Here is a 144,179-nt window from a genome sequence, read left to right as displayed (position 1 = left end):
GTGGCCTCCTCCTCCCATCTCTGGGGACAAGGGTGTCCCTTCTGGCAGCCACCCCGTCCAGGAGGGCAGCGAGGCACTCATTGGAAAAAAGGTGGGGGGGGGGGGGTGGGGCGGTGAGTGCCCAGCTGACCTCACCTCCCGCCTGTTCTCTGCATCCTCCTTTGCAGCCATGTCGCAGCTGCAACTCCAATGTGGGCAGCCTCCCTGGAGCTGCCTGTGCCATTTTTGAACTGACCGCCGGGTCGCCATTGGACCCGGTGGACAACAGGCCCCCACCTCTGATGTTCTCCAGCCAGCGTTTATGCTGGCCTGCCAGCATGAAATTGCAGTCTGGCCCCGATTGCGGGCGGTGGTTGACTTTCCGGCCACTCCCACCACCGCCCGCTGAGCCTGCCCAATGAGGGCAAAATTCTGCCCTGGGAAAAATACAGGTTCGGGAAAAAGAGGGTGTGACTTAAAGGGGACCAAGTAGCAGGGATTTAGAAGATTGGGAAGGAAGCGTCAAGAACATATAATAATTCTCATAATGTTATTGGAATTTATTGTAAAATAAAGTCATAGTTGGGTGTGTGTGAGATTAGACGCATCTAGTCTGGGTGCTTTGATCAAAGAAGAGAAGTTAGGTTTGAAATGTTAATTAGATAAACATGCAAAAGTTTAGAAACATGGGTGTCAAGAGAATGTTTGCAATTTGAAATAAACCAGACCAGATTGTTTTCAAAGGAGAGGTGAAATGTTGATAAACAGTGTGTTTATTTTTCCCAAACATTACTGCTATGAGAGGGTTTTATTATCAGGGAGTTAAAGTCCAAATACATAGTGAAACAATGGGTATTTGCATTCAAAGGGGAAGTTATGTATAAAGAGGAGCAAGGGCCGTGAGTATGGGAAGACATTTTTAAGATCTTACAAGTGTGTGATAAATCTATGCCTCAAGCTGCTGTCTTCAAAGGACTGAAATTAAGAAAACTCACTTGGAAAGCCACTTGATCAGGGTATCACGTTTCATTCCCTGGGTCTTTTACAATCTATGGGCAGAGTTTTCCCCCCATCGGGGGGGAAGTTAATGGGCTGGCGTGGTGCCATTTTACCTCCTTGATGTCCGCAGGAAAGCCCTATATGCTCCCTGTGCGGGTGGGGGGGAATCCCTAAAATCGAAAGTGCATTCTTTCGCACATGCACACGAAAGAGCGCACTCATGTCCCTGCCTCAGGGAGATCGCCTCTATTTTCAACAATATTAAAAATAGAAAAAAAAAAATTCCCTTACATTTCCCCTCACGTGACAATGTCACATGAGTTGGGAAATGTTCATAATTTCCATAACAACTTTATTAAAATTTTTAAAACCCTACATGAAACCTCATCCTGCCGCTGGATGAGGCTTCATGTTTTTTCTAGTTGCCGCTGGGGCTCCTGGCCTGCCCACCAACATTAAGGTTGGATGGGCAGGTCCTTTAATTGCTTAATTGATCCTGTCAATGGCCTCAATTGGCCGTTGACAGGTCGGTGGGCCCGCAGCTGATTTTGCTGCGCCCCCGCCTTCCTGAAAATTTAAATGGGGTGGGATGACGTCGGGGGTTCTGCCCAACGTCTGCCAAGAAGACAGACAGTATGGCTCAGAAAGCTGTCCAGAGGGAGAGGAGCAGAATAGAAACGTAGTGAAGGATTTTTTGGATGGTGGGGTTTCCTGCCCTGCTACCGGAAGAGTCAGTGAGGAACCCATTCCGCCCTTCACAGTGGCCCTGAAGCTATTTAATAATCCGAGGAGCATTAATTGGTTGGAGGTGGGACTTCTGCCCCTCACTCAGGCAGGAGTCCCACCTTGGAGAACTGCCGTCAATCTGATTGACTGGCAGCTCAGCAGGTTCAGTGGCAGCAGTGGCCAAGATTAGGACTACAGACAGTCTCCAGATTGTAAATCTCAGAGTCCAGGAACGGGTAAGTGCAGGGGGAGGGGAGATCTCATGATGGGGAAGGGAGGTGAGGCCCGGGGTGGGTGGGCAGAAGGAGGTTTGGGGTCTTGATTGGGAAGCCAGTGGGGGGGAGATGGGTGCGCGCAATCTGGAAAGGGGACTCATGAGTGAGATGCCCCACCACCCTCATCCTGCCTGACACCTGAACTGCCAGGCTTCCCCTGTTCCCCTGAACTTCTCCTGCAAGCCTCAAAATTGAGGCCAGGTGGGAAGCAGCCCTTAAGTGGCCAATATTTGGCCACTTAAGTGGCCACAATTGGAGCGAGGGTGGATGGGCCGCCATAGGCCTTGCCCAACCCAAATAACATTGCAGACAGGCTGGGGCAGGGTAATGAAAGACCACCCAGGCCCTCTCGCTGGTGGGGAACCGTAAAGCTCTGCCCGTGGTAGTATTTGGGACCCGTATAATTAGGGGGATAGATAACGTCCTCTGCAGCCAGGAACAGGAATCCTGAAGGGCGTGTTGTCAACTTGGTGTCAGGGTGAGGGATAGCTCACGGTAGATGGAGAGGTGGGAGGGAGAGTAAATCCAATTGTCGAGGTCCATGCTGGAACAAAAGACAAAGGTAGGAACAGGGAGGTGACTGCTAAGAAAGAGTACCAAGATTCAGGCTGTAAATTAAAAGACAGACCTCGAGGATAATAGTCTCTGGATTATTGGCTGAACCACCTGCAGGTTGACATAGGAGCAGACAGCTGAATTAATGTGTGACTAAAGGGCTGGTGTGAGAAAAAGTGGTTCCTTTTCATGGGACACAAGCGCCAGTTGTAGGATGGGAAGAAGCTATACAGATGGGATGGGCTATAGTGAACCGGGTCCTAGTGGAAAGGGTGAATAGGGGAGTTGCAAAGGCTTTAAACTAGTAAGGGTGGGGGAGGGATCTACAAGAAACGTAAGCAGCCTAAATGTAAATAAAACACAACAGGAGAACATAGGAACAAAAACAATAAGCAACGTCCTGGATAGCAAGAGAATTAATTGAGTTATAGAATGGGAGACCAAAAAGATGGTTAAACGTAAAATGAGAAGGTATCCTATTAAAAATGAGTTAAAATGTCTGTACAGCAATGCACAGTGTTCAAAACAAAATAGGAGAGCTGGGGGGCAATCATACATTGGGAGGAAGCAGTAGAGATTACTGAGACATGGCTACAGAAAAGTCAGGACTGGGAATTTAATATTGTGGGGTATAACATACTTAGAAAAGATAGAGAGGGAAGATGTGGAGGTGGAGCACTTAATCGGGATAACATAAATTGTTAGTAGAGAAAAGGGCCGCAGCTATCAGCAAAAAATAAGTATCCATATAGATCAAGGTAGAAGATAATAAAGGATCTGTCTGCTAATAGGTGTAGTCTATAGATGACCTCATAGTGGAAGGGAGGGGGAGGAAGATATATGCAGACAAGTTGAGGAATCGAGTAAAAAACAGAATAATAATCATGAGGGATTTCAGCTACCCTGACATGAATTGGACTGAGTCTTGTCTCGTCTGTCATCCTTTCATCCTCATTCCAGGGGTTAGCTACACCATGAGCAATCTTTCTCCATTGGTTCCCATCCTCCACTGCCCACACTGCTTGTCCCATAGGGAGGCCAGTCCATATTCCGATATTATCCATCTATGCTACCTTGGGTCTTCCTTCTGCACGTTTTCCGGGTGGTTTGCTTTGCATTACATCTTTTTGCAAATATTCCCCTCCTGTTCACATCACATGTCCAAAATATGTTAGCGTCCTCGATATCACTGCCTCAAACAAGTTCCTCTTAACATCACCTTCCTCAAGCATCCCCTCATTAGTCTGTTTAGTCGTCCATGACACATGTAGGGTGGAATTTTCCGTGCCCATTGGCATCGGGCATGATTGGCAGTGTGAGCGGACAATATGGCGAGAAGGCCAGAAATTGGTTTCACAACGTCATGAAACTAGTTTGCAACCATCTGCTCAGCCTGTGAATGGCGGGTCACGTTTCCCGCCATCGGACATAATACACCTGCATATTATTATAAGCCTGCCCACAGGGATCAGTGCCCGACACTGGGTTGCCCACCCACATTGGTGAGAAATCACGCAGGTGTAGAACACGTCTTGGCAAGTAAGTCATGCTGAAGTTGGGACTTACCGCCAGGGTCTTGCTCACATCACGGACATCCGAGGAGACCGACAGCAACGGAACACTGGTGGACCGTCCATGGCACGCTGGGTGGATTCTCTTGGACATGGCTCCACTGCAAAGCAGCGCACAGAAGTTGGAAAGTCACAGGTGAGGGTCTGCCCACAGCAGATGATGGTCAAATGGGTGGAGAGGAAGGTCCAGATGTGTTTGGGAAAGGAAGGTGAACCGGGGGTTGGGGGATAAAGATCTAGGATCAACTGTGTCGGGGGCAGGGGGATGGTGAGGTTGGGAGGGGAAGTGAAGGTGTCAGTGGGAGGAGTTGGGAAGGGGTGAACAAAGGTGTCTGGGTGGGTAAGGGTGGAAGGTGGGAAATGAAGGTGTCGGGGCGTAAGGTTGGGAGGGGGGAATGGAGGTATTAGGGGGAGATTAGGCAGAAGTACGGGGGAAGAGGGGTAGTGGGGAGAAGAAGGCAACTGGAGAAGTAGATGTAAGGGGGCTGGAAGGTGTAAGGGAAGGAGTTCAGTGGAGGGAAGGAGTGCAGAGAGGGGAGGGAATCCTGGGGGAGGGGGGGAGGGGGGAAGGAGTAAGGGTGGAGGAAGGAGTCAGGAAGATGGAAGGGGTGAGGCTGGAGGAAGAAGTAAGGCCTGAGGAAGGAGTCAGGATGAGGGAAGGACTATGGGTGGCAGAAGAAGTAAGGGTGTCTGAAGGAACATGAATGGACTAAGCCCAGAGAGGAGGGGATTGTCTGGGGGTGGGGGGGAAGGGCTAGGGTTGGGGGGGTAGTCTAGAAGGGTAAGGAATCCTGAGGAGAAAGGAGTTCCAAGATGGGAAGGGGTTCTGGGGTGGGGTGGTCCAAGGGGGAAAGGGTACCAAGGTGGGAAGGGAGGGGGTTGATCTCCAGATGAACATACAAAGGAGGGCTCTGATGAGTCCATGACTGCCTCCTGAGGAGCAAATTGAGGGTGGGTGTGGTATGAGGAAATGGTGAGAATGACCAAGGGCAGAGTGAGGTGATAGGGTGGAGGGTGAGGGTTCAACGGTAGCGGTTGAAAGGACTGCGAGGGTGGTTGGTGGGGAATTAGAGGCAGACATGGACCCTAGGGGTGGGAAGGAGAAGGTTGGGGAGGTGAATGTGGATGGGGGTGGGATTTTCAGAAAGGAAGGGAACGCGCACGTTCACCTGGACACCCCCGAAGGAAGAGTTGTGGCTGGTAGGTCACAGAGGGGAGGTGGAAGGTGTTGCTGGGAGGTGGGTGTCAACATTGATGGGAAAATGAAAATGGATGACTGGGGGAGGGGAAAGGACGGGGGAGTGAACTGAGCTGTCACCACTGGGCTGTCTAACTTGAAATTGAAACAAGAGCCCTGATGGGCGAGATCAGGTGCTCCAAGGGAATGTGATCATTGAGCGGGCGGAGATGCAGGTCAACTCAGATGGACAACCGAAAGCGAACCCCAGCAGGCAGCATCCAAAATGCTCAGGACAGTGAAATGAGTGTGAATCGTGAAGGATCTACAAGCATGGGTGAGTGCTTGCACGAGGCTCCGAAAGGACCTGCAACATGCAGACTTCTCCCTCCAGAATCACTCACTGGCCAGCTGCTCCCTCTGTGGTGACAGAGGACAAGGTTGAGGGGGTCACAGGCAAAGGGGACTCAGAGGGAGAGGATGGCCTCTGAAATTACTGAGTGGATGACCCAGGGGTGTCCAGCTGCTGCTCCTCCTCCCTTTGGGTGCCAGAGGGCCTGGCTTTGAGGGTGAGGAGTCCTTGGACGGATGCCAAGGTGCCCCGTTTCCCTCTTGTATTGCCACTACAGGAACTCACCCATGGCTTCTGCGATGGAGTGCAGGTCTGCACACACCTCCGCATTCTGCTAGACCAGGGTGTACATGGCGTCTGCCATCCTCCCCATGGAGACCTCCATAAGCACATATATGGGCACCACTTCATCAGAGAGTAGGCAGACACACTCCTCCGACTCACAAACCACTCTCTTGAGGCTTCCAACAGCTCTGACTGATGTTTCCCTGCCTTCTGCTGACTCTCCATGGAAGGCCAAATCCAGAGTCTCATCATCTGACACAGACCCCAGAGATGCCTCTTCCCCAGCAGTCCCCCGAGTGCCAGGCAGCTCAGCTAAACCTGTCTCCTCCTGCTGTGGACAGGTGCCCATGTGGTGACAACCAGATAGTGAACTCGAACCTGCTCTAGATCTAGGTCCTACTGAGGTGTGTCTCTGTGCCGGTGGAGGGTGTGGGTAAGCACTGTGACGGGTCTTCCAGGCTGTTTATTTCCAGCTCTTCAATGGAGGAGGTGTCCTCTTGTCTGAAGGTGAGGATGTGGATGGAGCTGAGGGACTGGCTGGCTGGGCTCCCTGTAATCCAAAGTAGAGATGATTAGTGCATGGCAGCAGAGTCAAAAGCAGCAGTGAGAGCACTCACAGTTGCATTGAGAGAGGGATGATGTGGATCCTCATGAGGGTGTTCACTGCAGACCTCAACTGTTGCCACAGGCATGGTCCATGTCCTCACCAGTCAACATGATGACAACTCCTCAAAGTGAGTGATGGACCTAATGTGAGCCACTCCACCCCTGGTCTGTGATCTCTTCCTGCTGATGTGAGCAGGTTTCTCCTGCATGAAAACGGATGGGGAAAGTTCATGCAGGACACAAGGCACTGTGTGGAATGTTTGTGTGGTGTGCAGATCCATGGATGGAATGAGCTCCAGAGGAGCCTGATGGCGATGTGTAGGTGTGTGTGAGAGTTAGTGGTGTTATCCCTTGAGGTGTGAGATCCCTGTGGGCATGTGATGGGTTTGTGAGTGTGTGAGTTGAGAGTGATGAGAAGAATGACTTACCCTGGTGGAATGGATGAGACCATGCATCCTGTAGCGGCACCCGGTGGCTGTACACTCTTGCAGGGCTTTTGCTCTGACCACCGTCGCCACTGCCTGCCATGCTGGTTTGGTGAGGTTGCTGCCCATCCTACAGCCAGAGCAGGGGTGCAGAACATCCCGGCGGGCCTCAATGACAACCAACAGGTGCTCAAGGAGCACGTCACTAAACCAGGGCCACAGCCTTTTTGCCTTCCAGGGCCATCCTGTCTTCTGTGCAGCAGTCCTGAGCTGGAAGCACTGAGAGGTGTGCATTAGCTGCACTTTAACTATGGCGTCCTGCGTGATGAAGCGGTGAAGTGATGGCGTGGTGGGTGAATGAGTGCGTGTCCGCCATCAAAATGGTGTGTTTCCCAGGAATGCATAATTAATGCGGTGGGTTTGGGGCAATACGGCATGAGAAGCTGCCATTGTGGCTGGCAGGTAAAACGTTGTTTCTCCCACACGCTACTGCATTTAGTGCAAATCTGGGACGATTTTGCCCATAACATATGTCCGAGTCCCTTCATTTCAAATGCCCTTGTTCAAGCCTCCTCACTCTTTTTGATGGTCCAGCTTTCGGAGCTGTACATTGGACAGTAGAGGTAGGTAAAGAGGATAAGAGAATGGAGTTCCTACACTGTACAGTGATCCTTCCTTCCCCAATATGTCAAAAGCTTAACAAGGGAAGTTCCACAATTGGATCTAGTAATGGGGAATGATTTAGAGCAGATAATAGAGCAGAGCAGGTAAGGGAACATTTAAGCAATAGTGACCATTACATTATATGCTTTAAGATGATTGAGAAGGACGTAAGTATGGTGAAAACCAAGTTAATAGATTGGAGAAAAGCTGATTTTGAGAGGCTGAAAATAGAACTTGGAAAAATAAAATGGGCAACAATATTAGCTAACATAGAACAGCAATGGGAAACCGTTAAGAGAGTGTTCAATGCAGTGCAGGCAAACAATAATCTGCCAAAAGGAGAGAACAAACTTAGCACCACTGAGATGCCATGGATGCATAAAGCACAAGGGCCAGAATTTTCTGGCCCCGCCATTGGCGGGAATTGTCGAAGCAGGACAGGAAAATTTAGAGATCTGTTGAATTTCAACAGCTCTCCAAATTTTCCCATCCTGCCAGCAACAATGCCCACTAGTTTTGGGGCCAGAAAATCCCACCCAAGGGAACAATTGAGAATTTAGGAAAGAGGCATACTTTAACTATGTAGACAGCAGATATCAATGCTTGATAACAGAACAAGAGATTAGAAGAGAAGTAAAAAAAAAATTAAGGGAGGCAAATAGGAACAATTAAATTAAATTATCAAAGAACATAAAACAAAACAGTACAATGTTTTACTGGCACATCGATAAAGAAAAGGAAGGCTGTGATGATTATTCCCATTAAAGGCTGGACAGGCTAATACCACACGTAACAATAGAGAGATGGCAGGAAGATTAAATGGTTATTTCACTTTGGTATTTATCTGGGGTATAGAACAGGAAGACATGGCACTGAATGATAAGATGAGTAATGAAATGAGTGCATTTAAAATAAAAAAGGGATATATTGAGTAAACACATCTAACTCAAAGAGGACAAAACCCCTGGTCAGGTAGGATTGCATCCACGTATTGTAATTCTAGGGAAAAATTAACAGGCATTACTCCACATATTTAATAATTCTGCAGAAAATTGTTTGATACCAGAGGACTGGTGGATAGCTAATTTAATTTTTGTATTTAAGAAGAGGGACAGAGCATACCCAGGGAATTATAGACCTGTCAGCTTTACATCAGTGGTAGGAAAAAATAATGGCATCCTTACTAAAGGAGAGAATAGAAGAACATCTAGAAATGAGAAATACAATAATGAAGTCAGCATGGATTTCAAAAGCGAATAACTTGCTTGACCGACCTTATTGAATGTTTTGAGGAGGTAACGGACAGAGTATATAATGCTGGTCCCCTGGTTGCAATTTATCTCAATTTTGAAACGGTCTTTGATAAGATGCCCCATTATAGACAAATGAATATGGTTAGAGAATGTGGAGACAGGGGACAAGCAGCAGAATGGGTAGTTAGCTAGTTTCAAGACAGAAAGCAGAGTTTGATTATAAAGGATAGTTATTTAGAGTGGCAGCAGGTGAGAAGTGGTGTCCACAAGAAACAATGCTGGAACCACTGCTGTTCACAATTTAAATTAACAGTTTGGACTTTGGAATCAAAAACAATCTTTCTAAATCTGAGGATGGCATGATAGTGGGGGGATGGTCAATACTGAGGAAGACTGCAACAAATTGCAGGGGAACATTAATAAACTTGCAGAATGAGCAAATAATTGGCCAATGAAGTTCAACACATAAATGTGAGGTAAGAGAAATAGAGAGGTCACTACTTAGAAGGTGCAAGTCTAGATGGGAGAGAGTAACAAAGGGATCTCGGAGTACAAATACATCGATCACTAAAAGTTGGGCTACAGGTTAATAAGGCTATAAAAATGCAAACCAAGCACTGGGCTTTATTTCTAGAGGGATAGAATTGAAAAGTAGGGAAGCTATGCTAAACCTATGTCAAACCATGATAGAATACCTCATGCAGTTCTTGTCGCAATATTATAAAAAGGACATGGAGTAATTGGAGAGGGAGAAAGAAGGGTTACAAGGACAATACCAGAAACGTGTGGGTATATAGTACATATTGAAAAAGGATCTTTATGCTAGGTCTCTTTTCTCTAATATGTGGCTACGACTGAAAGCCCTAGGTCTCTGCAATAGATTTCCTTCAAATCAAGATCTTGCAAGATCTATTAGTAGTGGGTAAGTGAATGACCTTCATCAGTTAATAAACGGTACTTCATAAAGGCTGTGTTTCCCTGGGAGGAAGGATGAAGACAATTATTAGTGAAGAGTAGATCTGAGGATGATTTGAACACGTTTTGAAATAAGGAAGGGACTAGATTATATTTACATGGGCAAATTATTTCCACAAGCTGGCCTAGGGAGGAGCAGTTGTGAGTTATGCAAGGGCAGATCTATGTCGGGCAATTCTTTATTTCCCAGGGAATACTGGACCTACCTATGGAACAGGTTGCCAACCCATGTGGTGAAAATTGATTTGTTGTATTCCTTCAAGCATGTGCTGAACTTTTTTCTGGCTGGGCTGGAGATCATGTACATAAAGTAGGTATCTGTAATTTATGGCAAGGTCAATGTGGTCTCTTGGACTATTTTTGACCATTGAAAGCAGTCGAAGAAGAGTTTTCAAGATTTTTTTCTTGGATTGGACAGATGTATTTTTTGTTTTTTGCTTCTTTCAGGCGATTCCAAGGCACCAAGTGGTTAGTGATATCTGTATTATGATACAAAAGGCATTGTAGTTTTATGGGACAGGTTGGCTGAACTAGCTGGTATTTTCCTGCTAAAATTAGCAGATTTTTCCACAACTAGCAAGCTACCTCCAGAGTACCCCAAAGGATTTATCTGTGGCCTCTTCCTACAAGATCATAAATAGGAGCAGGAGTAGGCCATTCAGCCCATCTATGGCTCTGCCATTCAATAAGATTATGACTGATCTAATTGTGGCCTTATCTGCACTTCACTGCCTGACCACCATAACACTTAACCCCCTTGTCAATCAAAAATCTGTCTAATAGCCTTGAATATATTCAATAATTCAGCCTTCACTGCTCTTTAGAAGAGAATTTCAAGGATGTCCGACCCTCTGAGAGAAGAAATTCCTCCTCAGCTTTGTCTTAAATGGAACACCTCTTATTTGCCTTCCTAATTACTTGCTGTACCTACATGCCAACTTTTTGTGATTCATGTACGAGGACACCCAGATCCCCCTGCACTCTAGTATTCTGCAGTCTCACTCCATTTAAATAATATGCTGCTTTTCTATTCTACCTGTCAAAGTGGAAGATCTCACATTTCCTCACATTTTTAAAAATTCATTCATGGGATGTGCGCTAGCATTTATTGCCCATCCCTAGTTGCCCTTGAGAAGGTGCTGATGAGCTGCCTTCATGAACCACTGCAGTCCACGTGGTTATAGGTACATCCACAGTGCTGTTATGGAGGGAGTTCCAGGATTTTGACTCAGTGACAGTGAAGCAACGGCAAAATATTTCCAAGTCAAGATGGTGAGTGATTTGGAGGGGAACTTCCAGGTGGTGGTATTCCCATCTGTCTGCTGCCCTTGTCCTTCTAGATGGCAGTGGTCGTGGTTTTTGAAGGTCCTGTCAAAGGTCCTTTCGAAGGAGCCTCGGTGAATTCCTGAACTGCATCTTGTAGATGGCACACATGGATTGTGGTGGAGTGAGTAAATGTTTATGGGTGGGGTGCCAATCAAACAGGCCGCTTTGTCCTGGACAGTGTCAAGCTTTTTGTGTTGTGGGAGCTGCACTCATCCAAGCAAGTAGGGAGTATTCCATCATACTCCTGAGTTGTACCTTGTAAATGTGGACAGGTTTTGGGGAGTCAGGAGATGGATTACTTGTCATATGATTCCTAGACTCTGACCTACTCTCATAGCCACCGTATTTATATGGCTAGTCCAGTTCAGTTTCTAGTCAATGGTAACCCCCAGGATGTTGACAGTGGGGGATTCAGTGATGGTAATGTCATTGAACATCAAGGGGCAATGGTTGGATTCTCTGTTTTTGGAGATGGTCATTGCCTGACACTTGTATGGCGTGAATGTTACCTGCCACTTGTCAGCCCAAACCTGGATATTGTCCAGGGCTTGCTGCATTTGGACATGGACTGCCTCAGTATCTGAGGAGTCATGAATGGTGCTGAACATCATGCAATCATCAGCGAACATCCCTACTTCTGACTTTATGATGGAGGGAAGGTCATTGATGAAGCAGCTGAAGATGGTTGGGCCGAGGACACTACCCTGAGGAACTCCTGCAGTGATGTCTGGAGCTGAGTTGACTGACCTCCAACAACCACAACCATCCTCCTTTATGCTAGGTATGATTCAAACGCGTGGAGCGTTTTCCCCCGATTTCCATTGACTCCAGTTTTGCTAGGGCTGCCTGATTGCCACACTTTGTCAAATGCAGCCTTGATGTTAAGGGTAGTCACACTCACCTCACCTCGGGAGTTCAGTTCTTTTGTCCATGTCTGAACCAAGGCTGTAATGAGGTCAGGAGCTGAGTGGCCCTGGCGGAACCGAAATTGAGCGCCAGTGAGCAGGTTATTGCTAAGCAAGTGCTGCTTGATAGCACTGTTGATGACCCTTCCATTACTTTACTGATGATGGAGAGTAGACTGATGGGGCGGTAAATGGCTGGGTTGGATTTGGTCCTACTTTTTGTGTACAGGACTTACCTGGACACTTTTCCACATAGCCGGGTAGATGCCAGTGTTATACCACATGGACTGCAGTGGTTCATGAAGGCAGCTCACTGCCACCTTCTCAAGGGCAACTAAGGATGGGCAATAAACTGGAACAGCCTGGCTAGGGGCATGGCAAGTTCTGGAGCACAAGTCTTCAGTACTATTGCTTGAATATTGTCAGGGCCCATAGCCTTTGCAGTATCCAGTGCCGTCAGACGTCTCTTGATATCACATGGATTGAATTGAATTGGCTGAAGTCTGGCATCTGTGATGCTGGGGACCTCCAGAGGAGGCCAAGATGGATCACCCACTCGGCACTTCTGGCTGAAGATTGGAGCAAATGCTTCAGCCTTATCTTTTGGACTGATGTGCTGAGCTCCTCCATCATTGAGAATGGGGATATTTGTGCAGCGTCCTCCTCCAGTGAGTTGTTTAATTGTCTACCACCATTCACAACTGAATGTGGCAGGACTGCAGAGCTTAGATCTGATCCATTGGTTGTGAGATTGCTTAGCTCTGTCTATCACTTGCTGCTTATGCTATTTGGCATGCAAATAGTCCTGTGTTTATAGTTTCACCAGGTTGACACCTCATTTTTAGGGATGCCTGGTGCTGCTCCTGGCATGCCCTCCTGCACTCTTCATTGAAAACCAGGGGTAACCCCCCCTAGCTTGATGGTAATGGTAGAGTGGGGGATATGCCGGGCCATGAGGTTACAGATTGTGTTCGAGTACAATTCTACTACTGCTGATGGCCCACAGTGCCTCATGAATACCCAGTCTTGGGTTGCTAGATCTGTTTGAAACCTATCCCATTTAGCATGGTTGCAGTGCCACACAACACGATGGAGGGTATCCTCAATGCGAAGGCGAGACTTTTTCTCCACAAAGACCGTGTGGTGGTCACTCCTACAGATACTGTCATGGACAGATGCATCTACAGCAGACAGGTTGGTGAGGTTGAGGTCAAGTATATTTTACCTCCTTGTTGGTTCCCTCACCACCTGCCTCAGACCCAGGCCTGAATTTTTCCCCTGTTGGTGCTGCCATTTTACATGGGTGGGCCAATTAAGACCGGCACAGCATGATGTCCGTAGGGAAGTGCTATGCGCTCTCTGTGTCGGGGCGGGGGGGGGAATCCCAAACTCAAGAGTGCGCTCTTTTGTGCATGCGCACAAAGGAACGCACTCATCTCCCTGAGGCTAAGTGCTGCCTCAGGAAGATCGGCTGTAAATGTAAAAAAGACAAAAATAGAAAAAAATAAAATTTCCCTTACGTGTCCCCTCATGTGACAATGTCACATGAGTTGGGAAATGTCCATAATTTTTAAGAAATCTTTATTAAAATTTTTTAAAGCCTACATGAATCCCCATCCAGCCCTTGGATGAGGTTTCATGTTTTTTCTAGTTGCTGCCGGGACTCCTGGCCTGCCCACCAACCTTAAGGTTAGACAGGCAGGTCCTTTAATTACTTAATTGCCTCTGTCAATGGCCTCAGTTGGCCATTGACGGGTCGGCAGGCGTGCAGCTGATTTGGTTGCGGTCCCGCCTTCCTGAAAATTTAAATAGGATGTGGTGACATCGGGAGTTCCGCTCAACATCACTGCGCGTCATTTTACATTTCGGCGAGTGGGCCCTGCCCCCGCTCGCGACTCATAGAATTCAGCCCCCAGTCTAGCAGCTATGTCATTTAGGACTCAGTCGGCAGTGGCGCTACCGAGCCACTCTTGGTGGTGGAAATTGAAGTCCCCCACCCAGAGTAAATTCATGCCTCAGTGCTTCCTCCAAATGGTGTTTAACATGAAGGAGCACTGATTCATCAGCTGAGGGAGGGTGGTATGTAGTAATCAGCAGGAGGTTTCCTTGCCCATGTTTGACCTGATACCATGAGACTTCATAGGTCCAGAGTTGATGTTGAGGACTCCCCGGGCAACTCCCTCCCGACTGTACATCTGCTGGTCATGTCCTGCTGGTGGGACAGGCCATACCCAGAGATTATCTGTAAGGTATGATTCCGTGAGGATGACTATGTCAGACTGTTGCTTGACTAGCCTGTGAGACAGCTCTCCCAATTTTGACACTAGCCCCCAGATGTTGGTAAGGAGGATTTTGCAGGGTCGACAGGGCTGAGATTGCTGTTGTCGTTTCTGGTGCCGAGGTTGATGCTGGGTGGCCCGTCAGGTTTCATTCCTTTCTTGTGAGTTTGTAGCGGTTTGTTACAGCTGAGTGGCTTGCTAGGCCATTTCAAAGTTGTGTAGCCACATGTTGGCCAGACCAGGTAAGTATAACAGATTTACTTCCCAGATTGGTTTTTACAACAATTGACAATTGTTTCATGGTCATCATTAGACTTTTAATTCCACTTTTTTAATTGAATTCAAATTCCACCATTTGCCATGGTGGGATTCAAAGCTGAGTCCCCAGAACATTACCCTGGGTCTCTGGATTACTAGTCCAGCGACAATACCACTACACCATCGCCTCCCCCATCCATCTACCAAATTTCTGCCTACACACTTAACCTACCTATATCCCTTTGTAAAGTCTTTGGGCAGAATTGTCCTAGATTTGCACTAAGTGCAATAGCAGGTGGGAAAAAAGATGTTTTACCCGCTGGGCACAATGGTGGGTTTTTGTGCCGTATCGTCCTCTTCCTGGCACAACCTGCCTCATTAATGAGGCATTCATGGGAAACGCACCAGATTGCTAGCGGCCAGCTCAGATTTGCGTGCCACACCGTGTCCTCACTGTTTCCATGCTTCGAGCACCATATTTAAAGTGCACCAGAGTGCAACTTACTTGAAGTCCACATACCAGGACTGCTCCAGGGGGCAATGGCCCCGAAAGCAAAGAAGGCGGCAGCCCCCGAGTTTAGTGACGCCTCTCTGGGGCGCCTGCTGGACACAGTGGTAGGCGGTTACGATGTCCACTACCCCCGATCTGGCTGCAGAAGATCCACCAGTCACCAATCCCAGCGGCGGTCAGCACCACCGGAGCACCGAGGAGCATCCAGTGCAGGAAGAGGATGAATGCTCTCATCCATTCCACCAGAGTAAGTCAACCACCTCATTACCCTCAACATACACTCCTAACCCATCAGACACATGGGTGGGGGATCTCACACCCCAAGGGACAACACCACTAACTCTCACACACACTCTCACATCTCCATCAGGCTCATATCCTTTGGAGCTCATATCCTCATCGTGTCCATGGTGCCACTCACCACACAACCATTCCATGCAGTGCCACGTGTCCTGCTCACATTCTCTCCATCTGTTTTCATGCCGGAGAAGCTGGCTCACATCAGCAGGGAAAGGTCCCAGACCTGGAGCGATAGGGGGGTGAATGGAGTGGCCCACATTAGGTGCCTCATTCACTTTGAGGAGGGTGTCATTGCACTGACTGGTGAGGGTGTGGACCCTGCCTGCGACGAAGGTGAGTTCGGTTGCAAATACCCACATGAGGGTCCTGCACACATCATCCCTCTCTCAACACAACAGTGAGTGCTCTCTCTCCTGCTTTTGACTCTGCTGCCATGTACTAATTATCTCTACATTGGTTCACAGGGAGCTCTGCCAAGCGACCAACACCCTCAGCCAGCCAGTCCCTCAGCTCCATCCATGTCCTCACCTCCAGGTAAGAGGACATTTCCTCCATTGAAGAGCTGGAAATAAGCAGCCTGGAAGACCCATCACAGCACTTACCCACACCCTGCACCAATGCAGAGACACACACCTCGGTGGGACCTAGATCTAGAGCAGGCTCGGGTTCACAATCTGGTTGTCACTGCACGGACACATGTCCACAGCAGGAGGAGGCAGGTTTGGCCAAGCTCCCCGGTACTCAGAGGGCTGCTGAGGAAGAGGCATCTGTGAGGCCTGAGTCAGATGACGAGTCCCAGGATTCAGCCTTCCAACTCATTGTGGAGGGTCAGCAGAAGGCAGGGGAACATCAGTCAGAGCTGTTGGAAGCCCTCAACAGAGTGGCACGCAAGTCGGAGGAGTGTGTCCGCCTGCTCTCTGATGAAGTGGTGCCCACCTATGCGCATATGGAGGTCTCCATGGGAAGGGTGGCGGATCCTATGGAGACCCTGGTCTAGCAGAACGTGGAGATGCATGCTGACCTGCACTCCATCATGGTGCCATGGGTGAGTTCCTACAGTGGCAACACGAGAGGCAAACGGGGCACCTCGACACCCCCCAGGTGCCCCTTCCCCTCAAGGAGTCAGGCCAGGGGCCTCGGACACCCAAAGGGAGGAGAAGCGGCAACTCAGCACGCCTGGGTCATCCACTCAGAAATCTCAGAGGCTGTCCTCTTCCTCCAAGCCCCATGTGCCTGTAAGCCCCTCAACCTCATCCTCTGTCACTGCAGAGAGAGCAGCTGGCCCACAGGAGAACAGCCAAAGCAAGCCAGGGTCCCTAAGACCTCGGCTCTTCAGAGGACACACTTCAAAGCCATGAGAGGCAGCAGGACCAACCATTGCATAGGCTGTCTCCACCCCTGCTGTGGATGTCAGGGCAGCACCTAGAAGTGTTAGGCCTAGAAAAGTTAAAAAATTCTGATCACGGTTGGTTGCACAGGTGAACACATTTTGTCACATTATAATCTGAAAAGATGTTCACTTTCATGGAATAATGTGTTATGTTGTCTTTCAGCTTCATTGACAGGCTTCGTTAGTCCTCCGCCTGCACCCCCTCCCCATTAGCAGTTTGTCTGCCTGCAGTCAGACCAGGAGTGATTCTGGAGGTGTGTGCGTGTATGTGTAGCAGGGCCTTTTAGAGTCTTGTGCAAGCACTCTCTCAGGCATGCAGAGCCTTCCTCCATCACACTCACCTTCCTGTCTTGAGCATTTTCAGTGCTGCCTGCTGGGGTTCTATTTCAGTTGTCCATCTGAGCTGACCTGCATCTCCACCCACCCACTGATCACACTCCCATGCAGCACCTGTGACCTTCCAACACGAGGCTCCGCTCACATTCGATTTCCTCGACATGATAGTTGTCAAGTTTATCGTTAGCTGCCCTGTCCATTCCCCTTCCCCAGTCACCCATGTCCTTTCCCCCATCACTGTTGACCCCCCTAGCATCACCTTCCACCTCCCCACCATCACCTATCAACCCAAACACTTTCCTTTCCAGTATGTCCAGGTGAACATGTTCGCTCCTTACTTCCGTGAGTATCCCACCCCCATCCACAATGACTTCCCCAACCTCCTTCTTCTCACCCACTGGGTCTGTGTCTGCCTCTGAGTCCCCACCAACCACCCTCCCCATCCCTTCTACAGTTACCAATTCACCCTCACCCTACCAGCTCCCTCTGCCCTCTCTCATACTCACCATTCCATCCTACCACACCCACCCTCAGTTTGCAGGAGGAGATCATTGACTCCACAGATCCCTCCATTGCACGTTCACCTGGACATCCACCACTCTTCTCCCTCCACCACCCCCCACCCCCGCACCCCTCAGACACCTTCCCATTCCAAACTCCCTCCTCCCCCCAGGCACCTTCACCCCTCCGAATTCCCTCCTCCCCCTCCTAACTCCCTCCCCCCTCTGCACTCCTTTTCCCATCTGCACTCCCTCCTTTACACCTTCCTCTCCTCTTACACCTATCTCCGCTTGCAGCATTCACCCCCATTACACCCTCCTCTCACAGAATCACAGAATCACAGTGCAGAAGGTGCCCTTCAGCCCATCGAGTCTGCACTGACATGTGAGAAACACCTGACCTACCTACCTAATCCCATTTACCAGCAGTTGGCCCATAGCCTTGAATGTTATGACGTGCCAAGTGCTCATCCAGGTACTTTTTAAATGATGTGAGGCAACCTACTTCCACCACCCTCCCAGGCAGTGCATCCCAGACCGTCACCACCCTCTGGGTAAAAAAGTTTTTTCCTCACATCCCCCCTAAACTTCCTGCCCCTCACCATGAACTTATATCCCCTCCTGACTGATCCTTCAACTAAGGGAAACAGCTGTTCGCTATCCACTCTGTCCATGTCCCTCATAATCTCGTACATCTCGATCAGGTTGCCCCTCAGTCTTCTCTGTTCCAATGAAAACAACCCAAGTCTATCCAACCTCTCTCCCGTACTCCATCCTCTTCCATACTCCTTCCTCACCCCGGATACCCACCTTCCCCCTCCCAACATCAACCACCAACACCTTCGCCCCACCACCCCCCACTTGCCCCCTGCTCCTGACCAGTACACCTTCCCCTCCCACTCACAGCTAGACTTTCTTCTCCCCTTTCTTGGCTTCCATGGCCAGGACCGTGATGTTCTGAAGCAGACCCGAAGCACCAACAGAGACTTCCCACCTTCCGAGAGCTGCTTTGTGGCAGAGCCATGTGCATGAGGACCCACCCAGCATGAGATGCATGTATTCCTCCAGGGTTTGGTAGCTCTAGGGCTCCAGCAACTTCTTCTCATCGGATGTTCACAATCTGAGCAAGGCCCTAAAGGTGAGCCCCTTCTTTTGCACGTCTCGCGTGTCCTGACGTGTTCTGGGCTGGCGTGTTTTCCCACTAGCATAACTGTAAATCAGGTGTGGGGGGGATGATTCCAGTTGGGCCTTACTTTGCATCCCATTACTGGGATGCAAATTGGGTTCACGCTGGCCTCCAGCGGGATTCCCGTTCCACCATGGCGAGCACCATCAGATGATCCCACTGTGATTTCACGACCAATTACTGCCAGTCATTGTCTCCCCCCCGCCCCCTCTTGCCATGACACCCACCGCCAACAGGAACGGACGATTCTGTTCTTTGTATCTTCCTCGTGACTTGCTTTCCTACCTATCTTTGTATCATCAGCAAATTTAGTTACAATACTGTCGGTCCCTTCATCCAAGTCAAATCATATAGATTGTAAATAATTGAGGCCCCAGCACTGATCCCTCCACTAGCTATAGTTTTCCAACCTGAAAATGACCCAGTTATCCTATTTCTCTGCTTCCTGTTAGTTAGCCAATCCTCTATCCACACTAACATATCACCCCCATATTGTGATCAATCTTACCTAAAGGATCCTTTACTATGAGGTCATTTCTTAATCCTGTCTCTTTACACATTACCAAGTCTAAAAATAGTCTAGTGTTAGGAACTAGAGATAGTTTAAGTTACATTTCTATTTGTGGGTTAAAAAGGTGAAATCTGCGATCTAGTTTCATTTTAGAATGGAGACAGCAAGTTTAAGCTGTTTGCATACCTGCATTTTTAATGAGTTTATGACCCTTGAATTGGAGAGCAGTGTTATCAAGAGGGTTAGTGGTTTAGGAAATTTAAAACAAAGTTGAAAGGAATAGAGGTATTAAGCTTGGGGTACAAATAAATAGGTTAATTCTAACATTTGCATTTTTAGATAATTTGAGAGTTTGTTTGAATATCAAAGGGGAGTCAGAGGTACCAAGAAACAAGTTTGCATCTTGTAGGAATTCCATAGGTACATAGTAGTGGAGATATTATATTCTATTGACCCAAAAGCAAAGACCAGATGGAAACATAAAATATTTTATATTTGGAAGGATTTTAGTTTTAAAGAGGTGTGAGAACAATGGAACCAAAGATGAAAGGGGGTAAAAAAGGTATTTAAGAATTGCTGTTGAGCTGGAGCTAGAGAAATAGCTGAAGCTGAGCTGGAAGCTGTTAACTCTGAGCTGGGAGGAAGTGCAGTTTGAATAAACCTTCCAGTCAAGCCAGAAACGTATTGGGTTGCAACAAGCAGTTTTATTTTGAAGTGGATTCCACTGCACAGTGGATGAGGGTAGAGGTCATGTGGTATGCCTTTATTGAAGTTATGGCAGTTTGCCTTGTGTAATATTACTGGATTTCTTTTACAGTCTATATCTATAAGGGAGTATTGCCTAAAAGGTGTTTACTTGTGGATTTGACCAAGTAGAGAGATTTTTGGGAAGGTTTTGTAAGACTAACCTTAATTATATAACTGTAATCTTGTGTGCTTAAGTTTTCTTTTATCCTTCTAACTAAACTTCTCCGTTTAATTTTTAAAATCCCGAAAGTGCTACTAGACCTCTTACTGAGATCAGTACATCTTCTTCTCATTTTCAGAAATACAAAAAAGTGGGTATGGCCCATAAACCAAGTTTCCCTCTGGGATTTGATTTGTACAGAAATTAATACCGGCTGTGGTCATAACATGTGGTACTTACATGGATAGTTACCCAGAAAATGTCAGGCAGTTTAAAACTTTCTTGGTAACTACACAAATGAACCATCAAATACCCCCAACACGACCCAAATTACCCACCCAACCACCCGACCACCATCCCATGACTAGATCCAACTACTTCTCGACAAGACTACCCACTCACTCACCTACCCACCTACCCACCTATCCACCTCACTCACTTAGCCACCTCACCCATCTAACCACCTACCCACTTCACCCACCTACCTATCCTACACACTTACCCACATCACCCAACTCACCCACCCTAGCCACCTACCCACTATCCCACTTTCCTATCCTACCCATCTCATCCACATCACCACTAACCCAACTCACCCACCCTACCCACTCACACACCTACCCACCTCATCCATTCACTAACATTCAAAGATTTAAACATACCATACAGCAGCTGGTGCCGTAAAAAGGGGGCGTATTCTGTCTCTGCACACCCCCACCCCCGCCCCCCCCCCACCCAAGACCTACTCCGCTGCGACAGAGCTCTCCAAGGGATGCTGCACTCCACATTTCTGGGAAAACCATGCTTGGAAGGTCCCGGAAGACATGCGGAGTGGTGCCTAATCTGGGGAAGTCTTGAGCAAAGCAGCAATCTGACTATTATTTCCGCTGCTGGAAAGATCAGGGGCAATACTTATATCTTCCCAGTACCAGTTGAAACTACTGCCCCAGTTTAGAGGGGGCACAAAACTTAAAACTCACTAATTACCTACCTGATCACCTAATCAATGCCTCTGGGCTTCAGCTCTCGCTGTCTCCAGCTCCCTCTCTTGGACCACTCTTATTTTTTAGTCTTTCATAGGATATGAACATTGCTGGCAAGGCCGGAATTTGTTTCCTGCCTTGAACTGAATGGCTTGTTAGACTATTTCAGAGGGGAAATTTTTTAAAAATTAATTTTAATTTCAGTTCCACTTGCTGCCGTGGTGGGATTTGAACCCATGGCCCCAAAGCATTAGCCTTGCACCGCTGGATTAGTACCCAGTGACTCCACTGTCTCCCCATAGCATTTTTTGCAAAAGGCCTTTCTGGTAAAAGGCTTGAACAGCATTTCCCCACTCATGGCACCAAATTCCCTCACTTAGCAAATTCCTAGGTTTAACACTCAGTCAATGCACTAGATCTCGAGATGCTACCTTCGTGTGATTGTGGGCAATTTTCCCAGAATTGCACTAAGGCGGTAGCAAGCAGGTAAAATGGAGTCCTACCCATTGACGAAAATGGCGGGTTTTCATGCCATATTGTCCCGAGCCCGCCTCTTTATTTATTCACTCCTGCAAAACATGGCATTTTCATGGCGAGCAGGGTCTCATTCGCCAGCCAGCCATCACTCTGCCGTTGCAACACACCAGCCACCATCTTTAAAAGGCAGCCACCAGCAAAGCGTTCATCGCCACCAGCTCACCACCACTGCCTGGGAGACATGACCAGCAAAGGAAAAAAGACTGCAGCCCCCCGCTTCAATGATGGGTTCCTCAAGCGACTGCTGGATGCCATGGAGGCCCTCCGGGATGTGCTCTACCCCCGCTCTGGCCACAGGATTGGCAGCAAAGCCACCAACCCGGCTTGGGAGGCGGTGGCAGTGGTGGTCAATGCAAACGCCCTTCAGAAGAGGACAGCCACCCAGTGCCGCAAAAGGATAAATGATCTCCTCCATTCCACCAGGGTAAGTCACTCTTTTCATCGCTCCCAACTCACACACTCACAAACTCATCACACACCCACAGGGCCCTCACTCACTGCCAGTGCAAGGGACATCACCATTCAGTCTTTCACACACACCATCATTATCCTCATCCTGTCCATGGGACCAATCACCACCCACACAGGCCAGACATACTTATCATCTGGCCCGGCAGGCATCCTGATACCCTCTCCCCATCTCTATTCATGGAGGACAAACTGGCTCACAACAGGAGGGAAAGGTCACAGACATGTGGAGGGATGCTAGAATTCAAAGTTCTGACAGAATTCGAAAACAGAGCCACCCAGCTGGCCAGCGATGACTGGGACCGATCCTATGCTGACAGTGAGGTCGGCGCTGCCCTACCAAGTGACAGTCCAGCAGTGCAACATCCATCGGACAGCTATGCTGTGTGTGATGTGTCCTGTTTCACAGACCACTGCCATGCACTAATTATCTCCCCTTGCTTTCACAGGCACATCTGCCAAATAGCCGAAGGAGTCCATGACTCAGAGCCTCCAAGCAAGTTCCGAAGAGACCTCTGAAGAGAAATCTGAAGGCACCCTCCCTGAAGTCCTGTCACAGCGCACATCCACACCCTCTACAAGCACAGAGATGCACACCTCGGTGGGACCCACCTTTAGTGTAGCCTTGGGACCACAATCTGGTGAGCACATTGCACTTTCTGAACCACAACAGGCGGAGGCAGGGACTTCCCAGGTCCCCGGCACTCGGAGGACTGCTGGAGGCCAGAACGTTGCTGAGTCCGAGTCAGATGAACAGCCTCTGGGCTCGGTCATGTCACAGTGGCTGGAGCTGCAAAGGCAAGCTCGGGGACATCAGGAAGGGATGGCCACTGCACTCCTCAGATTGCAAGGCATGATGGAGGAGCCCATCCGTTTTCAGGCTGAGGTTGTAGCGTCGGCATTGCAAAGCACTGAGGTCAACACTGGTAGGATGGCAGCCACCATGGAGACCTTGCTCCAGGACATCACTCCTGCACTGCTGCACAGGCTGAACTCCATCACTGATGCCATAGTTGGCCTCCAACAGTGTGTACGTGAGAGGGATGCTGGGCAACTCAATCTCACTCCAGCTACCCCTCCCACTCACTGAGTCAGCCAAGGACCCTCGGGCACCTACAGGGAGGAGGACCAACAGGTGCACACTCCGGGGCCGTCCACCTAGGTAACTCTGGGGGTGACCGGCCCAACCGAATCCCCTCTTCCTATGACCTCCGCAGCTCCAGCTTCACAGGCCAAGGAGGGTGCCACTGCCACACAGCAGGGCCCTGAAAGCAGGCCGGGGCCCTCCAATTCTCAGCCCTCCAATGGACGCCTGCCAAAGTCATCACAGACAGGGTGTCACAGTCGGTAGGCTGCCCCCCACCCTCTGCTGTAGATGTCTGGGCAGCACCAAGACATAGCAGCAGGGTTAGGAAAGTTAGGTAAAAGTAGTTGCACAGCCTAGACATGGGTGTTGATCACTTGTACATACTTTTCATTCTTGTCAATAAACTCCTAAGAATGTCACCCAGCCTGTGGCTCCTTGTTCTGATGATCAGTGTTCTTGTCACTCAGATGTGAAACCTTTCTGCACAAGATAAAAGCAGGTGTCTCAGTCCAGGGCCTCTTCTCTGTGCTTTGTGCAGCCTTCAGACCACAGTGATGGTCCAGTCTCACACTCCCTGGAAACATTACTGATGCCTTCACCTCGGCGGTGCTGGTCATTGCTGCCAGAATGTAGCGGGCAGGCACCACAGAGTTCTCTTATTCTCTCTGTAAGCTCTCAGCACCTTTAAGGTGGGGCTGGCCTCCATCACACCAGCACCTGTGACCAGTGATGCTGTGCAGCAGCTCCTGAAGGGCTGAGGTGCTGAAGGTGGACACAGCATCAGATGTGTCTAAAGTTTCATGGCTGCGTCTCTGAGATGGCCCTGATCATAGAGCAAAAGCAAGCTGCCCTCGGCCAGACAGGAGTCTGACATTCTGGAAGGCTATGTGAAGATCTATGGAGTGTCCTCGCTGCATGTTGTCATCATCCTCCTGCGATCGAGCGACTACTAGGGCCTCCACTGTGGCCCCACGACAGGAGCATTCTCACAGAGGGTATTGGTGCTGCCATAAGCCAGACTAGAGTCAAACATTCATAAATGTGATATGAGGATCTATGGGGACACTTCACTGCACGTCGTCATCATCCTCCACAAACCTGGCAGCTATAAGGGCATCCCAAGTGCGCCTGCCTCATCTAGCCAGTGTGAGAGCCTCATCCCTGTCGTTATCAACACCGAGGACCCCCTCACCCTCATCCCCATCGGCGTCCTCCTCATCCGAGGAGATGTGCAGCTCCTCCTTCTCCACCTCAGCCAGCTCCTCTCCCTGTCATAGCAACAGGTCATAAAGGGCGCAGCAGATGACAATGATGTGTAACACCCTCTATATTGCAGGGCTCCACCAGACTGGTCCAGGCACTGGAACGGCATCTTCAGCATCTCAATGGTTTGCTCCACCAAGTTGTGAGAGCTGCTGCATGAGCCTCATTATACCATCACTCTGCTGCAGTCTGAGGCCACCGCACGGGTGTCATCAGTCACAACCTCTGCGGGTAGCCCTTGTCCCCGAGGAGACATCCCTGCAGCCTCTGTGAACCCTGGAAGGCTGCAGGGATCTGGAAGCGACTCAGGATGTGGGCGTTGTGCACATTCCTGGAAACTGTGCGCACACCTACAGAATGCATTTCTGGTGGTCGCATACTAGCTGCTCATTCACTGAGTGGAAGCCCTTGCGGTTGATGAAGTCCACCGAGTGTAGCAATGGACACCTGGGCGCCACATGAGTGCAGTCAATCACACCCCGCATCTGTGGGAATCCCGAGATCAGGGTGAATCCAATGGCCCTTGCGTCCTGGCTGTCCCGGTCCCGGGCGAAATGCACAAAGTTGTGTGCCATGGAGAAGATGGCATCTGTGACCTCATGGGTGCATTTGTGAGTGGCGGATTGTGAAATCTCACAGAGGTCACCTGTGGATCTCTGAAAGGAGCCACTGGCATAGAAATTGAGTGCCACAGTCACTTTCACAGCCACTGGCAGTGGATGCCCTCCATGTCCCCTTGGTGCCAAGTCCTGTAGTAAGTGGCAGATACAAGCAACCAGGTCCCTGGACATGCACAGTCGTCAGTGACACTGGTTCTCAGTCATCTGCAGGAATGGCAGGCGGTGTCTATAGACCCTGGGTGTCACTAGGCGCCGACCAGCCACGACTCGCTGTCACTCCTGGGCAGCGTGTGCAAGAGCCCCTGCTGCCCCTTCTTCATGAGGCTAATGCTCCTGCCTTTACTAATCCAGGAGCCTCAGTCACTCTCTCCTCCGTCTTCTTTGCCCTCTGTAGGCCATCAGGCATACAGCTAGGGCACCAGGATCCATGATCCTGACATGGTCCTCCTGCAGCATGAAAGAGAGAGAGAGATGTGGTTATCATGGCTGGACTTAGCACCTTTCCTGGCCCTGTGTGACCTCCCCTTAATGCTCCTCAGAAAGTGCTGGTCACCCCTCGGATGGCCAGAAATGACTGCGCTGCATGGCTCTCCTGTCAAGCTGCGACATAAGGGACACTAGCCCAAACCAGGATGCTGAGATTGCAAGGAGCTGTGAGCGCCTCCAGAAGTGACTGCTACATGGCCAGCGTTGGCAAGGAAATTGTATGTGTGCAGTCCAACTGCTTCGCGGTCCAATAAAGTGGTGGTGGACTCGAAGTCTGCTGGGGGTGGTGGGGGCTGGGGGGATGGGGGAGGGTAGAGCGATTGGTGGTCCTTTGGTGCCTCCATGATGCTTGATTGGGTGGGGAGGCTATCATACCACTGTGGCTGTGCCTGATCTGTCTTAGTTGCAGAGGCATGGTCAGTTTATGCAGGTGTCCTTAATGCATGGCCACTTCCCTCGCTTACCCTGCCCCCAGCTCGATTGCCTGTGCGCGGGATGCAACACCAGGGCAGCATTTGACCTCCCCCACCCAATGACAATGGTTGCCTCCGAGGTTGGCCAGCACTTGCACCCAGGCACCCCACGTCCCCCCTCAGCAGTCACCTCTGAAGATGGCCAGCACTTGCCCCTGGTCACACTGCCCCCTCAGCAGTCGCCTGTGGGGTCAGGCATCAGTTATCCCTGCCCCCCGGCACCCCTGAGGCCTATAAGCAATCGGCGAGCTGTGGAGAACGCTGCTGCTCACTCACCTCAGTTCCCCCAAAGTGAAGGCCGCCAAGTGCACGGTGCCTGTGTGCTGTTGTGAAACTTGTCGACGTGCTTTCCCACCGACGTAGATGGATGATACAGTGGGGTTCCAAGAGCCTGGTGGGATGACCTTTTAATTATATGCTAATGTATTACAATTAGCTTCCCGCCGTGGGAATGTGGCCTGCCATAAGCAGGCTTAGCAGATGATTGCGATCCCAATCGTGAAGCAAGTCATGCCATATTTTCTGCGCACGCCACCTATCACACCCGCCACCAGCGGGCTCAGAAAATTCTGCCCTATGTCTCATCTACATGCTCCACTTTAGTAACTTGATTCAAAATCATGAGACAGGTTCCACGTGTATGCTGATGACACCTAACCCTACCTTGCCGTCATCTTTCTCAATGATTCCACTATCTCTGATTTGTCACGCTCCTTGTCCGACGTCAAGGTCTGGATGAACACAAATTTCCTCCAATTAAGCATCAGGAAGACCAAAGTCACCACAAAAAACTCTGTTTCTAGTCATGGGCTTGATGCCTCACCTTGGACACTATTTGCTGCTGAACCAGACTGTTCACAACCTTGGAGTTGCATCGGACCTTGAGTTGAATTTCCGACCACATATATTTGCTCCATTGCCAAAGCCAGCGATTACCATTTCCTAATATTGCCCGTCTCCAGGATTGCAACCTTGCTGTCATATTTGACCATAGGATGATGTTCCAATCACATATCCAGGCTATCATTAAGACCACTTTTTCCATCTGTGTAACATCCCCCAATTCCACCCCTGCCTCATCTGTTGCTGAAAGCCTCACCTCTGCTTTTTTTACTTTTATACTTGACTATTCCAATGTTCTCCTGGCCACACTTTCATTTCTCATTCTTTATAAACTTGAGCACAACACAACTCTGCTGCCAGGATCCTAAATTGCATTAAGCCCCGTATACCCATCACCTCTGTGCTCAATGACCTACTTTGACTCCCGCTCCATCAATGCTACAATTTTAAAATGCTGCTTCTTTTTTTCAAATCCCTCCATGACCTCGCCCTCCCTGTTTCCATCTTCCTCCAGCCCTCCAACTCTCTGAGATTTTTGCATTCGTCCATTCTGCAATCATTGCATGTGCCTTCAGTTGCCTAGGCCCTAAGCTCTGGAATTCCCTGCACCCCTCCGCATATTTAGTTCTCTCTCCTCCTTTGAGATACTCCTTAAAACCTAAATCTTTGACTGTCTGCTGCCCCAATATTGCCATATGTCACTCAGTGTTAAATTTTGTTATAATGTTCATGTGAACAACTGGGGTGTTTTGCTATATTTAAGGTGCTATATAATGCAAAAGATAAGACTGAAGCACTTGCAACAATCTTCAATCAGAAGTGCCAGGTGGATGATTCATCTCGGCTTCTTCCAGAGGTCCCCAGCATCACAGATGCCAGTCATCAGCCCATTTGATTCACTCCACATTATATCAAGAAACAGCTGAAGGCACTGGATATTACCAAGGCTATGGGCCCTGACAATATTCCAGCAATAGTACTGAAGACTTGTACTCCACAACTTGTTGTGCCCCTAGCCAAGCTGTTCCAGTACAGCTACAACACTGGCATCTACCCGACAATGTGGAAAATTGCTCAGGTATGTCCAGTGCTCAAAAAAACGTGACAAATTCAACCCGGCCAATTACAGCCCCATCAGTCTACTCTCAATCACCAGTAAAGTGATGGAAGGTGTCATCAACAGTGTTATCAAGCAGCACTTGCTTAGCTCACTGATGCTCAGTTTGGACTCTGCCAAGGCCACTCAGCTCCTGACCTCATTATAACCTTGGTTCAAACATGGGCAAAAAAGCTGAATTCCATAAGTGAAGTAAGGATGACTGACCTTGATAAAAAGGCAGCATTTGATTGAATGTGGGCATCAAGGAGCCCTAGAAAAAACAGAGTCAATGGGAATCAGGGGGAAACTTCTCCACTGGTTGGATTTACACCTAACACATAGGAAGATGGTTGAGGTTGTTGGAAGTCAATAATCTCAGTCCCACAACATCACTGCATGAGTTCCTCAGGGTAGTATCTGAGGCCCAACCATCATCAGCTGCTTCATCAATGACCTTCCATCATAGGGTTAGAAGGTGGGATGTTTGCTGATGATTGCACGATGTTCAGCACCAATTGTGACTCCTCACATACTGAGGCAGTCCATGTCCAAATGCAGCAAGACTTGGACAATACCTAGGTTTGGGATGACAAGTGGAAAGTAACAGTTGCGCCACACAAGTGCCAGGCAATGACCAGCTCCAACAAGAGAAAGCCTAACCATCGCCCCTTGACATTCAATGACATTACCATTGCTGAATTCCCACTATTAACATCCTGGGGGTTACCATTGACTAGAGGCTGAACTGGACTCGCTAATAAATACTGTGGCTACAAGAGCAGGTCAGAGGCTAGGGATCCTGCAGTGAGTAACTCACCTCCTGACTTCCCAAAGCCTGTCCACCATCTACAAGGAACAAGTCAGGGGTGTGATGGAATACACTCCACTTGCCCAGATGAGTGCTGCTCCAAAACTGCTCAAGAAGCTTGACACCATTCAGGACAAAGCAGCCAACTTGATTGGTACCCCATCCACAAACTACACTCCCTCCACCACTGACGCATGGTAGCAGCAGCATGTACCATCTCCCAGGTGCACTGCAGGAACTCACCAAGGCTCCTTAGACAGCACCATCCAAACCCACAACCACTACCATTTAGAAGGACAAGGGCAGCAGCACATGGGAATACCACCACCTGCAACTCCCCCTCCAAGCCACTAATCAACCTGATTTGGAAATATATCACTGTTCCTTCACTGTCACTGGCTCAAAACCCTGGAACTCCCTTCCCTAACAGCACTGTGGGTGTACCTACACACATGGACTGCAGCGGTTCAAGAAGACAGCTCACCACCACCTTCTCAAGGGCTATTAGGGGTGGGTAATAAATGCTGGCCCAGCCAGGGAAGGCCACGTGAATGAATAAAAAGAAGAAAAATACAAGTTGTTGCATAGAAATTTCTGGAATTTACCCACTTTGAGAATCGCTTGCAATGGCTTCTCTTCTTGCACTGTGACTTCTGGTGTCCCCCAAGGATCTATCCCTGATCCACTCCAAATGCTGCTTCTCAGTAACATCATCCAAGGGCACAAAACTACCTTTCACATACACGCAGATGACCCCCATCTCTACCTCACCACTACCCCTCTCAACTCCTCCATTATTGCTAAATTATCAGAATCCTTCTTTGGTATCCAATACTGGATACACAGATTTCCTCCAGTTAAATATTGGGAGACTGAAGTTATTGTTTCCAATCCCTACTGAAACTCCATTTTCTAGTAACCGATTCCATCTCCTTGGCAATAGTCTGAGATTAAGCCAGCCTATTTGCAATCCTTATTTTTAAACCCCTCTATGGCCTCGTCCTTCCCTAACTCTGTAGTCTCCTCCAGCCCCGCAACCTAGAGAGATATCTGCAATCCCCTGATTCTGGCCTCTTCAGTCTCCCCCATTTTTATGACTCCACCATTGGTTGCCATACCTTCAGTTGCCCAGTCCCGAACATTCCTTTATCTCTCCACCTCTCTAGCACGCTTTCCTCCTTTGAGAAACTTCCTAAAAACCAACCTCATGACCAAGCTTTTGGTCATCTGACCTAATGTCTCCTTATGTGTCTCAGTGTCTTATTTTGTTTTCCAATGCACCTTGGAATGTTTTATTACTTCAAAGGCGCTATACACAAGAAATTAATGTTGTTCGAAACTCTTCTTCTATTTGGCTTTCAGTTATGTGTAATTGCAATCTGGCATGAGTTTCTTAGCCTGTGCTGGGACTAAAGGAGTTAATCATTGTGGTTCTGTAGAACAGGGATGTGCTGTCCCCTATAGACACATTACTTGAAATATGTGTGGGTTGTTCACCATTTGCCTTTGCTCCCAAATAATGAATGAGATCTCATTTTTAATGCACCTGTCATGATTTCTGGATGACCAAAAGCACATTAAAGCTTTTGAAGTGTGTAAATATTGTGTGCTTGTGTTAAAGGGACCACAATAATCATGGGTGATTTTAATCTACATATAAACTGGAAAAACCAGATTGGCAGCAGTAGCCTGGATGAGAAGTTCTTAGAATGTTTTCAAGCAGCACATTCTGGAACTAACCAGAGAGCAGGTTATATTAGACTTGGTATTGTGGAATGTGACAGGATTAATTTATGACCTCAGAGTAAACGCACCCCTAGGTAGCAGTGAGCACAATATGATTGAATTTTACATCCAGTTTGAAAAGGAAAAGAGTGGGTCTAAGGCTAGTATCTTAAACTTAAATAAGGGCAACTGTGTGGGCATGAAAACTGAGCTAGCTGAAGTGAACTGGGAAACTAGGCTAGAGGATAGATCAAAAAAGAAGCAGTGGCAGAAACTTAAGGGGATATTTCAGAGTATTCAGAATAAGTACATTCCTATTATAAAGAAAAATTTTAAGGGGAGGACTGTGGTTAACTAAAGAAGTTAAGGAAAGCATCAAACGTAAGGAAAAAGCATACAACTCTGCAAAGATGAGTGGCAGGGCAGGTGATTGGTCAGAATATAAAGAACAGCAGTGAATGACTGAAAGGTTAACCAGAAGAAAGAAATTAGACTATGAGAGGAAGCTAGCTAGAAATGTAAAAACAGATAGCAAGAGTTTCTATAGGCATTTAAAAAGGAAAAAGTAAGTAAAGTGAGTGTTGGTCCTCTAGAGTGTGATGGTGGGGAGTTAACAATCAATAATAAGGAAATGGCAGAAGAAATGAACAAAAATTTTGCTTCTGTGTTTACTCCAGAGGATCCAAAAAACAATCCAGTAACAGCTTCAAATCAGGAGGTGAACAGGAGAAAGGAACTTGGTGAAATTGAAATCATGAGGGAAATGGTCCTGAGCAAATTAATGTTGCTGCGGGCTAGCAAGTCTCCGGGTACTGATGGACTCTATCTTAGGTTCTTAAAAGAGGTGGCTAATGAGGTAGTCGGTGCACTGGTGTTAATTTTCCAAAATTCACAAGATTCTGGAAAGGTTCCATCAGACTGGAAAGTAGCAAATATAACCCCTCTTTTCAAGAAGAGGGGAGGCAGAAAACAGGAAACTATAGGCCACTTAGCTTGACATCTGTGGTGGGGAAGTTGTTAGAATCGATCATTAAGGAGGTTATAGCTGGGTACTTAGAAGAGCTCGAGGCAATCTGGGAGAGTCAGCATGGTTTTATGAAAGAAAAATCATGTTTAACCAATTTATTGGAGTTTTTTGAAGGAGTAACATGCACTGTGGATAAAGGGGAGCCAGTAGACATACTGTACTTGGATAACCAGAGGCATTTGTTAAGAGGCTACATCAAAACTGATTATGGAAAATAAAAGCACATGGTGTAGGGGGTAACATATTAGCATGGATAGAAGATTGGCTGTCTGGCAGAAAGCAGAGAGTATGCATAAATGGGTCTTTTTCAGATTGGCAGGATGGTGAAGAGTGGAGTCCTACAGGGTTCTGTGTTGGGGCCTCAACTTTTTACAATTTACATCAATGACTTCAATGAGAGAAATGAATGCATGATAGCGAAATTTGCAGATGACACAAAGATAGGTAGGAAAGCATATTGTGAAGAGGTCATGAAGAGGTTGCAGATGGATGTAGATAGGTTGAGTGAGTGGGCAAAGATCTGGCAAATAGAGTTTAATGTGGGAAAATTTGAAGTTGTTCACTTTGTCAGGAAGAACAAAAAAGCAGAGCATTATTTAAATGGAGAACGGCTGCATAATTGCTTGAGTCACAAAAAGTTAGAATGCAGGTACAGCAAGTAATTAAGAAGGCTAATGGAATGCTATTCTTTATTATGAGAGGGAGTGAACATAAAAGTAAGGATGTTATGCTTTAGTTATACAGGGCATTGGTGAGACCGCACCTCGAATATTGTGTGCAGTTTTGGTTTCCTTATTTAAGGAAGGATGTAAATACATTGGAGCCGGTTTAAAGGAGATTTATTAGGTTGATACCTGGAATGAATGGGTTGTCTTTAGAGGAAAGATTGGACAGACTGGGCTTGTTTCCACTGGAGTTTAGAAGAGTAAGGGGTGATTTGATTGGAGTATATTAGATCCTGAACGGCCTTGACAAGGTGAATTTGGAAAGGATGTTCCCTCTTTTGGGTGAGTCCAGAACTAGAGGGTGGGGTTTTAAAATTAGGGGCCACTCTTTCAGGACAAAGATGAGGAGAATTTTTTTCTCTGTGCAACTTCGGAACTCTGTCTCAGAAGGTGGTGGAGGAAGGGTCATTGAATATCTTTAAGGTGGGGGTAGATAGATTCTTGTTAGGTAAGGGAATTAAAGGTTATCGGGATTATATGGGAACGTGGAAATCGAAACACAAGAAGATCAGCCATGCTCTTATTGTTTGGCTGAACAGAATACAGCAACCAATTTGCATACAAGCAGCAAGGGGATCAATAGCCAGAAATACGTTTTACAGTAAAATTTCTGTTATCCAGCACTCTACCAACTGGAATTCTCTATAGGTAGCGTTTTTGGGTCGGCGAGTGGGGGCAGGGCCTCCTTGCCGACGTGTAAAATGCGCTTGGTGATGTCAGGCGGGTGCCCCGACGTCACCACGTACCAGTTAGATTTTCAGTTCAGTGGGCGTGAAGCTGCGCACCCTCCCAACTGTCATAGGCTTATTAAAGACTAATTGAAATAATTAAATCAGCTGCCCGTCCAACATTAATTTGGTGGCAGGTGAAGAGCCCAGGCGGCCTCTGCATTTTTTATGGAACCTCATCCATGGGTGGGATGAGGTTTCATGAAGTGTTTAAAAATTCAGTAAAATTTTTTTTAAATTCATTGACATGTCCCAGCTCACTGTCACATGAGGGGACATGTTTTAAAAGCTTTTAATTTCTTTATTTAGACATTTAAAACTTAAAGAAATCTCCCTGAGGCACAGAGGGAGATTTCTGCACTCTTCCGCACTCATGCATGAATGAGTGCAGGCCCCAACTCAGGGAATTCCCCCCCACCGCCCGTACATGGAACTCTCAGCACTTCCGGGCAAGTGACACGATGGGCGGGCCTTAATTGGCCTGCCCACGAAAAATGGTGGCACGGCCCTGATTGGGGGCACCAATCAGATTTGCGCCCACCCCCCCGCACAGCCCCCCCAACGGGGGGAAGTTTTTGAATGGACACGTCACACTCACCATTGGCGACCTGTCTTCATTCCAGTCTCAGCCATCCACTGTTCTATAGCGCCATGTTCCCTTAACACAGCTCACTCAATTCACCCATGTACAGGACAGGGGTGTGGATACCTGCCTCATCAGCCTGGATCAGGAGAAGGCCTTTGACAGAATATCGCACACCTACATGGTGGATGTGCTCTCCAAAATGGGGTTTGGGGACGGAATCTGCAACTGGATCCAACTGGTCTACACTAACATCAGTAGCGCAGTTTCAATCAATGGGTGGGAATCAGGAAGTTTTCCAATTAAATCTGGAGTCAGGCAGGGCTGCCCTCTCTCCCCTGTCCTGTTTGTGTGTTGCATAGAACCCTTTGCTGTGTCCATCAAGAAGGATCCGGGCATAAGAGGAGTGACAATCCCAGGCAGTGGAAGCACTCAGGTCAAAGCCTCCCTGTACATGGACGATGTCACCGTCTTCTGCTCAGATTCGCTATCAATGCGCTGACTGATCAACCATCATTCTGATGGCCACCTTTGTGTGTGGCTGCATCAAGCTGTGCATATTCCCTCCGTGCGCAAACAGCAAGTGTCACTACGTGCTGAGGTTCTACCTGTCCCCAGTGTTGTGAAGGATGGGTCTGGCCACGCTGCCGCGGAACGCTCCAACTAGTTGGACCATGCCGTACCACCTGTCCCTTGTGGAAAAATTTATACAGAGAAACACCTTTGACCACAAGTCCATCAGGCAGTGGTCAGCACGTGACATCCTAGAGGCCCTGTGGGAAAAGGAGATGGTGGATCCTGTCAGATGGTTCCCTGAGCAGACTGTCAAAGTCATTTGGCAGAATACCTCATCGCCAGAACTTTCCAACAAGCACCAAGACATAGCTTGGCTGGTGGTGAGAAAGGCCCTCCCTGTCAGATCCTTCCTACACGCCAGGAGTTTCACCCCCTCCGCACATTGCCCTCGAGGTGGCTGTGGTGGGGCTGAGACCGTTGTTCACCTCTTTTGTGGAATGTGCCTTTACAAAAAAGGTCTAGAGAGAGATGCAGTGGTTTCTGTCAAGGTTCATCCCGTGCAGTGCAATGACACAGGACTCTGTGCTCTACGGGCTGTTCCCAGGGACACACACCAAGGCAAACATCAACTACAGCTGGACGATTATCAACCTGGTGAAGGATGCTCTTTGATTTGCCTGAAACTTGTTGGTCTTCCAGTGAAAAGAGTTGTCCCTGACTGAGTGTTGCAGACTGGCACATTCCAAGGCCCAGGACTACGTGCTGAGGGACGCACTAAAGCTTGGGGCAGCCGCCGCAGAGACCCAATGAGGAAATGTCGCTGTCTAAGACCTTTCTGCCATAGTGCACCGAGGGGCTGGGAATAGTTTAGAACCCTCAGGCTCTACTATTCACAATGAATGTATAGATTGAATATGAAACGTATTATAATTGTATTGAAACACCTCAGACTGCAACATGATCTATGTAGATAAATTGAATACCACTGCACTGTCTGACTGTCTATCATGACCATATTGAAATGTCTGTAATGTTCATTGATTGTATTGAAGCACCTCACGATCCATGTGTAAAAGTTGAATCTGATTGCACTTTTTGTGATGACTATTTTGAAATGTTTTGTAATGTTCTTTCAGATATTTTATGAATAACGTATATTTTTCAAAAAAAAATTCACCCTCTCCCGCACCTCTCACAAGATCTCAACACCCATGTGATCACTTTGGAGCTTTCTGATTGGATGAAAATGTGGAACTCACCTTACATCTTAATTAACTGACATAATTGATTACTAGCTCCTCCTATTACTGGAGCGTGCTGGATACTGAGGCTTTCCTGTAGATGGTTTTGGTTGAGAGTTGAATGTTGGCCAGGACACCTCCCCTGCACCTTAGCTTAGAGCCCCCGTTTAACTTACAAGCATATGAATTAGGAGTGGGAGTAGGCCACTCGGCCTTCATGTCTGTTCCAGACTCAACTCCACATTTCTGCCTACCCCTAATAACTATTCACCACAACCCTTGCTTATCAAGAATCGATCTAGCTCTGCCTTAAAAATATTCAAAGGTTCTGTTTCCACCAACTTTTGAGGAAGAGAATTCCAAAGACTCACAACCCTCTGAAGGGAAAATTTCCCCTCATCCTTGTCCTAAGTGAGCAACCCCTTATTTTTAAACCGTGGCTACTAATACTAGATTCTCCCACAAGAGGAAGCCTCTTCCCCACATCTCACGTAAACATGAGCCCCCTTCAGTGGAGTACTTACTTAGTACTGCACTGAAGAATTAGCCTAAATTACATGCTCAGACTTCTGGAGTGGGCACTGAACCCATGCCCTTCTGATTCTGAGTTGAGAGTGTTACCACTGACACCTAAATAAGCAGCTAGTCTCTGCTCACTGCCACTGTTCTTTGGTATGGCTGAGATTGGGAATTCCTAGCTTAGTGCCACTCAAACTGGTGTGCACATATCCCCGAGCATCCATAGAGACTTTCCAAAGGGTCAGCAGAATAATGTGAATGGAACCTATTGGATCTGACACTGGCCATTAATTTGATTTTCTTCATCTATTTGAGCAGTTCAGTCGTGCTCTTATGCACCACATTATTTGATGTCAGGTCCTGGGGCCTGGTGCACTTGCACACGAAACACTGGTGAGCAATCACCATCCAGGCACTGGGGCTTAAGCAGCTCTGGAAGTGGACATGTAATCAGGTTTGCCATGTCTTGGACTGACTGAACTGAGAGCAGTGCCAACCCTCCAAGGTTAGCCTGGAGTCTCCAAGAATTGAATATAAATCTCCGGGACACTGCTGTGTGCAACAAAAAGTTTTGTTTTGTCATTTCCTTTGAATGTTTCTCTTTACCAGATATAAAAATATTGAAAATGGAGGGGGAAAAAAGGTGTTCGGCTGATGGTCAAGTTTCATCCAATTGGGTAGTGAGTCTTTTTGCTTTCCAACTGATGTAGAAAGGCAGTACATCACAAGAATGGAAGTGTTGGCCAACTCATGGCTGGAGCATAGGTGCAAGTCATGTAATGAAACCTCCAGGAATGCATTTAATTACAGTTGGCAACCTTAATGAGAAACATAGAAACACAGAAACTAGGAGCAGGTGTAGGCCATTCGGCCCTTCGAGCCTGCTCTGCCATTCATTATGATCATGGCTGATCATCCAACTCAATAGCCTGCTCCCACTTTCTCCCCATTCCCTTTGATTCCTTTTGCCCCAAGAGCTATATCTAACTCCTTCTTGAAAACTTACAATGTTTTGGTCTCAACTACTTTCTATGGTAAAAATTCCACAGGCTCACCACTCTCAGGGTGAAGAAATTTCTCCTCATCTCTGTCCTAAATGGTCTACCCCCATCCTCAGACTGTGACCCCTGGTTCTGGACTCCCCCCACCATCGGAAACCTCCTTCCTGCATCTACCCTGTTTAGTCCTGTTAGAATTTTATAGGTTTCTATGAGATCCCCCCTCATTCTTCTGAACTCCAGCGAATATAATCCTAATTGACTCAATCTCCCCTCATATGTCAGTTTCGCCATCCCAGGAATCAGTCAGGTAAACATTCGCTGCACTCCCTCTATAGCAAGTTCATCCTTCCTCAGATAAGGAGACCAAAACTGCACACAATATTCCAGGTGTGGTCTCACCAAGGCCTTGTACAATTGTAGCAAGACATCCCTGTTCCTGTACTCGAATCCTCTGGCTATGAAGGCCAACATACCATTTGCCTTCTTTACCGTCTGCTGCACCTGCCTGCTCACCTTCAGCAACTGGTGTACAAGGACACACAGGCCTTGTTGCACATTCCCCTCTCTCAATTTATAGCCATTCAGATAATAATCTGCCTTCCTGTCTTTGCTACCAAAATGGATAACCTCACATTTATCCACGTTACACTGCATTTGCCATGCATTTGCCCACTCACTCAGCTTGTCCAAATCACACTGAAGCATCTCTGCATCCTCCTCACAGCTCACCCTCCCAACCAGCTTTGTGTCTTCTGCAAATGTGGAGATATTACATTTAATTCCCTCATCTAAATCACTAATATATATTGTGAATAACTGGGGTCCCAGCATCGATCCCTGCGGTACCCCACTAGTCACTGCCTGCCATTCGGAAAAACACCTGTTTATTCCTACTCTTTGTTTCCTGTCTGTCAACCAGTTTTCTATCCATCTCAATATACTACCCCCAATCCCTTGCACTTTAATTTTACACAAGAAGCCAGGATAATGCATTCGCAAGCAAGTAATCATGGTCCCAACCTAAATTACAACACTATAAACTCCTTACAGATTTACACATCTGAATACAAAGTTTGTCAGCATCCTGTTGAAGGGACTTACATTAATCCTTCCCAGGGCTGTCCAACAGAGTGAACATTGATGTGCTCGGTGATGTGAAAACTTATACCTTCTCTATAGCTGAAAGGTTACTCGACAGGTTCAGTAACATGCCTGCCAAATACTTCACTGCACAGAACACCCCCCCCTGCTCTTCCTGGGGTGGGATATAAGTTTTCACATCATCGAGCACATCAATGTTCACTATATGAGGCAGCCCCAGCAAGATTTAATGCAAATCCCCTTCAAACAGGATGCTGATAAACTTTGTATTCAGATGTAAATCTGTAAGGAGTTTATAGTGTTGTCATTTAGGTTGGGGTCCATGATTACTTGCTTGCGAATACATTGCTTGATTCCTAGAAGCGGGGGAGGGTATCAGCCTTGTCCAGTGGCCTGGAATGACCATCAAGCCGAGTTTTGTTCACCCAGTACAGCAGCTGGGCCTGTGACTGACCCCAGATTGAAGCATGGTCCCAATTACTGGCAGTGTCTGAATGGCAGCAAAACCGCAAACCAGGCAGCGTGTTGGTGACATTCCAGTGTAGACAGGCCATTAAATAGAAGAAAGGATTGAACGAAAACTGATAACACTCAACAGTTGACCACTGAGTGGGCGGGCAATGGAGGATTATACCCAAAATGCGGCTGGTGTTTACAACAGGTGCCACCAAGTCTAATCCCACCCCAGGAAGAGTGTTTTGTGCAGTGAAGTATTTGGCAGCCATGTTACTGAACCTGTTGAGTAACCTTTCAGCTGTAGGGAAGGTATAAATTTTCAAATCACCAAGCACATCAATGTTCACGATATCGGACAGCTCCAGGAAGGTTTAATGCAAGTCCCCTTCAACAGGACGCTGATAAACTTTGTATTCAGATATGTAAATCTGTAAGGAGTTTGTACTGTTGTCATTTAGATTGGGGTCCATGATTTGAAAAGGGCTCCTTTAACCAAAAAAGTCAGAGAACCACTGCACCAGATGGAGATGGCTGCCTCCTGCCACAAGTCCCTTAATTCTACACTAAACTATTAAGATTAATATTGGGAATTTCGCCATTGTTTCAGTACATAAAATACTGAGAGAAAGCTTATCTCCTAATACTCTAACTCTCCAATCTTGACTTCCAACTATGTTTTGTTTCTATTATCCTGCCATACCAATTACTCCCAAGATATGTGGTCAAATACAGTACTAAGTTTTCTTTTAAGTCATTTCCATTTATGTCCTGCTTCCCTGGTGTACTTTAAATTAATGATCTGAGTTTTCCTTATCTGCACTACATTTTCTGTCATATAATTTGATCAAGTTCCCCTCCTTTACAACAATATAAAGTTTGATCTTTTCACGCTCCTCATTCTGGTTTCATTCATTCTCGTTTCCATTGCTTGAATCCTTTCTGATCAATGTGAGTGCATTACTTCCATTCTGAAGAGGTTTGGGTCTACTGTCTATCAAAGGCTTTTTTATACCCAAAGTGAGGTTATGCTGAAATTAAAAACAAACCCACTTAGGAATTTCAACATGTGGTTTTAATTATTGTATTTCACAGTTTTGTCATTTTGTTTTTACAGCATTAGTATCAAACAAAACCTGACATGTTGAAAGCAAGTATTAAAAATCTAAAATTCATCAAACCTCGCTTTAAAATTGACACCATTACCCATTCAGTGACTTGGACCCCAGTTCCAGTTGCCTATTCACAAGTATTCATTTTATAGTGAGATAACCTCATTGTAATGTAATGTGGGATCATTACCAGATTTTGAGTGCTAAACTGTTGAATGGAATTTTTTTCAGCGTAAAAGATTTTGGGCTGACATTTCTTCAGCACTAAACGTCTGTACATAAATGCGTGTGTGTGGAAGAGTAACCTGTTTGCTTGGCCACTAGAGGGCCTGAGAGTGAGTGTTTCAGGGAAGTCGAATGATCAGTCAGTCTTTTGACAGTGGTTCTTTTAGAAGGATGGGGAGCCGCATTGGAACCTTCCAGAACTCTCACTATCCCCCTCTTCTGCCTGAAAGTGGAGGTACAGGATCAGAGAGGGAATTACGAGGATAATTTTTTTTTAAAAAGTGAACATAACCTTGTTGAACTTTGGTAGGGTTCTTGCAATCTCCTACCCTAACGACAGGAACAACCATTTTTCCAGCGTTTATGCCAATCTTCCACCAACATTGAAGCAGGAAATTAGATGAACCTCCATGGAAATTCCAGGCAAAAACCTTTTAGGAAAAAGCCATTAAGTCCAACACAACATTCCATTCTCACAAATCAACTTCCCCACTGTCTCACTAGAATTCATTTATTAATCCTTGCACTCTCTGCAAGTGTATTTAGTTTCCCATTTATCCTACATACTGTCAACTTCAATAACCTTACCTGGTAATTTATTGCACAAATCTACTACCTATCATGTGAAAAGATATGATTTATTCCCCATTAAGCTAGCACTCTGGCATTCCATATCTTTATAAACCTGCTAAAAATCCTTCAGCAGTATTAGATGGCCAGATTTTGAATATAATGATAACTTCTAAAAGTGTTTTCAATGTTGACTGACTTGCTCCTCCCATTGACCTGCAACACCAGCACTTAAGCACTGTTGCAAGTTGTAGGCATGAGTACTTTTATTGCTGCTAATTGATTCTGTCTTCAGGTTTCAGTGGCGGAAAGGCAAATAATGAATTACCAAGATTAAACTTGGTAATTTGTCAGCAGATTTGAACCACAGAAAAGTTACAGTGCAGAAAGAGGCCTTTGAGCCCATCATGTCTGTGCCGGCCAAAAAAGAAAATTTAAAAGAAGCTAGCCGCTCATTTTAATCCCACTTTCCAGCACCTGGTCCGTAGCCTTGCAGGTTACAGCACTTCGGGTGCAGATCTAGGTACCCTTAAATAGGTTGAGGGTTTCAGCCTCTACCAGTAATTCAGGCAGTGAATTCCAGACACCCACCACCCTCTGGGTGAAACGTTTTTCCTCATGTCCCCTCTACTCCTTCTATCAATCACCTTAAATCTATGCCCCCGGTTAATTGACCCCTCGGCTAGGGGAAACAGGTCTTTCGTGTCTACCCTTTCTAGGCCCCTCATAATTTTGTACACTTCAATTAGGTCACCCCTCGGTCTTCTCTGTTCTAAGGAAAAGAACTCTAGTCTGTCTAATTTTTCCATTTAGCTACAATTTTCAAGACCTGACAACATTCTTGTAAATCTCCTCTGTATTCTCTCCTGAGTGATTATGTCCTTCCTTTAATGTGGTGACCAGGACTGCACACGAAATTCCAGCTGTGGCCTAACCAGTGTTTTATACAGTTCTAGCATTACAGCTCTGTTTTTGTATTCAATACCTTGTCCAATAAAGGAAAGCATTCCATATGCTTTCTTTACCACCTTGTCCACCTGTCCTGCCATCTTCAGGCACCTGTGGACATGCACTCCAAGGTCTCTCACTTCCTCAATCCCTTTCAATATCCTCCCATATATAGAGTATTCCTTTGCTTTGTTTGCCCTCCCTAAATGCATTACCTCATACTTCTCTGGATTGAATTCCATTTGCTACTTTCCCACTCACTCAACTAAACTATTGATATCATTCTGGAGACAACAGCTATCCTCTTCACTAACAACTGCATAGCCAATTTTTGTGTCATCTGCAAATTGCTCCCACATTTAAGTCCATATCAGTAATATATATGATAAACATCAAGGGCCCCAACACTGAACCCTGTGGAATGGCACTGAAAACCGCTTTGCATTCACAAAAATATCCATTGACCATTACACTTTGTTTCCTGTTGCTGAGCCAATTTTGGATCCACCTTGCTACCTTCCTCTGTATCCCATGGGATCTGACTTTTACTAAAATCCACGTAGACAGCCTCCACTACACTACCCTCATCAATCCTCCTTGTTATTTCCTCAAAAAAATTGATTAAGTTAGTAAGACACGATCTTCCCCTAACAAGACCATGCTGACTATCCCTGATCAACCTGTGCCTTTCTAAATGACTGTTTATCCTGTCTCTCAGAATGGTTTCCAATAATTTACCCACCACCAAAGTCAGACTGACTGGCCTATAATTTTATAGCCTATCCCTCGCACCCTTTTTAAAAAATGGCACAATATTCGCAGACCTCCAATCCTCTGAGTACCTCGCCTGTATCTAGTGAGGATTGGAAAATGATCCTCAGAGCATCCACTATTTCCTCTCTGGCTTCCTTTAACAGCCTGGGACACAGTCTGGTTTACATCAATATAGAAAATCTCCAACTTCTGTAGTACCTCATCTCCCCATCCCAAACCGCAGGGCTGGACCAATACTGCCGCAAGTTAAAGCAAAATAATTGTCTCCCTCCCATTGGTGATGATAACTACTTTTAGGGAGCTCTTATTCCATGCAGGTTCATCCCAAAAATTACCTCACCAGTGGCAAAAGGTTTTTAAGGTTTTTTTTTTCCTTCTGGGAATATGCATACTATTCCACCAGGCACATAAGCTATGTATTTGAAAAAGAGCCAGGGGCCAACTGTGATATGTAAACAAACACAATGTACAGTAAATGGAGAGGCAGCAATTTGTTGGCAGCAATCCAAACTCCTTGTATGAAGCAAGCTGAAAGAAGGAGCTAAAGAATTAACTTCTTACAGGTAAATATTGCTGTTTACAAGGATAAAGGTAGTTCAGAATGATTAGTGTGACCAACTTCGGTAAATTGCAACAAGGTTTGGAATTTTGGATCAAATTAACATTCTTTAAGAGACAGTGTACCCACACTAAAGGCAAGAACTGAAACATATTTGCTATAGGGCTGGGGGGTGAGGTGATAATTCTGGATAAATTGAGAAGATTTGGGGGTGTTTTGCACATTTTGCACTCAGTGGAAAGGTCAAACATAGACCAGGTGCAATTCAGACCTCCCTAAAATTCCATTTCATTCTCACCAGACATTCATTGTGAAAGCATTTGGAAGTGTGCCTTCCAATTTCTGCAAATGTTTCTTTTCTACTGATCAAGGCCACACACTGTGCGCCACCTCCCACCCGCGCCCCCCCCCCACCAACTCTGAACCCACCACCCACTGCCCCCCCCCCCCCCCCCCCCCCCAGGAAAGCAATTGATAATCACCTTGAGCTGAACTAATCCAAAATGCCACAATAAACATTATATTTGCTTAAAACTACATGAATAAAAAGTGTGCAGCTTCTAGTGTCCATGTCTGAAATGGAAAAAAATACAAGAGGAATGGTGAGTGTTTCTTTAAACAATAATTGACCATATTTTGGCAGTGCGAACAGTAACTCCACTCAGTTCATTGGCATGTGGACAACATGTCTATACAATTTAACCTGACACTGTTCAGTTCATCATCCCTTTGACAAACCTTGATCACAATATCCAGCCACAGTGAACAGAGTGCAATGACCTCTAAGTCTGTGCTGGTAACAGACAAATTATATTTCACTACCATTACAGATCTGATAGCACTTTCATCATTTTCTCCCATTTAATCGTTTTTTCCCATTAACTCAGGGTCATTTAACGTTGCCAAGTGCTAAGAACAGCTTAGAGACATCAGAATGCCACTCAGGCTAAATTCAAACAGAAACCACTCAATTTATTAACCACGTTAAACTCCATTAGACTCAAATATGAATGTAGAATGTAGAAATAAGATTATTATGGCCCTGTGCAATTGACTGATACAGCCAAAAGTGATCTTGGCCCTTGTTTTTAAGTGAACTGTATCAACGCAGAGAAGGGTGAACTATTAAAAGAATTCAGAGGAAGTAGTGAAGGTCAATTATTGACTAAGCTGCGATTGAAAGTAGATATGTGCTCAGGGACCACAGCAAGAGGTCTTCCCACAATGTTCTTGAGGCCATGAAACTCCATCTCAATCAATAATGAGTTTATATTATCATCCCAGGTTTTTCTGGTGTGTTTTGATTTGATTGTTTTCAAGTTATTTTTCAGTTAGAGAATCTAATTTATTGGTAATTCAGTTGTGGAGGCAGCTTGCTCTATTGATCTGATCTCCACTGAAGAGGAGACAAGCATACATGAATGCAAATGTGGTACAATTTCCCTGCATTCCCACGATCCTATAGTCAGTAGACATGGTGACGGTGGGTATTTTATAAACCATTGCGGCCCTTTCACTCTCTCTGGGTTAATCAAGTAAAATGGTGGGGGGTTGTGGTGGTACAAGTTCCACCTGCAGACACTGTTGGGTTTTAGTTCCATGTCATGCCTTCTTTATGATAAGATACAAACCATCAATAACATGATAAGTTGAGCATTTCATGCTAATTTTTGTGTCCCTGTCCTACATCAAGCCTTTCGTAGCCAGCACTATAAAAGGTAATTTAGGAATACAGCTTTTGAGTTTTATCTTCAGTTGCTGTTTAATCTCTGAAGCCTGCCTGCCTTTGATCTCCATCTCTCTCCAAGTCTGATTTCCAGAAAGAACCCTGTATTTCACTGACAGAGTGAGCTAATACCCAGGATACAAGAACACTTTGCTGCATCTTCAACAGATTCAACCTGCAACCAAGTTCCTAGGACGAAGACCATGAATTCTGCCTGACAAAGCCACCTAAAAGAATCTATTTTGGACATTGACTTGCTGAACTCTGGACTCACATGAAACCATAATTCTTATTTTTATCATGGTCTTTGCCCTGAACCTTTCTTTCCCTTATCTCTCTTTTATTGTATGAATGCAAAAAGCGGGGGGTTGTTAATAGAGGATTGAATAACTCCAAAACTGAAAGGTTGGGGAAAATATGCCACAACTTATAAAGGGGAAACTCAAAATTCAAAAACACCTTTCTATTTACGTACAAGTAGTGAGTGGAGAAATCAGGGCTGTTCTAAACTAAACCCCCCATCTGTCCACAACACTTAATTTAGACTATTGACCATTTTAATCATTTCATATTTCTATACAATTTGCCTGCTCACAGTATTATTTTTCATTGGGTATATATTCTTTTCCAATTTTCGTACTTGTACCTCTCCCTCCAGCAGAGAAGATGGCTCATGGATATTCACAAAGCCACGCTGCTTTGTGATTATCTGACAGCAGGTAATTGTTCAGATAGGAGTCTTGCTGGAGTTTTACAGGTGTAAGGAATGCTACTCTATCTCAGGACATGACAACTGCCTGATGTCTGTAGAGCAGCAGAGTCTGATAATCAGTGTCTCAAATTTTACATGCACAGTTATAGATCAGCAGTTATAGATGGAATAGATCCAGAACTATAGACCAATTAGCTTAACTTATGCGATAGGAAAGATAATGGAATCTTTACTCAAAGATGTAATAGAGAAATATCTAGAAACAGAAGATATAATAGTCACAACAGAAAAGGGAAAGTCATATTTAACCAAGTTTACTGAATGCTTTGAAGAAGTAACAGAAAGAATAGACAAGAGTAATGTAGTAAATGTAATATATTTGGTTTCCAATAGGCTCATGACTAAGATCAGGGTTTGTGGAGCCAGGAATCAAGAAGCAGAATGAATAGCAAGCCAGCTACAAAACAGAAAACATGGGGTTAAAAGTCAATACCCAGACTGGCAAAAGGTACAAAGCGCTGTTCCATGAGACTCAGAGTCAAGACCCCTGTTGTTCTGAACCTACATTAACAGTTTAGACACAGGAATCGGACGAACAATTCAAAATTTGTGAAAGGCACCAATTTGGAGAATGTAGTTAATTCTGAGGAAGATTGCAACAAATTACAAAAGATGTTAATAAGCTTTCAGAATAGCCATATAATTGGCAATTAATTTGAATGTGGATAAGTGTGAGGTAGGAAGAATGAGCAGCGGAATGAAAAGGTCACATACTCCTTGTGTCAGAAAAGCCTGAATGGGACAGAGAGGCTGAGGGGTCTAAGGACACAATAGGGATTTTTAAGAATATGAAAAGGTTTGGCAATAATAAAATCTTATATGTATGTATCATATTTAATATAAGAAAATTTCCAAAGGGTGCTACATAGGAACGTCATAATGCAAAGTTTGATGTCAAGCCACCTCAGGCAGTAATAGGGCAGATGGGCCAAAGCTCAGTCAAAGAGGTAGAAACGATAGCGAGGTTGGGAGGTTTAGGGAGGAAATTCCAGACTTTAGGGTCCAGGCAACTGAATACATGTTTAACAACAATAGGGATGTTCAAGAGGCCAGAATTAGATGAGCACAGATATCTCGGAGGCTTTGTGGCTGGAAAACGTTACAGTGGTAAGACAGATGTGGAAAAATGTTTCTACATCTGGGGACTCCAAAAGTAGGTGTAATAAATACGATCTTCACAAATAAATTCAATGGGCAGAATTTTATGGCCCCATTTCGGCGGGGACGGGGCCATAAAATGTGGCGGACCTTTATAAATGCCACTGACAACAGCAGGAACGTAAAATCTCGCTGTTGTAAAATTTAGCCCAACGGGAAGTCTAGGTAGAAGTTCTTTACTCAAAGAGTGGTAAGAATGTGGAATGCACTATCACAACGTTGAGGTAATTAGCATAGGTGTGTTTAAAGGAAAGCTTGGAGAACACAAGAGGGAAAGGAATTGAAGGATATGTTCATAAGGTTAGATGATTAGTGTGGAAGAAGGTGCATGTAGGGGGCAGAAACACTGACGTGGTCTGGTTGCGCCAAATGGCTGTAGACCCTCCAGGCTCAATTTTAACCCACTCAATACCCATTCGCTTACACAAAGTTAAATTCAAACTGCATGGGTACATAATCAGTTCTGGCCACTGAGAATCTGCAACACACATTGTTGCTGCCTTTCATTGATAGAAATAGGGAGATGTAATATAGGTTAAGTATAATGAGCTACTATATCCCTTTGATGATGAATCAGCGGAATTTTAGTTCCAGAGGCCACTGCTGCTACATTAGTGAAATATTTGGTTGTCAGTATATCTTTAAAGGCATTTTGTGAGAAGAGAGATCTGTCTATTTGCTCCCTTCCGACCCTCTCCACTGCCCAGCCACACCTGCTGGATCTCCAGTCCTTACCCTACCTAACCAATAAAATGGTACAAATCTTCTTGATTGAGATTATGTTTAAAATTATGCAGTATCGTTATTAAAGGCAGAAAATATGGACAGAATCCAAAGTCATAGTGCAGTCTCAGGCTACTGAAACATTAGTTGGGCTACTGAAATGTCAATTGGATAACTGTCTTTCAAATCATAGAACAGTACTTAGATAGACCAGAGAAAGCAAATAAGGTTTAGTTGTGATCACAAGGCTTCAGGGTTTTGGTGGGCTACCAAATTCCAGAAATAGCCAACCCAATCTGGTGGCTACCGAAAAATTGTATATTTTGGTCACTGAAAAAAAATTGAAAACCAATCTGAAAGGGTTTGTGAAATGCAAATACAGGCAGAGCAGGCAGGCAGTATGTATCCAAAACACATCCTGAAACTTCAGGCAGGCTTCGGGCCTTCAATGTTCGGATATTTCCTTTAAGTCACTTGTTCTACGATGTGAACATCACCAAGTCTCTGAAGCTCCTGTTTCTCTCCTCATACAGGGTGTACAAACTGGTACACCAAGCGCTGTGATACGTCGGGCTTCCGGATGATCCCCTTTTTATAATATTGCCGGATAGAACGGCTTAGCTTGTCATAGTTCATTGCTGGCCGGTTCTTCCGGATTCCCCATAACCTGGCAACATGTGCAGAATCTTCAATCTTAAATATACCTGGTCAAGAATAAAACGAAGAAAGTTCCTGCTTGTTAGTGGTTATTGCTTACATAAATACTCAACAAAGAGCTAGGTGGGTTAAAGTGTTTTCTTTTCATTCCAATATCAAAATTCCAATCCAACATAGGGGAGAATTTTCATGTCAGCATGCAGGGGCAGGCCCCACATGCCAATGCATAAAATGACGCATGGTGACGTTGGGCGTGCGTCCCGATGTCACCGCGCATCATTCCGATCTTTTGTTCGGCGGGTGTGCGCCAGAGGTGGCTGTGCACCTGCCGAACTGTCAAAGGCCTGTTAAGGCCATTAAAAAGCCAATTAAAGTAATTATCAACGCAGCCCATCCAACCTTAAGGCTGGTGGGCAGGTGAAGAGCCCAAACAGCCTTTGCTTTTTTCAGGAAACCTCACAGGCGGGATGAGGTTTCCTGAAGGTTTAATAAAATCTATAAATAATTTATTCACATTTCATAAACTTGTCCCAGCTCATGTGGCACTGTCTAAATAATTTTTACCTTTATTTAAATATTTCAATATGAACTTAATCTCCCTGAGGCAGCTCCATGCCTCAGGGAGATTTCTGCACTCTTTCATGTGCAAGGGCAAGAGAGTGCAGGCTCCGACTCTCCCTCTTTACCCCTACCCGTGCAGGTAGCGCTGAGTGCTACTAGCTGTGCATCACGCTGGGCGGGCCTTAATTGGCTCGGTGCCCACCCGCGCCTCCTCCTGACTGGCCTGCCCGGCAGGGAGAAAATTCTCCCCATATAGTTCCAAGTCAGAATTATAAATGTTGCCAATCCTATCACAATGAAGTGCATGTTCTAGTTGTAGGTGAGAACAGTTGTTAATAATTGGGGAAAGGTGAGGGCATTATTCTTAAGTTTATGTAAGAACCAGTTTCCACCTGGGAGGAGGAAAAGAGAGCCTGCCCCTATGTTCTTGGGTTTTGTGAATAGACCCATGTTAAAAAAAAATTGGCTCCATCTTCATCCTTTACTCAATGAATGAGCATTGAGTTATAACAAGGATTGTGTGTGGTTTGGAGGGGGACTCGCATGTGGTGGTGTTCCCACGTATCCATTGCCCTTGTCCTTCTGGATGGTAGAAATTGTGGGTTTGGAAGGTGCTATTGAAGGGGGCTTGGTGATTGGCTGCATTTCAGCTCATAGGTGGTGCATAGTGAGCCACTGTGCAAGGTGACGGAGGGAGTTAATAAGGTGGTGGATGGGGTACTGATCAAGTGGGCTGCTTTGTACTGGATGGTACTGAGTTTCTTATGTGCCATCAAGTGGAGAGTATTCTATCACACTCCTGACTTGTGCCTTGTAGATTGTGGACAGCATTTGAGAAGTGAGGAGGATAGTTGCTCGCCATAGGATTTCCTGCCTCTGACTTGCCAGAATATTTATATGACTGGGCCAGTTCAGTTTCTGGTCAATGGTGACCCCCAGGATGTTGATAGTGGGAGAGTCAGCAATTGTAATTCCATTGAATGCCATGGGGAAATGGTTAGATTCTCTCTTGTTGAAAAGGTCATTGCCTGGCACTTGTGTGACGTGAATGCTATTTGCCATTAATCAGCCCAGGCCTGAATGTTGTCCATGTCTTGCTGCATGAAGGCATTGACTGTTTGAGTATCTTGGGAATTGTGAATGCTGCTGAACATTGTTGAATCATCAGGAATCATCCCCACTTCTGACCTTATGATGGATTGATGATCTTTGATAAAACAGCTGAAGATGCTTGGGCCTAGGAGCCTGCCCTAAGGAACTCCTGCAGCAATGTCCTGAGACTGAGATGATTGGTCTCCAACAACCAGCACCATCTTCATTCATGCTAGTTATGTCCTTCATGCTAGGTGTGACTTCAACCAGTGGACAGTTTTTTTCCTGATTCCTATTAACTTCAATTTTGCTCGGGCTCCTTGATGCCACATCTGTCAAATGCTGCCTTGATGTCAAGGGCAGTCACTCTCACCTCACTTATGGAATTCATGTCCAAGTTTAGGCCAAGGCTGCATTGCTGTCTAGAGCAGAGTGCCTTGACAGAACCCAAACTGAAAATCAGGGAGGGAGCAAGTTATTGCTGAGTAAGTGCTGCTTGTTAGCACTGTCACTAACACCTCCCATCACTTTGCTGATGATTGAGAGTAGACTGGTGGGGTGGTAATTGGCTGGATTGGATTTCTCCTGCTTTTTGTGGACAGGACATGCATGGGCAGTTTTCCATGTTGTTGGGTAGACGCCAATGTTGCAGCTGTACTGGAACAGCTTGGCTAGGGGTGTGGCTAGTTCTGGAGCATAGGTCTTCGGCATTATAGCCGGAATGTTGCTTTTGCTCCTTCCAGTGCCTGTTTCACATGGAGTGAATCAAATTGGCTGAAGGCTGGTACCTAAGTTGCTGGGGACCTCAAGAGGAGGCCAAGATCACTCAGCATTTCTGGCAGAAGATGACTGCAAATGCTTCAGCCTTCTCTTTCGCACTTATGTGCTGGGCTCTCCTACTTTGAGGATGGGGATATTTATGGTGCTTCCTCATTGTTTAATTGTCCAGCACCATTCAAGAATGAATGAAGTAGAACTGCTGAGTTTTTTATTTAGATACATTGGTTCTGGGATTGCTTAGCTCTGTCTATAGCATGTTGCTTCCACTGTTTAACATGCATGTAGTCCTATGTTGTAACTTCACCAGATTGGCACCTCATTTTTAGGTACATCTGGCACTGCTCTTGGCATACTCTCCTACACTTCTCATTGAACCAGGGCTGAGCTCCTGGTTTGTTGGAAATGGTAGAGGGATTTGCTGGACCATGAAGCTACAGTTTGTGATTAAATCCAATTCTGCTGCTGATGGCCCACAGCACCTCACAGATGAGGTTTTGAACAGCTAGATCTGCTCTGAATCTATTTCACTTAGCACGGTGGTAGTACCACACAACGCGATGGAGGGTATCCTCAGTGTAGAGACAGGATTTTGTCTCCATAAGGACAGTGGAGGTAGTCACTCCTACCAATACTGTCATGAACATATGCATCTGTGACAGGTAGATTGGTGAGGGTGCGGTCAAGTAAGTTTTTCCCTCATGTTGGTTCCCTCACCACCTACTGCAGGCCCAGTCTGATATGTCTTTCAGCCAGCTTGATCAACATCACTAGAACAACAGATTATCCGATCATTATCTCATTGCCATTTGTGGGATCTTGCTGTGCAGATTGGCTGCCCCAATAATAGAATGTTGTCCTGCAGCCAATCATTCTGGAATCCTGCACTTATCCAGATAAATATCAAGGAATGCTACAATCATTGCAACATGGCTAAAAGCACAGTAAGATGCTGACCTTTCTCTTTATTCAGCCAGCGGATGAATCGACCGTAGTTGTGTGGCTTCAGCAAGAGTTCCTTCAGAAATTGCCAAAGATGAATTGGTTGTCCAGAGCAGGAGGAGTCTGCCTCTGTGTTCATCCACCCTTCATCACTGCCTGGTGAGAGGAAGCACAGTTTGTCATGTGACTTTTCCTTGCACTTTGTTCAACCAGTGGACAATGCTTAACCTTAAAAAAGAAGTCGTTAATACAAAATTAATTGCAAGTGATCTTAGTACAGAGGGACAGGAGAAACTCCTTCACACAGAGAACCTCGAGGATGTGGTGTCAAATCCCAGGGATAATAGTTCTTTCTCAACTATGTCAACATTCAAGCTTAGATTGGATAACTGGATGGAAGAGAAAGGAAATGAAGAAAAGGTGTGGTTCAGTGTGATTAAGACATTTTCTCACAAGGAAAGTAAACACTAGTGCAGACTTGTTCAACTGAATGGTAACTTCTATGTAGTTCTAAGGCTGCATTCTGAGGCTGCATTTGTGAATAAAGTTAAGATAAAGGAATTCTATTAGCTTTTTCCCAATTCAAATGTGCAGTCTATGTTTAAAAAATATTTCAATATAAGTGGAGAGAGTCTTACCAATACCCACTCATAAAAATGCTATTGAAGTATGGCACATCATTTTCAGGATGGAGATTTTTGCTTTGATGATATGGATTTGTGACCTAGTCAGGTAAGGGCTAAGAGGAGTTACTGAGTCCAACTTTGAGGGAGCTGTGCACTTTGTTACTGACGGTCTCTGCTTGTGTGGATTCGGTGCCCTGACCGATTGGCTCTTTACTTTGAAGAACTGAATTTTGAAGAATTGATTCTTGAACGAGGTTTATATAATGGGGTGAGTTAGCCATTGGTGTGGATTAGGACCCTCTTTGTGTTGTAGGGTGACTTCCGTTGCCCCACACTGTTTGGTATTTGCATTTACATAGTGCTTTTACCATCCAAAACTACTTCACAGAGGCAAAGGCAAATGCTGATTGATGGTGAGAAAGAGTTAGAGGAGAGAGGTAGTAATATGGAAAGGTTTAAGGAGTGAGTTTCAGAGCAGTCATTCATACTTTGTGACTTTTTTCCATTTGAAAAACTCTCCCTGGTCGGGGGATTTGTGAGGAGTTTCGGGGGTGGGGGTGTGGGGTGTTGTTTGCAGTAGTGGGGGAACCTACACACCAACAAAGGGAAAAGCATACTGTTGGTTTGGACTGGCGTGCTGAGCACTCCGCTTCCCTCAGTGCAGACAAAATGGCTGCCTCTCTCTGTGGGCCTTGCTGCCTTGGAGGTTTCTGGGGGAAAACACCTCTCGATGTGTTTTGGTGTCTTGGTGCCCTCAGAGGTTTGCAGTGCTTGTACAACATTACCATTGAAGCTGGAACTGCAGCACAAGGAAGATTAGGAACTCCTTCCACCCAGGTACCCCATAAAAACCATGAATGTTAATTACCTCAATAAATACATCTTCCTTTCAAAATCAATGAAAGGAAACAGGAAAAAGACTTGGATATACAGGTTAATTCTAGCTCTTTGTAATAGTTTGATGTTTCAAGTGCTTGCTTCAGGCAAGACTCCTCTTTACATAGATCAGTCTCACCTCTTTGCAACAGGATCACTGGACACACCTACATGGGTGTTATGAATGCTGCTCTTGATTAGGTTGCTGGAGGAGAGGCAGATGGATGAGGTCCACAAGTCTGTGGCACAATAAGTACAAATGAAACATTTCCACTCAATGGGGGGATGGAGAGCAGGACAATTTGTACACATTAGTGCTCAAAGGCCCACAGCCATGAAGTTGTTGAATTCCTGTTGCTGGCCTTGTGAAGAAAAGAAGGCAGCAAGCAAAGGTTTGGAACATCATGATAAGGAGGGAAGAGTGGAAGGTCAGCCTATTGTGGGATGCCACTTCTGTGCACCCACCAATGACCAGCTCGAACAGCACTGACAAAGGCATTGGCATGGATCATGCACTCTATCAGAATGTGATATGTGCCACAGGAAGACATAGTGAGTACTGAGCGAGTTTGTGAAATATTGGGGAATAGTTAAAGAACAATTTTCAGTCCTTGTCTAATTTATTTTTCTTGTAAGATCAGGGTCACATTCTGTGAAACCCTGTTCCTGTGTGATCCCTGCCTTTGGGACATGGACATCCCTCCATATTACCAAGAGCCTTTTACAGAGCCCGAACAAGGGGACACTACTCCATCTGGTCCAAATTACGTAGAGGTTCAGCTAGACCAAGAGGCAGCTATTTGATTTTTAATAATTATTTTGAGTTTGTAGTTGGGTTGTTATAATAACTAGATAAAACAGATTGGCATGTACAATACTGTGTCACTAATGTACATAAAAGCTCTAGTCCCACATAGCACAAGGAGTGTATATGAATGCATTACACAGCACATTCTTGAAAAGTGCGATTTTATGGCAGCACTAAATGGAAAACCTTGACATAAATTGCAGGGAAGCCACAAACACTCTTGGTACAATCCTTCTGTACAGATGCCTTAGGACCGGCTGCAATATTCACACTCAGCAGTTATTCCCTACAGCATCACTGAGTACTTAAGCTTCACATAAAGATTTCATTTTCTAGAGGGAAGTTCTACTCCACTCAATGCCTGTCTTATACACAGACCTTTCTTGATAGTTATTGTGTGGGGATCTTGCAATTCAGCTCTCTTCCTGTACTACAGGAACACAGGAAGAGGAGTAGGCTATTCAGCCCCTTGAACCTGCTCCCCATTCAATAAGATTATGGCTGAGCTGCGACCTAGCTCTCTATCTGTATGGGGACACCCGCATCTTCATGAAAAATGGTTTGGCAAATCTTTTCACTTCTAACTCACTTAACAAGATTTTAAAAATTATAAAAGACTCCTTGCTATAACACTTCCCGCACAGACCCATTCCATCAAGGCAAATGCATTTTTGCTGCCATCACAAGGCACAGGGGCACCTGCATAAAGACGAGGATCCTTTGCAGTGCAACCTGGATCAAAACTGATCAGATGGTGATTGCTGCATTGATGGAGCCCAGATTGTTCCACTACCAGTTACTTCTGTTATTCCATCACTAGCCATGGCCTTCCTGCAAGTATGTCAGCACAGCTATGAGTGGATTGAATACATCACTTACTATTAATATAAAGAGAGGTTACATACCGATGGAATGTTCAGATGTTGAGAGCAGCATATTAGCATTATATCTGTTATCTCCAGGTGATGACTTCTCTTTCATCCAGGCAGCTGGAAAATAGGAAAGTACTTTGCTTTAATATCCATGAGTTTGCTATGGAGAGGGGCTTTACATAAAAGAGTTATAAGAAAGTTATGTTCTATCAGTTAAGGAGTTAGAAAACAGGGGATGAAAATTTGTAGCTGTTGCAGTGTCTACCTTCTGTACCATTAGTGGGAGCCTGCCAGAATGACTATTCCATCTACCACCCTCCATAAACTTGAATTTATTCAAAATTCGGCTGTCATTACTTGAACCAAGGTCCTGTTTGCCCATCACCCCCACGCTCACTGAAAATACATTGGCTTCAGGTCCAGAGGCACCTTGATTTTAAAATTCTCATCCTTGTTTTCAAATCTCTCTGTGGCCTCACTCCTCCCAATCTCTGTAATCGCCTCCAGCTCTACAACCCTTCAAGATATCTGTACTCCTCCAATTCTGGGCTCTTCTGTATTCTGATTCTAACTGCTCCACCATTAGTTGCTGTACCTTCAGCCAGATCAGCTGCCTGGGCCCTAAACTCAGGAATTCAATCCCTCAGACCTTTTGCCTCCACACCTCTCTCTCCTCCTAAAAACTTCCCTCTTTAACCCAGTATTTAGGCATCTGTCCATATCTTTAACTCTACATATACCCATCAGAAGCACCTTGGGGTGCTTTACTATATTAAAGGTGCTATATAAATGCAAATTGTTGATGTTGTTGATTACCATTACCTGGCATTATCTATCTATACTACTTCACCAATCAGTCTCTATCTCTACCTTCAAAAATCCTCCAAAGCTCCTGCCCATGAACTATTTTTCCTCTAACCCTTTCATTTCTGTACAGAAGTGTCACTTCTGTGTTTTGTTAAAAGTCTTAAAATGCTTGTGTGTGTGGAAACATTGAAGTTGTTCTTTGTTGTTTGTTACCTACTCTCCTGGACCATCACAAGCTGAACATAAGAAAGTAGTACAGCTTTGTCTATGCTAAGCTGGAAAGTGTGGGAGTGAAGCTGATTGACCAAGAACCTGATGTGCTCAGCACAATTTCAATATTAAACACTAAATCTGTTAGCTTGGTTGTTCCACCCTCTAGTGGTCCTCTAAGTGAATGATGGATTTGACTGAACATTGGAGATCATTAACCAACATGTTGACTTTCGACTAAAATTTGATCGCCTCTGAAAATGGATGCAGATTTCAATACACGATTAACCTGCGGCCGCTCAAAGTAATGCAGGCAGCATGCAAACTTTTTGCTGCCTGCTAACTATAATGATAGTGGCATGCAGTCCAACATTAAACATGCTGCAGAATGGCTTCACAGCCTCTGCAGGTGACCCAAGTTCAAGTGAGCTTAGCACCACTTAAAGCTAGCATGCACTACTTAAAACCAGGCTGCACCTCTTAAAGGCAGGTGCATCCAGGCTGCAGCAGGTGCTGGAAGTCTTGTGGAAGAGTTTAGGAGCAGAAGAAGGAGTTAGATGCCACAACAGACCAGACAGCATGCACCCTAGGCTCTTTGATACAGCATTGTAGGTCTTGATGTAGGAGATGGACAGGAGAAAAGAGACCCTCTATCCACAGGGAACAGGACACCCTCTGGACGGACACTGTGAAGGCTGTTGGTCAGTTCCAGTAGTCTAGCTTCAAGGATCTGGATGCAGTGCTGCAAAAAGTTCAATGACCTCACCCGAGTGGTCAAGGTCAGTGAATGCATCTTCACATGCCACATCCTTATAAATGAACCACTAGTCTCAACACTGCTCAATTCACCATCTGCTGCCCCACATGATTCAACTCCCAACAGTTTCTACCAAACTCGATTCAAACCCAATTTCACCAGCCTCACCTCACTCTCACCTACTTAGCACTGCTGCAAGTCTCACACTCACATCTTGCAGCTTGCACGCACTACCGAGTAATCAACTGTGACAGGTACATCATCCAAACACATTGCATCACACTTACTTATACACTTCCTTCTCTCACACATGGAAGTAGCAGCACCTAACAGGCAAAAGGCAGGCATGCCAGTATGTCCTCATCCCCAGAGAGGAGAAAGTGCTGGTAATCATAAGGGCAACCATTACGGATGCCTTGGCCAGCTGCAGGATTGGAACCATAGAGGATGTTCCTACCTAATCCACCTTCTTACATCCCTCTTCCCCCTCATCCCATTAGAAATCTCTTCTAATTTACAAAATGCAGGGTGTGTAACTATGCACCTCTTATTTCCCTATCCCCCACTTCCCTCACCTAACCCTACCCTTGTGGCTTTATCCTTTCAGATACCCAAGAACCGTTACTTGGTGAAGAATTTGTGCAGGAGCCTGAAGTCCAAGAGGAACAAGAGATAGATGAAGAAGAAACACTGTCACTTGGTCTCACACTTGCAGTCATCAGCTCAAATACTAGCACTGCGTGTACTTTAAAGGGAAGCAGAGAGGTGGGATCAGCACCCAGTGAGTCTCTGGGCACGGGCGAGTTGCAACCCAGGCAGGGGGAAAGAACAGCACAGCTACTCGCTCCCCAGAGCATGAGGTCGCCCACGAGATCTGCTGTAAAGGACTCAGATGAGGATTTCAATGGGGCGGCATTCTGAAAAAGGCTGATGAGCTTACACGCAGAAATGCTTGGTACATTGGCAGGCCTGCCAGAGAGCCTGATGTCACTGTCAAAGGATATGGAGGAGTCTGGTTCTAACATGACATGAGGTTTTACACAGTGCTTGGAGCCCATCATTTCCAGTGTGGGAGTGGTGGCCAACTCCAGATCTGACCATAATGTGGCTTCTGAGGCCGATGTCTCAATTTCTGCAGCACGAGCAGAAGCCACCCAACATCTGACTGTTGCAGAGAAGGCTCAGATTGGAGGCAGCAAATCTCAGCTTGGATCTCAGACTTCTGCCAGCTCAGCTGCAGATACCAGTGCTCAAATGGGACATTCAGGGTCTCACTGGAGTCCAGCCGCCTGTCCTGCAACAGACTATTGGCATTGCTGAGGCAGCTCCCCAGGGGAGTGGCAGTGACTTCATGGAGCACAAACCTTGTGTCCTCTCTCAGCATTCATCATCCCACCAATGCCACTCCATTTGCACCGTTGCTGGTGACCTCAGCCAGCCAGCCCAGACTGTTGCCCAGGCCAAGGTGGTGTCATCCAAAACCAGGCCTCCTAGGCATAGAGCTGTTTGAGGGCGTCCCGATCTGCCATCTGCATCTCCCCTACAGAAAGTCAGCAGCATTCCTCCAGTCATTCTGCAGCCACTGTGTAGAAGCAGGAGGCCAGGCAGAAACACCAACCAGACAGGGACTAAAGGAATGCACAAGGGTGACTAGTTGACTGTTGTATGGAATATTGGATATTGTTGGATTAAGTTAGTTTGGTATGATTGTTTTGTGGTGACTTGTATTTCAGCATTGCTCCCAAGAGATTGTCTATAACAGAGGAATGGGAAGGTGTGGAACAGTCTTACAATGGCGATTCAGGGTTGCATCCACAGGAACTATAGTCGATGAGTCAGTCTGGGCTGGAATGGGAATGTGCAGTCTGCCTTCTCCCTTCCTTCTCATCCTCCTACTCCTCCTCCAGAGGTGCTTACCATATTCCCTGGTGGCGAGGGCTAGCCCTCATGATGGCTAGGTCATGGGTGATATAGCCATGAATCAGGACATGTACACATGTAATGTGGATGTAATTTTGGTTCCAAAGTTGACACCCATAGTGCGGAAACTACGGGCACCACGGAGCCAAATTTCACAGTCTTTAACTGAAGAGCATGATTGAGAATCAGGACTGGCAATTTTGGGTTGATATAATTCCTGGAAGTTTCATCATGTCCACCTTGTTTCTAACTCCAGTATATTTTTTAACTAATACATGAACATGTACAAAGGCAAAGAAGCACACTATTTTAATGCGGCCATGCTCACAAAGCTTAATGCTCACAATTAAAGCTGTAACTCATATGATCCTTCACACGTGGCTGCAAAATTAGCTGCTGCAGTTATCACCAATTAATGCCATGTATTGTCTAACTGCTTTCTGATAAGGGGGTTATGATAATCCCCAGAACCTAAAATGACAACTCTTCATTGTGTATCACATGGCTTTATAGAAAATGGCTCGTTACACTGTTGGTTGTTTTAATGACTCTTTGTTCATATTTCTAGGATGTTTCATTGAGAAACTGCTCACTCTTAACTGGTACAAGGCTGTTCACATTACCTGATGTTTCAGTGGGAAACTATTCACATTGTCTGATATAAACTTTCTCAAACTGCCTGATAAAAAGGTGTTCACACTCTGCACACAGCAGCAACACAGGCCGGGATTTTCCAGCCCCGCTGTGGCGGGACCCACCTTGGGAGATTCAGCTGCCCAGCCAAAAGTCCATTGGCATTCGGTGGGATTGGACGATCCCGGCTACAGGCGAGGCTGGAAAATCCTGCACATAGATACAAGATGAAGCCATTTAGCCCCTCGAGCCAGTTCTGCCATTACATGAGATCATGCCTGACCTGTGACCTAATACCTGCTTTTGCCTCATATCCCTTAAAGCATTTGGTTCACAAAAAAAATCTACCAATCTCAGATATAACAATTGATCTAGCATCCCTCTGTGTATAGAAGTGTTTCCTAATTCCACTCCTGAAAGGTTTAGTTCTAATTTTTAGGCTATGTCCCCTGATCCTAGACTCCCCCATTAGTGGAAATAGATTCTCTCTATCTACTCTATCTATACTGCCTAATGTCTTGGAAATTTTGACCAAACCACCCCTCATTCTTCTAAATTCCAGGGAATACAACCCTAGTTTGTGAGATCGCTCTGCGTAACTTAACCCTTGGAGTCCAGGTTTCAGTTTGGTAAATCTATGCTGCACTCATACCCTTCCTACGGTGCGGTGTTCAGAACTGTTTGCAATACTCCAGTGGTGATCTAAGCAGAGCTTTGTATAGCTGAAACATGATTTATTAGCTCTTGCATTCTGGTCCTCTACATATAAAGGCCAACATTCCATAAATCCATTTAATTATTTCTGTACGTTGTCATGGTCTATGTACCTGAACCCCCAAAGTTTCTTTGGGCCTCCATGGTTTCTAGCTTTTCACCGTTTAGAAAGCACACTATTCTATCCTTTTTAGGTCCAAAGTGAATAACTTTACATTTGCCTATATTGATATCTATTTGCCACAGTTTTGACTATTCACTTGTAACCAATGTCTCTTCCATCTACTCTGTTTACAATGTCGCCCACCTTTCTGCCACCCACAAATATGGATATGTGGCTTTCTATTAAATTCATTTATAAATATGGCTGAGGCCCCAACACAGATCTTTGTGGGAATCCAGTAGTCACATCTTGCCAATTAGTCTAGTTGCCCATTATCCCTACTCTCTGTGTCCTGCTGCTCAGATAAATTTCTAACCAGGTCAGTGATTTGCCTTCAATCCCATGGACAGAATTTTATAGTTTCCCCTATTGGGGGATTTACAGGTGAAGGGGCCCATAAAATTCCCCAGGTGGTTTTGCCACCAGCCTCCTGACCTGTCTGCAATTTTATGGGTTCTGGGCAAGGCCAAGCCCAGCCCATCCAACCTTGTCCCGACTGATGTCCTTAAGTGGGCAATTAATGCCCACTTAAGGGGCTGTTTCCCACCCGGGAAGAATTCAGGAGCAGGGGGAAGCCTGGCAAGTCACCCTGCTTGGGCCTTGGGCAGCAAGTGAGGGGGTAGAGGGTGCGCCCTCAATGGCCTCCTTTCTACCTTGGGGGTGACAGCCCCCCTGCCCTCCACAGTCCCACAAGGTCTGCTTCCCACTGGTGCTCCATCACCCCTGGCTTCCCCATCAAGACACCTACCCCTCTCTTCCCATTACCCGGGTCTCAACTGCCCACTCCAATGTGAGATCACCTGGTCCTGGATTCAGATTTTGAACCTGGGAGCTGCTTGTAGTCCTGGTCAGCCGGCCAATCAGATTGGTCTGCAGCTCTCTGCGGCGGGACTCCCTCCTGAGTGAGTTCCTTCCTCCCAAGTTCCAATTAACACTCCTAAAGTTTCCACTTTAGCTAACAGTCTCTGATGAGAAGCTTTATCAAATGGAAGTCCATATAAATAACATTAATCCCCAGTCCACTACTTTAGTTACAAATGCATATTGGTGCTTTCTGGCCAACTGAGCACTTTCAAGGTGTTCAGTCACCCTATCCTTAATGAGAGACATGAATAATTTTGACACAGCAGACATTGGGCTAACTGGTTTATAATTCCCTGGTTTACCTCTGTCATCTTTTTTAATTAGCAGAGTGACATGCACAATTTTCTAATCTAAAGGAACAGTTCCCAAATTGAGAGAATTTTGGAAATTATAATTATAATCTGCAATGTTCTCACTACTTCCTTTAAAATGCTGGGATGGAAACCATCTTGTCCTGGCTGTTGGTCACTCTTTAGTGTCATTATTTTCTTCATTACTGTTATTTTGCTGATGTTAATTTTGGTGAGTTCCAATCCCTGATTCAATATCAGCTTTCTTCGATTATCTGGGATGCTGGCCTCATTCTCTACTGTAAATACAGACGATGAGACTCTGGACTCGGTCCTCAATCAGTTGGTGGAGCAGCAAAGGCAATCATGGGAACATCAGTAAGGGATGCTGGTGCACTCCTCAGATTGCAAGGCACCATGGAGGAGTCTGTATACCTTCAGTCTGAGGTGATAGTGCTGACATGCCGACATGCCTGGGTCAACACTGGCAGGATGGCAGCCACCATGGAGACCTTGGTCCAGAACATCAGTCCTGCACTGCTGCTTGGGCTGAACTCCATCACTGATGCCATAGTTGGGTCTCCAACTGTGTCAACTTGAGAAGAGTGCGGGGTATCTCAATCTCACTCCAGCTTCCCCATCTCCTCCAGGAGCCAGCCACGGGCCCTCAAGCACTCCGAGGGAAAAGGACCAGCAGCTCAAAACCCCAGGGCCATACATCCCAATCTGGTATAAAGTCACTCACACCCCCTCGTGTAAAGTCACTCACACCCCCTCGTGTAAAGTCACTCACACCCCCTGGTGCAAAGTCACTCATGCCCCCTGGTGCAAAGTCAATCATGCCCCCTAGTGTAAAGTCACTAATACTCCGAGGTGCACTGTTACTCACGCTATCTGGTTTAATGATGTTCATACAACCCGGTGCAATTGTAAACTTCCAAAATTCCTTGGTGTAAAGATGCTCCCACTCTCCGCTGTACAGTTGGTTACAATTTTTTGTGTAAACTTACACAGTTTCTGGTATAAGGGTGCACACGCTGCCTGGTGTATGATTGCACACACTGCCCGGTGTACGATTGCACACACTGCCCGGTGTACGATTGCACACACTGTCCGATGTACGATTGCACACACTGTCCGGTGTACGATTGCACACACTGCCCGGTGTACGATTGCACACACTGCCTGGTGTATGATTGCACACACTGATGTAAACCATTGGCTTTGTTTGCTTAGCTCTGTCAACTCTCAGGGTGATCAGCTGAGGGCAGTTGCAGTTTCATTGCTGAATAAGAGGTCATCTCGCGCCATCTGTTCTCTCTGCGGTAGCTTGATTTACAAAACAACGGAGTGGTCAATCTGACACACAGAGTGGTGCCAGTCTTTTGGGTTATTCTTTTCCACCCTCACACTTGTATTACGCCCAATGCCTTAGATTATTTAGTGCCTTTTTCTACTGAAGTATTTAATGTTTTGATGAAGTCATTAGAAAACAATCCATTCTTATTGGCACAAATTGGCGTGGGAACCAACACAATTGGCTATTTAATCCAGGATTCATCTGATTGAAGTCCTCTAACCATTCAAATGGAATTCCACTTGGGACCAAGGAAAAAATTTTTAATGATGGGCAATGTATAATGACAGAGTTTTTAATAATGGCAAAATTTCTAATTCCGGTGCCTGTAATAATGCAGATTGTAATCCGACTCCAAGAACTGTGGAGAGGATTTTGATCACTGAGTATAATAATGCTAGGACATGTAATAAAAAATGTTTATAACAATGCTAAAGTTTATCATCAGTCTAAATATATAGGTTTGTAATGAGCAAGTCCATAATGCTGAGATTTGTTATAACAGAGCATTATAAACAAGAGGTTTACAACATAAAGGTTTGATGGAGCTCTTTACTATAGTGATATTTTAACTAAGACATTTTTAATGAGAGCCTCTAATCATGAAGAGGCTTATAACATGACTTTGTAATAGGAAGGAGGTTTATATGACTTTGTGATAATGTGGAAAGATGAGTGGAACTGAGGCTCTTTTCACTTCAAGAAAATGAATTAAAATTTGTGAGGTTTTAATCAGAGAAATAGGGACAAGATTTTTCTGCGGTTTGTTGAGTTGATAGCTGGAGGTGATGAATTGGAATCATCACCTGAAGGGAAAGGTTTTGTGATTTTCTTTTTACAGAAGATTGTTAGAACAAAGAACATCCTAGCAGAAGCAATGAACAAGGTCATAGCTTTTAAAAGGGAAACAACTAAATATTCAAAAGACAAAAAATAAGTAAAAGCAGGAAAGGGCACAGAAATTGAACAAAGTGGCAGCTTTTTCTGAGAGTTTTTGACGGTACGATAAGCTGAATGACCACCTTTGTATGCAGTTCTGAAATTCTGTAATTTAAATTAATATTTGTAATAACAAACTGGTTCATAATGAGCATTTGAAATAGCAATATTTGTAATGAGGGTTTATACTAATGGGGTTTACCAGCATGGTTTTTATAACCACAAACTTTATAGTCCTTAACAGTTTTTATACGGTGGGAGTCTGCTCATAAAGTTTTATATTAAAGAATTCCAAGCACCACCAACATAAAAATTAAAGTGCCCTGTTTATAATGGTGCCCTCTGAGTTATTGTACACTAGATACCATCAGTTAAGAAGCAGAATTTGCCTATCTATACTGAGGACTCAGTTGTGTATGCATAATTTGAGCAGTGGTTTGGACTGAGTGCCACCACAGCTAACCCAGGCAATGGAACCTGATAGGATGGATATCATGGCATTGGATAACCACTCACCTTGCCAGAATGTCAGAGTGACACTTCAACAAAAATCACAAGGCGGGCAGAATTCTTAGGGGATCTTGGAATAAATCTTCAAGGGTAAAAAGAGATAGCGCAGGCATGTTGCAGGCTCAGTATGGATCTGTGTTGTGACAGCAGTGACACAAAGATTGACCACTGTGTGTTAGGAGAGAAAAAAATAAGCTTCTGACCCTTCCCTAATCTCGACGCAAGATTCTCTGACCGTTAAATGCATGTTTATACCATCACGTAAAACCAAACTAGTCTGTGTTTACAGCATCAGGTAAGACCAGACTAGTCTGTGTTTACAGCATCAGGTAAGACCAGATTAGTCTGTGTTTACAGCATCAGGTAAGGCCAGACTAGTCTGTGGTTATACCATCAGGTAAGAACAGACTAGTCTGTGCTTACAGCATCAGGTAAGACCAGGCTAGTCTGTGTTATACCATCAAGTAAGACCAGACTAGTCTGTGTTTACAGTCATCAGGTAAGAACAGACTCGTCTGTGTTTACAGCCATCAGGTAAGACCAGACTAGTCTATGTTTACAGCCATCAGGTAAGACCGGACTAGTCTGTGTTTACAGCATCATTAAGACCAGGCTAGTCTGTGTTTATATTGTCAGGTAAGACCAGAGTAGTCTGTGTTTATACCATCAGGAAAGAACCAACTAGTCTATGTTTATAGCCATCAGTTAAGACCAGACTAGTTTGTGTTTACAGCCAACAGTTAAGACTGGACTAGTCTGTGTTTACAGGCATCAGGTAAGACCAGACTAGTCTGTGTTTACAGCATCAGGTAAGACCAGACAAGTCTGTGTTTACAGGCATTAGGTAAGACCAGACTAGTCTGTGCTTACAGCATCAGGTAAGACCAGACTAGTCTATGTTTATACCATCAGGTCAGACCAGACTAGTCTGTGTTTACAGCATCAGGTAAGACGAGACTAGTCTGTGTTTATATTGCCAGGTAAGACCAGACTAGTCTGTGTTTATACCATCAGGTAAGACCAGACTAGTCTGTGTTTATATTGCCAGGTAAGACCAGACTAGTCTGTGTTTATACCATCAGGTAAGACCAGACTAGTCTGTGTTTATAGCCATCAGGCAAAACCAGACTAGTCTGTGTTTATACCATCAGGTAAGACCAGGCTGGTCTGTGTTTATATCATCAGGTAAGACCAGGCTAGTCTGTGTTTATACCATTAGGTAAGACCGGACTAGTGTGTGTTTACAGCATTAGGTCAGACCAGACTAGTCTGTGCTTACAGGATCAGGTAAGACCAGGCTAGTCTGTGATTATACCATCAGGTAAGGCCAGACTAGTCTATGTTTATATTGCCAGTTAAGACCAGACTAGTCTGTGTTTATACCATCAGGTAAGACGAGACTAGTCTGTGTTTACAGCCATCAGTTAAGACCAGACTAGTCTGTGTTGATACCATCAGTTAAGACCAGACTAGTCTGTGTTTACAGCCATCAGTTAAGATCAGACTAGTCTGTGTTTACAGCCATCAGTTAAGACCAGACTAGTCTGTGTTTACAGGCATCAGGGGAGACCAGACTAGTCTGTGTTTACAGCATCATTAAGGTCAGTCTAGTCTGTATTATACCATCAGGTAAGACTGGACCAGTCTGTGTTTATATTGTCAGGTAAGATCAGACTAATCTGTGTTCACAGCCATCAGTTAAGACCGGCCTACTCTGTGTTTACAGCCATCAGGTAAGGCAAGACTAGTCGGCGTTTACAGCATCATTAAAAGCAGGCTAGTCTGTGTTATACCATCAGGTAAGACCAGACTAGTCTGTGTTGATACCATCAGTTAAGACCAGACTAGTCTGTGTTGATACCATCAGTTAAGACCAGACTAGTCTGTGTTTACAGCCATCAGGTAAGACCAGACTAATCTGTGTTTATACCATCTGGTAAGACCAGACTAGTGTGTGTTTACAGCATCAGGTCAGACCAGACTAGTCTGTGCTTACAGGATCAGGTAAGACCAGGCTAGTCTGTGTTTATACCATCAGGTAAGGCCAGACTAGTCTGTGTTTATATAGTCAGGTAAGATCAGACTAGTCTGTGTTTATACCATCAGGTAAGACGAGACTAGTCTGTGTATACAGCCATCTGGTAAGACCAGACTAGTCTGTGCTTCTACTTTCAGATAAGACCAGACTAGTCTGTGTTTATACCATCAGGTAAGACCAGGCTGGTCTGTGTTTATATTATCAGGTAAGACCAGGCTAGTCTGTGTTTATATAGTCAGGTAAGACCAGACTAGTCTGTGTTTACAGCATCAGGTAAGACCAGACTAGTCTGTGCTTACAGCATTAGGTAAGACCAGACTAGTCTGTGTTTATACCATCAGGTAAGACCAGACTAGTCTGTGATTATATTGCCAGGTAAGACCAGACTAGTCTGTGTTTACACCATCAGGTAAGACCAGACTAGTCTGTGTTTATAGCCATCAGGTAAGACCAGACTAGTCTGTGCTTATACCATCAGGTAAGACCAGACTACTCTGTGTTTATACCATCAGGTAAGACCAGGCTAGTCTGTGTTTATATCATCAGTTAGCACCAGGCTAGTCTGTGTTTATATCATCAGGTAAGCCCAGGCTAGCCTGTGTTTACAGCCATCAGCTAAAACCAAACTAGTCTGTGTTTATACCATCAGGTAAAACCAGACTAGTCTGTGTTTACAGCATCATTAAGACCAGGCTAGTCTTTGTTATACCATCAGTTAAGACTAGACTAATCTGTGTTTACAGCCATCAGTTAAGACCGGCCTACTCTGTGTTTACAGCCATCAGGTAAGGCAAGACTATTCGGCGTTTACAGCATCATTAAAAGCATGCTAGTCTGTGTTATACCATCAGGTAAGACCAGACTAGTCTGTGTTGATACCATCAGTTAAGACCAGACTAGTCTGTGTTTACAGCCATCAGGTAAGACCAGGCTAGTCTGTGTTTATACCATCAGGTAAGGCCAGACTAGTCTGTGTTTATATTGTCAGTTAAGACCAGACTAGTCTGTGTTATTCCGTCGTGTAAGACCAGACTAGTCTGTGTTCACAGCCATCAGGTAAGACCAGACTAGTCTGTGGGTTTACAGCATCAGGCAAGACAGACTAGTCTGTGTTCATATCATCAGGTAAGACCAGGCTAGTCTGTGTTTATACCATCAGGTAAGACCGGACTAGTTTGTGTTTACAGCATCAGGTCAGACGAGACAATCTGTGCTTTTAGGATCAGGTAAGACGAGAGTAGTCTGAGTTTATACCATCAGGAAAGACCAGACTAGTCTGTGTTTATATTGCCAGGTAAGACCAGACTGGTTTGTGTTTATACCATCAGGTAAGACCAGACTAGCCTGTGTTTACAGCCATCAGGTAAGACCAGACTAGTCTGTGTTTATACCATTAGGTAAAACTGGACTAGTGTGTGTTTACATCATCGGGTCAGACCAGACTAGTCTGTGCTTACAGCATCAGGTAAGACCAGGCTAGTCTGTGTTTATAACCATCAGGTAAAACCAGACTAGTCTGTGTTTATACCATCAGGTAAGACCAGGCTGGTCTGTGTTTATATCATCAGTTAAGACCAGGCTAGCCTGTGTTTACAGCATCAGGTAAGACAAGACTAGTCTGTGCTTACAGCATTAGGTAAGACCAGACTAGTCTGTGTTTATACCATCAGGTAAGACCGGACAAGTGTGTGTTTACAGCATCAGGTCAGACCACACTAGTTTGTGCTTACAGGATCAGGTAAGACAAGGCTAGTCTGTGTTAATACTATCAGGTAAGGCCAGACTAGTCTGTGTTTATATTGGCAGTTAAGACCAGACTAGTCTGTGTTTATACCATCAGGTAAGACGAGACTAGTCTGTGTTTACAGCCATCAGGTAAGACCAGACTAGTCTGTGCTTATACTATCAGTTAAGACCAGATTAGTTTGTGTTTACAGCCATCAGTTAAGACCAGACTAGTCTGTGTTTACAGCCATCAGTTAAGACCGGACTAGTCTGTGTTTCCAGGCATCAGGGGAGACCAGACTAGTCTGTGTTTACAGCATCATTAAGAGCAGTCTAGTCTGTATTATACCATCAGGTAAGACTGGACTAGTCTGTGTTTATATTGTCAGGTAAGATCAGACTAGTCTGTGTTTACAGCATCATTAAGAGCAGACTAGTCTGTGTTATACCATCAGGTAAGACCAGACTAGTCTCTGTTTACAGCCGTCGGGTAAGACCCGACTAGTTTGAGTTTATACTATCAGGTAAAACCAGACTAGTCTGTGTTTATAGCATCAGGTAAGACCAGACTAGCCTGTGTTGCCCCCCACTGTCGAATAACCTGCCAGCAATTGCTGCCCGAGGTTACTCACTGGTACTGTGGACACAGTGATTGTACCCCAGCTGCTTCAGGTGAAAACTGGGGGATGGAAATAAGTCCTGGTAAATACATGTATAGACAAGGGCCTGGGCTGATCCTGCCTCGTGCTGTCAAGTTGAGCACATACCAGATTTCCAGATGTCCAGGTGTGCGTACAAAATATCACCGCATATCGGCGATCTCTGTCTGAACTCCTCCTCTGACATGGAGCATAGGTCCTTCCCACTGAGCTCCTGGAAAGATTTCCCAATTTGTGGCAGTCGGTACTGATGTTCAGTCCATAAAATCCATTTCTGAACGTTCCCCACACTCCACTCTATCGGGTCTGGAAACAAGAAGATCTTTGGAATTAGTGGTTAGTATCAGAGAATGATATCAATCAAAACACTGTCAGAATGTGAGGGCGTGCATTTCAAGTGAACTGAGTTACCTCAATCTGAATGGGACTATCTGCATCTTATTCTGTTCTATAATAAAATAGATGAATTATTTCCATGCACTGCTCAGTCAATTAAACTTTGTGAATGACAAGGGGACAGTATCACTGTAGTCTGAGATAAATGATATGGTAATCCCGAAGTTTTGGTCACATTTTTTAAACTGCTTTCATTTTGCACGATATATTTAAGATATGTTATCTTCCCTCAATACACATTTATTATTAGATAAGTTATTGGATCTGCTCTACAAAAAACGCTCCCGCCATGCTTTGGAGTCTTGTAAGCGGCTGGAAGGTGAATGTGGTTCTTAAATTCAGCGCCAACTGAGTAAATATTTCCTTACACTACCTTCTCCTTAAGTTTTCATATATACGTAACAAAACTATATAATACCTTTCTTTAAAAAGCAAAATACTGCAGATTCTGGAAATCTGAAAGAAAAACAGGAAATGCTGGAAATACTCAGCAGGTCTGGCAGCACCTGTGGAAAGAAACAGTTAACTTTTTTCTTATTCACTCATTGGATATGAGCTTCGCTGGCTGGGCCAGAATTTATCGTCCAGCCCTAATTGCCCTTGAGGAGGTGGTGGTGAGCTGCCTGCTTGAACTGCTGCAGTCCATGTGGGGTAGGGACACCCACAATGCTTTTAGGAAGGGAGTTCCAGGATTTTGACCCAGAGACAGTGAAAGAACGGTGATATATTTCCAAGTCAGTATGGTGAGTGACCTGGAGGGGAACTTTCAGGTGGTGGTGTTCCCATCTATCTGCTGCCCTTGTCCTTCTAGATGGTAGTGGCTGTGGGTTTGGAAGGTGCTGTCGAAGGAGCCTTGGTGAATTCCTGCTGTGCATCTTGTAGATAGTACACACTGCTGCTACTGTGCATCGGTGGTGGAGGGAGTAAATGTTCATGGATATGGTGCCAATCAAGCAGGCTGCTTTGTCCTGGATGGTGTCCAGTTTCCTGAGTGATGTTGGAGCTGCACTCATCCAGGAAAGTGGGGAGTATTCCATTACACTCCTGACTTGTGCCTTATAGATGGTGGACAGGCTTTGGGGAGTTGGGAGGTGGGTTACTCGTCGCTCTATTCCTAGCCTCTGACCTGCTCTTATAGCTGCAGTATTTATATGGTTAGTCCAGTTCAGTTTCTGGTCAATGGTAACCCCTAGGATGTTGATAGTTGGGAATTGTGATGTTAATGCCATCAAGGGGTATTGGTTGGATTCTCTCTTGTTGGAGATGATCATTGCCTGACACTTGTGTTACTTGGCACTTGTCAGCTCAAGTCTGGATATTGTCCAGGTGTGGCTGTATTTGGACATGGACTACTTCAGTATCTGTGGAGTCGTGAATGGTGCTGAACATCATGCAATCATCAGCGAACCTTATGGTAGAAGGAAGGTCATTGATGAAGCAGCTGAAGATAGTTGGGCCAAGGACACTACCCTGAGGAACTCCTTCGGTGATGTCCTGGAGCTGAGATGACTGACCAACAAACACAACAATCTTCCTTTGTGCTAGGTATGATTCCAACCAGTGGAGATTTTCCCCCTGATTCCCATTGACTCCAGTTTTGCTAGTCCTCCTTGATGCCACACTGACAAATGTAGCCTTGATGTCAAGGGTAGTCACTCTCATCTCACATTGGGAGTTCAGCTCTTTTGTCCATGTTTGAACCAAGGCTGTAATGAGGTCATGAGCTGAGTATCCCTGGCGGAACCCAAACTGGGGGTCAGTCAGCAGGTTATTGCCAAGCAAGTGCCGCTTCATAGCATTGTCAATGACCCCTTCCATTACTTTACTGATGATGGAGAATAGACTGATGGGGCAGTAATTGGCCGGGTTGGATATGTCCTGCTTTTTGTGTACAGGACATACTTGGGCTATTTTCCACATAGCCGGGTGGATGCTAGTGTTGTAGCTGTACTGGAACAGCTTGGCTAGGGGTACGGCAATTCTGGAGCACAAGTCTTCAGTACTATTGCTGGAATATTGTCAGGGCCCATAGCTTCAGCAGTATTCAATGCCTTCAGCTGTTTCTTGGTATCACGTGGATCGAAGCGAATTGGCTGAAGACTGGTATCTGTGATGCTGAGGACCTCTGGAGGAGGCCGAGATGAATCATTCACTTGGCACTTTTGGCTGAAGATTGTAGCAAATGCTTCAGCCTTATCTTTTGCACTGACGTGCTGGGCTCCCCCATCATTGAGGATGGGGATATTTGTGGAGCCTCCTCCTCCAGTGAGTTGTTTAATTGTCCACCACCATTCACGACTAGATGTGGCAGGGCTGCAGAGTTTAGATCTGATCCGTTGGTTGTGGGGTCGTTTAGCCCTGTCTATCACTTGTAGCTTATGCTGTTTGGCACACAAGTAGTCCTGTGTTATATCTTCACCAGGTTGACACCTCATTTTTAGGTATGCCTTTTACTGCTCCTGGCATGCCCTCCTGCACTCTTCATTGAACCAGGGTTGATCCCCTGGCTTGATGGTAATGTTAGAGTGGGGGATATACCAGACCATGAGGTTACAGATTGTGTTCAAGTACAATTCTGCTGCTGCTGATGGCCCACAGCGTCTCGTGGATGCCCAGTCTTGAGTTGCTAGATCTGTTTGAAATCTATCCCATTTAGCATGGTGGTAGTGCCACACAACACGATGGAGGGTACGCAGTGTTTACTCCTACCAACACTGTAATGGACAGATGCATCTGCGGCAGGCAGGCTGGTGAGGATGAGTTCAAGAATGTTTTTCCCTCTTGTTGGTTCCCTCGCCACCTGCTGCAGACCCAGTCAAGTAGCTATGTCAATTAGGACTCGGCCAGAAATCCCCCACCCAGAGTACATTTTGAGCTCCTTGCCGCCCTTAGTGTTTCCTCCAAGTGGTGTTCAACATGAGGAAGCACTGTTTCATCAGCTGAGGGAGGGCCCATGTTTGACCTGATGCCTTGAGACTTCATGGGGTCCGGAGTCAATGTTGAGGACTTCCAGGGCAACTCCCTCCCGACTGTATACCACTATACTGCCACCTCTGCTGGGTTTGTCCTGCCGGTGGGACAGGACATACCCAGAGATGGTGGCGTCTGGGACATTATCTGTAAGGTATGACTCCATGAGGATGACTATGTCAGGCTGTTGCTTGACTAGTATGTGAGACAGCTCTCCAAATGTTGGCACTAGCTCCCAGATGTTAGTAAGGAGGACTTTGTAGGGTCAACAAGGCTGAGATTGCCACTGTCGCTTCTGGTGCCTAGGTCAATGCCAGGTGGTCGGTCCAGTTTCATTCCTTTTTTGTGATTTTGTAGCGGTTTTGGTACAACTGAGTGGCTTGCTAGTCAACCACATTGCTGTGGTCTGTGGGTCTGAATTCAGGTATACCCTGTCGGTAAGGTCGACAGATTTCCTTCCTTATAGGGCATTAGTGAACCAGATGGGTTTTTACAACAATCGATAATGGTTTCATGGTCATCATTAGACTTTTAATTCCAGATTTTTATTGAATTCAAATTCCACCATCTGCCGTAGTGGGATTTAAACCCACATCCTCAGAGCATTACCCTGGGTCTCTGGATTACTAGTCCAGCGGAAATGCCAGTATGCTATCGAGTCCTCTTAAAGAATTAAATGAATTAGTTTAGACTTAGCACTTTGAAAAGATGCAATTGAACCAAGATATAAAAAAATTTGATTCACTCCACCTGTTTCATCCCGAGATGGTACTGTCTATATGCACCTTCAACCTGTCCTGACTCATACAATCTCCTGGGAGGGGTTAGCAAAACAGGGAACAAAACTTGGCTAATTTAAGCAGATAAAACTGTGGGAGCTTGACTTCCAATGGTAACACCATAAAAATCCCAGGAAACTTGTTACAGGTGTAGACGTCTTCTCCTCATGGGAACTTATTCAGCTCCACATTGAATGGCTGTTATAAATTCACAGTCACTGCATTTTCTGGCAATCTGTTCCACAGGTAAGAGGCTCTGTGAAAAAAGATGTTCTCCTTGGCCTCTACCCTAATACTACACTGCCTCAGCTACTAGCATTGAACTAATCTCATTGAACCAGTGTGACAATTCAATTTCCAAAATAACAGCCTTCCTTCTGGCTTCTCCAAGTGAGATTCCCAAATCATCCCTACATTAACCATCAACTTTTCTGACACAATCTATAGAAACTTGCTGTTAATGTGAAGGAACCAGTGCTGGTAGTCTCACTGCAGCCACACATTCAAGGAATGAAATCCCAGACAATCAATGAAATGATAGTTTGATACTGATGCCATGAGTTTTTAACAGCAGGACACACTGTTGATTTATCTTCTGACTTAACAGTGAACAATGCCACAAGAGATTCACTGTCATTTTATAAAACATTTAGGAATCTGTTTCAAGGCAACAACTTACCTTTTTGTTCAGATCATGTTGATAAACTGTTCAACCTTTACTCTTCGATTTGTGATTTTACATTGAACCCTTCATAATTTTACTGCTATGTAACAAACTCCTGGCTACTTGCTAATCTTTGTCTAACGCACTGACCAAAACATTTAACAACAACAATTATTTATGTATTGCCTTTAACATAGCAAGTTGCCCAAAAGCTGTGCGCAGCATTATCAAACAAAATTTGACACTGAGCCACATAAGCTGACATTGGGGAAGATGACCAAAAGCTTGGTCAAGGGGGAAAGTAGGTTTTACGAACAGCCTTAAAAGAGGAAAGAGACCATTAGGTTTGGGGAGGAAATTCCAGAGATTAGAGTTTTGGCCACTGAAGGAATGGCCACCATTGGTGGAGCAATTAAAATTGGGAATGTTCAAAGTTCCAGAATTAGAGGGATGCAGATATTTCAGTGGGCTGTTGAGGATTATAGAAATCAGGAGGGGTAAGACAATGGAGGGATTTGAAAACAAGGAGGAGAATTTTAAAATTGAGGCATTTCTTAATTGGGAGCATAGGGGTGATGGATGAATGGCACTTGGTATGTTAGGATAGAGGTAGCATAGTTTTGGATGGCCTGAAGTTTATGGACAGTGGAAAGTGCGATGCTGCCCAGTAGTGCATTAGAATAGTGAAGTCTAGAAGTAATAAAGGATTAGATGAAACTTTCAGCAGCAGATCAGCTGAGGCAGGGGTTAGTCTGGCGATGTTAAGATAAACAGGTGGAATCGCAACAATGCAACTGAAATGGAGCATTGATGGCATTTGTGATTCTGTCGGGACTCCCTCGCCCAACTCTAACTTGTTTTTCAGGGAGAATATTCAACAATTTTCTTATTACTGTTTAAGTATTTGCCCTAATGCCAACTTCAGAACCATTTGTTGAAGATGTTCTGCACTAGGCCCCTTGAATATGTATATGAGGAGCATGACAATGGCAGTTCTTAGGCCTTCCTCGCTCAGGATTCCTCAGTGAAATGATTTCTTGCAACGGCTTCTCAATCCTCCAATTCATTCCCAATTTATTGCAATGTGCATTTTATCTTTTTCTGCTCCTAACACTTCTACTTTTTCTTTAATCTTTTGTGCAAGGTAACACTTCGTTACTTTATCTCAGCCTTTGCTTGTAACTATGGTGACCAGGTGCCCCGGTTTCTCATTAAAAATTCTGGTGTCCTGACAATTTGCTCAAAATAGCTCAAATGTCCCTGTCTGCAGATTTTCCCTCTTTGCATGAGGCATTTCTGAGATTTCTGTCAGCACTTCGTGGCTTGCACAGCATCAGTGTCTCTTACCTTCACTTCCTTTCCCCTCCCCTTTAACTCACATGCCATTTACTGTCGACAAACCCCTAGAAAAAAACCCTCTTGGCTGCACCCTGTGAATTGGAATGCCGCCCACTTGTTGACCATTAAGCGGCTGTGCCAGGACACTCCCACATGTGCAGTAATCCTTCTCAATGACATCCAGAGCCGGCGAGCCATAGGCCACTGGGGTTAATTTATAGGAGCGACAGGGATTAATTACAACCATGACCGCCTGGGAGCCAGGAGGGAATCAGCCAATCAGCCTCTGGGCGACGACAGAAGATTGACAGTGGTGCCCGCCAACCGCAAGCCACACTTAAAGAGGTAGCTGTAGGCCGTCCATCAGTAAATCACCAATCAGCAATGAGGAAGGTGCCAGGCAAATTCAGTTGAGCTGTGGCACGTTCAACCAAACTTCTCATCGAAAGACTGTGTGCTTTCCTGCTTGTGGCTCTGGGTGCAAAGAGAATGTCCCATATTTGAGGCATGTTTGCTGGTTTAAAATCTAGCTTCTGGCTGAAAATGCCCATTGTTAGAACCCAATGTTCAAATGAAAATAAATGAGACCTTTAAATGGAGATTGGTCTTACCATTGTGCATTTCACAGTAAAGTTACAGTGGAATAGCAAGATTCTGGGATCTTGTGACAAAAAGAAACTAAACCAAGGCTTTGTTTAAGAAACTAAGACAGAAAGGTCATTGAAACAAAAGTCTGCAGTTTGTAACTGCTGTATTCAATAATTGGATGTCTTAATAGTGTTACCAACTCTGGTTGGATATATAACCAGGAGGTAACATCACATGACCTTCTACTATCAACTGCCTCTCCCCCAGACTCCTGCTATTGGTCTCCCAATGGATTGGTGTGTGTGGGTATGGACGTCAGACCAGACCAGAATGGAACCTCATTGAAACATGAGAATGATGGGCTCTCTTTAGAATAGGTTCCTCAAATCTCAAATACCCAAACCAACTGTGGTTAAACTGGAAGCAAGTATATTTGTGCTGGGTTGGGGCTGAATTTTGCTTTCTTGTCAATTTAGCTATCAACAGCCCCTGACCCTTTCTTCCCACCCTCCATCCTTCATGAGTGGGTGCTAAAGATCTCTCTGTCATTTAGCACAGAACCCAGGCAACACACACCACCAGGCTCATAAACAAAAGATGCGTACAAGGACATGAAGAGCAACACAGCTACTCCATAGTTAAAGGGATGAGCCACCCTTGGGTCACATCCTTGAGTTGGAAGCACAGGTTGAAGATTTGGCACTACCGTGCAGCCCTATTTCCAACTGTTTTCAAATCGCTCTATGCTGGAAGCATTGGGCCAGCACATTTACTTGGTATGATCTTGTGTAATTTGTACCTGCCCTGTAGCCATAGCCAATATGGTGGCATTTCAAGAGTCTATTTGGAGCAGGTTGTTCCTAGAATTGTTGCAAACTCTCTATTGTGCCAGCAGGAACCCCTTTAAGATTGGTGAGGTGATTGCTACTATGAAAAAACATATTTGTTAAATAAATTAGAATCAGTAAAATATAAATGACAAAAACTCAATCACGCTACATTTTAAACTCTATTGCCAATTTAATGTTTACAGGTCAAGACAACCTTGGTGCTCTCTGTTCTAAGATTATATTGCCTAAATAATATGCCCAGGGTTGATTATTGGCTTACCACTGAAAATATCCAATTGACGAAGCCTGTTATCAATCTGACCTCTTATTCCCTAGGCGACCCTGAAGATCACCCCTCTAATCCTATGTTATTGATTGACAGACCATTGAGTTACTGGGTCTAAAAGCAAAGTACTGCAGATGCTGGAAATCTGAAATAAAAACAGAAAATGCTGGAAAAGCTCAGCAGGCCTAAGAGCATCTGTGGAGAGAGAAACAGAATTAATGGCCTGAATTTTCCCGTCCGCGACGTGGGGGCGGCACCCGCTCGCTGACAGGAAAATGACACAGGATGACATCGGGAGGAACCCCCAACATCATCCCGGTCCCTTTAAATTTTTAGGAAGGCGGGCGGACAGTGAAATCAGCTATCCGCCCGCTGACCTGTCAATGGCCAATTGAGACCATTGACAGAGTAATTAAGGTAATTAAAGACCCTGCCCGTCCAACCTTAAGGCTGGCGGGCAGGCTAGGAGCCCCAGCGGGCTTCTGAACAAACATGAAACCTCATCCACCGGCGGGATGAGGTTTCATGTCTGTTTATAAAAACTTTAATATATTTTATGTGATATTTATTAACATGTCCTATCTCGTGTGACATTGTCATATGAGGGGGACATGTTAATAATTTTTTAATTTTTCTATTTTTAAAGTTTTTTGGCCTGTCAGTAATCTCCCTGAGACAGCACTTTGTCTCAGGGAGCAGTGCACTCTTTCACACGCATGGGCGAAAGAGCGCACTTTGACAGCTGAGGATTCCCTCCCCTCCCCTGCACATAGTGCTTCCCATTGGGCAGCCCATTGGGCGGGCCTTAATTGGCCCACCCACTCAAAATGGCGGCGGGCCCCGTTTCGGTGGCGGGGGTCAGCTGTCCACCCACCACTGAGCTGGTGGGGCCCGCACGCCCACCAATGGCAAAATTCTGTCCAATGTTTTGAGTCTGTATGACCCTTCTTCAGGATTGAATTACTGGGTGTGTCAGAAATGAAGGACAATGTTGAATCTGGGACCCAAAGTGAGAAATTATATTGGAAAGGCTGAAAGAATTTGATTACTTTTTCTTAACAAAATGATCTATACACATTCCTCTTCGAAATATCAGCAGGTTTGTGTTGCAATTCATTAAAACGCTGGAACAATGATAACATGGAGGTAAGGAGGTTACATTACTTCTGTGTTTTTTATTCATTCTTGGGACATGAGCATCACTGGCAACATCAGCATTTATTGCCCATCCATAATTGCCCTTGAGGGAATGATGGTGAGCTGTCTACATGTGAGTGGCTCACTAAGGCCATTTCAAAGGGCAGTTAAAGTTTAGGGTGGTTAGTGCTGGTGCCTCACAGCTCCAGCGGCCCGGGTTCGATCGTGACCTTGGTGTCTGTCTGTGTGGAGTTTGCATGTTCTCCCCATGTCTGTGTGGTTTTCTACTGGGTGTTCTGGTTTCCTCCCACCATCCAAAGACATGCTGGTTAGGTGGATTGGCTACGGTAAATTGTCCCCTAGTCAGTCTATGACCTGTGATAGACTGGTATCCCATCTTGGGTGTACCCTGCATAGTGCCCATTACCTGTTGGGATAGGCTCCGACCCCCCTACAAAGCTGGATTGGACGAAGCAATTCTGGAAAAGTGAGTTAAGGGTCAGCCACATTGCTGTGAGTCTGGAGTCACATGTAGTAAGGACAGCAGATTCCCTCCCCAAAGGGGATTAGTAACCAAGTTGATTGAATGAAAACCTGGTAATTTCATGATTATTATTTTATTCCAGATTTATTGACTTTAAATTCCTCCAGCTGCCGTGTGGGATTTGAACCCATGTCTCCAGAGCATTAGCCCTGGCCTCTGGATTAAATTATCACTATGTTACTGTCTCCTGAGCAAATGCACACAGAGCATCTGGCTCACTCTCAAACATCTCTTGGTAGTTCAAGGACACTGTTACACTCGATAAGCTAGGCTGCCCCTGAAACACAGCCTCAGTAGAGGCTAGAGCCCAAATTCTCTGACCCACAATCTCTTCCTAATGAGCACAGCCTCACTGCACTAAAACATCAATTCATTGTAATGGTGGTTGGATCAGGGAAGAACTGGGATGGTATATAGACCATGATTGCAAACCTAACAACTATCTCACGACTAGGTTCATTGATATAGTCTATATCAAGCAGAGCAAATGAAGAGCTTGTGACAAACTAATTTTTCCAGAAGCCTAAAGTGGTCCCTTGAATTACTAACCAACTTGGCTCCACGCAGCTGATTGTTCATCTGAATGACTTAGACCATGTCAGCCAATGCTGGGTGGCAAGCAGCAAAGTAAAGGGAATGCTGCACTACATTGCCAATGTGACCATAAATCTCAGGCTACCATGCTGAAGCTGTAGAAGGGAAGAAGGACAGGACATACCTTGAGTGATGTGTTTCAGCTCTTGTCATTGAGGCACAGCCAAGCCAGGGCACTGGTACAAAAATTGGCAATGAGCTTTGTCCCTAGAGTTAGAGGGCAGAGCAACTGTCAAGTCAGAGGGACGGGCCACCCTCGAGTCAGAGGGACGGGCCACCCTCGAGTCAGAGGGATGAGCCATCCTTGAGTCAGAGGGACGAGCCACCCTCGAGTCAGAGGGTTCGAGAAGAAGTCAGAAAAATAAGGAATCTTCAGCCTTCTCCTGGCCAATATTTATCCCTTAACCCACATCAATAATCAAAACTGATTTTAATATCACATTGCTGTTTGTTGGACATTACTATAAGCAAATTCATTGCTGAATTCCCTACATTACAACAGTGATTATACTTGAAAAGTACTTCCTGTTTGTAAGGGAATTCAGGATGTAGTGAGGTTGTGAAAGCTTTATATAAATGGAAGTTTTACTTTCTTTGATAGGAGGCCAATGAAAGGATTCTTTATAGGGATCTGTAAGATACTAAATGGAATAGTAAAACCACAACAATAAGATAAGAGGACATAGGTACAAAGACAAGTTCAGGTTTGTTATCAGAAAGCAATGTGCATTTGTTAGGATCATGGCTGATCTGGTTATGAGCTCAACTCTACATTATAAACATGTTTTATTCATTCATGCTGGCTAAGCCAGCATTTATTGTCCATCCCTAATTGCCCTTATTCAGAGGGCATTTAAGAGTCACCACATAGCTGTGGGTCTGGTGTCAGACCAGGTAAGGGCAAGGGCACTAGTGAACCAGATGGGTTTTGTGTAACAATCGTTCCATGGTCATCATTAGACTTTTAATTCCAGGTTTTTATTGAATTAAAATTCCACCATCTGCTGTGGCAGGTTTCAAACCCAGGTCCCCAGAGTTTTACCTTGGGTCTCTGGATTACTAGCCCAGCGACAATACCACTCACCATCACCTCCCCTGAGGTACTGTGAAGTGTACTAACACTTGTTATAAGTAGATTCATAGAATAGAGATGATTGTTACTGGACTAGTAATTAGAGACCTGGACCTTTGCATCAGATTTCACTATAAAGGATACAAGGACGAACCAGAAGCAACTATAAACTGGGAAATGGAAGTGGGGATGGAAGACAGGAAAATGACAGTCTCCAAGGAAGTGGTACTGAGTAAGTTGTTGAAGCTGCGGGCTGACGAGATCCCGGGTCCTGATGGACTTCATTCTAGGGTGTTAAAAAAAAGTGTCTAGTGAGATAGCTGATGCATTGGTTTTAATTTTCCAAAACTCTCAAGATTCGGGGAAGGTCCCATTATTTTGGAAGATAGCAAATGTAACTCCATTATTCAAAAAGGGAGGGAGACAGAGGAGCAGGAAACTACAGGCCAGTTAGCTTAACATCTGTCCATAGGGAAAATGTTAGAAGCTATTATTAAGGAAGTTAGAGCAGGGCACTTGGATAAGCTCAAGATCATTAGGCAGAGTCAACATGGTTTTGTGAAAGGGAAATAGTGTTTAATCAATTTATTGGATTTCTTTGAGGAAGTAACATGTGCTGTGGATAAAGGGGAACCGGTGAAGATAGAAGATTGGCTGGCTAGCAGGAAGCAGACAGTAAACATAAATGGGTTTTTTTCAGGTTGGCAAGATGTAATGAGTGGTGTGCCACAGTGATCAGTGCTGGAACCTCAACTGTTTATAATTTATATAAATGACTTGGATGAAGGGATTGAAGGGACGGTTGTCAAATTTTCTGATGACACAAAAGTAGGTAGGAAAGTGAGCTGTGAAGAGGACATAAAGAGACTACAAACAGATATCAGTAGGTTAAGTGAGTGGGCAAAGGTCTGGCAGATGGAGTACAATGTGGGAAAATGTGAAATTGTCCATTTTGGCAGGAAGAATAAAAGAGAAGCATATTGGCTAAATTGTGAGAGATTGTGAGAGAATCTGAGTTGCAGAGGGATCTGGGTGTCCTATTGCATGAATCACAAAAGGCTAGTATGCCAGTACAGCAGGTCATTAGAAAAGCTAATAGAACGTTATCATTTATTGCGAGGGGAATTGAATACAAAAATAAGGAGGTTATGCTTCAGTTGTACAGGGCACTGATGAGACCTCATCTGGAGTACTGTGTACACTAATGGTCACCTTATTTAAGGAGGGATGTAAATGCATTGGAAGCAGTTCAGAGAAGGTTTACCAGACTAATACCTGGAATGGGTAAAAGCAAAATACTGCGGATGCTAGAAATCTGAAACAAAAACAGAAAATGCTGGTAAAACTCAGCAGGTCTAACAGCATCTGTAGAGAAAAAGAGTTAATGTTTCAATTCCATTTGACTGCTCTGAAGAAGTCATATAGATTCGAAACATTAACTCTAATTTTCTCCACACAGGTGCCATTAGACCTGCTGAGTTTTTCCAGCATTTTCTGTTTTTGTCCTGGAATGGGTGGGTTGTTTTATGAGGAAAAGTTGGACAGACTAGGCTTGTATCTGCTGGAGTTTAGAAGAGTAAGGGGCAAATTGATTGAAACATATAAGATCCTGAGGGGTCTTGACAGAGTGGATGTGGAGAGGATGTTGCCTCTTGAGGGAGAATCGAGAACTGGGAGTTACTGTTTAAAAATGAGGGGTCGCTCATTTAAAACAGAGAGGAGGTGAAATTTTTTCACTTAGAGGGTTGTAAGTCTTTGGAACTCTCTTCCTGAAAAAGTGGTGGAGGCAGAGTCTTTGAATATTTTAAAGGAAGAAGTGGATTGATTCTTCGCAAGCAAGGGGGTGATAGGTTTGTGGGAGTAGGTGGGATGCAGATTTTAGGTTACTATCAGATCAGCCATGATCTTATTAAATGGCAGGGCAGGCTCAAGGGGCTGAATGGCCTGCTCCTTGTTCGTATGTTCATCTGGACTAGACTAGTTTCTGAATACATGTGATGAAGTCCCACCAGTAGGGGAATTTAAATTCAATTAATTAAATAAATCTTGAATTAAAAACTAATCTCAGTAATGTTGATTTTGAAATTAGCAGACTGTCGTAAAAACCCATCTCATTCACTGGTGTCCTTTAGGGAAGGAAATCTGCCAGCCTTACCCAACTCAGGAAGGCAGCTCACCACTTTCTCAATTGCAATTCAGCATGGGCAATAAATGTTGGCCTTTCCAGCAAAACCCCCATCCCGTGAATGAATAAAGAAAAGAAGGAAGCAGCACACCACACACCAGGCTATCCCTTCCACTTATTTGCTTAATAATATTTAGCTTGATGGGGAAGGTGATGATATAGTGGTAATGTCACTAGACTAGTAATTCAGAGACCTAAGCTAATTCTCTGAGGAACATGGTTTCAAATCCCACCATAGTAGCTGGTGGCATTTAAATTCAATTAACACACTTAAAGCTAGTCTCAGTAAGGGTAATTGAAATTTTCATTGATTGTCATAAAAACAATCACTAACATCCTTTAGGAAGGAAATCTGCCATCCTTACCTGGTCTGGCTGACATGTGACTCCAGACCCACAGTAATGTGTTTGACTCTCAATTACCCTCTGAAATGGCTTAGCAAGCCATTCAATTTAAGGGCAATGGCTAACGAATGCTAACCTTGCCAGCAATCCATCCCATCAAAGAATTTTTAAAAATAAACATTAAAAAACATTAAAAATGTTACTCTGCCTTTTGAAATCCCTCTAAAGTGTGGAAATGTTGATTATCTTTACAGGCTCATTTCAATGGCCACCCTCAGAGTATACCCTGTGGAATAGAATTTGGTCCTTAGCCCACACCTAGAAATTATTGCTTCATAGACGCACTTCCTCCTGCCTGTTATTGAATAAACAGATTGAAATTTTATTAAGGGATGGGATGTATTGAGAAACATCAGGAGGAAGTTGGGATACTGCTTGCCATCTGTCTTCAGAATCAAATAATCTGCAACTTGGCACCTAGACATCTCTACGCTAAGGTTATGGATCAATTGGGGTAAATGGAATTAAAATACAGATCAGTCATGATCTAATTAAATGGAGGCACAGGCTTGTGGGGCTAAATGGCCTATTACCTATGTTCCCATATCATAAACTATAATAGCTGTTCTCCACTGTAGCAAACTTTTAACTGTTTAGAAAGATGTCTCAGCTGCATCTAAAATTATTCTGTGACATGGTTAAAGTATTTTCGTATTTGTAGGTCCATTGCCGTGTTTACAAATCAGCAGCGATGTTACGCACAAGGGCGTCAATCTTACATTAGTTTCTGTTGCAATAGATTCAGAAACTAAAGGACTGACATGATGGCAATAGGACTGTGGTTTAAGTTTTATATCAACTGTCAACAAGATAACCAAACAAACAGCTTAAAAGCTTAAAACATGGATTGTGTTATTGCTTCCTGGCAAGGTCCATTGACCAAATAGAAAATCTGGCAGTTATACTGAACATACAATTTTGATTCTTTGCCTGTGCTGAGCTAGAGGAACTCAGGTCAGAGCAGTGCTACTGCAGTTGTCCTCAGTGCCCTAGAATGGGTTAGTCATGTACATCTGCCAAAGTCTGCCTTCTGCAGATCACTTAAGTTAGCCTTGCTGGAATGGGCAAATGTGTGTATGCCTGTCATGGACAAATTTGAATATCCTGTCAACTCTTGCTGTTCATCCACACGCCTGGTGGACCTCTACTTGGATGAGGTACTGAAAGGCTGACATCAAATAGGTGACCACATGAGGGGAGAAGCAAATAATAAATCAGAGTGAAAACTAAAGGAACTAAAATGATGGAGTGCTCATCACTCGGAGAGAGGAGAAAAAAGACTGATTTTTAAAAAATTTATTCATTAACGGGATGTGGGCTTCGGTGGCTAGGCCAGCATTTATTGTCCATCCCTAGTTGCCCTTGAGAAGGTGGTGGTGAGCTTCCTTCTTGAACCGCTGCAGTCCATGTAGGTACACCCACCGTGCTATTAGGGAGGGATTTTGACTCAGCGACAGTGAAGGAACGGCGATATATTTCGAAGTCAGGATGGTGAGTGACTTGGAGGGGAACTTCCCAGTGGTGGTGTTCCCATCTATCTGCTGCCTTTGTCCTTCTAGATGGTAGTGATTGTGGGTTTGGAAGGTGCTGTCGAAGGAAATTTTGGAAATGGAAAATGGAATTCTCACACTTGTGCTCCTGAGGTTGAGTCTAAGGTGGAGTAAAGGGAGGTCTATTCTATGGAGATGTGTGGAGCTACATAATCTAATTTCTGCCCTATCCAGTCTGGGTGCAAAAAGCAGAATTGAGGAACAGTGAAGTCAGTAAATAATAAAATTTAACTAAAAGGTAGGAATAATAATTTAAGGTAAGTCTGCACTTCTTAAAAATTTCAAATATGGGAGCTGTTGGTTATTGAAATCAAGATTATTACACACTGTTTAGATTAGCCCAGTGTTCCCTCTGCAGCTCTGAAATGCAGAGATTCTACTCCCGACACCAAGTTTTGCTCAAAGATCAAACTGACTGAGTTTGCCAGATATTCTGACGCAGAGGCAATAATACTACTTACTGAGTTCACACACACTCTATATTAAATAGATGCAAATAATGTGATACTGTAGGATTCTAAAGGCAAAGGTCCATATAGAAGAGTAAATAATGGTGGAAGCAGATTCAAAATTAACTCTCAAAAGGAAAGTGGGGAAATAGTTGAAGGGGAAAGAATTGCAGGATGACGGGGAGAAAGCAGGGAAGTGGAACTAATTGGATAGCTCTTTCAAAGAACAAGCACAGGCACAATGGTTTGGTTTCTTTCTCAAGTACAGTACAATGAGCCTCACTTAAAATAAGAGGTGTGCAAGAAGACACTATTCAGCCAAGATTGCTGGCCGAAGCGAATCTTGATTTTAAGGAAGTGTTAGAAATAGCGCTTGTGATGGAAAGCGCTGTAAAGGGATTCACAAGTAATTCAAGGGGCGCAAAATGGCACTGTTCTCCTTTTCGGGCTGGAACAGTCAGCCCGAAAGTGGCGCAAAAAGACGGGACTCCGGTGCAAAGCAGGAAATAGCTCGCCAAAAAATGAGAGTAAACAGCTTAGCAATAAAATCGAAAACTAATTTTTGTTGACTTGGAAACAATCATTCTTCTAGTGATTGGCAGTTAAAAACAATAGAGCGTTATTTTTGTCACAGAAGTGGACACACAATGAAACAGTGCAAAGCAAGATTTAAACAGGCATCCAAACAACAATCGAAGTCTAGAGAAGTATATAGTATGGAAGAGCCAGAAACAATCTGACATTTATTCATTATTCAAGCTGAAAGTTAAGGAGACAGAGCCAATATTTGTTACAGTACAAGTGAATGGTAAACCCTTAAAATGGAAGTAGACACTGGTGCTTCTACCACTGTAATAGGAGAACACACTTTCAGATATTTAAATAAAGGTGATTATCAATTAAATTTGGAACAAACATCTGCCAAGTTGAAAACATATACAGGCAAAGAAATCCAGGTAAAAGGTATCACCAGAGTAACTGTTCATCATAGACACCAATCGGCACAACTACCCGTGATGGTAATAGAAGGTAGAGGACCAAGCCTTCTAGGTCAAAATTGGTTGAGGGAAATTAGCCTTGATTGGCCAGTGAGATTTCAAAATGAAGCTGGAAGAGTTTCTGTCTTGAAAAAGGAACAAGGCAAGGTACTTCAGAAAGAGCCCGAGAGTCCAAGAACTGCATCAAGATGCAAAAGGAATGTGTAAGCATTCAGCAACCTGAAGAAACGAAGACTGTCTTAAACAACGACATGGAAGAACAGCAGAAGAAACCCAAGGAGACTCTGCTGAATTACAGAATTCAAGTTGAAGTGAGTGAGCTTCACAAAGAAAAGGAAAACCTGTTGAAAGACCTTCACACACGACAAGGATCCCTCAGGTCAAAGTTTGTGCCTCTGGGAAATTACGAAGAGAAACAGGAAGAATTTAACATCTCTCTGAACAAACTGAAGAACCAGTTGGCAGAGAAGACACAGCAATGTTCAAGTTTCCAGGAGGAAGCCAACAGATACAAGAAGGGGACAGAAGAGCTGAAGAATCAGCTGAATGAAGCTAAAGAGGCTTTGAAAGTAAAAGTCAGAGAACTTTCCAAGATGCGAGTAGATAATGAAGTTATAGGTAGCTCAACTACTTAACTAAGGCAAGTTGAGATTGAATCAGAGAGAAGTCTGGCCAACAGTGAAGTCAAAAAGAAGGCCGATACTAAATTCTGTGGTAGAAAGAAGACACGTAGAAAGAAGATGCAGAATTATTGATGAGGTGCCTTCTTCAGACAAGACAATTTGGAGGTGAAGGTGGAGAAAAGTCAAGAGAACCAAAAAGTGATTCATGATTTACATAGTCATGAGTGTCAATTTACTGTTGTCGTACCACGTGGAAGTGGAGGGCTGGATCACCCATAAGCATGTGGATCATTTAAGAAAAAGGGAGATACCCAAAAAAATGATGTTCCACCTGTAACCATTGCTGAACCTCTGGTTCCTGTTGAAGTTGCTCAACCAAGGACAGACATGCCCGATGTCTTTGTTGGAGTGGAAGACACTGAACTGCATGTGCCTAATGAGGTACCTAATGTTAATGCCGTAACAGAGAATGTGTTTCCTACAAAAGAATCTGAAGTCGTGGAGCTATGACGTTCCACACAGATCAGGAAATCATCTGAAATGCTAAACTTGTAATTTCATGACCTGTGTAAATAGTAAAATGTCATGAGATAAATATCCTTGTAAATACAAAATGTACAGAAAAATTAAAGGGGGAGGAATGTAGTAATTATAGTTCTGATGTAGGTCTGTAGTCTTAAGAATAATCCTGTGTTGTAGGTTCACATGATCTATGTAAACCAATGGGCTAGCAATGTGGGGAATCTCTAAGGAGAGCATTCTTCTTTAATTATGGAGTTTGATGCACACATGTAGTTGCTGCTGTCTTGTAAATAAAATTAAATGTGTCCACTAGAAAAGCTGTCTGGAAGATCAACAATATAACACCAACCACCTAACTCTCTCCTGTGGTTATACTAGTGTGAATGGCTGATCAAAAACCTGATTTGACCAGGGCTTTAAAGTGGTCAATGCTGAGCTGCTCAAAATAGTTGGCCTGCTGAATTGCCCGAGGATGCAGCTTGGCAAGAGAACTGGATAATTAACAAGCTGTTATGATCTGGAATGGGCAATTGAAAGGCTGGTGGAAACAGATTATTTCATAATTTTCAAAAAGAAAAGGAAAATGTTCAAGTACAAGCAGGGAGGTGGGTCTAATTGCTTGGCTTTTTCAAAGAGCCAGTACAGCCATGATGGGTGGAGTGGCCTCTTTCTGCGCCAAAGGATTCCATTATGGTCATAGCTCTTACTAGGCAATTTCAGGCTTCAAGCCCCAGTGCTATTCTATCTCAACCAAGGAAGCAAGGACCTAAAATAATGAGGGGGGAAATAACTGAAAACAGGAAGAAGCAATCCTGCAGGTGTTGTTTTACTTTCTATTTATTTTAGTGGATACACGCTCCTCTAACATTGAACTTCTCCTCAATCCTCGTTCCCTCTGTTCCACTCAAATCGAGTGCTTGTTTGGCCACCCTATTCCTGCCCTCTAGTGTTCTCTACCTGGTTCCCTCTGTCTTGACACTTCTTTACCTGCTCTTGGAGCACCACCAAACCCTTCTTCACCTTCACCAAGCCTTTGTTTCCAGGCTCTCCATTTCCCTCCCTCTTCCCTGTGGTGAGTGTCCATTATATTCCTCTCCTCTTTTTATTGTGAGGTGTTCCAAGGAATCTTCTGCATGAGGAGTGTGATATAAAGGCGAGTTATACAGATCATCAGATTGGTTTTTCTTATTGACTTATCTCCATTTTATTTACGCAGAACCTTGAGGTTGTGAATTCATTGTTTCACCTCTTAACTGCTCGAGTAATATTCATTTTTGCCTGCAGTTAAAACATTTATTTCCTCACTAGGTGCACTTTGGATTTGCTGTGTGAGATACACTTCAACATATTGCCCAATGTCAAAATGAGAGTGCTCAATATATCCTACTGTTTTAAGTTTGTTAAGATACCATAAGGAACAACACTCCCAATCGATTCACACTAATTCACCTGAAAGAGATGGTGTGGCGAGTAATATTGTCCACAAGATAACTTACAGATATTCACTTTGTGTTTAACATAAATGTACAACAATGCAGGGTGTCACACTAATGCAGAGCCAGTGAACCTTGTTCCATTTAGTGCTGCTTTTTCTAGAACAATCTATCATGTAACAATTGCATATTAATCTGGAGCAAACAATTTTACCACATCATAGCACATTAATCTTGATCAGCCAGCTATGCCATACAATTGATCGATCTGTATAGTATTGCTCTAGACAACCTCTTATCAACATAATGCCATATGTGACAATAATCTAATTTATCTGGTTACAATTGCTTGCTATAACACCAGGCCAGAATAGTCTGTCACACTTTAATTGTATCACACTCATTGAGTGTCAAGAGAATTCATTCAGTGAAAATTTATGAAAATATATTAATAATATAAGAAATTAATCAATAGTTAAACAGTTGTGGAATGATACAATAGATGACCATAGGATGAGCCCAGATTTAGATTAGTTTAGAAAAGTTAAAATAATGACGTTGATTAGACTTTAAGTTACATCTTGGTATCATTTACCTGCTGCAATGTTTAGTAGCTTACAGGCTGTTTCTATCTCCTTCAGAACTTCTCCAACCACCATCGTTTGGACCTGTTCTAGGGATCTTTCTTCTAAGTGGACACTGTTCTGATAGTCCAGCTCTGTGGGCACACACAGCTCCTGACTGTCCACTATGGGGCATTGGTCTGGCTCTTTGTGTGGCTCAGTCTTCAAACCATGGTCAATCTCCGGACGCTCCACCAGCCCCTTAGATAGCCACGCACAGTCTTCAGTTAGCAACATGTCGAAGTAGGACAAGTAGACAGGCAGTGTCCGTTCAGGGGTTGAGGGGTTACTGGATGGTTCCACTACGGTCCACTCGAGGCCCTTTGGGTGACTGGGTTTCTCCAGGTTGGTCAGTATTGCACCCTCGAAGGCAGTTCGGTTCTGCTGCAGCATTGTCAGTCGCCGACCAGCACTGCCCATCACCTCAAGTAAACTCTTTAGGTCTACAGCAAAACAAGAAGAGACAAATGTTTAATAGCATAATAACACTGTCCATAGATTGATGACTATTTACTGCCTCACAGCAATACTGTTCATTGAACCCTTTGGGAGGCTGTAAGCTAGAAACAGGGGATTATAGGGTCAGTTGGTCACTTAAATATCCCAGTAACTCCTGAATGGGCTTTAATGAACGTTTTACTCATGGGTCAGTTTGTATTAATGGGTGATCACGTTAAGTGCGGCTGTTAGTCCAAATACAGGATTCAAACTGCAGTCTCTTTCTTTTGCAAAGAAAAGCTGCTACTTAAACAGACAACATCTGACTTTCTTTTCATGACTTTTAATTAAAAGGGCCCATCTCTTTCTTGCAACGATGCATTTGCCATTTACCAAGTGAAGAGGATTTAATTCTGGATGACACCAAGAAGAACAAGAGTTAGATATTGAGGTTTACTCATGCTAAAGTTTAATATGTTTAGTTTTAAAGATTGTTTTGTAGTTTTTTTTATATAATTAGTCCACACACCCCAACTCAAATACTTTCACATCTCCAAAAGGACCTGCTGTAGTGATTAACGTGAAAGTAAGGCTATCTCTTCTGTCAGTGTCCTGAACACTGCCTGGGAAATAGGTGTAGGCTGTGGTGGGATGGGAATGTGTAACCACAGTCTATATTGTGGAAAATAACAGAAATATATGTTTCAACTTGAAAGGAAATTTTCATGTTAAAAATTGTATATTTTAATTGATAGACTGGTGATGTTAAAATCATAATATTTACAATCTACCACCAACAGTCTTGAGGTACTGTTTGAAGAGTTGTGAAGCTCTCAATTAAAATAACATTAGACCCTCATTCACAGCTAAGACAATAGAGAAAGCTCAGCCAATTGTTCTGTAATTTAAACATTGCAACCCCGAGGTTTTGTGGACCCACTGCCGGGTCCTTCATTGTAACACCATTTTCAACCAGTTATCCTGTTTCTCTCAGGTTCTACCAAGCTCCTACCAAAGTTACAGCAGAAGATTTGGAGAACCAATGGAATATCAAGGCCTGCAAATCTTTGCCTCGGTCTTCCCTGTGCTTGTCTCCTGAAGACAGTGACTCCTGCTGCAGAATTGCCAAAGTGCTATTTCTTGTTGTGTGAATGCTTACAGTGAGGTTGTGTGAATTATTGAGCTGTGACAGGCACCACAGTCAAGTCTGACCCCATCAAGCATGGATCATTGGATCGCAATAAGCAGCAGAAGCACTGGTTGTGTTTTTCCCACCCCCAATTCAGGGTTTGAGGCCATTTAGGATATCCTACTAACTAACGGCAGAGATGGAACATCTAATCAGAGACTTTCTCGTCTGTAGGGCATAGTGCTACACAGAATGATGCTTTAACCTGTGACCAGGTGATCAAAAAAGCTTTTTGTTGTCTTTGTTGAGCTTTTGGTCTCAGCCCACACCATCTGCTTTAAGATAGCAAGCTAATAGAAACCTGGACATTACACCTTCAATAAGACTGCCATCAATGCCAGACCATTATTGGCTGCAGCTATGCATTGCAGGTCACTCAGTGATCCTTTCATAATTAATCTAGAACGATCTGTTATACTGCACAATATCGTATTGACCTAGGACAGTCTGTCAAGCAGCATTACATTACATTTTAACTAGCCCCGCCAAGAATATACGGTGAATGAATGTTGTTAAAAAGATAAAAATAATTGAAGGAATTATTGACTATTAAACAGTCATGAGATTGAACATATGTGAGTCCATCAGGGCAAGCAAAAATAATGGCAGAAGTTAAGCTTGCAGGAAGGCATCTGTCACCCAGCAATGGAGAATCAAAATTGTGTTTTAAGGCATTCAGTTTGTGTTCATATTTGCTTCTTCAGCTAGTGGATTGCGAAAGACTTGACTGACTTATTGGACAGAGTGTCTCATAGTGGTGGAACATTGTTTTGCAGCTATACTAGGGACATAATTTATTCGCACACTAATAGCACACCATATACTTCTGGGAGTGGGGGTAGGAAAGCTCTTTCCAAGCGTTGGCACAGGCATGATGGGCTGAATGGCTTCCTTCTGTGCTGTATAATTCTCTTATTAACCATTACAGATGCTAAGCCCTGGAAGCTGGTCATGACTGTTCTGTCTCAACCAAGAGTACATCAAGGACTCAAAGAGAGTGAAAAAACTTAAAAGAAGATTAGAGATTAGGAGGAATCCCAAAATGTTTTGTTTTAATGGCTCTTTATTACATTAACTTTAGTCATAGATACTGCACCAGGCAATTATTTTATTTCCAGGCCAAAGCTGAAATAATGTAAAACCAATGCAGTTGTCTGAATGAGAATATGTTTTCACTGGTAAATTTGAACCTGCCTTGTTAACTGGTGCCTTCTTGAGTTTACTTGATTTCTTGTTGATGGATAATTTAGCTGAGGAGGTTAGAAGGTTAAATTACCGACATCTAGAATTTAAGCACAGTTTAAGGGCACACAGTGAACATGAGTTGGAAAGCTATCTCAATTATGGCTGTTATAATCAGAGATTTCAGACTTGCAATCTTCAAATCCATTGTAAGTTTAGGCTGATATGGGAATACTGGAAAAGCCTTTGCAATTTTTGCACTAACAATCCATTTTGAAAATTCCATTGGAATTGGATCCTTAACCTGAAATGTCCATTGGATGTAATCTCAGTGACATTTAATAATTATTTCAGCTACATTTTAGGTTTTCTAGCTCTTCTAACATGCAAACATCTTCAAATAGGCCATAGTTTCTGTAATAACACAACTGGATTATGTATCATTGCCCCTGATGACCATTCATACACCACAGTCACTGATATATGACAACCACCAGCAGACCATGGCCTCCATATATTCCTCCCTCTACTCAGATATACCCCAAATTTGTATATACAATGGCAACTGATATATTACAGCCATTAATAGTACACATTCATATAACAGAAACTATTATATATCTAGCCACTGATATACCATAATGACTGATATACCAAAATGACTGATATACCATAGCCACCACAGACAGACTAGAGATAGGAAGGAGTATTATGAGATGCTGAAAATTATTGCAGAGGATTCTTTGGACACTGGAGGGATGCTGATATATTAGAAACAACAGAAGTGATGTACAAATTGGTGGCACAACATGAAACTATAGACCCATTACACTAATTTCAATCCTCCACTGGGAAACACCTATCAACATGGATTCAGGAGGAATTATGTCCCAATCAGATTGTGGAAAACCCTATGGCACTGGTGTACCTAGACTTCCAAATGCATTTGACTAGGTTCCATATAGTTAAATAGTAAACCGCAATATCATTCCAGTGAATCTGCTCTGCCCCCCTCGAGGACCAATATATCCTTCCTGTGGTGCGGGGCCCAAAACTGAATTTAATACTTCAAATGGTAACTGACCAAGGGTAAATCTTTTAATGGATAAGAAATTGGCAAAAAAGATGAAAAAAGGGCACAGTTTAGCATGTTATATTGGGTTGACGGGGAGCACTGAGTGATATGCCCAGGATTTAGTATTGGGATCACTGCCATTTTAATTTACATCAATGATTTAAATTCAGAAACTGAAGGGAAATGGTCAAAGTAGCAGATGATATCAGGAGGACAGTGGAATCAGAGAACTTAAGTCAGAAATTACAAAATGAATTAGACTGTAAGATAGGAGCATTAAGAACAGGAGTAGGCCTTTCAACCCCTTGGGCTCCACCATTCAGTTAAATTATGGTTGATCTGTAGCTCAACTCTATTTTCCCACCTGTGCTCCATTTCCATCAATAATTCTAACAAAAACCTATTGAGCTCAGTCTTGAAAACTCCAGTTATTCTCCAGTATTCACAGTCTTTTCAGAGGGAGACAGTTCCAGATTTCTTCTACCTTTTGAGTGAAAAAGTGGTTCCTGATTTCACTCTTAAGTGGCCCAGCTCTAATCTTAAGATTATGTTTCCATGTCCTTGAATTTCCTATCAGAGAAAATAGTTTCTTCATATGTATCCTATCCAATAATTTTATCATTTTAAACACCTCGATCAGATAACCCCTCAATGTTTTGTCTCAGGGGAATACAAGCAAACGTTATGCAACCTGTCTTCATTACTTAACCCTTTAAGACCCATTTATCATTCTGGTGAATCTGCATTGCACTCCCTCCAAAGCCAATACATCCTCCTTCCGCTCCAGGGCCCTAAACTGAATGTAATACTTCAGATGGGGTCTGATCCACGCTTTGTATAATTGAGAATAACTTCTTTCTCTTTGAATTTCAGCCCTTTTGAGATAAAGGTCAAGATTACAATAGCTTTTATTGATTATTTTTTGTAAAGTTTACGCTAAAGTTTAATGACTTACGTACTTGGATGAAATTTATTACAGCGTAAATTATTGCAGACAAAAAAGAACATGGTCCATCCACGAATAGCTTTGAAACAATGAAGAATGAAGTTGAACAAGATCTGGGAGTCTTAAGAGATACTCAGCACACCCAGACATTACAGAACTAGCAATGCCCAAATAGAAACTTGAATTATTTGGCTGAAACTACAGAACACAAATCCAAGGAAGTTATGATGAAACTGCAAGGTGCTCTGATAAGGTCACACCTTGAGCACTGGTGTCCATAATGGATACCAAGATACAAAGGAGTCATTCACATTGCAAACAGTGCAGAGAATAGCCACGATGCTGCTCCCAAATGCCAAGGGCATGAGTTACAAAATAAGATTGAATAAACTTAGCCTTTTCAGCATTGAAAGGAGAGCCTGAGGGTTGATGTTATAAAAGTATAAGAGATGGTTAACAGTATGGAAAAGTAAATCTGGAAAATCACTTTACATTGTAAGAATGTGATAAGCTAGTAAACAGTAAACTTAATATTGATATCAGGAAATTAGTCTGCACACAAAGAGCAATCAATACATAGAATGGACTCCTGGAGAGAGTTGCAAAATGTTGCAATCGAGAAACTTCAGAGATTTTCTGGAAGGATTAATTAATCATCTTGTGATCTGGTGATGTAACACAACCAGATACACCATAGTCAGATATACCATAGCTAGTAAATATCACAGCCAGATATACCACAGCCAGATACATCACAGCCAGATACATCACAGCCAGATACACTATAGCCAGATACTCTATAGCCAGATACACTACAGCTAGATACATCACAGCTAGATACATCACAGCCAGATACATCACAGCCTATCATAATCACTGATTTAAGGCAGGTTCTGATGTACTGTAGCCTCTGAAATATCATAGTTTTTGATATACCATTGCCTCCAATAAACCACAGCTTCTGATATACTACTGCTTATAATAAACCACAGCTTCTGATATACCACTGCCTCTAATAAACCACAGCCTCTGACATATGACTATTACCACAACTTCCTACCTATGCCAATGCCCAGAACAGGACATCTGGTTAATAACTCCCACATCAACACAGAGGTCACTCCCTTAATTACTGCTTAATTAGAACAGCTCCAACCCTTCTGGCTCTAAAACAAATATAGAGAAAATCTACACTTAAAAGGATGGGGAATATTTATACAAGAATTGCAAGGGTGGATTTTGCCTGGAATTAACATCCAGCTGTCGTTTGATGCCCTTTGAGGAGCTGATTAAAAAGCATGTCAATTATATTTTTCCAATAAAACCCAGCGGAGATCTCTAAACTTGGCCACCTCTTTAAAGATTATGGATATTACTGAGGATCACAGCAACTGAAAAGACAGGACAACTGAGACTGTAATAACACTTTTGAAAGGTGGGCTGTCGCTCTGGGTTTGATCTTGCAGTGTTGGATCTAACGGGCCATAGTTTCTGCTACACATGAAGGCTAAGTGTTACTGTGGGGATTTTATTTCCATTATTTGCCCAGGATTGGATTAAGTGATTAGAGGATTTACCCCTGCAGTTCACGCTTTTAAATCCTGCAACAGCTTGATGACTGTCCATTAGTGCAGGGGGCACTGCAAACTATTTCTATTGGCCCAACAGCAACCCAACAGGAACCAAAATTGTGGTTTACAGGACAGAAATAATAACTCTCAATAAAATGAGTTACACAGTGTCAAACTGTGTTTAATAAAACTCCTGAGAAGCACGTTGGGATGTTTTTACAGCAATAAAGGTGTTATATAAATGCAAGTTGCTGTTGCTCTGTTATGGGATGAGATATTTAATTATTTGAAAAACTCAGATTGAACCTTAATATTTAACTCAACAAATTTCTGCTTAGAAGAGATTGGTACCATTTCACAGAGCGAATCCAGAAGGACCTGGCATCCTTTCTGCTAACTATAATGTAACATACAAACGCACAATAACACATCATTAACTTACAAACGCACAATAGCATGCCGTCGCACAATGTAACATACAAATGCACAATAACGCTTTTGCAATGCAAGGACATTTTCTGATATGAATTATGTTAACGTGCTGCCAAAAACCAGGGAAAAATGCCACCAAAGATTGCACAGACCTGTTAAATCTTGCCTTCTTCACAGTTGAAGAATTACGTAAGGAACTCTTTCCTGGAGCAGTGGCATCTGAACATTGAATTCTAAACACCTGAAGTTAAAGTAGTCAAACAAGTACTGAAGACTTGTGCTGCAGAATTTGCTGCGTTCCTGGCCGCACTATTCCAGTACAGGTACAACACTGGCATCTATCTGGCAATGTGGAAAATTGCCTAGATAAGTCCTGAACACAAAGGACAAATCCAACCCGGCCAATTACCGCCCCATCAGTCTACTCTCAATCATTGGTACAGTGAAGGAAGAAGTCATCAACGGCGCTATCAAATGGCACTTGCTTAGCAATAACCTGATCATTAACACTCAGTTTGGGTTCCACCAGAATCACTGAACTTCTGACCTAATTACAGCCTTGGTTCAAACATGGATAAAAGAGCTGAACTCCAAAGATGAGGTGAGTGTTACTGCCCTTGACATTAAGGCAACATTTGACCGAGTGCGGCATCAAGGAGCCTTAGCAAAACTGGAGTCAATGGGAATCAAGGGGAAAACTCTCTGCTGGTTGGAGTCACACCTAGTACAAAGAAAGATGGTTGTGGTTGTTGGAGGTCAATCATCTCAGTTCCAGGACATCACTGTAGGAGTTCCTCAGGATTGTATCCTGAGCCCAATCATGTTCAGCTGCTTCATCAATACCTTCCTTCCATCATAAGGTCAGAAATGCAGATGTTTGCTGATGATTGCACAATGTTCAGCACCATTTGGGACTCCTCAGATACTGAAACAGTCATTGTCCAAATACAGTAAGACCTGGATAATATCCAGGCCTGGGCTGACAAGTGGCAAGTAACACTCGTGCCACACAAGTGCCAAGCAATGACCATCTCCAATAAGAGAGAAGCTAACCATCTCCCCTTGACATTCAGTGGCATTACCATCGCTCAAACCCCACTATCAACATCCTGGAGGTCATCATTGACCAGAAACTGAACTGGGATAACCATATAAATACTGTGGCTACAAGATCAGGTCAGAAGCTAGGGATCCTGTGGTGAGTAACTCACCTCCTGACTCTCCAAAGCTTGTCCACCATTTACGAGATTTAAGTCAGGAGTGTAATGGAATACTCCCCACTTGCCTGGATGAGAGCAGCTCCAACAACACTGAAGAAGCTTAACTCCATCTAGGGCAAAGCAGCCCACTTGATTGGCACCCCATCCACAAACATTCACTCTCCCCACCACCGATGCACAGTAGCAGCAGTGTGTACCATCTATAAGATGCACTGCAGGAACATACCAAGGCTCCTTAGACAGCACCTTATAAACTGACGGCCACTACCATCTAGAAGGACAAGGGCAGCAGATGCATGGGAATACCACCACCTGGAAGTTGTCATCACCACACACCATCCTGGTTTGGAAATATATCGCCATTCCTTCACTGTTGCTGGCTCAAAATCCTGGAACTCCCTCCCTAACAGCACTGTGGGTATACCTGCAGCGGTTCAAGAAGGCAGCTCACCACCACCTTCTCAAGGGCAATTAGGAGTGGGCAATAAATACTGGCTTAGACAGTGATGCCCACATCCCATAGGTGAAGAAAAAAAACACCCAAAGGTTAAAAGAACATTTTCTTAGAAATAGCTGAATTGTCCCTCCTTGAATATTAAAGGTATTCTCTATTTTGGCTAAACAGTGTTAAAGGAATGTTTTCCTCACCTTTGGCAATTTCTTTCTTGTTTGGTGAAGAAGTTGAGAGAGTCAAATGATAATTTCATCAGGACGATGTCCCATGTTATTGCCTCAATGGTACATTTCCTCTTTTTTAGTCCTTTTAATTAATGATTTTATAATAGGCATCATATAAACCTGGCAACCAGGAGAGCAATAGGTTGGTGTGCAGGGTGCAGAGCCAAGCTGCACTATTATTAAGAATGTCATTATGGACAGCACTGACTTTAAGTCTGACAAAGAAGGTGCTTTAGTGGTAATCTCACTAGATTAGTAATCCAGAGGCCCTGGCTAATGCCCAAGGATCCTGGGTTCAAATCCCACCATGGCAGCTGATGGAATTTAAATTCAATTAATATATCTGGAATTTAAAAGCCAGTCTCAATAATTTGCCATGAAACAACTACTGATTGTTGTAAACACCCATCTGGTCCACTAATACCCTTCTAGGGAAGGATGTCTGCAGTCCTTACCTGGTCTGGCCTACATGTGACTTCAGACACAGTAATATGGTTAACTCTGAACTGCCCTTTGAAATGGCCTACCAAGCCACTTAGTTCAAGGGCAATTAGGGATGGACAACAAATACTGGCCTTGTGAGCGATGCCCACATCCCATGAAAGAATAAAGAATAAAAAGGTAAATACAAAATCACAAGTAAGATTCATAGATGCCCTTAGCACTAAGGACACATGAACAAAGAATTTAGGGTGTGCCATAAAATGGACACAGAGCTCAAAAATTGAACTATTCACTGAGTTATTAAAATGGTCTGTGAAATATCGCACAAAAATTAACATGATTGCCAAAACAATAAAAAAAACCCTGGAAAAATCACAGAATTCCATAATATAACAGAAGGTAATTTCACTCAACGGTCCAAAGTTAGAGACCATAATTCTAGGACGATAGAATATGGATCACAATTCCCCAAATTATAAGGCAAAATTCTTTAATCAACTGAGTTAAAAATGGATGTTGACCTACTTAAGTCACGGTAAACCAGTTTGCCTAATTAAAACTAGATGCAATCACAGAATAATAATTCCCAAAACACAAGTTAAGGCCCTAAAAATAATGAAATCCCGAATAGTAAAAACAGACTTTGAATTATTCCATTATTGCAAATTCAAAGGGTATTAGTGGATCTCATTCTTTTTCCTTAGCTTCAGATTAGGAGGCTTATCAGTTGTCTCAGGCACTTGAATTCAATGAACGTCCATCCTTGATAAGTAGTTACCTAAGTTTGGTGTCCTGGTCAAACTCACAGTGTCACTGTAGTCTGGAAAAGCAAGGCCATACTTGGAAGGAATTGTCTTATTGAAGCTCGAAGAATTATTCTCAGACTGGTCCATTTTCAATGAAGCTGAATCATCGTTTCCTACATTCCAACAGTGGATCCACTTCAAAAAGTACATCATCGGCTGTAAAGTGCTTTGGGGGGGCCCCTGAGATTGTGAAAGGTGTTACGTAAATGCAAGTCTTTCATTTTATTATGTTATGTCAATGCAGCCCATAGGCATTCAAACTAGAATCCCTGGACCCTAAGGGTCACCAAGGAGATATGAGAAATCATTAGATTTCAGTATTTTATTGACACTCCAACATTATTGCAGTAATTAATAAAAAATAACTATTTCTGCAGTCACAATGCTATTTCTCTTTGGCCGCTGATATTGCTTCTCAGCTATTACAGAATAGGGTTCACAGGTAGGGGAAAATGTGTACAGGGATCACAGGAAATGTTTCAAGGCAAACTCTTGTAAGTGTTCACACGGTTCCCTGCAGGTGATGACACAACCCCGAATATCCCTTCAAATATCATAATGTTGCCAGTAGCTCCCTACCACACTGACATATATACGGCATATCCCTGTCCTAACTTCCAAATGACAGTGTCAACTACAAAATGGAAAACAGCGCTATTGATCACTAGTGAATGATCCCAATGAAATAGGATTTCTATGATCTTGTTACCATGGTTTGAAAAGATTTTTGTTGAGGTAATTTTAGTGGATTAGAATGTGTTGCCACATGGAATAGTTGAGGTGGTTAGCATATGTGTGTTTAAGGGGAAGCTAGATAAGTTTATGAGGGAGAAAACAAGAGATGGTTATGTTCAGGTGAATTAGGGGAGTGGAGGCATGTATGGAGCATAAACATTGACATAGACCAGTTGGGTTGAATAGCCTCTTTCTGCAATGTAATTTCTCTATAATTCCATGCACATAATTCAGCTTTATTCAGCACCGGAAGGTACACTTCAGCTAGCCCATCAGAGTTCATCCTCTCACTGTCTCTAAATAACTTCTTCTCAAACAACCCAAAATACAAGCAAGGTAACTATTTGACTTCAAACATGATGACTAGAGCTGAACTCTCAGGTTAGACACACAACTATGAATCCCTTTGCTTGATGTGTATAGGGATGTGCTGAGTGGGCGCTGTCAGTTTGAGAGATTTCAATGCCACATGAACTAAAAAAAGAACCAAAAATCATTTGGGTTTGAGTACCAAGTATTTAGAATTAGGATTAGAATTAGGAATTTAGAATTGATTGTTTGCTTAAACAGTGCATATTAATTGTGTCAGCCATAACTCTACTGGTAGCGCTCTCTCCTCTGAGACTGAAAGTCATAGGTCCAAGTTCCATTCCAAAGGCTTCAGCACATGACACTCCAAGGGAGTGCTGCACTGTTGGAGGTGCTTTCAGATATCTCAACCAAAGCTCTGTCAGCCCTCAGGTGAATGTAAAAGATCCCATGGCACGAGTTTGAAGATGAAGAGGGCAGGTCTCCACAGTGCCCTGAGCAAGATTTCTCCCTCGAATGATATCAGCAAAGAAAAACATGGTCTTGGCATTTTCGTATTGAAATTATGCATATTGGCTGCCATGTTTGCTATATTATATCAGTGACTAAACTTTAAAAATAAACTTAGCTGTAAAGGCCTTTGGCTCTGCTAGGGGGGGGAAAGGCACTATATAAATGCACGTTCTTTATTTCTTTAATTTCACAGTAGAGGCAAAGTGGCACCAAGCACTGTCAGAAGATCAGATCTCCTTTCAGGTTTACTAGCCAGAGAAGTGTGTCTGAAGTCCACAGGTGCATGAACCCGTGAATAACAGCATGTCCAAGCCAGACAAAAGGAGTGAATGTTTGTGGTCACTTTGCCCTGGATATTTTTATATTTAGTCCAAGAAGAATAAAGCTGCTGAAGCGTTAAACAGGTTTACGTTGTAATTCATTACATATTACATCTCACTGCAGAAGGTTATGTTAAAACCAAAATTCCCACATATTTCAAGAACTGTCAATGTTGGTTGCAATCTTTTATTTCTTGCCAGCTAAGTAAAGATGTATGAGGAAGGTACAATGAACCCAGTACACAGATAGTTTGATATGATAAATTGTACTACATAATGACTTCATAAAAGGCTTTTTAATATTAAACTGTTTGAACCTTTATATTAAACAGACTGTGCCATTAAGATATTTTTAAAACAGTTGTTCTACTTTGAGTCCAAGGTGACAGATGGTAGGAACTTTACAGCAGGTGATCCTTGCCATCAATTGAGCAGCCACAGGAATACATGTATTTAACAGGAAAATGTCTGCGTTGCACAAGGGAATGAAAATGGGAAAATAATGGGCTGCCTTCTCCATCTTTTTGTCATGTTCCAAATGGTTGCCATAAGTTTCCAGGGCCTAACCAATCACCACAACCAACATACGAACATACGAATTAGGAGCAGGAGTAGGCCACGCGGCCCTTTGGGCCTGGTCTGCCATTCGATAAGATCATGGCTGATCTGATTTCAACCTCAACTTAACAGCCGACCTCTGATAACACTTCACCTCCTTGCTTATCAAGAATCTATCTAACCCTGCCTTAAAAATATTCTAGGGCTCTGCTTCTGGCGCCTTTTGAGGAAGAGAGTTCCAAAGACTCACGACCCTCTGAGAGAAAGAATTTCCCCTCATCTCTGTCCTAAATGGGTGACCTCTTATTCTTAAACAGTGACCCCTAGTACTAGATTCTCCCACAAGATGAAACATCTTCTCCACATCCACCCTGTCAAGACCCCTCAGGATCTGATAAGTTTCAATTAAGTTGCCTGTTACTCTTCTAAATGTTAGCAGATACAAGGTTAGCCCTGTCCAACCTTTCCTCATAAGACAACCTGCCCATTCCAGTTATTAGTGTAGTAAACCTTCTTTGAACATCCTTCCTTAAATAAGGAGACCAATACTGTACACAGTACACCAGATGTGGCCTTACCAATGCCCTGTATAACTGAAGCATAACCTCTCTACTTTTGTATTCAACTCCCATTGCAACAAGCGATGACATTCTATTAGCTTTCCTAATTACTTGAAGTATCTGTGATTCATACACTAGGACACCTAGATCCCTCTGCATCTCAGAGCTCTGCAACCTCTCATCATTTAGATAATATGCATTTTTTTTTATTTTTCCTGCCAAAATGGATAATTTCACACATTTCCACATTATACTCCATTTGCCAGATCTTTTCCCACTCACTTAATCTATCTATATCCCTTTGTAGCCTCCTTGTGTTCTTTTCACATCTTACTATCCTAACTACTTTTGTATTTATCAACCATACCTTTGATCCCTTCATCCAAGTCATTTATATAAATTGTAAACAGTTGGGGCCCCAGCACCGATCCCCATGGCATGCCACTTGTTAAATCTTGCCAACCAGAAAAAAACTCATTTATGCCTATTCTCTGTTTCCTGTTAGCTAGCCAATTTTCTATCCATGCCAATATATCACCTCCTACACCATGAGCTTTTAGTTTTCGCAATAACCTTTGATGTGGCACTTTATGAAATGCCTTCTGGAAATCTAAGTACAGCACATCCACTGGTTCCTCTTTATCCACAGCACACATAACTTCTTCAAAACGAGGCAATAAATTGGTTAAAAATGATTTTCCTTTCACAAAACCATCACTCTGCTTGATTACACTGAGGCCAGAATTTTCTGGCCCCATTGGCGTCGCTCCACCTGCCAATGCCTCCACAGCAAACAGAAGATGTCCCAGGGATGTGTAACTGAATCGGTGAGCTGCACTCTTCTTGGCTTTTGGGACCATGTCTTCACCGAAGCAGTAGTGGGCTGCAGACATTGAGAAGTGAATGCGTGGCTGCAGTTTAAATATGGCACCCTGTGTGAGGAAGCAGAGAGGTAACGGTGCATCGGGCAAATCGGAGGCCGCCCACCAGCGAGATGGTGCATTTTCTGTGGCTGCATAATTAATGAGGTGGAAATGGTGCGATACGGCACGAAAACCTCCATTGCAGTCAGCGGGTAAACAGACTTTCTTCCCGCCCACTACCCGAACTTCTTTCAAATCTGGATCGATTCCGCCCTTAATTTTTCCAGTGCCCTGCTATAGCGTCTTTAATATTGGTTCTAACATTTTCCCTATGACAGATGTTAGGCCAACTGGCCTGTAGATTCCCGCTTTCTGTCTCTCTCCCCTTTTGAATAAAGGAATTACATTTGCTACTTTCGAATCTAATAGAACCTTACCTGAATCTAGGGAAGTTTGGAAAATTTAAACCAATGCATCAATTATCTCAGATAAAAGCAAAATACTGCAGATGCTGGAAATCTGAAACTAAAACAAAAATTGCTGGAAGAATGCAGCAGGTCAGACGTGCTGAGTTTTTCCAGCAATTTTTGTTTTTGCATCAATTATCTCACCAGCCACTTCTTTTAAGACCCTAGGGTGAAGTCCATCAGGACCCGGGGACTTACCAACCCACAGCTCCAACAATTTGCTCAATGCCATTTTCCTGGTGATTGTAATTTTCCGCAAGTTCCTCCCTCTCTTCCATTTCCTGACTTCCATTTACAGTCAGTTCTGGAATGTTACTTGTATCCTCTACAGTGAAGACCGATGCAAAATGCCTGTTCAATTCATCTGCCATCTTCTTATTTTCCATTATTAACTCCCCAAACTCACCTTCTATAGGACCAATGCTCACTTTGTTAGCTCTTCCCTTTTTTAAATAACTATAGATACTCTTACTACCCATCTTTCTATTTCTAGATAGCTACCAATTTCATGGTACGCTCTAGAGATCAATTTAATAACCTTGTAGGCCCTTTTTTTTGATGAAAGGATTGGCAACTCTCCTGATGGCACAGTGGATAAAACTGGCACCTGATGTGGTATTGAGTCATTCAGGCTAAGAAGGCCCCAGGCTCAATATGCTGTCTGTAGTGAGTCAGCTGATCTTAGTCAAGGAAATACTTCAGCTAGCCTCAGTGTCCCTTTGCCAGAGTGGAAGAAAGGTACCAACCAGGATTTCAGCAGCTGACCACTACCCAGTGCCTCCTACTGAAAAATGGACAGAGGTAGGACAAGTGTGAGCTCAGCTACGATGATCATCATTGAATATTGACATTCACTGCCTGAGCTTCTTGATGGAGAAAAATCACTTGGACAGGATGCAAGATAACTAGTGAAGTCCTTGGAATTATACACTAGCATGAGAGCCAGCTTTCAGGAAAATAGGGGAGAAAATTGGAAAATTACATTATTAAAAGTATAATACTAATGGGAGCTACTTTAACAATTGCACCTCCTTTTAACTAACAGTAATGGAATACCATAACTCCAGTTCTGTTGTGCATTTAATTGCTGTGCTGTGATTTTACTTTGGTCTCCATATAGAAAAATATACAAGAACTTATTAAAATGGACAGTAATTATTTGAGAATCCATAGAGGTATGAGGTAGCCCTTGGAACACCATCAGATAAAGCATGTAGTTACAACATATTGATTTAGTTTTCAAACATTTCTGAGTAGTGGAATCTACAAATGTTATTATCTCATTCCATTTAGTTCCCATTGTCTTCTATGAACATTGTTTTTTCAGCTACTTGGCCTCCTGGCAACTAAGCCTGAGGTTGAATTTCATAGGTCAGTTTTGCAACATAACTTACACCCGTGCAATGTAGTTGCTAGTTTGCAACACAAAATGTGTTGTGTTAATCCGGGTGCGGAGTCACATGGGGCAAGAGATGGGACAGCCTGCCACAGAGATAATTCACGATCAAAATTTTCAGACGACTAGAGACTTTGGCCCAAAATTTTGCAGGGCTGGGACATTTCCTGGCTCAGACAATCTGACCTGGGACAAAGAGGCCAGAAGGTTGGAATTTTGTTCTGGGGGATTAGAAATCGGGCCTACCATCCCCAGAATGAGTGCAGAGGCTGCCAGCTGCAGAGAAGGACTGGGCAGAAGTCTAGCCTCCATGATCTGGCACTTTGTTGAGTTTATTAAAAAAAAAAGCCCTCCATTCGGAGTGGGGTGGTGAGGTTGGGAGGGGGAGATGAAGGTGTCAGGGAAGTGAGGGTGTGGGGTTGGAGTATGGGGGGAGGAGGGGTTAACAGGGGAGGAAAGGGTAACTGGGGAGGTAGGTTGGAGTCAGGGGTGAGGAAGGTGTGAGGGAAGGAGTTCAGAGAGATGAAGGGATAGAGAGAGGGGGAAGGAGAAAGGGTGGTGGAAGTAGTAAGGGTGAAGGAGGGAGCCTGGAAGGGGGAAGGACTATGAAGAGGGAAAGGGGGAGTCTTGGGTGGAGGGAGTCTGGGGGCGGAGCTGACACTTGGTGGGGAGGATTCTGGGAGGGGAAGTTGTGGGGAATCCAAGAGAAGAAGTTCCAAGAAGGGAAGGAGTTCCAAGAGGGGAAGGAGTTCCAAGAGGGGAAGGAGTACCACGGTGGGAAGGAGTCCAGAGGAGGGAAGGAGTCCTGGGGAGGGGGGGGGATGTCCAGGTGAACATGCAAGGCTGAGTGAGGCAATAGGATGGGAGGCTAAGGGATCAACAGTATCAGTAGAAGGAATAGCGAGAATGGTTGCTGGGCACTCGGAGGCAGACACGGACCCTGGTGGCGGGAAGAAGGAAGTCAGGGAGAATATGCAGATGGGGGTGGGATTTTCGGGAAGGAAAGGAACATGCACTTTCACCTAGACATCCCCGAAAGAAAAGGGATGTGGCTGGTAGGTCGCAGTGGGCAGATGGAAGGTGATGCCAGGGGGGTCGACAGTGATGGGGGAAAGACAATGGGTGACTGAGAGAGGGGAAAGGCCAGGGGAGCGCAAAGGAAACTGTAGCAATTCTCGCTTGCTAAATCGAAAGTGAAACGAGAGTTGTGGGGGGCGAGAACAGGTGCTGCTTGGAAGTGTGATCAGTGGGTGGGCGGAGATGCAGGTCAACTCAGGTGGAAAACTGAAAGCGATTCCCAGCAGGCAGCATTGGAAATGTTCAGGACATTGAGATGAGTACGATGGAGGAAAGATCCGCGTGTGTGGGAGAGTGCTTGCACAAGGCTCCGAAAGGCCCTGCCACACATACACTTCTCTCTCCAGAATCACTAGTGGGCCGGCTACGTGCAGCTGAGTGAGGGGTTTGGGGGAGGGAGGGGGGGATGCAATGGGAGGACTTGCGAAGCTTGTCTAAAGACAACATTACTCATTATTCAGTGAAAGTGAATATATTTTCAGATTATAAAGTGACAAAGTGTGTTCACCCATGCAACCAACTGTAATCAGAATTTCTTAACTTTCGAATGCCTTAGACTTCTCGGTGCTACCCTGACATCCGCAGCAGGGATGGAGACAGCCTGTGCAATGGCTGGCCCTATTGCCTCTGATGATTTCTGATGAGACCTGAGGCCTTGGGGGCCTGGGCTTGTTTTGGCTGTCCTCCTGTGGGCCAGCTGCAAACTATGTGGTGAGAGAGGAGGTTGAGGGGGTCACAGGCAAAGGGTTTCTCAGAGGGAGAGGACAGGCTCTGGGGTTCCTGAGTGGATGACCCAGGGGTGTCCAGCTGAAGCTCTTTCTCTCTTCAGGTGCCTGAGGGCCCTAGCCTGACTCCTTGAGGGGAAGGAGCACCTATGGGGGACATCGAGGGGCCCCATTTCCCTCTCGTGTTGCCACTGCAGGAACTCACCCATGGCTCTTACGATGGAATACAGGTCTGCACACATCTCCCACGTTCTGCTGGACCAGGGTCTCCATGGCATCTGCCATCCTCCTCCGGAGACCTCCATATGCACACATGTGGCACTACTTCATCAGAGAGCAGGCTCCGATTCACGAGCCACTCTGTGAGGGCTGCCAACAGCTCTGTGCGATGTTCCCCCACCTTTTGCTAACTCTCCAGGATGAGTTGGAAGGCTGATTCCAGAGGCTCATTATCTGACTCGGATCTCACAGCTGCCTCTTCCCCAGCAGTCCTCCGAGTGCCTGGGAGCTCAGCTGAACCTGCCTCCTCCTGCAGCGGACAGGTATCAATACAATGACACCAGATTATGAACCTAAGCTTGCTCTAGATCTAGGTCCCACCGAGGCATATGTCTCTGTGTTGGTGGACGGTGTGGGTAAGCGCTATGATGGGTCATCCAGGCTGCTTATTTCCAGCTGTCAATGGAGGAGGTGTCCTCTTGGCTGGAGGTGAGGTTGTGGATGAAGCTGAAGGACTGGCTGGCTGAGGGTGTCGGTCACTTGGCCGAGCTCCCTGCGAACCAAAATAGAGATAATTAGTGCATGGCAGCAGAGTCAAACGCAGGAGAGAGAGCACTCACAGTTGCGTTGAGGGTGGGATCATGTGGTGCAGGATCCTCACGAGGGTGTTCGCTGGCGACCTCACCATCACTGCAGGCACGGTCCACATCCTCACTAGTCAGCATGTTTGCACTCCTCAAAGTGAGTGAGCGGTCTAATGCAGGCTACTTCACCCCAGGTCTGGGACCTCTCCCTGCTGATGTGAGCCAGCTTCTCCTGCATGAAAACTGATGGAGAGAGTATGAGCAGGATGCACAACACAGTGTGGAATATTTGTGTGGTGACTGGAGACATGAACAGGATGAAGATGCGACTCCAGAGGATATGAGCCTGATGGAGATATGTGGGTGTGTGCAAGAGTTAGCAGTGTTGTCCCTCGAGGTGTGAGATCCCTGTGGATGTGTGATGCGTTTGTGAGTGTGTGAGTTGAGAGTGACTTACTCTGGTCGAACAGAGGAGATCATTCATCCTTTGTTGGCACTGGGTCGCTGTTCTCTTTTGCAGGTCATTGGCATTGACCACGACTGCCACTGTCTCCCATGCTGGGTAGGTGATGTTGCTCTCTCCTGCAGCCAGAGCGGGGGTAGAGGACATCACAGCAGACCTCCACTGTATCTAAAAGGCGCTCGAGGGATACATCATTAAACTGGGGGTGGGAAGGTAGCTGCAGTCTTCTTGGCTTTCGGGGCCATGTCTTCTGTGCAGCAGTCTTGGGTTGGAAGCACTGAGAGATTTGCGCACGGCTGTACTTTAAATATGGCGCCCAGCGTGATGAAACGGAAAGGTGAGGGCATGGCAGGCGAATGAAAGCTCATCCGCCATTGAAACAGCATGTTTCCCAGGAATGCTAATGAATTAGGTGGGATTGGAGCAATACGGTGTGAAAAGCTGCCATTGCGGTGCCCAATACCGCACCTAGTGCAAATCTAGGGCAATTGCGCCAATGTTAGGTTGTAAAATCAGTGATGCAGCACAAATCCTCCAAGGATAACCTTTAGACTTATGTCAACAGACAGAGTGAAATATCAAGCACTAATTTTTTTAAAATTCCACACCTTTTGTAAATTTAAAGCCCAGCAGAGGTAAATTCCTTGATAGTTTTGACAGTTTACTGAGCTTGAACAGCTCCAATGAGTTTTAACTGCTCTTTGACAGCTTTGACAGTTCCAAGGAGTTTATGGGCTTTTTACGCACAATCATGTCTAATTTTAACAACCCCAAAGATACGTGACCTACCTCAGTAGGTGCCACACCTCTCCCAAAGAGACCATATACAAAGGGGTACCTTAACTCGGCAAAGGGTGCTCTCGCTATTTAAACAAATCCACAAGGTTCAGACTTGCTCTTCCCTGGTCCAATCTGCACACGTCGGGTTTCAGACACCTACCCCACCAAAATCACACAAGTATTGGCAGCTGCTGAATTATAAAGGCAGTTGCTCTGGGATCCAGGAATGTGTGATTTTAGAACCACCTCCATTCCGCCACCTCTACCCCTGTGAAAATGGTGGAGGTTCGGTTCAGGGGTGGGACTTCCGGTCTCGGGCCTCTGCTGCACTTTGACATAGACAGAGAACCTCTACATGAAAATTCAGGCCTTTATTTAATTTTCCAAATGCTAGCAATGAATCGATTGCTGCTAATGAAATGTAACTTTCTGTTTTTTGTTTAGCAATACCCTAATGGGATGTTTGAACCCCTGCTATTGGATATGGCAAACCATCCATAACTTAACAGATGGCAGTTTTGCATTTGAAACTTAAGTGTTTGAGAATAAATTTATGGCCTGAAAATTTGTGGTTCATGACAACACAATTCAGTCATGACGCAAATAGCATTCTGGATGCATAGCTGAATCTAGTTCCTGATTAAAAAAAAGAATTGCCTAATTCTTTAGGCTAGAAACCAAAATGGAATTGGATTCTAAGCTTTCTAAGTTCTGGGTTCCTGTCCCTCTGCCAAGAGTAACATGACTAAGATAAAGCATTTCCACCAGTCTGACAGACTTCAGTTTTGACAAAACATGAAATGGTTCACTGGCATGTGAGGAGCTGGCTTCAAAGCAGCTTAGGACTATTGTAGAGGTCACAGGATCATAACTACAATACAAAATGCAATTGAATGAGTCTATTTAAAGTCTGTTGATGCCACAACAGAACAAGGCTTTAAAATGCAAGTGCAATTCAAAGAATAATTAATACCTGCCAAAAATTAATATATTACTGCATTACTTCACTTGGCAATATGTCTACACTTTATATAGAAAAATACTGAATGAGAAGCAAAGTCAAATATTTTAGTTACATGCTAGTAAGAAATGAAGCTAGCTACTAAATGGACATTGGGGTAAATTGATTAATTGGTGGTTTTGTAAACTGCTGATGATTGAATAGTTTATTTCACCAGGTTAAAACATTCACTATTATATTGAGCAGGAAAATATCATTGAAAAGTACAAAATGCTCTATCCGCCAACAGCGTCACTCATTTTTACATTTCAACATTAAATATTCCTCACCGGGGTTTCGGAGGCGGGCATGAGAACCTTCTGAAATTTCTGTGGTCCACGTTACTACCCCAGCCCAAACAGGAGGAAGATTTCCTCTGTGTGTCCTAGATCAGAAACTTAAAGCAGTTTCTTATAAACAGGTTGAGGGTTTTGTTACACAGACTTTACTCCCCTCTCCATCCCATTTGAAAAGTGGGAAGAAAGGGTACCTGTAGGCTGTGCAACAATGACTTGTATTTTACATTGCACCTTTAATGTAATAAAATGTCCCAAGGCTCTTCACAGGAACATTATTAAATCAAACTTGATACCAAACTGCATAAAGAGACAGGTGATCAAACACCTGGTCAAAGGGCTAGGTTTTAAGAAGCAACTTAAAGAAGTAGAGAACTAGAACTAGAAGCAAGGGGCTTCAGGTAGGAAATGCCAGAGCTTAGCGTTCAGGCAGCTGAAGGCACAGGCACCAATTGTGAAGTGATTAAAATTAAAGAAGCCTATGAAGCCAGAATTGGGGGAGATAGATATCTTGCAGGGTAATGGGGCTAGAGGAGGCTACAGAGATCGGGAGGGGTGAGGCTTTGGAGGGATTTGAAAACAAGGATGAGAATTTCAAAAAGAGGCATCACTTAATGGAAGCTGATGTAGGTCAGCGAGCACAGTGGTGATGGGTGAACTGGAGGACAGGGCTTGGTGTGAGTTAGGGTACAAGCAGAAGATTGTTGGATGAGTTTAAGATTATGAAGGCGAAGAAATGGAAGGCAGAGCAGGAGACTAAGAGCTCAGACAGGCACCAATGAAATTGGACATGTTAAACTCATCATCTCAGAATTGCGATTTTAAGCCTGTGGTTTTTTGCACTTACCTCTCCAGCACAATGAAAATAAGATATCTAAACCCCCTTTGTTTTCATTTTGCTTTTGATGCATTATTTTGGATTGAAGCTTTTCTAAAATTGGGCCAGTCTGTACCCAGGTTCTAATGGATGTAATTCGATGTAAATCGACTCATTGTCAAATACAAATTAGCTAGCACAATAAAAGAATCACAAAAATAAGTGGTGAGGGAAAATAGAAAATCAGGGCATTCGAGAAGGTCCTCTGAGCTTCACTCAAGGTGCTCATGAAAGGGATGAGGTCAGGCATCTGCCTGTAACCCAAGTTTCCATTACTACAATTCACTTCAGTCTAGGTCCTGACAAAGCAAATTCATCAGTTTCATTAAGAATATACATATGTGGACAATCTCCCAACTTTTGGTTTTTCTTTGTATTTAAAATGTCAAAATATTGCCAAATAAAGCAATCCAGCTATTAAAACATATTTACTATATATATTAATCTTTGATCAGCATGAACTGATTTTTAACATGGTACTGTAAAGTGCTTTAAAGCATTGTTATACACAGCACCAACCTATGTTGCATTGAGTCATTTAATTCATTTTTATTCCAATTACAGCTTGCTGATTAATGGGGAGTGAGGTGGAGGAGAAGAGTATGACAGATGAGGGGGAAAAATGATCAGACCTTCTGGGGAAAGATCGAGTGAATCAAACCCTGGGGCATAGATAATGGTCGGATAAAGCACTAAGTATATCAAGCCACAGTGATAGGGTGAAAGAGTGATTGCTTTTTCACAAGTTTCGCACTCTCACCCATCTCATTTATTGGTGACACATATCCATGATCCAAGCCAAAAGATTATTCCCTGCCTCATAGCATTGGAGGATTCCAGCTGGCAGGAAGTGTTTGTCATTTTAAAATTGAGCACAGTGGTGGACCACAAGCCCCCACATACCAATAACTGCTTTAACCAAAAGAGTCAGGCATGGCCAGAGAAACTATTTTAGTAGATGCCATGTAAGTGGCATGAATTTTTTTTTTAATTCATTCATGAAATGTGTGCACCACTGGCTAGGCCAGCACTTTTAATTGCTCGTCCCCAATTGCCCTCCAGAAGGTGATGGTGAGCCGCCTTCTTGAACTGCTGCAGTCCATGCAGTGTAGGTACACTCAGTGTTGTTAGGGAGAGAGTTCCAGGATTTTAACCAAGCAGCTGTGGGTCATCATATAACTGATGGAAATTTGGAAAGGAAAATGAGGAACAATGAGCTTGTCTACAGTTTAAGTTATCATATTCCGCTGCATTTCCATTGCAACGTTTTCTTTCATATATCATAGGTCAGCCTATTGAGGTTCACAAGGAAAACAAATCAGGGTCAACTTAATCAGGGTCCCAAAAACATGACTCGAACTCCTGAACTCCGATATAATAAAAACAAATGTAACGGATTTAGTTATCTTCAGGTCGTGGTCATGATCATAAACCTGTAATCAGCTCTAATTTTCAGTTGTGCTGTACGTTGTTTTTGAGTTGTCAGGTTTTTTTAAGGCTTTTTTCAGGTTGCTCGTCAGCTCTCATGAGTTTTGTATGTTGGCATCTATGTGTAATTGAATATAAGAGGTCTTACTCTTTATCAGACTGTGCTATATCTGATCTGGGAGTGCTGGTTGCGGTCACTAGATCTGTCACTGAAATGGAGAGTATCTCAGTCAGCTACACTGACATTTCATTACATGGATGAGCATAACATAGACCAAACTAAAGGCTGGAGCTGCGGCCTGTTGAACTGTGTGAATGGGTATCACACAGAAAAGAGTGTCAAAGGCCAACGTTAACTATTCAAATTAAAACACAGACAAGCTGTGCTATTCATTAAAATAGAACTGGAAAGTGACACTTTTACAGAGAATAAAACTGCTGGAACTTCGGCCTTCTGTAACTGAGCCAGGAGAAGTGTAAGTGCCATAATGTCATCGCTATAGGGAGAGGATGTTCTGTCCCAGAGTAATGTTCCAGGACCAGACAGGCGCCTGCTCATTAAAGGAAGATAGGCTTGCATTTCTACAGCTTCTTTCATGACCTCAGGACATCCCATAACACTTTATGACCAATAAAGTACTTATGAAGTGCAACAGAGATGTTGTATTGCAGGAAATGTGGCAGCACAGCAAGCTCCCACAAGCAGCAATGTAACAAAAGCAGATCATCTGTTTTGGTGATGTTGATTGGTGTCCTGGCCAGTATTTAACCCTCAGTGATAACTCTCCTGTTTTTCTTCAAAATAGTGCCATCAGATCTTGCACATTTATCTATGAGGCAGACAGAGCCTCAATTTAATGTCTCATCCAAAAGACAGCACCTCCAACAGTGCAGCACTCCTTCAGTACTGTCCTGAAAGAGCAGCCTAGATTTTGCAGCCACGTCACTGCAGTGGGTCTTGAACCTTCAGAGCTTTTTACTCCAACTCAGAGGCAAGGTCACACTTACTAAGTCAAGACACATGCTGAGGTATCAGTGTTATTCCTGTCATCTGATCACTAAGCGCCAATGCAGAAAGCACTGGCAAGGAGGAAGTACTGAAATGGACCAGCTCCATGATTAGGGGAAGTGGAAAAATGTCAGTTAAGTGATTGGGCAAGATGTTGACCAATGGAATATGATGTGAGGTGGCATGAAATTATCCATTTTGGTAAGAACAATGGAAAAGCAAATTATTTTTCTAAAGGTCAAAAACCAGTAAATGTTGGGATTCCGAGGGATTTTGGTGTCCTTGCACACAAATCACAAAAAGTTAACTTTGCAGATACAGCAAGCAATTAGAAAGGCAAATGATGTGTTCACCTTTATTTCAGGGGTTTGCAATATAAGGGTAAGGAACTGTTGCCGAAACTATAAACGGCTTTGGTGAGACCACACCTGGAATACTGTTTACAGTTTTGGTCTACTTACCTAAAGAAGGATATATTTGCCTTGGAGGGGTGCAATGAAAGTTCACTAGATGGATTCCTGGAATCCAAATGCTACCCTATGTAAGGAGATTGAGTGGAACACCCTCCCAGTTACTTAGCTTTTATTGAGCTGGGTGCTTCCCTGAAGCTGGGAGGCCTCTGATTGGCTCACCACCATTAAGACCCCACTCATCCCCTTGAATTGGATGTGATATCTGTCGATGCCAATTAAGGGTTCACCCACTTTAAAACCTTGACTTTAGTCAGTTTCCCACTGGAGACAGGTTTGAGACCTGAAAACAGTCCCGACTCCTGCTTCCCGCCTCCCTGGCAAAAAATTCAGCTCCAAATATTTGTTTTAAAAATTGGTCATGCTTCAGATGAAAGACATTTTTAGATTTCTTTAATGGCCTTTTCTTTGTACTTGAAAACAGCAAGATCATATGTTTTTGTTATTTTTAATACTTTTAAAAAAATGATGATTATTCATCCATAGCAATGTACCTACCAGGAGGATTGCAGAGGGGGAACATGAATCATCTGATACATTGTAGGCTTCAAAGTTCTGGAGAGTGCATCGAATAAAGTGTCACAAATCAAATTTGTCTTGGGTAACATGCCCCAGATCTCCCTAGAAAGTAAATCTTGCGCTTTCAACAACAAAATCACAACAACTTGCATTTATATAGCACCTTTAAAGCAGTAAAGTGTCCCAAGATGTTTCATAAGAGGGTTACCAAACAAAATTTGACACCAAGCCAGATGAGGAGAATTAGCACAGTTTGGTCAAACAGGTATAGGTTGTAAGGAGTATCTTAAAAGAGGAAATAATTGTAGAGAGGTGGGAAAATGTAGGAAGGAATACCAGAGCTTAGGGCCTAGACAACTGAAGGGCCAATGGTGGAGTGATTAAAATTGGTGGTGAACAAGTGTCCAAAATTGGAGGAGCGTGGAGATCCAAGAGGGTTGTGGGGCTGAAGATTTCAGATACAGGGAGGGGTGTGGCATGGAGGGTTTTGAAAACAAGGCTGAGCAGGTTTTGAATCATGCCAGACTTGTGGCCTGCATCACTACTTGTATCCCCTTCAGCCTTTTGAGTTCTTATAAGGAGTGATGACACAATCTAGAACCTGAATGGGAGTGGAATGGACAGAGAGCTGATCTGGAGAAGTTACAGGTTGTGAGTTACCATCCACTCATTTTGAAATGAATGGCCAGCAATTCAGATATCAAGGGCCCGGGATTTCCTGTGACACAACTATGAGTGATGGAATGCTCAGGCTAAGTTCATAATCCTACATTCATAGTAGGGAGCTGGGTTTGCAGGAAGCAATGGGCAAAGATAAGGCTACAATACTGTAGCTCTGACCCTTTGATCCCAATTCGCTGTGAAAGTCCATTGGAGAACAGTGTTGGAGAATCGCCAGTGTTGGTATACCTAAAGCTTAACTTACAAGCCTGTATCGCACAGCATTTGTGTAGTAAGCAAAAAGGATTTCTACAGCACCTTTCACGATCTTAGGTCATCGCAAAAAGTTTTGTAGCCAATCAAGTAGTTTTAAAGTGTAGCCACTGTTGTAATGTAGGACATACGGCAGCCAAGCTCCCACAAACAGTGGTACGTTTATAATACATGTAAGTTTATACAAGTAACAATGTAATAATCTAAAAGATGCACTGCAGCAACTCATCAAGGCTCCTTCAACAGTACCTTCTAAACCCGCAACTTCTGGCAGCTTGAAGGGCAATGGGAACCAGATGCATGGGAACACCACCTCCAAGTCCACCTCCAAGCCACACACCACCTAAACTTGAAACTATATCGCTATTCCTTCACTGTCACTGAGCCAAAAGCCTGGAACTGTCTTCTTAACAGCACTGGAGATGTGCTTACATCACATGGACTGCAGTGGTTCAAGAAGGCATGTCACCATCACCTTCTCAAAGGCAATTAGGGATGGGCAATAAATGCTGGCCAAGCCAGCGACACCCACATCCCGTAAAAGAATAATAAAAAATAAGATAATCTATTTTAGTGATTTTGGTTGACAGATAAATGTTGGCAAGGAATTCCCTGTCCGTTGTTAAATAATACCATGGAACCTGTTGCAACCACTAGGAGGGCAGGTGGAGGCCTCAGTTTAGGCAGCACTTCTGATAGTGCAGCACTCCTTCAGTACTGCATTGGAATGTCCACCTGGAGTTCGTGTTCAAGCCGCTGGAGTGGGGTTTGGACCCACAACCTCTTGACTCAGAGTGGCGAATGCTACATGTCATGCTTGTGTTCAGGGTCACTTTTGAATCATCAGCTTTATTGCTTCTATTAGTTAGCTTTCTCAGGTTGTCCTGAATACTGATACATTTACAAAATATTATCCTTCGGCATGTCAAAGCTTCAAAAGCCAACAGGGAGGAATAATGTCTTCTTAAGAATTCAGTGGGTAAAATAAATAGTCACCAGGTCAGTACATTAGTCATATACATACAATACACACAAGGGGAGGTGATAACTATTGTATATAACCATTCCCCATCATACAACTGTTTAACAAATAGACTCCTAAAATTTCAAAGCACACAACTTTCTGCTTAGCAGGGACTATGCTCTTTACATATTGTAATAAAATAATCTGAATACAATTGCAATTGTCTGTTTAAAATTGATGCTGGGTTTTCTGTGGGAGAAATACTCTGCGGGTGACCAGCTATAGCAGGTGAAGCTGCTTTGCTTTGCATAGTAGGTGGATTCATGTTTGCTCATTATTTTCTATATGGTCTGGCGCACGCCCAAAAACAGGTTATGAATAGGTGTGTGATGTTTGCTCAGGTAATTCCACCCTACAGGAAAATACCAGCAGATGGATGGAATTAACTGTGAAGGGCTCTCTTTCTTTAGCTCCTATTGCCCTAGATTTCATTTATTGTCTAAATGTTACTTTCTCTTGGTTGTTTTAACACTCTTTTGCATCAAGTAAAACAACACACAATGAATCGTAACAAAATTGTATCTGCACGTTATACAGAAACCATGGGCAGAATCTTGTTGAGATGTCAGGGGTCTTGCCAACCGGCTGGAGAGCCAGCGAAAGACCCACGCTGCCTCTTTTCAGAAAGGCCCACTGAACCACAAGCCAATCAGGCAGTGGCGAGGCCAGCGGTGGGCCTTCTCCTGGAATCAAGACACCAGGGATAGAAGCCTTGCCTACTGAGAGCTGCCAGCTAATCAGAGGCTGGCAGCTCTTGTGCTCAGCAGCATCTGCTGCTGCTGGAAGGACAGTCACCAGAGTTCCAGGATCACAGAGCAACCCAGGCCACAAGTGAGAAGTGTGAGTGGGGGTTGGGGCGGTGGGAGGAGGGGTGCAGGTTGGGGTGTGGTTTTATGTGGCTTCCAGGTGGCAGTGTTTCCATGCATCTGCTACCCTTTTCCTTCTAGATGGTAGAGGTCGTGGGATTGGAAGGTGCTGTTGAAGGAGCCTTGGTAAGTTGTTGCAGTGCATTTTCTAGATGATACGCACTGCTGCCACTCTGTGTCGGTGGTGGAAGGGTAAAAGTTGAATGTGGTGGATGGTGTGCCAATCTTGGAAACTTTTTCCTGGACGGTGTCAAGCTTCTTGAGTGTTGTTCAAGCTGCACTCATTCAGGAAAGTGGAGAGTATTCCATCACACTCCTGACTTGTGCCTTGTAGATAGTGGACAAGCTTTGGGGAATCAGGAGGTGAGTTAGTCTCTGTAGGATTCCTAGCCCCTGATCTACTCTTGCAGCCACAATATTTATATGGCTGGTCCAATTCAGTTTCTGGTCAATGGTAGCCCCCAGGATGTTGATAATGGGGGTTTCAGCGATGGAAATGCCATTAAATGTCAAGGGGAGATGGTTAGATTCTCTCTTGTTGCCTAGCATAATGTTATTCGGCACTTATCAGCTCAAGCCTGAACGCTGTCCAGGTCTTGCTGCAAATGGACAAGGACTGCTTCAGTATCTGAGGAGTCATGAATGGTGCTGAACATTGTGCAATCATCAGCAAGCATCCCCATTTCTAACCTTATGATGGAGGGAAGGTCATTGATGAAGCAACTGAAGATGGTTGGGCCTAGGACACTACCCTGAGGAACTCCTGCAGTGATATCCTAGGACTGAGATGATTGACCTCAACCATCTTCCTTTGTGCTAGGTATGACTCCAACCAGTGGTATGTTTTCCCCTGATTCCCATTGACTCTTGTTTTGCTAGGGCTCCTCGATGCTACACTCGGTCAAATGCTGCCTTGATGTCAAGGGCAGTCACTCTTGCCTCATCTCTTGAGTTAACCTCTTCTGTCCATGTTTGGACCAAGGCTATAATGAGAGCTGAGTGGCCCTGCTGGAACCCAAACTGAGCGTCAATGAGCCAGTTATTTCTGAGTAAGTGCCACTTGATAGCACTGACGACAACACTTTCCATCATTTTGCTGATGATCAAGAGTAGATTGATTGGGTGGTAATTGGCCGGATTGGATTTGTACTGCTTTTTGTGTGCAGGACATACCTGGGCAACTTTCCAAATTGGTGGATCGATGCCAGTGTTGTAGTTGTACTGGAACAGCTTGGTTAGGGGCGCGGCAAGTTCCGCAGCTCAAGTCTTCAGTACAAGTTGTCAGGGCCCATAGCCTTTGTAGTATCCAGTGCAGTATCACCTGAACGAATTAAATTGTCAGAAGACTGGCACTGTGATGAAGGGCTCCTCAGGAGGATGCCAAGATGGACCACCCTCTTGGCACTTCTGGCTAAAGAAGGATGCAAATGCTTCAGCCTTGTCTTTTGCACTGATATGCCAGACTCCGCCATCATTGGGAATGGGATTATTTGTGGAGCCTCTTCCTCCAGTGAGTTGTTTAGTTGATCACCACCATTCATGACTGGATGTGGCAGGACTGCTGAGCTTAGATCTGATCTGTTGCTTGTGGGATCGCTTAGCTCTGTCTATCACTTGCTGCTTATGCTGTTTGGCATGCAAGTAGTCCTGTGTTATAGCTTCACCAGGTTGACACCTCATTTTTAGGTATGTCTGGTGCTGCTCCTGGCATGCCCCCCTTCACTCTTTATTGAACCAGTGTTGATCCCTGGTTTGATGATAAAAGTAGAGTGGGGGATATGCTGGGCCATGAGGTTACAGATTGTGGTTGTATACAATTCTGCTGCTGCTGTTGTCCCACAGCACCTCATGGATGCCTAGTCTTGAGTTGCTAGCTCTGTTCAAAATCAATCCAATTTAACATGGGGGTAGTGCCACACAATACAATGGAGGGTATCCTCAATGTGAAGATGGGATTTTGTCTCCACAAGGACTGCGTGGTTGTCACCCCTGCCAATACTGTCGTGGACAGATGCATCGGCGACAAGTTGACTGGTGACAACAACGTCAAGTAGGTTTTTTAGAAGCATTGAGACATCAACATGGTGAAGCTACAACACAGAATTACTTGCATGCTAAACAGTTTAAGCAGCACGCAACAGGCAGAGCATTCTTTTGTAATCTTTGGCTGCCTGACAATGAGGGCTCTTCCTTAGAATTCAAGAATCATGAAGGTATGGGGAAATGCCCGCTTAGGTATTAGCATTGCGCAGAAAGCTGCGTCAGCAACACAGCAACCGGTAATTGAAGAATGTATCATGATCCAGACAAAGTCATGTTTTAAACTAATATAAATGGCTATTAAATTGGCTTTGATAAACAGTTGGTTATGAAAGGTCTCAGGTTCAGTTCTGTGCCTGTGCTGAATTAACTGATCTCATGGGGTATGGTCACCATGGGCCGGGGCTAGTCAGGGGGCAATCATCCCATTTACTACCTAGAGTCTATTGCTGCTGGAAATGACTTGCATGTGCACATCAGGTGAGAACAGGATTGGATTTAGCTGTCGTGAATAGACACAGTCACTCACTACTCAGATTAACACCTAAAGATCAGCAATTGGTAGATATACTCTGATGGCTGTTGGGGTGAATATTGAATGACACCCCAGTTGCAGTGACTGCCCTTGGGAGAAAAGGAGAGAAAAAGGACATGGTGGAAGGAAAATGAATGGCACTTAGAGGATTTAACCTGGTTTGTAAAAGGTGTACAATGATTTTGTGCTATCATGATCTTTCACTACAAAGGAATTTGTGTGCTTTTGTTTCATAAGACTATTCCCCTAGTTTCTATGCCTTTCCTCCTCCTTCAGCAGAGATGCTGGGGGAAGAGGGGCCACCTCCACGTTTCCTGTCACTGGGTGCAGCACCTTTCTTCAAAATAGTTGGTGAAATATTTTTGATGCATTCTAGAAATAGAATGATTGATAAGACCTTTACAAATCACAGGGTTTGGTCAGGAACCATATTTGTTGCTTCTAACTCGCTCCTATTTGATTGTTTCCTTTGTGGATCATCATCTTGACATAGTGGAGAGGCTTAATTGGAAGATCCCTGGAACTCCTTCAAAATCAACTACAATGAACTGGACTCTGGGTGGCCAAAAAATGTCTCCCCCCTCAGATCATGTTTCCTCAGCCCTTTAATGGCCAACGTCCCAGGGGAGGACCAAAAAAACACCAGAAAGACACTCTGAAGCTCTCCTTGAAGCACAGCAACATTGACATTAATGGCTGCTTGCTACAAATTGTTCAAAATGGCAACAGCTTGTCCATCAAGCTACATCATACTTTGAGACTAAATGCCTTAATGATGAGGCAGAGTGGCGGCAGAGAAGAAAAGGAAAGGAAGCAAATCCTTCACTTGGGCATCCCACAGTCTCTTGTCCTTCCCCATGTGTCCAAAGGTCTCCAGGTCAAGAATTGACGTGGTCAGTCACATGAAGACCATATGGCAGAAATTATGACCCTGATTTGATTGTTACTCTGAATCTAATATTCTTTCCATTAAAAAAAACTGGATAAATATAATCCAAGCCAGGCCTAAAGCTAAACCCTTTCCTCAAAATCTTTTGTTCAGGAGCCCATGTACCATACCTATGGGTCTATGTTTCTCCCAGTTGTGCTGAATGTGTTTTTGGCATACTGCTGTCTGAAGGCTCTATCACAGTTGTCCCACAGTAGCTGGCAAGGGATTGGGTCATATGGGTGTGAACACACAGCTACAGCTCCCATATTGGCTCAGTTCCAAGCTGCCACATGGCCTAGTGCAGTGACAAGCAGATTTTGACTTTTATTTCTCAAAACAATGTTGTTTGCAGCAGAGTTTGCTTGCAAACAATAGTTTGTGCTGAACTGGCTACAAAACAGATTCAAATAGCAACAATTCAGTGTTGGAAACTCTTAAAAGCATTTGGCACAAGGCCATAACTGGTGAAGCACTGTGTGCCTGCTCCAGGAACACCCTAACGTCAATAATCCTATCTCGCGCCTTTAAAGCAATAAGTAAGTTCCCCTTAACAACAAACCCTTAAGCTACACACGTCATGTAATGAAATAAAAACTCAGGTGATACAATTCCCCACCACCAATCCTTGGATAGTTCTGTTAGAGATTAACAATCAATTGCTTCATCTTATATTACAGAAGGAGCTTTCTCCCCTGATTACTTGATGGTGACGGGATAAACCATTGCTGATGAATGTGATCATTCTGATAAATACATCAGTAGATTAGAATAATAGCAACATTAAAGCAAATATTTTATCGCTAATAGCGTCCGCTATTGAAACAGAAAGGATAATCTTAGAGCTGGAAAAACTCAGCAGGTCTGGCAGCATCGGCGGAGAAGAAAAGAGTTGACGTTTTGAGTCCTCATGACCCTTCGACAGAACTAGAACTCATGAGGACTCAAAACGTCAACTCTTTTCTTCTCCGCCGATGCTGCCAGACCTGCTGAGTTTTTCCAGGGAATTCTGTTTTTGTTTTGGATTTCCAGCATCCACAGTTTTTTTGTTTTTAATCTTAGAGCTGGTTGTATTTACATTGTTACCAGAAGTAAAATTAAATTCCAGTGCCTGACCTTAATGATCAGCTAAGAATGTGAGTAAACTGTTAATCCACATACATCCATGGTGTTTTCTGTAGCAGTCTCCCCATCTCCCTTAGAGTGTCTGTCTCATACTGAGGTAGGGTTCAAAGGGAGGCAACAGTAGTCCTTCAGTTATCGCAAGTAGCTATACTTCAGTGTGAATCTTGGTAGAGTTTGGCTGCAGGTAATTCAACCTTGAAATCATCGCACTTGAGTACAATCCTGTTCCCAATTGAAACACCACACACACATGCATGCACACTACCTTTTTTATGGACTTTATCTATTCCAAAAGAGCTACATATGAGACTCTTAGCAGTATAGATACAAATGGGCTTCAAATACCAAATCAGCAAAAGCAATATCATAGACCCTATCAGTTCACCTGGGCCCCTGCTAGCTCACATTGATCCTATACTTTCACTTAGTCTCTTGAATCCACATTAACTATTTATATTTCACAGATGCATATTTCTGTAAATGTTTTGTGCATATTCCAATGTGCAGGGTGAGCACACATTCTTTTCAAAAATGTTCCCCTCCTCTCCAGCCCAAGAATTTTCTGTTCCTAATTTTAATACAGAAAAGAGCAGTTTAATTTGAGTTGCAGTCCCTAAGAGGGAGGAAGGGATTACTGTGAGGTCAATGAAATATGCGAGCTATTGGCAGTCATATTTTCTGTTCACCATGTCCCTCCTGTTAGCAAAGCTCTTCTTCAATATAAGGAGAGGGGAGAGCAAAGTGGCCCCTCCTTATGTCTTCTGGCAGCAAATCTGAACAGTAACAAGATCTCTAGTTTTTTTAGCTTTGAAAGGAGGTGTCCAAGACATAATCTTTTAGTATGTAATAGAGGAAAATCCCATAAATCATCCCAAACTGAATATCATGTGTAGGTCCATGGTCCCAAAATAGAAACAAATAATTTTTAGATTTATAGAAGGAATTTTTCTTCACACAAGAATTGATCAACACTACAAACGGCCTCCTGGATAGCGCAATAGGTGAATTAAGATGGGCTGAATGGCCTACTTTCTCCACAATTGTCTTGCGATTATAATTCAATCTCACAGATGGATCCTGAGAGAAGGGAACTGCACATCCATTGCTGCTTGGAGATGACAGAGGCACCAAGTGCTAACATCAAAGGTGTAACCCAGGGCTGGAGAGATGAGCTTTGCTATGGTTGTGGCGACTTATAGTTCAGCACTAACGTGGCATTCAACTAACCCCTGCACCCACCCTGACCGCCACACCCGGCACTCTATAGGAAAATTCACCTACCTCTATTCATGGGTTAATTTCTGAGAGTTGATCAGACTTTGTGGGATGAACTCCCTAACATCAATCTTAAATGTATCCATTACTAGTTTGAGCCTGTGCCTCTTGCGAATTGTATGCTGTTTAATTTAGAGTAATTTTCTGGATTTGCTTTTTTCAAACCATTTACTATCTTGGATGTTTCTGACAGTTCAACTAGCCATTTTAGATCGTGTTTTAACCCTGTGAAATCCTGGACAGAATATCCTCATCTGAAAGGGTATTACATTCTTAAACACCCAGGAATGCCTTAAATGACCAAGAAAACATGAAATATAAAACATCTGTATTTATCAACTGTGCTCCAAAAAGAACTGTAGGTGGAAATTTGGAGAAAGGGCAGAGTTGACCAATGACGCAAGTATTTCCTGCTAATACACACAGTCATTGCCTTCACCAGGCCTGCTCTGCCCCAGCATTTTCCCCTTCACAAGGTGCTGATTCTCTAGCCATCTGCATCCCGCTCTACTGGCCATTCATCAAGTGTGAGCCCTGACAGGAGATGCCAATAGGCTTTTCTACTGTGAGATGCCTCATAGCCAAGATGAATCCCGTCACTTACCTGATATACACGCACGAGTGCACGCACACACACTCTCTGTATTTTCCAGCAGTGGTCCACTGGACAGCAATCACTAACTGCATCCTCCTCCCCTCCCTAAACCGAAGGATCAGAGACCAGCACCCCTGCCCTGGCCCTGCTATAACTGAGATCAATCAAACTCAGCACAAACTAGGGATTGGACCAGGAACTTTCTTGCACTCTTATAGCCTACCCATTGATCCATCAGAGGAGCTCGCAGTTGCACTACTTGCAATTAGCCCACTACTTTTAAATAGTACATGCCTTCCTCATTGAATGTGGTAGAGATAAGTCAAATACTGATCTCTGTCCTTAAGATAAATGTCCACGTTGAAGGTCTGACAAGTCCAATTTATTGTCAATGGGATTCACTACTAGTGTAAGACAGCAGGAATAGAATGTGACACAGTTCTGTGCATCTGATGCAATTGTGTAAAAGGAAACACAGGAGAAAAACAAGCTTTTCCAGTTACAATCAGTTTGCAACATCCAACATTTGCCTGTTTTTGATTTTGACAAGTGTAGGGTCATCACTTGTGTATAAACTCAAAAAGGGAACAAAAATGCTGAGCTAGGGGGAAAAAGCGAAGCTGTGCGACTAATTGGATGGGTCTTTGAAAGGGATGGCACTGGCACAATGGACCAAATGGCCTCCATCTGTGCTGTATGATTCTATAATCACATTGTCACTTAAATCTCTTCATGTTACACAGCACATTTCTTTTGATTTATGCAACCTATAAATTCAGACACTTTTCAATAGACCAACTTACTCAGAAGCATTTTAAGATAAAGCTAAGTTCTGCCTATCACTTATTCTGATCAATACAGAAGACAGGAGATCATTTAAAAAAATTAGAGGGAAAAAACCCAACAGGTTTTGCCAGTAAACTCAATTGTCTTTCATAATCCACTGCTTTTAAAATCACTCCAGGTCTTTAATATATTGAGCTGCTATAATAAATTTTACTGCTTTTCACAAATGGATGTTGATAGATGGACATCAGACTTACCTCAACTCAGGACCTTTCTCTTTTGAAAAAATAAAAGAATTCTTTGTATCCACCGTCAGGTTGCTTGGCTGAGGACTGTGTCTGGTACAGCTCCACAATACACCTTGTACTGATGTTTCCTGTTTGCTTAAAGCAGCTGAAGGTAGTGGCTGAATTTATAATCACACATTGTTTACCTGTACAAACACAATAGGCTTGTATCAGTTGGCTATTTGTGTATCCCAGCCAGTGATTAACTCTTCAATACATTTCCCAGTTAACTCCAGGAAACAAGTTAGAGCAAAGGAACATTTTGCCCCTATGTTTGGGTGGGTGGGGGGTGGGGGGGCCGTGATGGGGCAGGGAGGGGGATGATTGCAGTCCAGAGGACTTCTTTGTGGGTCTGCTGCTGGGCAAAGGGAGCCATCTAAAGATTCAGATTGCATGTGGTCTGTGGCACTGGTCCCTCTGGCTTGCATGGTTATGCCCGCACCAGTGCGGCCCCAGAGAAGGAGCACACTGCATCTGCCAGCATGTTTGAGGCTTTCCCCAACCAGTGGGCTCCACAGGGACTGCAGTTTGCAGTGGGCATGGGAAATAATATTACTACTTTAAGTTTCCTTTTTTTAAAGAAGAAGAAAGACTTGCATTTCTATAGCGCTTTCATGACCAGCAGACATTTCAAAGCAAATGAAATACTTTTTGATGTACAGTCACTGTTATAATGCAGGAAGGTTTGGTTCTTTATTAGTTATGCCCCTCTAAGAAAGGGACAGTCCTGATAGTTTGTTTCTTGATCACATTGGGCAACCCAGTGTGTCCTTAATGGTTATTTGAGAGGTGATCTTATTGAAACATACAAGACCCTGAGGAGACTTGACAGTGTGGATGCTGAAAGGATGTTTCACCTTGTGGGACAGTCGAGCATTGGGGATATAGTTGGAAAATAAGGGGTCTCCCATTTAAGATGGAGATGAAAAGAATTTTTTTCTCTCTGAGGGTTGAGCCGTTGGAACATTATTCCCCCCCAAGAGTGGCGGAGGCAGGCTCATTGAATATTTTTAAGGCAGAGGTAGATAGATTCTTGACTAACAAAGGAGTCCAAGGTTAACGGGGCAGGCAGAATGTGGAGTTGAGGCCACAGTCAGATCAGCCATGATCTTATTGAACGGTGGAGCAGGTTTAAAGAGCCGAATGGCATATTCCTGCTCCTAATTCATATGTTTATTTGTTTATTTATAATTGGCATACACAATCCGGGAGTAGAAACAGACTGGACATGGGGGGATGGCAATTTCTTTAGGGAGGGGAGATTGAAAGACAAAATAGAAAAGGAAGAAACGGGGTATGGGGAAGATTTTTTTAAAATGGAGAAAGCAAAGTGTAGTACAGAAAACCAAGCTTGAAAAGAATAGGAGAGGACGTGAGCTAAACTATAAAGGCGCTGTTAAGTGATGCCCAAATAGGGCTTTTGGAGTTAGCCAGTGAGATTTGGCACAACTCAAACTCCCACAAGCACAAACCCCTACAAGTGTCCCAATATGTGTTCTAAAGTGGATGCAATTTTTATAGATCCCCTGAGGAGTAATGAAACAATTACGTTTCAATATGAAAAGATCGCCAAACTGTTGTCCCATCAACAGCTGGTCAGCCAATAGCAGTGAATGAAAAGAGTCCTGAGGTAGATATACCAGATGTACCAGTGGGGCTTTTAAAAACCTAGAGGAACAAAAAGAGGCTGAGACCAGCTAGGAGTCCCACAATTTACACTTCCTGAGATAGAATAATTTTGGAAGGAGATGGGAGGGAGATTTGCACTAGTTTTCAAGGGGCAGAAGCCAGGCACCTTAAAATCATGGGGAAAAATTTACTGCCCCCATTTCTGCCCCCAATTTAGCCTGACAGGGCCTCTCACTTAACAGCAGGAGCCAGCCAGTTTCAGGTTTTACGCTCTCTTTTAATTTGAAACCAGGGTTCTGTGAGGTCGTTAGGACCCTCATCAACACTTTAGGAGACAGCTTGCAGTGTGCAAGCTGAGGTCAAAAAGAATAAAACAAAAATAAAAATAAAAATACCCGGAAAAACTCAGCAGGTCTGGCAGCATCTGCAGAGAGGAACACAGTTAACGTTTCGAGTCTGTAAGACTCTTCAACAGAACTAAGTAAAAATAGAAGAGAGGCGAAATGTAAACTGGTTTAAGGGGGGTGGGACAAGTGGACCTGGATAGAGGGCCAGTGATAGGTGGAGATAGCCAAAAGATGTCATAGACAAAAGGACAAAGAGGTGTTGAAGGTGGTGATATTATCTAAGGAATGTGCTAATTAAGGGTAGAAAGCAGGACAAGCAAGGTACAGATAGCCCTAGTGGGGGTGGGGTGAAGGAATCGAAATAGGCTAAAAGGTAGAGATAAATCAATGGATGGAAATACATTTAAAGATAATGGAAATAGGTAGGAAATGAAAAATCTATATAAATTATTGGGAAAAAAGGGGGGGATCAGAAAGGGGTGGGGATGGAGGAGAGAGTTCGTGATCTAAAATTGTTGAACTCAATATTCAGTCCGGAAGGCTGTAAAGTGCCTAGTCAGAAGATGAGGTCCGATTCCCCCCCTTTTTTTCCAAAAATTTATATAGATTTTTCTTTTCCCACCTATTTCCATTATTTTTAAATGTATTTCCATCCATTATTTTATCTCTACCTTTTAGCCTATTTTGATTCTTTCACCCCACCCCCACTAGGGCTATCTGTACCTTGCTTGTCCTGCTTTCTACCCTTAATTAGCACATTCCTTAGATAATATCACCACCTTTAACACCTCTTTGTCCTTTTCTCTATGACATCTTTTGGCTATCTCCACCCATCACTGGCTCTCTATCCAGCTCTACTTGTCCCACTCCCCCTTAAACCAGCTTATATCTCACCTCTCTTCTACTTTTACTTAGTTCTGTTGAAGAGACATACGGACTCGAAATGTTAATTGTGTTCCTCTCCGCAGATGCTGCCAGACCTGCTGAGCTTTTCCAGGTATTTTTATTTTTATTTTTGTTTTGGATTTCCAGCATCCGCAGTTTTTTGCTTTTGTCAAAAAGAATAAAACTTGCTAAGTTAGCAAGTTATCCACATGGGGCCAAAAGGAGCAGGAATGCTCTACAAGAATTAACTTACAGGCTACCTTCCCAACCCTCACTCTCCAATCCCCCTGTGACCTACTTTACTATTGGCCAGCTGATAATTAAAATCTGCCCCAGCAAGATGAGTCATGGAAGGAATGGAACTTTCTACTTTCTAGCTTTATAGGGTTTAATTTTCTGGTAAATCTACCTCAGGACTCTTTTCGTTCACTGCTATTGGCTGACCAGCTGTTGATGGGACAATAGTTTGGTGATATATTCATATTGAATCGTAATTGTTTCATTTCTCCTCAGGGGTCTATAAAAATTGCACCGACTTTAGAACACATGTCGGGACACTTGTAGGGGTTGACGCGTGTGGGAATTTGAGGTGTACTAAACCTCATTGGCTAACTCCAATATTTTACTGAAACTGCAAAACATTTTTTTTGCAAAGTTACTGTTGTAACATTAAACATTTATTTGGTAAATACATGACATATACAACTTGCAGTGTTATTATGGTCGAAAATGGTGGCAATCTCCCTGGCTCCTCTCCCGCAAGGAAAAGCTGACAAACAGATTTTATTCAAGATGCTGCAATTTTAAGATCATGAACTGATGTGCTATTTTAATCTGGAATGTGAATCTTGCACTTGCTGGTTAAGGTTAAAATTCAGCATGTCACACTGTTGGAAGTGGGTGAGAAAGAGTCAGTTTTTTTTCCCTCAATGGCTGAGAGGTCTTATACAGAACGGGAGGAAAGAGAGAGAAAGAGGAGCTGATGGGAGAGCATTTGTTGGAACTCTGCCCAAAGCCTTTCAGAAATTCACTCCTCGATCTTTAGTTGTGCTTGAGAGGTTCGAAAATGCTCAGCTTTGATTGACATTTTTACTGACCTCCCAAAATTCTGCTAACCCAGAGTTTAGAGTCCAGTGACTAGCTCTCATCACTAAGGGGCATTAATCAGGAATGACAGGGAAAACCTCATGACTTTTAATTTATCTTCTCTTTACATCCTTCACATCTCACCTTTGTCTCCAATTGAGAGAAGAGGCAGTCAACCCCTCTGGCACCGCTGACCTTGCTCTGGAGCTACCAAGTCAAACGTTTGAACTAATCTTCCATTTTTACATGCATCAATAAAGCAACTCAGAAATGTCTTTCTTAAGATTATGCCAGACAGCCTCAATTTTCATTAAAATATCTCTAAATCACTTGAAAACCCTGGGGAGAAACATAGAGTAAAAACATAGCAGAAAGCTCCTATTACAGATCAGATGTGCCCTGCTAGAATGGCAGATGACGCTGAATAACTTAATTCTCACAGGAAAGAAAAGCTCGCAGGAAGGTCACATAACAGGACCAAAGTGTCCCCATTAATCTTTCAGAATAAAAGGTGCAGCTAAACTTGGAGCTGCTATTCTGCACTGATCACTTCTTCAAAAAACGCAGAAAATGAAATGAATTTAGTTCTGATGAATGGTCAATGGCCTGGAACGTTAACTCCATTTCTCTCTCCACAGATGCTGCCAGAACAGCTGAGTGTTTCCAGCATTTTATGTTTTTATTTCAGATAATAAATTGCTGCCCCGCATACTCCAATTACTCCATATGTAAATAAGCAGGCCCTTAATGAAGTTTATTTAAACAGATTAGCTTGGGTACAGAAACATCTGACACTTGAATCAGACCTTATGAAGTTGCAGCATCAGATATATGTTAACAAAAGAGTCTGTCAGAGAGGAAGGTGTCACAAGTCCAGTTTAGAAAAATGGTTACAAATTTGAGGGGTCAGCAGGCCTCAAGCTAGAGTTGCCAACTCTAGTTTGGTTTATTCCTGGAAGTTGGATCAGATGAAACAAGATGATTGGCTCAGAAACAAGCTATTTGACCCAACCAGTCCATACCAGTGTTTATGCTCCACTCGAGCCTCCTCCCATCTTTTCTCACAGAATGGGTGCAGCAAGGAAGGAGGCTATTTGGCCAATTATGCCCATACTGACTCTCTGCAAGAGCAATTCATCTAGGGCCACTCCCCCTGTCTTCTTACCTTGGCCTTGCACTATTTTCCTTTTCAGGTAATGATCCAATTCCCTTTTGAATGTCTTAACTCTCAGGCAGTGCATTCCAGATCCTAACCACTCACTGCATAAAAAAAGATTTTCCTCAGGTCATCACTGCTTCTTTTGCCAAATACCTTAAATCTGTATCCTCTGGTTGTCAATCCTTCTACTGATGGGAACAGTTTCTCCCTATCTACAGACACCTCATGATTTTGAATACTTCTATCAAATCTCCTTGAACCTTCTCTTGTCCAAGGAAAATAGTCCCAACTTCGCCAATCTATCTACATTACTGAAGTTCCTCATCCGGAGAACCATTCTTTTCTGCACCATCTCTAATACCTTCACATCCTTCCTGAAGTGTGATGCCTAGAACTGAATGCAATACTCTAGTTAAGGTCAAATCATTGTTTTATTTAGGTTTAACACAACTTTTATAATCTCTGCCCCTCTTTATAAGGTCCAGAATGCTGTGTGCGTTAACCACTCTCTCAACCTGTACTGCTGCCACCTTCAATGAATTATGCGCATATGTACTCAGGTCCCTTTGTTCCTGCATCCCCTTAAGAATTGTACCCTTTATTTTATGTCATCTCTTTGCATTCTTCCTGCCATAATGAATCACTTCACATGTCTCTGCATTAAATTTCATCTGCCATATCTCTGCGCATTCCACCAACCTGTCTATGTCCTTTTACATTTCAACACTATCCTCCTCAGAGTTCACAATACTTCCAAGCATTGAGTCATCTGCAGATTTCGAAATTGTGCCCTGTACACCATGGACCAGGTCATTAATATATATCAGGAACAGCAGGGGCCCTAACATCGATCCCCAGGGAACTCCCCTATAAACCTTCCTCCAGTCCAAAAACAGCTATCCACCACTACTCTCTATTTCCTGTCACTCAGCCAAATTTGTATTCATGTTGCTACTGTCCCTTTTATTCCATGAGCTCTAACTTTGCTCACAAATCTGTTGCACTTTTATCAAATGCATTTTGAAAGACCATGTATACCACATCAATAGCATTGCCCTCATCAACCCTCTCTGCACCTCTTCAAAAATTCAAGCAAACACGACTTGCCCTTAACAAATCCACCTAAATCTACCATTGTACCTATCTGTTCCCTTCTCATTCATATGCCTGTCATGTTTCCCCTTAAATACATCTATATAACTGATTTCAACCACTCCCTACGGTAGTAAGTTCTGCAATCTCATCACTCTTTGGGTGAAGAAGTTTCTTCTGAATTCCCTAATGGCTTTCTTGGTGACTATCTTATATGGATAGCTTCTAGTTATGCTCTTCCACACAAGAAGAAATATTCTCTCTGTATCCACTAAACCTTTCGTAACTTTAAAGGGCCTCAGCCCTCTTTTATCAATTGAGAGAAGAGACCCAGCCTTTCAATCCTTTGCTGATACATATACGCAGGCATTTCTGGTATAATTCTTGTAGTAATTCTTCTCTGCCCCCTCTCCAGTGCCTTTATATCCTTTTCATAATATGGCAACCAGAACTGCAAGCTGTATTCTAAGTGTGGTCTAACCTAAACTTTAACATAGGGTTAGCATAACTTCCCCACTTTTCAATTCTTTATTGACCTCTCACCTTCAATAATGCTCCCCCTTTCCATGAATGGCTGTCCAACATGCCCATCATTGGGGTATCATCTTCCTGCACCAATTGAAAAGTGAACAGAATCTTCATTGCACAATTGGAAGATTCTGGATTATTGGTGAAACAGCCTTTTCCCCCATCTCTGTGTTTTTTTACAGCATATAAACATAAATGTTGAAAGAAAGTGGAAAAAGTACCTTACGATTGTGTTTTCTCAATGCTTCTCTGATCGTTCTCTCAGGTTGCTCCTAGCAGATTTAACTTTCATTTCTGGAGACTCCAGGAAAATCCAGGAGAGTTGGCAATCCTACCCCAAACTGAGCATTTGCAACAACTAACTTTGCTATTTTGCAGTACTGATGGAAATTCCCAAGTGCTTCTGGATTTTGTGGTATTCTGGTGTTTTGCCACCAGCAATGGCAGGGCTTGCTGGGGTCCTACGTAAAGTTTTGGATCAGGAACAGGATCTGCTCAAGGCTGCTGGTTGTGCAGTTATATGGGTCATATAACACTAATGCTGCCCCATGACTTTGCCGATGATATAGCGGGTATATTAGAGAGCTCGGCTTGTGTGGATTGACCACTAATCCCAATGATAGCTGTTAAAGGGCCTAGCACCCTCCTGGAGTGGCTCGTGGATTCGTATGGGTTGCACGGCAATGGCACCCGCTCTGGTCACCAGCAAAGAATAAACCTGATTCAGTGAATGGCATGCAAAAGTCAGAATGCTCAAGAGCCGTAGCAATTGTGTGAGGGCCTAAACTGGACTGACTTCAGGTGTACTCAGGGAATGCCACATCCTTGCAGGTATTGTCTTTTGAATAAGATGTCAAACTGAGATCGTATCTGCCAGTTTCCTGGAAGAGCCCGGCTCCTGGCCAATATATCTCCCTTAACCAATACCATCTAAAACAGATTAACCAACCATTCACCTTATTGTTTCTTATGTGATCTTGCTGTGTGCCAAATGGTTTATACATTTACCTACATAACAACAATCACTGGGCTCAAAGAGAGATGTGATCAAGTGTTGCAAAAATGTGAGTATCACTTTTCTCTCTGAAATGGAGGGAAATCAAGCTGCGTGATAAAGTACCAATGATTTATCTTTGTAATTATACAACAGAAGTTCCTCCATTCCCCTACTCAGGTCAACTCCAGGTGTATGGTGGAGTTGTATTTCATTTCACCAAGGAATAAATTACATTTAAACATGCAGTAGAAAAGGATAAGTTTTAAAAATGTATGAGTATTTGGAACGGTTTAAGAGGACTGCAGTCTACCATTAAAAGTGTACCAGCTCCTGCACAAATACTGAACGGTGGCTATCTCTGTTCCCTTAATTAACACAAAACTCCCACAGAACTATTATTACTAAGGCAGCCAGTGGAAAATAACTTGCTGGGCAGAGGCTGGGCACCACCATCAGTAAATTGGATGATAAGTACACTAGCAAAGTGGAAGTTACCTTGTCCTCTTGTCACAAAGTCCTGAAAATGTTGATGACCCTTTCCAAGAGGGTGCAGAATATCAACTGATACACTGCTGGAAAACTCTGAAAGGTGTTGGTGGAATGAAGGGTCAAGTTAGGCTGGGCATTGTTCACATATAGATGTGTAACTCACTCTTACTGAATTCTTACCCAAATGAAGTGTAGGCAACAACAGGGATTGGTTGGGCTGAGTGGCCTGTTCCCATGTTGTAATTTGGAGGTAACTCTATAGGTATCATATCATAGGTGTAGTGGTAATGTCACTGGACTAGTAATCCAGAGGTCCAGGCTAATGCCCTGGGAATAGGGGCTCAAATCCCACTATGGCAGCTGGTGGAATTTAAATTCAATTAATAAAAAATCTGGAATATAAAGCTGGTCTCAGTAATGGTAACAATGGAACTATCATTGATTGTCTTAAAATCCCATCTAGTTCACTAATGCTCTTTAGGGAAGATCTGGATCTGCAGCAATGCCTTTGATTCTTAACTGCCCTCTGAAATGGCCTCACAAACCACTCATGTTCAAAGTCAATTAGGGATGGGCAACAAATGCTGACCTTACCAGCGACGCCCACATCCCATGAAAGAAAAAAAAGAGTAAGCCTTGGGGGAGGTAACAATCTCTCCAGAGTTAAAAAGTAATGGGATTGAGCCTCATTCCAAGCAGAGGTAAGAGTTTTGGTCTCTGAGTTGACAACCAGTCGGACACTTGTATCTGATAGGAGGGGAGAGGTGACCCACCTTTCATCACATCTAACCAGCCCACCTGGAAGAGAGTTGAGAGTCAGACTAATGACCAGTCCACATATAAAAGGTCTCTATTACTGAAACAATCCAAAGCTTTGGAAGAAATGGTTCCCTCATGTGTTGCTTGGCATGGAATAGAAAGAAGTTCAACCTAATGATTTTAAACAGGTTAATTTTTTTGAGAGGAATTTGATTCCATTCTGTTAACTGATTCAAGCCAGAACAGCATACATCATTATTTTGACACTGTAATTTATTTGTTTTATATTCACAGTATTACCCTTGGTTGGAAGCATTGAGAAGGAAGACAACAACAACATCTGTGGATAGGTGAACAAATAACATTTGGTTTTTGAAGCAGTTTTGTTTTTGATAGCCTATCTTTGAAGTTCATTATTTTTCCCACCGGTGTTCAGAAACCCACACGAGGGTGGGGCTTCCAAGAGGTGGCAAGAAAATGTAATCTCAAGGCTCCACAATTATCGTTGGACCAGCCTTAACAAAACATGAATGCGGGATCTTGACAGATCTCACTCCAGCCCAGGAGTGGTGTTATTTGTCTATGCTCTGTGGCTCTACAAAACCTTACAGCCAAGTTGGGGAGCTCAGCATTGTGAGGATCAAGCCACCAAGTGCAGTGATGCTGCATATTTGCTGCTCTGACACATTGGGCCACCGCACTGTTTTATGGCAGACAAAGTGAGAATCGGTTGTGCACTGCATATATCACACTCCTAACAACAAATACATTTAACATCCATCCTAACAAAAGCAGACCACCTTAGGAAGAAGTGGTGGAAATATTGGCTTTCCAGTGAACAATCTGTACAACAGGGGCATGTGTGTAACTAGAGGCTGGATTATACGCTGAGGGCAGGCTTCCCATACCCCAGTGTTAATGTCGGGGCCGAGCCTGCCTCCACTTGGCTGGCTCACCCCACTTTAACTTTTCAGGCGACAGCCCTTTAATTAGTGTGAGGCAGGACTTCTAAACGTCTCCAGGAAAAAATCCAGCCTCAGAGAGCTGCATCCAATCGGAGGCTAGCCACTCTGTGCCACAGCAGGATCGGTGGCCACTGCCGGTATTGCAGGAGGCCAAGGAGGAAGAAGAGCCAACAATGCCACCAAACTCAGGTAAGTTTGGGATCTCGCCAAGAGTGGGTTGGCAGGCCCCACGAGAGTTAGAGAGGGTGCATGTTGCACAGGGCAGTGGGGAAGGAGGACATGGGGAGGCAAAATTGTGGGGGGAGGCCTCTGATTGGCACAGGGGGCCCAGGAAGGAGGCGCCCCCACTACCTTTTCACTGATCAGCAGACCGCAGGGTTAAACCTGTCAAGCCACATGTTGGGAGCAAGCTTCTCCCGCCGCCATTAAATTGGAGCAGTGATGGGCTAAGGCTCTTAATTGAGTATTAATTGCTCACTCAAGGGCTTCAATTGGGCCACAGGCAGGCGGCTCACCAATGCCTTCCCCACTGCCCAATAAAATAGTGGCGGGAGCAGGTGGGCTGGAGGCAGGCATGCCATAGAATGCATGTGTCCTGATTTATAGGTCCACCCGCCTTTTCTCCCAGCCGCTAATGGGCTGTAAAATTCAGTTCAAGGGTTAGGGTTATGTTGAGTGGTAGGTAGCAGTAAGACCAACCCTCACCTGATAATTCCCAACAGGGAAGAGGGAAAATTGGCAAAGGTACAGGAACAGGTCATATTGCCCTCCTTATCTGCTTTAATTGGATACATTATTAAGTCAAAACACATATTCACTCCACTGCCTTTGGGAATCTCACTTTTTTTACCTCCGCCCTCTCCTGAAGCCAATGACAAATGCTGATATACAGCTCCTCGACATTCATTCAAGTGGCTGTTCCCATACTCTAAGCGTTGGCTATTTTTACCCGAGAGAGTATAATAACCTGGCTCATCCTCATCCTTGAACAAATTTACTTACATTTGAATGTCTTTTTGAAGTGTACTCACCACTGCAATGTAGGATTCGCGGCAGTCAATTTATACACAGCAAACTCCCACATGCAAAATATGATAGGGACCAGATAAGCTGATTTTCTGATGTTGGTTGAAGGATGAATATTGACTAAGACACTGGGGTGAACTCGTCTTCTCTTGTCAAAATTGTGACATGGGATGTTTTACGTCCACCTGGGAGGCAAATAGGGTCTCAGTTTAATGTCTCATCTGAAAGACAACACCTCCAACAGTGCAGCACTCCCTTAATACTGCACTGGAGTGTCAACCGAGATAATTGTGCTCAAGTCTCTGGAGTGGGACTTGAACCCACAACCTTTTGAGATGAAGGTGCTAGTTCTGAGCCATGGCTGACAATAACTCCATTATGGGAGCTCCAATGCACCTCTTCGACAACAAACTATATCAGGAGATCAGTGAAGAATCACTAACCCAGCAAGCTCCAAGAAAGATAAAGGATTGTTCACCAACCTAAATCCCAAACACAGTGTATTAATTTTAACACCAACTTCCTCCTGTAGAATACGATTGAGATGCATACAGTAGGGCAATCTGAGGAACTCCGAGCAGCCTCTCTAGTGAATGATTTATATATAAGGTACAGAACATGTATTGGTTCGTTGCTCTGCTTTATATTATGGGAGTGATTGTTACTTTTGTTGGCTACGGTATTGTTGTGTCACAGAGGCAAGAAAAAAGGTGCAGAAATAATAATTCACATGTGTGAAGTATAACTCAAACATGTAATGATCGTTAGAAGTGCACAGTGTTCCTGGATGTATTTAAAGAGCACTTAAGTTTCTAGCAAAGACTGCTTGGCTGTTGGAAAAACGGAATGGGCTCAATTTTCCCTATGACCAGGTGCAGCTGCAGATAATAGCCGGGTAAAAAATGGCTGCCTATAAGCTTTTCTACATGAAAACAGTCACTGCACTGTAAAGGAATTCATCATATATGAAACACAGGGCAGGATTTTCCTGTTGGCGTGCGGGGGCATGACCTGCACGCTGATGCGTAAAATGACGTTCAGTGACGTTGGGCGAGCTTCCCAACGTCACTGCACACCATCGCGATATTTCTTTGGGTGGGCACTGGATGATCTCTGATGCACACCCACTATTAATTAACGGCCACTTAAGGCCCTTGAGGCACCAACCATCGCCGATTTTTTGGGGCCTGTGCGATCTTCGGGTCGTCGCACAGTTCCAATGGGTACGTGGGTAGGACACATTTGTATTAACTCATCCACGGGCAGGATAAGAGGGCTCAGTGGGGTCCCGAGAGTGCTCTGTCAAATATTTATTTTTCAAAGTTACTGATACTTACCTTTGTGATCTGCAATACTTCAAAACGCATAACAGCCGCTTAGACTGGACTCACAACCTTCAGGTCAGCACTCTGCAGTGAAGAATCATTTTTAGGCCTGCAGATTTCAGGAACTCTTCCCATAACCTGGGAATGGGAGTTGAATTCTCCTCTGGAGGCACCTCCTCTGAGGAGAAAGGGAGGCTAGAAGGGGGAGGAGGCCAGGAGTGCACATTCAGCCTCCAGGGAAGCTACCTTTGGGAGGTGAGGCACAGGCACAAGGGGTGCAGGGCCAAGAGGTAGTCCAAGGCAGAAGGGGCTGCAGAAGATGCCACTATCCTGCTGTCAGGGTATACAGGTGGCAATGCTGAAGGAGGAACCATCTCTCAAGGGAGACAGCCAACTATATCTGTCAGATGATTGGCCCTGAGATCTCTGCTAACTGTGAGGGTGGACACTCCATGCCAGTGGCTCTAAGGGTCACAGCTGTCTTCAACTTCTATTCCTCTGGCTCCTTCTAGGGCTTGGTGGGTGATCTTTGCGATGTCTCCCAATCATCTGTACACACTTGTGTCAAGCAGCTTACAGACGCTCTGTTCAGGCGTGCATTGACCTTCATCCACTTCCGTTGGGACCAGGCCAGCCAGACACAATCAGCCAGAGGCTTCGTGGCCATTGCTGGCTTCCCCCGCGTCCAGGGTGCTATAAACTGTACACATGTGGCCATCAAGGCACCAGCAGGTGAGCCCAGTGCCTTCGTCAACAGGAAGGGCTTCCTCCATGAACGTGCAAATAGTGTGTGATCACAGGATGCAGATTCTACAAGTCTGTGCAAGGTACCCAGGCAGCTCCCATGACGCCTGCATCCCCAGACACTCCCAGGTGCTGGGGCTCTTCAGTGCTCCGGCTTGGCTGGATGGATGGCTGCTGGGTGACAAGGGCTATCCCCTCAGAAGGTGGCTCATGACACCTCTCCTCCATCCAAGAACAGAGGCTGAGCAGCGGTACAATAGGAGCCGGGACACCACAAGGGCTGTGGTGGAGAGCCATCGGTCTTCTCAAAGTGCGCTTCCGATGCCTGTACCGCTCAGGGGGCGCATTTCAGGACCCTCCAGATCGTGTCTTGCTGATAGTGGTTGCATGCTGCGCTCTCCACAATCTTGTGCTGGAAAGTGGGGAATGCTGTGGACGAGAAAAACGTAGACGCAGTTGCTGCAGCTGCACATGGTGAGTCCAGCAATAAGTCTGAGGATGAACACGCACAAGGAAATGCTGAGGGGGTAGACGCTGACCCAGGCATACTCCAGTGGGGCAGAGACACCCGGGAGGCTTTAACCCAATAAATCTTCAGCTAGTCCACCACAGATGGTCCTCCAGGACAAGCCTGGGCTGCAAGCTCCATATTCGATACCTGAGTGCTCAATCTGCCTGGATAGAAACATTAGCTAAGGAACAAGTTAATAAAGCTCAATATTCCACAAAACACTCATTACATTATTGGAAACCATCCACCTGCAGAAGAAAAGAGGCACCTTCAGCCATGGTCACATGTTTGAATTTAATATTATAACAAAAGGAACATAAGAGAACGAAATGATAAAGCTGTTAAACATCACACCAACTCATAAAGATATCATCTTGGGCCAACACAAAAACACGAGTCATAAACCCATGGTGTGCCTAAGTTGCCTTATGTTTACGTTTCGGGAGCTATGTCTTGGTGCTGACCCCTCGCTGGGACTGGCATCTGAGACAGCCTGCTTATTGCGCTGTTGGCCTCAATGACCTTGGCGGGCGTCCTCTGGCCTGTGGAGCCTGTGCTGCCCCACCTGGGAGGGAGCTGCCAGTTTCACAGCTGGCATCTCCCCAGTCGTTGGGGATTCACTGGATGCTATGGTCACTGGCATAGGGGCAGAGGAGCTATTACCCTCATCCGGAGCACCCTGAGTGGAGCCTGCAGAGACAACAGGCAGCCGCTGTACCGATGTGAGGCCACTTTGGACCTCTGTGCTCACCATGGATGGATGGGCACAGAGCTGGGAAACTTGGTGCCCAGACAATCTCCCACACTGGCACAGGCCAGCTGAGGTCAATGCCAATTTGAGGGCTTGCTGGTCCGAGCGCATCCTCAGGAAGCCCTGATTGGTCTCCTGGAGGAGCCTCTCCAAGAGAGTCAACATGGTCTCAATGGAGGACACATGGCTTCCAGCCATGAGGCTCATTGCATCAGTGATGGTCCACATAAACTGCTCCACCATGGACACCAAGCCAAGCATAGCCTCATGTATCCCCACTAGATGCTTCTGCACACCCAGCTGCATTTCCTGCATTTGCTGCATTGCAGGTGACTCCAGAGGTACATCATCAGGCACCGACTGAGCATGTGGCTGGTCCCCTGCAGTCCTCTGACTGCTGGCACCATGGGCACTCTCTATCTCTGCCAGCTCATCCAGCAACTGTGAAATGCCCTCACTGTTGTGCTCTGGGACACTAGCCGATGTCCTAATTCCCACCGAGGTGCTAGTATCTGTGCTGGTGCCTGCCTGGCAGAGATGGTGTGACATTGGTGAGACTTCAGGGCCCTCAGGTGTGAGAGGGGGCCTCTGCTGCTCCTCCTCTCGGCCATGCTCCACTGATGTTGAAAGAAAGAACAAGGACATTGTTAACATGGAGACAATGTCAATGTGCATCCCTGTCCCCTGGATCATTATGCGCTCATCCTTCCATAAGAAATGGTCAAGCCATGTTGCAAAATTAAATCACTTAACATTCAGCACTGCTATGGCTGTTGGGAGAACAATGGTGACCTCAGTGCTGGGCAAACATACCTGACCGTGCCACCCCAGCCTCACTGACACCAGTGGACCTGGGTGCATGGCGCCTCTCCAGATCAAGGGTCTCCTGCTCGAACTGGCTAAGCATCACCACCTGGGCCAGCCCTCACCCCCTCAGAGGCATTATGAGCATTCTTCTCCTGAAAAGGAGAGAAGAGCATTGGTTAGTGCAACTTGTACCTGGATTCTCTTTGTGGACGGTCCACCCCAAGCAGAGTGGGACATTGCAGGGCTCCAGTGCCTCTTCACCCCGCTACTGCCGAACACTCACACAAAGGTGCTAGGCCTGTCACCCCACTTCCCCCTCACACACACACACCTCCCCCCAACCTCAGTCAAATGCTGCTTACATCACATTTGGCACCACACGGCCTAACCTTCCATAGCAAGGAGGTGCAAGCACATGGAGTGCATAGGATAGCAGATCAATTGGTGCCATGCCACCTTGAAGCTCCCCTCCCACCATTTCACCACCCTGACTTTGATATGTCCTGGAATTCCAGCACTGCGCCTAGGTGCAGCTCCTCCAAGTTGCCCCCAAAACTGTTATGTGGGTCTCAGTGTACCACATGCTGCGGGGGCAGAACCCATCTCATCACCATCCTCTCAGGTTGACCTCAGCATGGGAGCCATGATTCATGCTGGGCAGGCCTTAATTGGCCTGCCCACGTAAAATGGCAGTGTGGACCTGATCGCAGGCGGCAATCGGGTCAATGCCCACCCATGCCTGCTCCCACTCTGCCCGCCCTCCAGACAGAAAATTCTGCTCTTGGAAATATTTCTGGAGAACGTAAAAGGCCTCAAAGTAAATGCAAGTCTTTTTTGTTAGATTGGGCACACTTGAACCACCAATTGCACTGAGGGTACTAGTTTGGATGAAATAAAAACTGAAAATGCTGGAAATGCTCCAGAGGTCTGGCAGCATCTGTGGAGAGAGAAACTGAGTTAATGCTTCAGGTCAATGGCCTTTCATCAGGACCGGGAAGTGTTAGAGATGTTACAGGTTTCAAGCAAGTACAGAGGCAGGGGATGGAGGGAGTGGGAGGACGAACAAAAGGATTTGGTGAAAAGCAGGAGTGATGAAATGGCAAAAGCAATGATAGTGTAAAACAAAAATAGATGGTAATCAGAGAAGTAAAGGAATAAAGAGTTAGCCTAAGGAAGGTATGAACGGGTTTAGCAGAATCATTACCAGCATCTGCTATCTGAAAAAATAGGAGCAGTGATTATGATCTGAAATTGTTGAACCCAACTTTGAATCTGGAAGTGCCTAATCGAAGGATGAAGTACTCTTTCTCGAGCTTACGTTGAGCTTCATTTGACCATCACAGGAGACCAAAAGCAGAAAGGTCAGGGTGAGAGTGGTGTGGAAATTAAAAAGCCAGGCAACCAGATGCTTGAGGTCACAATTGTGAACTGAGAGGAGGTGTTCCACAAAGTAGTCACCTACTCTGCATTTATTCTCCTCACTGTAAAGAAGACCACACCATGAGCAGCAATTACTAAATTGAAAGAAGTGCAAATAAATTACTGTCTTACCCAGATAGAGTGTTTGGGGCCCTGGGCATTGGGAAGGGATGGGGTGAAAGGACAGATGTTTTTTCTCCAGCACTTGCATGGGAAGGTTCCATGAGGAGTAGATCAGGGTTGTGCAGAGGAAACTGTCCCTTGGAAATGTTGAAAAGGGAGGGGAGGATGTGTTCGGAGGTGGCAAAAATGATGGAGGATGATCTGTTGAATACAGAGGCTCGTGGGTGGAAGGTGAGGAGAAGGTGAACTCTAACATTGCTTTGGGAGGGAGGGGAAGGGGTGAGAGCTGAAGTGTGGGAAATAGAATGGACAAGGTCGATGGTCCTGTCAACGACATGAGGTGAATCTTCAATTGAGGAAAAAGGAAGACATATCAGAAGCACTGATATGGAAGGTTGCACTGTTCAAACAGATGTGATGCTGACAGAGAAACTGGGAGAATGAAATGAAGTAGATAGAAGAAACAGGGTGTGAGGAAGGGTAGCCATGGGGTCAGTGGGTTTATAGTAAATATTTGTTGATAGTCTATCCCCAGAAATGGAGACAGATAGGTTGAGGAAGGGAAGGGGATAGTTAGAGATGGACCATGGGAAGGAGTGGGAAGGGTGAAAATTTGAAACTAATTTCCAATTAAGTTGAAATTTCCATTTACATTACATGGAAAATGTGATTTTCCAGTTTGGGTGAGGAGTGGGAAACAGCACCAATACAGTCATCAATGTACTGGAAAAAGAAGTGAGGGAGGGTGCCTTAGTATCATTGGAAGAAAGAATGTTCCACCTATCTTACAAAAAGGCAGGCCTAGCTCAGATCCATATAGGTTCCTGTAGCAAAACCTTTTATCTGGAGGAAGTGAGTGCACTCATAGGAGAAATTGTTCAATGTGAGAGGTTGATGATTGATGATGACTGGTTGGGCATCATTTCACAGAAAGAGCAGAAGCTCCTCAGGCTGTTCTGGTAGGGGTGGAAGTGTACAGAGATTGGACATCCATGGAGAAGAGGAGACAGTTAGGACCAGGAGACTGGGAACTGTTAAAATGGCAGAGGGAGTGGGAAGACTTGTGGTGGTAGGTGGGAAGTAGCTGAAAAAATAGAGTTGAGGTTGGAAGAAATATGTTCTATGGGGCAGGGACAGGCTGAAGTGTTGGATCTACCATGAAGGCCTGTTTGTGGATGCTGGGAAGGAGGTAGAAGTGGGTTGTGAATGGTTGGGGGGCTTTGTGATTGGAGTTCGTGGAGTGATCTCCAGAGGAGATGAGGTCAGTGACAGTTTGAGAAACAGTGGCTTGATCTTCAGTAGTGGGACCATGAACCTGGATGAGGAGGTGTCAGAGAGTTTGTCTTTTAGTTTCTGCAGAATTGAAATTGTTTTGCCAAACAATAACAGGCTTAATGACAATGTTAAGGTTGGACTTGAGAGAATGGAATGTTGCAAGTTCAGTGGGAGATAGGATACAGTGAATAAGCGAAGCAGAAAAATTGAGTTGGTTGATTTTATGACAGCAGCTCCTAATGAAAAGATTTAAAGAGGCCAAGAGGACAGAGGGAGGGGTCTAGGTAGAACGGGAATTCTGAAGTCAGGAGGAAAGGGGCAGCTGTGCGGGCAGAAAGCACTGGACCAAGGGCGGAAGCAAAGCTCAAGCATGAAATTCATTGAGGTGGAGGCGAGAGGGGTTAAAGCTGAGGCCTTTGATGAGGACTGATAGTTTGGAGTCAGAGAGGGGCTTGTCAGGGGAAACAGTGAAAAAAGTGAGATTGGAAGGAGAAATGTGGCCAGAAGAAAGTAAAGGGGAGGCAGAGTCTGAGAGTTGTTAAAGCTTGACACCTGAAAGGAAGAAAAACATACTTTTAGCTGAAGTGGCGCATGAAGCAAAGGACGAAATGAAAATCCACACCAGGACAGCTTTGAAACAGAGAGGATTGGTGCTGCTGAAGAGAGATGTCAAGAGGGTGCATGAGGTGGTGCATGATGTTGAGCTTAGATCTCAGGCTGCGGCAAATGTAGTGGTTTGAGGAATGCTGAACACCTTGAAGATGTCTGTAATCATGGGTGGATCCAAAACAGGAAGGATGGAATTTCAGTCGGAACCCACATGGGATAAGTCAGAGCCAGAGACACTGCTGAGGAAAGGGGTGTGGCTGTGAAAGGGATTTTGGTTGACACCTGATCAAACAGGAGAGGGGAAACAGGCAGAAGTGAAAGTAAACAAGGTAAAAGAGACCTCTATGAGGTGTTGTTAAATTTGGTTTCTGGGATGGAGACATTCCTGAATCCTGAGGACACTAAGTGCAGGTCAGTAACTTGAAAAAATTCTCCTGGCCAATATGAATGATTTCATTTGCTCAGCAACTTCGCCAAATGGAAGTCTGCCATGGTTTGTGCTGTTGGTGATTCATACAATGTAAGTAAAGAGTTTTGGTTTCCCTCAATAGAAGATTTAGCACTTATTCAAATTACTGTAAGTCAACTTCAGACAAATAAAATCCAAATATGCTATTGATGTCAGAACGTGTCTATATTGCACCATAGCACATCACCTTTAGCACATAGCCAGTAAGAGCTGCCATGATTACTGGGCCATGCAGAGTCTTAAGGATAAATGGTTGTCCTTAAAGGGAAAGCTACATTATGTTAAATACTCATTTCTACCACATCTGTAAGTATCAGTTTTGTTATAATGCCTTAAATTACAGTCTTCTGGTGCTAGCTCACACTATTGGATTCTTTTCCACAGCCTGCACTGCCTGTCTCCTTTCTGCTGTTTCCTGTTAGTCATCAGATACATCAATTACTGTACTTGAGAACTCATACCTATTCCAGCACCTGTAATCTAGTACCTATACTCCACCATTCATAGGACTTAGGAGCAGGAGTAGGCCATTTGGTCCTTCGAGCCTGCTCCACCATTCAGTAAGAGGATGGTCTGATTGTGGTCTCAACTCCACTTCCCCAATAACCCTTGACTCCCTTATCTAACTAAATCTATCCAAATCTGCCTCAAATAAATTCAATGACACAGCCTCCACTGCTTCCTGGGGAAGAGAATTTCACAGACTAATGACCCTGTTATTTGTTCACCGATGCATAAAATGACGCGGGAAGACAGCAGGTGAAACTCCCGACGTCACCCCACCTCATTTCAATTTTCAGGTCGGCAGGGGTGCAGCCGAATCAGCTGCGTGCCCAACGACTTGTCAACAGCCTATTGACGCCATTTAAAAAGTAATTGAGATAATTAATGGACCTGTCTGTCCAACCTTAAGGTTGGCAGGCAGGCCGGGAGCCCTGGCGGGCATTGCAAAAAGCATGAAACCTCATCCACGGGCGGGATGAGGTCTCATGAGGGTTTTTAAAAATGTAATAAATGTATGCTTTAAAGTGATGGACATGTCCCAACTCATGTGACTTAGCCTCAGGGAGATGAATGCGCTGTTTTATGTGCATGCATGAGAGACCGTACTCCTGGCTGAGGGATTCCACCACACCCCCAGCCCCTCCGCCCCCCTGCCTGCACAGGGAGCGCATAGTGCTTCCTGGTGAACATCACGCTGGGCGGGCCTTAATTGGCCGGTCCACATTAAATGGCAGCACGCTCAATCAGAGGCATGCCCGCCCATGCCCGCTCTTGCACTCCCGCCTTGACAGAGGGAAAATTCTTCCCTTGGTGTCATCGGTAAATGTCTATGAAGTGTAAAAGAAAAATGTTTTTGTCCTTATCCCACACCTTCAGTCCATTGCGACAATTTCATTAAAGTCTCTTGTTAATGGGAGACTCAATATGGGCCGTGATGATGCCTTCTTCTATATTTTTTTTTACATAATTTCTCACTGATCTCTTCTCTAAGTTTAGTATATCCCCCCCGCATCCTTTAGTAAAATTTTTGACCTATGACAGGACAAATGGGCAAACTGCTGTTGTAGTTTTAAAACAATTTGCCTTTTTTCCTTTAAACTCCTACGCCCTGATAGCATCACCACTACTTTAACACTGTGATTAGAAATGTTCCTGTTAAGGTTGTACAATAATGTCCCAATTGTGTAAACTGTAAATCTACAGATTTCCCCAAAACAATTGCTTTATTGTGTTCCATATTTAATTTCATTTG

General features: G+C 44.3%; 1 protein-coding gene across 2 annotated transcripts; it reads right to left on the bottom strand.

The window, feature by feature from the left end:
• Positions 1–43,191: 43,191 nt before the first annotated feature.
• Positions 43,192–123,518, bottom strand: LOC121282206 (SAM pointed domain-containing Ets transcription factor). Of its 2 annotated transcripts, none has more exons than XM_041195792.1 (6): positions 123,399–123,518; positions 87,858–88,328; positions 68,009–68,206; positions 54,348–54,431; positions 51,148–51,288; positions 43,192–47,807 (listed from the first exon to the last, which is right to left on the bottom strand). In XM_041195792.1, exons 2-6 carry the CDS (start codon positions 88,303–88,305, stop codon positions 47,629–47,631), a joined length of 1,050 nt encoding a protein of 349 aa, XP_041051726.1. In that variant the 5' UTR covers positions 88,306–88,328; positions 123,399–123,518; the 3' UTR covers positions 43,192–47,628. The 2 variants fall into 2 exon arrangements, with proteins under 2 accessions (XP_041051726.1, XP_041051727.1); XM_041195793.1 differs by lacking the exon at positions 123,399–123,518 and adding an exon at positions 122,365–122,394.
• Between the last annotated feature and the right edge of the window lie 20,661 nt (positions 123,519–144,179).

This window comes from Carcharodon carcharias, chromosome 9 (genome assembly GCF_017639515.1).
Source record: "Carcharodon carcharias isolate sCarCar2 chromosome 9, sCarCar2.pri, whole genome shotgun sequence".
Lineage (NCBI taxonomy): Eukaryota > Metazoa > Chordata > Chondrichthyes > Lamniformes > Lamnidae > Carcharodon > Carcharodon carcharias.
The sequence above is the reverse complement of the archived record's forward strand: the minus strand, read 5'-3'. Positions and strand labels throughout refer to the sequence as shown.

Coding starts and splice junctions, on each gene's coding strand:
- LOC121282206 (XM_041195792.1), bottom strand. CDS start 88,305: ATGGGCAGTGCTGGTCGGCGACTGACAATGCTGCAGCAGAACCGAACT. Junction 54,432..68,008: donor CCTGGACATCTGGAAATCTG/GTATGTGCTCAA, acceptor CCTATTTTCCAG/CTGCCTGGATGAAAGAGAAG. Junction 51,289..54,347: donor AACATCTGAACATTCCATCG/GTATGTAACCTC, acceptor TCCTCTCACCAG/GCAGTGATGAAGGGTGGATG.